Raw genomic sequence first — 144,179 nt, 5'->3', positions numbered from 1 at the left:
TTAACTTTATTTTTTATTTTTTCCCTAACGAACCGTTGCTCGCCGTGCCTCCGCACCGCGCCGGCCTACACAGGTTTGATCGAATCCTCGCGGCGCAGCTTCTCAGGGCCGAGAAAAACCCAGCTGGACCCGCGGGACTCTCGTTACACTCTCCGGGGGTGCCTCATCTTCATTATTAACACACGCTCCGTTCCGACATACATCACCTACATGCCTCAGCAATGCGCGCCTGACGTCTTGTTTACTTGAGTTAATGGCACCGGCGTTAATTAATTTTCCGCGCAGGGTGTTAACGGTGCCGAGCTCCCGTCCAACACTTTGCATGTAGGCCAGCGTGGGAGATGTCGGCCAATGGAAGGACGAGATGAGGCTACAAGGCAACGCGCTTGTCGGGAGGGGAAAACGGCCGAGGTCGAGCCTGAGAGAGGAGTTTCTGTCGCGCTTAAAGACATTTTTGGGTCCGTATGTTGTTTTAGTACCGCGGGAGATCTTCACATGTGTGTGTGGTTGACAGACACGTGTGTGTCTCCAGAGTTGATACCCTATACCGCTAGACTGCTGACACCCTAAACGTCTCGGGGGCCCCCGATCAGTTCGTGGGGGCCCCGCGGTCGAGACGAGCAACCAAAGTTAGCTTTCCCGCTACAATTGCTGGAAGGTCATATGATAAATGTAGCCTCTGTAAGAGGAGTGTGTTGTCAAACAGCACTGGTTTGGTTGTGTTATCGCTCCAGGCATACATACATACACTGCTCAAAACAATAAAGGGAACGCTTAAAATACACATCCTAGATCTAAATGAATGAAATATTCTTATGAAATACTTTGCTCTTTACACAGTTGAATGTGCTGACAACAAAATCACACAAAAATGATCAATGGAAATCAATTGTATGGAGGTCTGGATTAGGAATCACACTCAAAATTAAAGTATAAAAACAAACTCCAGGCTGATCCAACTTTGATGTAATGTCCTTAAAACAAGTCAAAATGAATCTGTGTTGCTTCCTGAGTGGACACTATGATTTCACAGAAGTGTGATTGAATTGGAGTTACATTGTGTTGTTCAAGTGTTCCCTTTATTTTTTTGAGCAGTATACATACATACATGCGTGTGTGTGTGTGTGTGTGTGGTGTTACTGGGCTTCCTACGTGTTGGATTATGCAAACATATTTCTAAATGGTGTATCCTGAAAATTAACATGGAGTGCTCTGGCATTCTGTTCGTCTTTCTCTGCGCTTTCCATCCGTTCCTCCCGTCTCCATGCCTGTTGTTGTGGCTGCTGGGATCCATCTCAGCCTGTTCTATTTAGAGGCAAAGCACTATCGCAGCTTACAGCTGGCGGCCCCCTGATTCAATTCTGACAGATCTACGGCGTTCAGACCAATTTTCTCCTTTTGTCTCACTCCGCTCTCCACCCCACCTCTTCTCCCTCGCTTCGATTCATCGCTCATTTCTATCTCCGTCTATCCCCGCATTTATACAGCTTTAACCTCGTCTTCCCCCCCCTTTTAACTTCTCCATTTGTTTCACTGTCAGCTTCACAAAAAAAAAAAAAAAAAAAAAAAAATAATAATAATCCTTTTGCTTGAATTTTTAAGTGGTAATCATCTCTCCCGGAATATGTATAAAATGGGATTTCACAGATCATAACAACGAAAAAAAAAAAAAACAACAAAAACAAACATTATAATCCATCCATCGTGAATAATCAGATCACCGTTGCCGTTAGTGCCGTGTGGAATGAATAATGGGGCTCCAGCAGGAGGGAGTAAAGCATAAATAAAGATTGTGCGTGTAGATTTTGATTGGAGGAGAGAAAAAAAAAATGGCCAATATTTTCTGATTCTGTTGAAGAGGCAGAGCCTTTTAAAATGTCCTTTTTTTTTTTTTTTTTTGAAGTAATGCTGCTTCTGAGAAGTGTCAGAACACACACTATATATGCATTTTGTTGCGTATGAGACCGCACAGCAGGGGACACGTGAAGACGAGGAGTCGGTATGTTCCATGAGATAAAGGAAGTGTGGGGGTTTGTGCAATGTTCTGCGTGCATCTCCATTGCCACGATTCAAAAACTGAGTAATACCATGACGAATTCGAAGAAATTAGCCAGAGATGTGCCGGACAAACACACACGATCCACAAAGACCCCAATCTCAGAACTGTTTTCAGTGCTTAAAACCACATTACACCTCCGGAGGTGTCAATGAGTCCAGTGGTTCTCAACGCACAGCATCAGTTATAAAATTTAAGTGATAAAATATATCGACTTAAATGGCAAAACAGCCAAAACAAACAAAAAAAAATTAAAAAAATTGCAACATATGCAGAAAGAAGGTTCAAAAAGTCCACAATGCAAAAAATAAGGTTTGCAGGGAATCTTTAAATCTTTGCACTTGAGACCTTAAAAGACTTTATAACCTTGACTTTGACACTTTATAGTTTTTATTTGTATTTCTTATTCTCCCCCCCCCCCCTTTTTTTTTTTTTTACTGTTTATACAATTTTCTACGATTATTTATTATTGTTATGTTTTACTTGAAACTCTGGCACAACAATTTCCTTCGGGCTAAATAAAGTTGTTCTTATTCTTATTGTTATTCTTATTCTTAAAGAATGTTCAGCTGCGGCATTTTTAATGGTTCCTACACGTGATTCCCCAAATGTGTTGGCAATCATCAATAAAAAATAAATAAAATCATCATAAAAAAAAAAAAAAAAATAAGAAACATCTTGAATAGGTATTCATGTTGCCACATCAAGACCAGCGGTAGACAAGTCATCGTACATCGAAATGAGATATATATACAGGACTGTCTCTAAAAAATTAGAATATTGTGGTAAAGTTCTTTATCTTGCGTAACGCAATTACAAAAACAAAAATGTTTGTCAGGGTCTCACACCTGGGTCAAATTCGTAATCGGCGCCAGCTGCAGCAGCTGCCGCTAATCAAGTTCCCTATAAAGGGCAGCGGCACCGCTCCCCGTGGGGGGATTGTGGATGTCCCGGACCCCTGCCAGGACCGGACCCAGCTGGCCGGTGTGTAACATCTGACCCAGGTGAACCACCAGACCCTGCGTGTAGAGCGGGACCCCCTGGTGGACCACCGGACCTTGACCCAGCCTGAGATCCTGCCTTGACCCAGGTGAGCCACCAGACCCTGCCCTGCTTTCACCCTGCCATGACCGGACCCCTACCCCGTTACGACCGGACCCTGCCGGCCGGTGTAACATCTGACCCTGTCCGAGACCCCGTCCTGGTGAAACCCAGCCCTGTGCAACTCTGTCTCGGGGCCAGGGGCTTACCAGCGACACCCTACCTGCTGTTTCAACTCAATAAAGCGCTTTCAACCTAGATTCCTGCTCTGAGGTGTGGTTCCCTGCCTGAGTCCGCAACCCGTGACAATGTTATACATTCTGGATTCATTAAAAATCAACTGAAATATTGCAAGCCTTTTAATATTGCTGATTATGGCTTACATCTTAAGAAATCTCAAAATATTACAATATCATCAAAAAGTAATTTTTGTTTTTTTAATTGCTTTACAGAAGATAAAGACCTTTATCACAATATTCTAATTTTCTGAGACAGTCCTGTGTATGTGTCTCTCTCTCTCTTTATATATATATATATCCGAAACCTCTTGAATAATGTATTTACCTTGAATGTTCCCATATTCAAGGTAGATACGTTATCAAATATAAAAAAAATATTTAAATATACTACAAACATTGGATAGGTACAACATATTGACATAAAATAAGCCTGCACATAAAATATGTATATATGAATCATATTTGTGTTTGCAACCAATACAACTAGATGCTGGTTGTATTTAAGTGAAGTTTTTTAAGTTTGTGCAAAGTTCATGAAATGCATTGAAACCTCTTCAATTGCATTGACTCCTCTGTGCAGAATGTGTACACACTCCAAAACGTGTTTTGTTACCATGACAACCTACCATCGTCAGAATTGGTTAAAAATTTTACAGCTCTACAATCCCATTTTGTAGGTTTGATGTGAGGTGTGTTACTGTTTGTCTTACCCCCGTGTGTGTGTGTGTGTGTGTGTCATCTCTGATCCTGAACATCCACCGACCAGGTACACGTTCTCCTACCTCGCTGGGGAAGAACAGCTAATTTGATTTGATGCAAACCATGTTGGAATAAGCTTAAAACATTACAAATTCTAATTTGAGAGGAGACAAGCAATTAGCGGCTATTACATCCTGGAATATAGGCACGAGACATCCTTAATCTGGTTAATAATGAACAATGGGGGCGGCAATAAAGAAGCATGTTTATGCAAATTTCCCCCAACAGTAATCTCCTGTGAGCTTAATAGCCAAAGTACCGGCGGCGCCTCGGCAAACAATCATTTTTGGAACTCAACCGTTTCCCTTGCGTCCCTCCTTTCGGTCTTCTCTAAATTTTCTTTTTAAATGTAGCGTCAAACATTTAGCGTTCTATGAGAATGGATGGATCCCAGTTCCCAACCCCAAAAAAATTACCGAAGCTTCTTGCACAGCACTTTGAACAATTAACATCTCCTACATTTGATGTTTACCTGAATTCTACCTCGCTCTTCATTATACTTCCAGGACTTGTAATTGCATTTTATTGCCTTATTTGTTGTTCTTCTGCATTGTCGACTAAGAAGTATTAGTATTAACCCCCCCTCCCGAATCTCACTGCTTTTTTTTTTTTTCCTCCCTGCCTCTTCATTGTTGTTTAGTCCAGTAGCTATAAGTGATTCTTGACTAAAAATAACCAGGAAAAGGACATTATAAGATAGTCTCATTGCTCCCATGCTACGACTCTTTCTTCCTCCTGTGTTGTTCTGTCGTTTCCATCTTTTTAGTTTACCGTCGTTCACCGCCAGTTGTGTTTCCGGGTAATGAGGAAACCGGTTAGATCGACGGCATGTGATCCGTTTTGGGTGTCGAATCAGCTTCGCTGGTCCGTCATCTGTTTTTAAAAAGGTTATTTGTCGCTGTTTCATTTAAGATGTGGACGTTTTGCAACCGTCAACTTGGTACTGCGGGTTTTTCCTATCAATGATTTAAAGATCGAAATCCCGAAGAGTCGTGACAAGTAAGCTATGTACTAAAAAAAACAGCAAAGTTGATTTCGGGTGATTTCGTGTTATTTTTCACCATCGTGATTGAATGAATGGCTTACATTGAAAGGTTGAAACTTATAAAAATATTTTTCCAGTTTACCAAACTCTTATGAACGCATTGTTAAAATTCCTGCTTGGAAAAACTCCTCGCTTTTGTTTCAACCATTAAGAAACACAACTGGGGATAGGGAAAAAAAAAATTAAAAAAATCAAAGTGACAAAATCACAACTTCATTGAAAGAATGCAAACAAACATCAGAAATATTTTATTTTATTTTTTTTTGTCCAATCTGGAATTGGTGGATGGATGTTTCCTCACCCCGGTGTGGAGCTGTCCGGTGCTGAAATCAATCCACTTTTTTGATTTCCAACTCGACTGCCATCCCACGGCTCGACCCAAAACAACTTTTATGGAAAGTCGTATTGTAGAAGCGACTCCCCCCTCCCCCTCGAGCTGTAGTTGTGTTTCTCGTAATCGACCTCCCTCCCTCCTTCCCTCCACTCTCTTCTTCCACCTACTCTCTCACTGCCTCTCCTACATGCTCATTGCTTTGGAGCAGTCATTAATGTGGACGCATTCAGAGGTTGGATGGGGAGGGTAGAAGCGGCGAAGGGGGGGGGGGAGGAGGGTAAACAGCGCAAAGAGAGGAAGATCACCGTGTCTCTTTCCTCTTCTTCTTCCCTTTCAGTTCTGCGAGACAGTAAGAAGGGCAGGGTGTTCCCTTCACCGGCAGGAGAAGTTGCTCCCGTTCTGTTTTCCGTCAGAGTCCCGCCGCTCCGGACGCCGGATCCACCACAGCGACATCAGGTTTTGTTCCGGCTCCGCTCGGACCCGTGTCCCGGGTCGCTACGGCGATGGCGGGGTGCGCGAAGCGTTGCAAACTGGGACTCGTCAAGTTCGCCACGTCGCTTCACAAGCTGGTCACGGGGTCACTGATAAAAGGTAGGTTCAGTCTCCCTCCAGACTTTTATTGCTTTGTGTTACATTTTCTTTTTTTTTTTTTTTCTGTGTGCGCAAATGCAAGCAAGCTTGTTCTCGTGTTGACACAAGAGAACCGATTGTTTGAAAAAAAAAAAAGATAAAATAGAAGAAAAAAAAACCTTTGTGCAAATGGCGAGATGACATGTATCCGGTCACAGCTATTAAACGCCGATTTGTTCTTTTTTGTTTTTATTTTCGCGCAAACTGTCCTCCACCACCCCCACCTCCCTTTTTTTTTTTTTGATCTTGTTCCCCTGAGGGATGGAGGGAGTGAAGGAGACAGGAAAGAAAGCTAATGTAGAGGAGTGATAAAGTTAATTTAAAGCTGTGTGTGTGTGTGTGTGTGTGTGTGTGTGTGTGTGTGATAAATGTGAGTAATATAACATGTTAGTGAGGCAATAGAAAAGAGAAGGTAGGCACACAGGATTTCATGTAAGAGTGCTCCCCCTTTGTCAATTTAAGACTTTGTGGATTGTGTGTGTGTGTGTGTGTGTGTGTGTGTGTGTGTGTGTGATGTTAGGTAACCTTTTTGTTTACCTGTTGTTACACAATGCTGGTCATTAAGTGTCATTCTGGTGGTTTTAATGTTAAAGCAGAGACGGAGGAGACTCACAGCCTCAGAGTGTGTTCAGCGTATCAGCAGCCTGAAGGCACACACATACACACACACACACACACATATATATATACACATACAAACAATATATGCTCTTTGAGCCAATTGACATTTTGTCTGGAGGGAAAGGAAAGCATCAAAGAATTGAGTAACACACATACAGTAGATGCATAAAGGCACCGGGATACAGTGACATACTTGCACATCCGATTGAGGACGGCTCAAGTATTCAGCTACGGTGGCTGAAATTGCCCTCAAGATCTCTCTGCGGCTCTCTTACACACACACACACACACACACACACACACACACACACACACACACGTGACGAAGAAGGAGCTGATGTTGTGTGTTGGTAGATTAACTCATCCATAGCTGCATGAGGGAAGGAAGAAAAACAAGAAATGAGCCGAACGCACGACACAAAATTATGTTTTAACTTTTGATTTTAACAGTCCTTTTTCTGCATATGTGTCCGTTATTTGTGCGCAGGTTGGTGTGTGAATGATTATATGGATCATAATTTGTTTACTACGAACTCTGCAACGAATCTCTCCTCTGGGATCGATTCAAGATTAACCTTGAATCTCGTACGGTTGCTTTTGGTCGATGCGATTACTGAGATTTCAAGACTTAATCGAACCCTTTGCTGATTTGTTTTCTTTTCTCGGGTTTTAATCGAGGCCCGTTCCCGTAAAAACAAAGACCGGAAACCAAATAGTGAAACGCTCAGAGTGCAGTGAGCTGGAACGCTAATCGTGTTCACTTGTACCGGTTTTTATGTTTCAGCCACAATATGTCGCCGTTTATGTTATCGCTTTGGTTTTCAGAATCGGATATTAACACTTTAAGTGTAAAGCAAAGCGCCAGAGGCAGAGATAATCTTCTTTTTTGCACCTGCATCGGTCAAACCCTGCTCTACACGCTCATCACTCCATTAAAATGCCTCCCCCAAAATTGTCCACCTCCGCTTTCTCAATTTAAAGCTGGAGGACAAAAAAATTGAGTGTGTCTTGCAAAGATGATATAAACTCTTTGGTCCAAATTTAGTTTTATACATACAAGATTCAGACCCTGAGAAATGTTTATCATTTTTTTTTTTTTTTTTTTTTTAGTTGACTCACCTTTCCGTGATTCCGTGCAAATGAAGGAAAAATATGCTGCTGTGTTTTTTAAGGCGTTCCCTCATTGACAACTCAAACATAGGTGTCCTCTGTGGATTTGACTGGAAAGAGTGACAGTAAGAACACCAATGACCTCTACTGGCAGCGTGGAGAAGGAATACAGATTTGAAAAAAAGTGCTCGAAAAATAAAGAATTTATTTGACATATAGTACAGAAAACTTATTCTCACTTGACGTTTCATGCAAACATAGGCTCGTCTTTGTGTTAAACATGTTATTGTTGCCCCGTTTTTAAAGGGAATGATCATGTGATTCCCTTTTTTTTGCCTCTTGTTTGATATATCATGTCATAAACATTTAAATATTATCTTCAACTTCTTTTGAGACCAGACACAAGAAACAAATACTTTTTCACATATTTACAGATGTTGATAAATTATCAATGTTATTATCATATAATGAAAATAATAATAACAAAACTATTAAATAATAATAACAACAATAATAATAATGATAATAATAATAATTTATCATATTTATTATCATTATTGTTATTACTATTATCATTATTGCTAATGATAATAATATTTGATAATAATAATGGATTATTGTTTTTAATAATTATAATATAGCTAATATGGAAATGATATGGAAACTTAAACATTCTTGATTGAAGGGTTTCAGCATACAATATAAAATATCGACTACACAAGGGAGGAGCAACTAGGCAAACACAACATACAAAACAGACAGAAAACATAGTACGTACAACAAACAGATGTCACTATAGACAAGGTTGCAAAAAACAAAAACACACTTCCGCTGCCCAGTAGAAGGCACTTTTTTTTTTTTACACATTTCTGCAGCATCAACAATGTCAAGTTTTTTTTGTTTTTTTGTTTTCCCAGCATGTTATTCATCTCATGAAACACCCAGAATACCTTACAAGGATCACTGCTGGTAATCTGTTACTCGTTTAAAATCCCAAACCTTAACCCGTGTCACATAACAACCTGCAGGATTGCCATTTTTTCAATTTTTTCCAAGGCTTGTGCCTGGTCTCCGGTTCGGTTCAGGGCCTTTCTTTGTGGTGTTTGCCTGTTACACAGACTGCAATGAAATTTAGAGATAGCAGCTCTCAGGTTGAGTGTAATCAAAAACAGACACAAACCAACTTTAAAAGGCAGGACACAACAACACTACAATAGTAGCATCTCTGGGCTACAGATATAAGACAGAAAAAAAAGACAGTGTACCCTTCAGTGTTCCTTTGTTTAAGTGTAAAGGAGGTAAACGGGTAAATTATAAAAATCCCTATATGTAATGAACTGCTCGTCCAAAAACTACATGATGAATTAATATTAAAAAAGAATTGATGAACTTCCACCCTAAAAATATTGAGTTAAAAGAGAAAATCTTGTCATTGTGGGAAAATTTGCCATTAGGATTTATCAAAAAATTGATTGGCAGCATGTAAAAGAGGAGGTATGATGTTTACAAGGCTAATGGTAGCTTTTCTGGTTATTACATCAATCTTTTTAGTTTTGCCGTTTTTTTTTTTTGGCTATCATTTTTGTGTTTTATAGAAATAAGAAAAGAAAAGATTGTTTTAACAATGTCAGTGGATGTTTTTTCATCAAAAAATCATTTTGTTTTCAAATTTTGAAGCATAAAATACATTGCAAAGTTACTTTTTCATTTTTTTCCTTGCCCGTTTTTTTTTCTTTCTGACACCCACTGTATAAAACCCTTAGATGTTTGTCAGAAAAAACACGCGGCCTCACCAACACAAAGATTTGATTTCAGGCAGGGGGCCACAAAATATTGTCCCAAGGGCCGCAATTGGCCCGCGGGCCGCGAGTTTGAGACTCCTACATTAGATTAAACACTTTTGGATGATTGTAACGTCCAATAAACATTGAAATACAATACAACGGCTGACGCGAACGGCAGCAAAGTGGACCAAGACATTGTATTTTGGGTAAAACCTACAAGGAGATCAGCTGCTTCTCTCTATGAACCAATCAACATGAGGAAGGGAGTAACGATCAGCCAATAGCAAGCCAAGTACGGCTCTACTTTGAAAACTTATTCCATATTCAAATTTTGGAGTGGGTACAATGGTAGGAGCGAGAGCTTGTGATGCAGAATATCTATGTTTAGCAAAGGAGATCTCGTATTTTATTTATTTTAGTTTAATTTTCCTTTTTCTCTTTTACTGTTTTTTTTTTCCTTCTAATTAGAGCTTTCTCATCATGAAAAATTCAAATACTGCAGGAAAAAAATTGTGTGAACAGATTATCAAAAAAGAAAAATCTGCAAAGAAGCAAGGGTCCACTGTATAAGACATCTAGAAAAACAATAGATAAAAGTGGAAAAAAGGTTCAAGTGTACAGGGTTGTGCAGATTTTTGTTTTTGCATTTGTCCTAAACGTCCCCCTTAATGGCAAAAGTTATTGAAGGTGGTTCCCTGAGGATGCTTCGTGCTCTCCTTAAACATGGTGTGTTATAGACGTCCTCAAGTGATGGAACAGGATGATCTATCTTTTTTTTTTTTTTTTTTGGAGCGGCGTTTATGTTCCTTTGCTGTTGGTGAACCACAGTTGTAGTTCTCTGGATGAACCTCTCGTCCGATGACAGTGATGATAGTGAAAGACAGTCTCAGGCCACCCTAAACGCTGGATAAGCGTTATAGATAACGGATGAATGAAAGCTCCGATGCCCCAGAGATGCCCCGCTTTTCCATCTTGTGTTTTTCTCTCACTCGATCGGCGTCTGGACCGCTTAAGCCCTTAACTTCTGTTTAGCCTCCTGTCACCTCTCAATACTCAATGCAGGTTCAGTCAAACTGAATGTGGTTTAAATCAACCCCAAGAAACTGAATACTTTTTACACAGAGTGGAAAATCCAAACCTTTATCCAGAGTATACCAATAAAGCTTCCAGCTATTTGAATCTTATCTTGAAACATTATCTGATTGATTATTGCCTTTCATTGTCTAAACATTAAAAAAAAAAATAATAATAATAATACAAATGTAACTTTGCATTCATCAGTAATTACATTACATTACATTGCATTTGGCAGACACTTTTATCCAAAGCGACTTACAATAGACAGTAATCCACCAATGGGGGTAAATTTCCTTCAACATTAAAACTTTAAATGTGCTGACTTTTTTTTTTTTTTTTTTTTTCAACTCTTCAAAGCTTTCTTTTGTTTGGAATAGCGGGAACATGCAATGTTAATCACCTCCCCCTCCTTCTCCTTCCTGTCTGTTTACCAGCTCCTCTCCATAAGGAATTGACTTGTTTGTTAACCCACTGTCCTCAATCATTCTCAACAGAAACGTGCACAATTACTGCAGAATGCACCTATCATTTCCCACTCCTAAAGCACACTTTTTCTTCATTTTAACCAACACAACTGTCTTATACCTACCAAATTCTGAATTTCTTGAGTTGCACAGCAGAGGGCACTAAGCTATCTTCACATGTTTCACTGGAATCAAACAGTCAGTGAATGAACATCAACATTTTATTAGAATCAGAATATTTGATTGATTCCCCCCAAAGGGGAAACTGCTTTTTGTTGGAAGAGTTGAGTGGAGTTAAGATCAAAATAGGACTCTATATAAAAATAAAGACAGAATACATAAATAATAAAATAAAATAAAAAGAACAGTAAAGATCAAAATAAATAAATAAAAATAAAGTTAAAGGTATATAAAACTGTATAAAAATATATTCTACCTTATAAAAGCCTTCTATTATTTTAATATAGCAGATTATTGCTTACATCTTAGGAAAACTCTAAAATCCTTTCTCAAAATATTAGAATATCATGAAAAAGATTTTTTTTTTTTCTTAATTGGATTACAGAAGATAAAGAACTTTATCACAATATTCTAATTTTCTGAGACAGTCCTGTAAGTAGGGGTTGTTGTCCAGTAAAACATTTATTGCATCTTTATTGATCTATTGCACATACGGAGAAATATTGCACATAATGACTCCACAGACAGCCAACTGACACTGTGTGTGTGTGTGCGTGCGCGTGCGAGTGTGTGTTTGTGTTTGTGTGTGTGTGTGTGTGTGTGTGTGTGTCCATCTTCTTCCGTTTATCCTGCACTTAGGGTTGCGGGGATGATGGAGTGAATCCCAGCTGTCACTGGGCAGAGACGGGTTCCACCCGTATCAGTTGGCAATCGATGGCATGTAGAGTCAAATAATCATTCCCTCATCTGGACAATTTTTCCATTGTTTTTTTTTCGACTTCACCTTTTGCATGATTTTGAAGTGTGGGGGGGGAAACCGGAGTCCCCGGAGGAAAAACCCACGCACACGCTAGGGACACGGTGCAAACTCTGCACAGAGAGGCCCCCTGTGGGAGTCAAACCAGGAGTCCTTCATGCTGTAAGATCGGAACACTACTCTCCTGTGTGTGTGTGTGTGTGTGTGTGTGTGTGTGTATATATACACTGCTCAAAAAAATAAAGGGAACACTTAAAAAACACATCCTAGATCTAAATGAATGAAATATTCTTATGAAATACTTTGCTCTTTACACAGTTGAATGTGCTGACAACAAAATCACACAAAAATGATCAATGGAAATCAATTGTATGAACCCATGGAGGTCTGGATTAGGAATCACACTCTAAATTAAAGTGTAAAAACACACCCCAGGCTGATCCAACTTTGATGAAATGTCCTTAAAACAAGTCAAAATGAATCTGTGTTGCTTCCTGAGTGGACACTATGATTTCACAGAAGTGTGAGTGACTTGGAGTTACATTGTGTTGTTCAAGTGTTCCCTCTATTTTTTTGAGCAGTATAGTTCTTTTCCTTTCTGATTCCCCTTCAGGGGTCGCCACAGCAAATCAACCCTCTCCATCTAACCCTACTCTCTGTATCCTCTCTCACACCAACTACCTTCATATCCTCGCTCACTGCGTCCATAAACCTTGGGTCTTCCTTTAGACCTCCTGCCTGGCAGCTCCAATTCCTGCATCCGTCTACCAATATATTCACTCTCCCTCCTCTGTACATGACCCAACCATCTCAGTCTGGCTTCTCTGACCTTCTCTCCAAAACATCTAACATGTGCTGTTCCTCTGATAGACTCATTCCTGATCCTATCCATCCTGGTCACTCCCAAAGAGAACCTCAACATCTTCATCTCTACAACCTCTAGTTCTGCCTGCTGTTTTTTGTTCATTGTTACTGTTTCTAGTCCAAACATCATCGCTGGCCTCACCACTGTCTTGTCCACCTTTCCTTTCATTCTGGCTGATAGACACTTTTCTCCACCCATTCCAACCTGCTTGAACCCGTCTCTTCACCTCTTTTCTACACTCTGTCACTCTGGGCTGTTGACTCCAAGTACCTGAAATCCTCCAACTTCTTGATCTCAACTCCCTGTAGCCTCACCGTTCCACCAGAGTTCCTGTCATTCGCACACAAATATTCTGTCTTGCTTCGACTCACCTTCATTCCTCTCCTTTCCAGATTTTCCTCTACCTGTTGTCTGCTCTTGCTACAGATCACAATGTCATCTGCAAACATCATGGTCTATTTCATATATATAAATACTGCTCAAAAAAATAATGGGAACATTTCAACAACACTATGTAATTCCAAGTCAATCACACTTCTGTGAAATCAAACTGTCCACTTAGGAAGCAACACTGATTCATTTTGACTTGTTTTAAGGACATTATATCAGCCTGTAGTGTGTTTTCTCCACTTTAATTTTGAGTGCGACGCCAAATCCAGACATTTAATAATAATCATTTTTATAATTTTTTAGTGATAATCTTTATACTTTTTGTGTGATTTTGTTGTCAGTACATTCAACTATGTAAAGAACAAAGTATTTAATAAGAATATTTGATTCATTCAGATCTAGGATGTTTTATTTTAGTATTTGCTTTACTTTCTATCGCAGTGTGTGTGTGTGTATATATTTATAAGTATATACAAGCATCTTATATGTCTTGTGCTACTTTCAATGACCAATGAAAATGAATGAATTAATGACTTTTTCTTCACAAGTGTAGCAGAACAGTCAGCGCCTCCTTTCCATTAAAAAAACAAAAACAAATTCTCGAGGGCCGTCCCATTTTTGAGTCAGCGGTCAGGGGGTTTTATGTTCTACAAGAAGACAAAGTGGGATGCAGGCATTAATGAGAACAGAGAGGAGTACAGGAAAACAAAGAGATAAAGTGCGTGCGTGATTATACTCTTTTTTTTTTTTTTTTTTTTTTTTTTTTTTTTTTTTTTTTTTATTTGTTTGTGTGTTCATGATTTTTACATCTTTCGTTCCGAACCCGTGTGTGCGCGTATGTGTGCTCGGTTTGAAAAGCCCGTCATGTCGCTTTTAATCTGCCATATGGGCTACACTCAGTGAATGCTTAATACAAAATATAATGCATAATAACTCATATGGAAAAGACTCTCAAGGGAGAAGGAATAGGGGGAGGAAAAGAGGGGGGTCTCTATCTCCGAACGCTGTAATCAATCCTTTGGCTGCATACCATTAACACTTTCATCACTTCCATCTGCTGAGGAGGGAAGAAAAGACACAGTCAATAGATGGTGTTTGCATGCGGTTCACGGAAGTGCCCGGAAGGCTTCAGGTGAAGGGGAAAAAAAAAAAAAAAAAATTGCAGAAAAAGGTAACCGTTTATTTGCACTTTCGAAAGGAACAAACATGCCTTTGAGTCATGATCTAAATGCGTGTCCTGGAATTATATGGGAGGGTGATAAAGAAAAGTCAGATCCCACAGGCAAGGTGACGCCGTCTATGCAAAAAGGAAATGTTAAATATTCAAAGCAAGCTGAAATATGAATAGATAAACGTTTTTGTGGCGGTTAGTTTAGGGAGTCGTGGACACGCAGGGACGAGGTGCGCAGAATCCCTTTGACCCGGCGTTTTTTTTTTTTTTTTTTTTTTTAAATACCTCTGCAGAATGCGGTCTTCTTCGTATCCTCCGGAGAGACCAGCTTTGATGGAGCGGCAAAGCAGAGAGTTTTTACCTTTTGACAGGTGACATAAAGTATGTAGGAGGAGAATCTTTTTCAAGAGATTCCCGTTCCTCTGGGACGGAGAGAAGGCGGCTTCGGCTTCGAGAAGAGAATTAGACCAGCGCGATAAACCGCAGATGCACAAATAACAGCGAATGATTGTCTTAGCAAAAAGCCAGCAAGAATCAATGTGTTACAACTCAGCTGAAAGTCCAATTAATTAAATTCATTATAGAGCTGATTTGGATCGTAAAGTTTGGTGGAAACTATTTTTTCAACGTTGAGGATCTCTATCTCGAAATAGTTCAGCAAAACTAGAACACGCTTGTCCCTGAAGAAGATGATTTTTCTTTAAATGTCTTGTTCTCTTGTAATTCTTGTTTCCATGGCTGCCTGAGAAAAGTTTTCCCTAATGAGTTATTTTTACAAATATCAAATTTTGGGAGGAGGAATCTTTTGAGCAGTTGTAGAATAACGATCTCCGTTATACATTAAGAGCTCCTAATAATTGCTGGTGTTTAAAATACAATCAAACTACTTTGAAGGACAAACATAATAAATCAAAAAGATCATGTCTTGCTCTGGATTTTCTGTTAAAATCCTGCAAGTAAAGCCTCACATGTTGCCATCTTGAGGAGAATCATGGTTATTCCAACAACAACTGCATTCCTGTCTAGGTTAGGGTTTTTTTTTTCCAAGCATCTGATCTGTATTTAGTTAATCTTTTTTTTTCCCCTTCAAGCCCCTTCAGGGGCTCATTATGCAAATTGGCATCTGGTATATATGCTGTACTACTTGCATCTGCAGCTGTTATTTTCAACACTGATCAGCAAAAACATGTGACCACCTGCCTGATTTTGTGTAAGACCCAATTTTACCACGAAAAACAACCCTATTATGCAGAGACTCCTTCGCTGCTCAGAAATCACGAGTCACGTCGGGCAACGAGAGGTCTCATGTCCGCAAGTAGCAAAAGGGGAGCCTCTGAGGTCCAGACTTGTATGTCTAACACAGGGATGTCAAACTCATTTTGGTCCGGGGCCAACATATGACCTAATTTAAGATCAGTGAGATCATTACTTAATTACCCAGAAGTAAGCAAAAAATTTTTCCTTTGTTTTAGTGTAAAGAACAGGTAAATTGTAAAAATCTTTATATCTAATGAACTGTTCCTTGACAAACAACCTGAGATTCACTAAGAAAAGTAAGTACAATTTCAACAACACGAGTCTCTCAAGCATACAGGTTTCTTATTAACCACAATGAACAAATAAGGCATTTTTCTTGGAAAACTACACTCGATGTCAACTTTTCATTTTTTTTGACAATAGCATATTGGTGTCCATTTGGTCGGGACCAAATGGAAAAGCAGGCCAATTCCTAACAATAACTAAAAATGCGGTTTCCAGACCCGGAAGCCGCATCTGCTGTAGGTTCTGGGTCACAGCATCGTGCCATGTTGCTAATGCCGACAAAAACAGTGCGCCCTAGCAGACAATATAGAAACTACATTTTTATTTTAAAAAAGTAATTCATGATTTTAGGTATTATTTTCAAATTGTAGGTTTGGTCTTCGGGCCGGATCAGATCCCCGGGCGGGCCGGTAGCAGCCCGCGGGCCGTACGTTTGACACCTCTGGTCGAACACATCCTGCAGATGCTCTGGATTTAGATCTGGGGGAATTTTAGATTCAAATCAACACCTTGAACTTTTGTGCATGAGTTCAAGGTTTGCGTGGTTTGCACGTTATCCAGCTCCTCACCGCCATGATGGAACACGCTATTCTATGACCATGTTTAAGTGGCAAACATCAAATCAATGGCCCGGCGTCCATTTTGATGGACGACGATCGGTTCGTAGTGTGGTTGTCGGGTTTCTATCGGAGGATGGATCGGACTGACATCCTTCGCTTTGTTGGTGAAAAAAGCCACTTATCTCCGATGGTCGTGCGATCGTGTGTCGCTTGTCACTCTCGTAAATCATTCAGTCGAGGGTGACGACTCTGCAAACACCGAGCTGGTAAGCAGTCGGCGGCTGTTTTCATTTTTTTTTCCCCCCTGTATTATTTTCCAACCTCTCTATTTGCTCTCTTTAAGTACTTTTGTTCCGTTTCTGCTTTTTCTCCGACTTCCTCCAACTCCCCATTTACCACAACACACTGTACACATTCTCACCTCACATCAGTCATGCCCCCATTCACATTCCTTAAATTACCGCCCCGTCTTTCCTCTCATTTACCTCCAGCTCCCGTCGTCCTCATGGTCATCGCCATGACATTCCACTCAGCCTTAATCCGATCGGACCGGGCGGCGACGAACCGGCCGATTCATTATTCATCGCATTTCCTGTTCATGTCATCACCTCCTCTCTCTGCTGTCAAATGTTGTTTACCCATCCTCTCATCCCCTCACATACTGACACATTTCCCCGTGTTCTTTACCCTCCATTCATCCAGCCAAGAAGCCATTGCGGGTTAGTAAAAGGGGTGTTGTGTAATGATTAATAAATGATGAGAGGGTTCGGCTGGTTCTCGGAGTGATCCACGGCACGCTGGACGGGACTGGATGGGAGCCCGGCTTAATGCGACGAACCTGTTGCTGATCCGCGTTCCTGTTTTGGAAGTTCAGGTCGGCGAGAAACCCGGTTTCCCGGGATGCTTCTTCGAAATGAATGCCTCTTTTAGGATGCTTTACGTTTAAGTTTGTGCGAATGGACAGGAAAAACATTTCGAAGCTACCCTTTGAAGCTTTTCGCAATATCTTGTGTTGAAAGTCTTGAGAAATCTGCTCGAAAAAAAAACAATTTTTGGACTCGATATTTTCCGAGTAGCCTTTAGACCAATCGGCCGTAACGGTATGACTACTGACAGCTGAAGTGAATAGCATTGATTGTGCTGTTACAGCGGCACTTGTTAGAGGCGGGGATACACACCAATCAGCCATAACATAATGCCCACTAAGCGGTGAAGTGAATAAAATTGATCATGCGGCTACTATTGGATCAGTGACGTGTAGTCGGGGGAGGCAGGAGAGGCCGTGCCTCACTTGCCAATCTCGGAAAGAAAAAAATGTGAACTGAAAAAAAAAAATTAAACAGTTATATTATCAGTGATTGCACTATTAAAGTATTTCATGTAACTTCACTTGTTCAAATTTTTTTTCTTTATTCAAAATTGCTGGATTTTTACGTTTACTGTTCAAATATTAAGCAGAGACTTGAGGTGAGGCTGCCAACTGTTGAGCCTCAATGTAAATTACACAGTCACGACTGACTGCTGGCATGCTCTGCACTGAGACCGTCTTTCAGCATGTCGCTATTAAAATGTTTAAACACTTTTCCTTTATGAACAACAAATATACAGTGTTTTTTTTCCTCGACAACTAGTTTCTTGTGCTGAGCGATCATAAAACGGCTACGACGAGCAAATAAGTGAGGCACGCAGTTCTCCTGCCTCATGGTAGGGGACGCTTATGAGTCCAGGGATTCTCCTTGCGACTCCTCGGCTGCAGGATACAGTGACCGCAAGCTAGATTTGGCAAGTTTATTTATTTTTTCCTCTTCTCACTATCAAAATGGAGGATCACAGGACTGTCTCAGAAAATTAGAAGATTGTGATAAAGTTCTTTATCTTCTGTAATGCAATTAAAAAAACCAAAAAATACTTTTTCATGATATTCTAATATTTTGAGATAGGATTTTTGCGTTTTCATCAAGACGTAAGCTATAATCAGCAATATTAAAATAATAAAAGGCTTGCAATATTTTTGTTAATTTGTAATGAATCCAGAATGTATGACATTTCTGTTTTTGAAATTACATTACGGAAGATAAAGAACTTTATCACAAAATTCTAATTTTCTGAGACAGTCCTGTAAATATCCAAACTTAGACAATTTTCTAAATTGGACTTGCATGGATAAAGTAAACGTAAGACCGTAATAACCTTTTTTTATGTTTGAAGAAAACTGATATGAGATTTTAAACCTAACCCATTAATTGCTGCCAATCAAATGATGAACGAGCTACTCTACAGCGTTCATATGTTTGTAAATCTGATGCGTCACCAGCCATGAACTTCACCGCACAGCTAGTGAACACCGTCCAACACTCGAAGCAAAGAAATACTTTAGGTGTAATTGTGATTGCCGAAGACCCGTTCCGAGAATTTTCAAGTCAGTTCCCGCCGAAAGATTCGATGGCGCCCTAAAATGACTAAAAAGTTAACGCTGGATCAAATGCAAACGTGTTAAAAGGGCACATGTAGAATTGGACAATTGAACAGTGAAGCTGCACCAAATTGTATGTCAGAAATCTGTGATTTAATTGCAAAGATATTTCATTCAAGTAAAAATGTTAAAAAAAAAATGTTGCCGGACTCGAGCCAAATACGATCGATCTGGGACGAGAGCGAGGGTTAAAACTGGACCGGATTCCAGTTTTTTGCACATATTGCGAACATACGACTTTCACGCATCTGTGCGTCTGAGGGTCTCCACCGGACAAACTCCGTGACATAACAGCATCGCCGGTTGTATGTTAAATCGCGGGTTTTATTTTTGAGAATCGTACTTTTATCATTCATCGGGCGACAACGTCAATCGTTTCGGAACGTGTCGGGGAACGATAAATACGTGACCGTAGAGGCCAGGTGGAGGAGAACGGTACGTGGAGTTGTTCCAGATGGAAATGTACAAAAACAGATAGTTTGAGTCATACAGCTGGATTGTTTTACTATGTGGTTATAAAAAAAAAATAATTTTTTTGTTTCCAAAAGTCTGTACAAATCATCGTTCACGGGCAACTGCTGCTCTTTTTCTTCTTCACCTCTCGGCTCTTCCCTTCAGGGGAAAATCAACCCTATTCTCTGTATCTTCCTCTCTCAAACCGACTAACTTCATATCATCTCTCACTACGTCCATAAATCTTCCTCTAGAGCTCAAATTCCAGCATCTGTCGACCAATAAATTCCCTCTCCCTTCTCTGTGCATCATCCAACCATCTCAGTGTGGCTTAAGAATAAGAATAAGGACAACTTTATTTATCCCGCAGGAAATTGTTGTGCCAGAGTTACAAGAATAACTTAGCAATAATAGTAGAAAAATGTGTAAACTGAAAAAAAAAAAAAAAAAAAAGGGGGGGAGAATAAGAAATACAAATAAACTATAAAGTGTCTTAAGTAACAAGTGAAGACTATAAAGTGTCTTAAGGTCTTAAGTAACAAGTAAAAGATAAGGGGTGCACAAGAGTATGAAAAAATATTATACATGAAGCTGTTATGAAATGAGATATCGCACAGTTATGAATATATATTCAGATAAATTAATATAATTTACAGTAAGTGGGTGAGGTTTTTTTTTTTTTTTCAAGGTTTAAGATTTTTAAATTCCCTGCGGCTGAAGGGAGAGGAATTAAAAAGTCTGATAGCCTCAGGTAGGAAAGACCTCCTGTGGCGTTCAGTGGAGCTCCTCGGAGGTATCAATATATGGCTGAAAGAGCTCTGATAGTGATGGACTTTGAGCTTCCTCAGCATCCTCCTCTCTGACACCTGCACAACAGACTCAGGACAGATCCAGCTCTCATGATGAGCTTCTTGAGTCTGTTAGCGTCAGCTGTCTTGAGCCTGCTGCCCCAGCACACAACGGCGTAGAACAGGGGTGGGCAATTATTTTGACTGGCGGGCCACATTTCTTATTTAATTTTTATATGTAATTGTAAATTGAACAAAATGAAAATTGCAATTTAAAATTTTTAATTTTTTGACACTTAATTTTAACTTTAAAAATCATTGATGATCATATACATGTACTGATATTATTTTCTATAAAATCATCCACACCAAATTAAATGAAAGGAAAAAAATCAGGTGTTTGTAAATTCAATATTGATTAAAAATACTAAAAATATTCAAAGAAAATAGCTTGGCGGGCCGGATAAAAAAGCAAAACGGGCCGCATGTGGCCCGCGGGCCGTAAAATGCCCAGGTCTGGTGTAGAAGATGACGCTGGAAACCACCGAGTTCTAAAACATCTGCAGCATGGTCCTTTCAGATGCTAGAAGATCTGAGCCCCCTGAGGAACAACAGTTGGTGTTTACAGTCCAGTCCAGTTTATTGTCCAGTCTGGCTTCTCTGACCTTCTCTCCAAAACATCTAACATGTGCCGTCCCTCTGATGGACTCATTCCTGATCCTCTCCATCCTGGTCGCTCCCAAAATGAACCCCAACATCTTCATCTCTGCGACCTCCAGCTCCGCATCCCGTCTTTTCGTCATTGTCTTTCCTTCTGGCTGATCGTCTTCTATCTTTCACTTTTCTCCACGCGATCCAACCTTCTCCAACCTGTTTCTTCACCTCTTTTCCACCCTCTTTATCGCTCCGGACCGTCCTAAGTACTTGAGATCCTCCAGCGTTTTGATCTCCACTCTCTGTAGCCTCACCGTTCCACATATATTCTTTAAATGTACAAAGACATATAGTCCGAGTAACAGAGCGGGATTGTTTTACTATATGGTTATAAAGTAGGGATAAAAGTACGACACTCAATTTCTTGTTTTATTTCACTACATCCATTAATCTTCTCTACCCCTCAACCACAATGCCACCCAATTATTATTATTATTACTATTATGCGCTGCTAGAATTTAACCAGAAAATTATAGCTTTTTTTTTTTTTTTCCCCCCCAAACTCTTAACCTCACCCACGTGCTTTTTGGGAGAATTAGTAAGTGTTTTCGAGGACAGCAAAATTTAGAGAGGGTCAAATGATGACTATGACAAAAGGTGGCGTCTCTCCTATGAAAAGTCAGGGTTGAGGATTTAAAATCCCCCTCTGATTATTCTCCTGCACGTCCGCTCTTTCTGGCTCTCGAACCTTTTTAGCTTCGTGGACGCGGCGGGCGAATTGGCTTTTTACGCCGCTCTCATCCTACTTTCTATCCCTGTGGCGGAACTTAGAAGTCACATCATGGAGCCTGTTTCTCTAAAATATCTAAAATCTACAGTATGATAAGAGAAAATAGATTCTTAATAAAACTACCGCTGATAAAGCCTTTGGATTATCTTGAAAGATTTGCTTTTTTTTGGGGGGGATGAACAGTTGTTTTATGGATGATACACACTTCTTCTTTTTGTTACGGCTGGAGTATTTCACGATGGATAACCTGACATCGTAAAACAAATGACGGGAGAATATATTTATTGAACCTCTTCTGTCGTGGACTGTATTTCGTTCTCTTTCAGAATTATTTTTGGTGGGTTGAAAACTCTATTTTGAACTTGTCAAGCTTAACCGATCAAAAACACTGAGATTTTCCGACTCCCCGGAGGGGTTGCTTCTTATGTGGTGGATTTTTTTTTTATTTTATTTTCTTTTTTTCTTCCACCCTACATTGCTAGATGTGGCGGCAAGTCCATCACCGGAGTAAAACATCGTCGCTCCAGCCAATCGAGCTCCCTTATCTCGTCTGTTCAGCCAGAGAATACGCTTTACACTGCTTTCAGTTGCAGGAAATAATACGAATAAAATCAACTTTATTTATACCGAAGGCAATTGTTGTGCCAGAGTTATAAGAAAAATATAACAATAATAAATAATAGTAAAAATTCTATAAACAGTAAAAAAATGAGAAAAGGCAGAATAAGAAATAAAAATAAACTATAAAGTGTCTTAAGTCACAAGTGAAAGATAAGGAGTATGAAAAAACATTGTACGTGTAGTTGTTATGGAATATTGCACAGTTATGAACATATATACAGATACATTATTACAATTTAAATTATTGCAATTTACAGCAATTGGGAAAAAAAATTGAATTTTTTTTTATCTTTCACAAGGGAAAAATAAGGAGTGCACAAGAGTATGAAAAAATATTGTAAGTGTAGTTGTTATGAAATATTGCACCGTTATGAACATATATACAGATAAATTATTACAATTTAAATTATTGCAATTTACCGTAATTGGAAAAAAAAAAATCTAATTTTTTTTTATCTTTCACAAGGGAAAAATAAGGAGTGCACAAGAGTATGAAATAATATTGTTAGTGTAGTTGTTAAGAAATATTGCACCGTTATGAACATATATACAGATAAATTATCACAATTTAAATTATTGCAATTTACAGTAAGTGGGTGAGATTTTTTTAAAAAAAAATTTATCTTTTGCAAGTGAAAAATAAGGAGTGCACAAGAGTATCAAAAAATATTGTACATGTAGTTGTTAGGAAATATTGCATAGTTATGAACATATATACAGATAAATTATTACACTTTAAATTATTGCAATTTACCGTAATTGGATTTTTTTTTTTTTTTTATTTAGGTTTTCAGCTTTTAAGATTTTAAAGCATTTACAAGCTGGGGTGGGCTATACCATATATAACAAAAAAAAAAAAAAAAAAAAAGACCCTCCCTCATGTTTATGGGTGCCCGAATGCTTATTCTGTGACCCGTCTCTGTTTTGCTTTTTTTTTCTTCCACCTCAGCTCCTTTATCTCTCACCCCGCATTGATCCTTGGCGAGCTTCCTACCGCAGTTTTTAATGAATGCATCAGCCTAATGGCTTTATCATTGGCCTCTGTGGCCTCGGCTTGGCTTACAGTAAATGCCTGGCCGTAAATTGTTTTCTTAACTAAAAAGCGCATGAGGAATTTCAATAGGAGTCGCGGCCGGTCGCGGCAGCAGGTGGTTACGCGGGAGGTCGAGGCGATTTCACGCGGGAAACGGGCGAAGAGGTCGGACTGTCGCTCGGGATGCGTTCGGCCTCGTTTGGGGATCCGCGAACGGCCTCGTCATCGTCTGAACGGAGGCTGGGAAAAAAAAAAAAAAAGGGAAAATAAATAAACGCGTCTGATTTCTCGATGGCGGAAGATGTTGTTTTTTGCAGATCTGCGGGGATTTGGCCGTGACCCGGCTGTTAGCGCAACAATTAGACGTAGCGCCTGTCAGACCCGGGCATGTGGAGATAAAGCGGCGAGCACAACACTCGACAGATATATTCCTTTTTTTTTTTTTTTTTTTTTCCCTGCTGAATAGCATCGAGGGGAGCTGAGCGTTTGAGCCCTCACGTTATCTTCCGTCACCTCTCGCACACTTTGCTTCCCCGCCGCTTGCATCTTCTCCCTTTTTTCTTTCCATGAATCTCTTCCTTTCTGTCCAATGTGTTTTGTCTTCTCTCTCTCTCACTCACTCACACACACACACACACGCCCTCCCTCTCACGTCTCTCTCATTCTATGCAACAGTGTGCAATCCCTCTTTCCTCACCAGACAGACAAAGACACAGAGCGTCTGAGACGAAGAGGAAGAGCAGAGGGAGAGAAGGACACAGAAAGAGGTAGATACATAAAGAGATACACAGGAATTGATGGAATGACAGTCTGGCAGCCGAGTGTGTGTGTGAGTGTGTGAAAAAGAGAGAGAGAGAGACGGAGAGAGGGAGGGCAAGCACGATAGAGAGATAGATAGATAGATAGAGGGGATGTAAAATAGGCAGCCTCACTGACAGCCTCGACAAAGGTAGCTTCAGAGTGCATGTGCACCCTCTATTTCATTCACACACTCTCTTTTTCACACACATCTCCTCTCTTACTCACTCACACACACACCCTCGAGCAGAGGAGGCACGGCGGTGTTGGTCCGAGGCAGCATGAGAAGTGATATCTGTACTTCCACATACACAGCTGGCTAAAGGACTAATTCAATTACGATACACACAAAGCTATTGTGGCCACGCGGAGCAGCACACCTTGTTTACAGGGCGGGCAGGAACACACTCGCACACATAATCTCACCGTTGCCAGGAAGTCGAAATGGGTCTCGTGATGGGAACCTTTTCCATGCAATCGAAGCAAGTCAGCTACCACAAAGGTAAGACGTTTTATTTTTCTTTTGAATTGTTTGACAAACGCGCAAGTTCCACACACTCGAACGACGGTGTCTCGTGGGGAAAAAAAAAAACACCTGTCATGTTGTTTCCGTTGAGGATTAATGATTTTTTTTTTTTTTTTTTTTTTTAAATAATGAATATATCTGTAGTGCATTATGGGAATTAGCCCCCCCAAAAAAAAATACTGGCCGGTGATGTTAAGTTGTGACAGAAATGTCTCTCATTATTGGTTTATGATGCAATCTCCAGGCCACCTGCCCTCTGTTTGAACCGTGGACTTCGGGATGTATAACGCCTAAAGTGGTATATATGTGTGTTTATGCAGCCGTGCCACCGGTCATGTCTATAAAAGGTGATGGTATTTACCCCGTCTGCTTTCCCCAACCAACCTATTTCCTGTCTGTCTCGCTACTGTTTGACAAGAGAAAACTAGCAGTGCCTCTGGATGCATGCATGCATACTAATGCGACGTGTTACATAGTCACAAGCCTGTTTAGTACCTCTTTTATTTTTTAATGTGCATATATTTCTACACTTCATTCAGCATCTGAATTTTTCTTTTTTTTTTGTGTGTGTGTGCGTCTCCGGCGGGCACGGGTGCAGTAAATCACCGTGTAATCTGCAAGCCTTTTGTCAAGGTCTGCCCCCGTGTCTGTTGACCTCGGACCTGATGGTTATTGCCGTCGGATTCGGATCCGCGTTAGGTAAAGCGACGGGGAGACAATCAAACGTCACAAAAATACATAAGATAAGAAAAAAAAAACAAAAAAAAACATATAGGAATATGACAAGAATTCCCAGTGATGGATTGGACATCATGAGTACCGGGTTTGTTTGTTTAGAAGTTTATTAGGACAGTGTACAATTACATTAAGCACAGAGGCAGAGATGTTTGTACCAGATTGTAGCTCATAGCTAATTTCCATCTGTAGTCCTGGACAATACAAATAAAATAGACAATAAATATAAAATATACAGCTAGGCAATAAAATAACTATACAATATATAAACAGGCAATAAAATATGTATTTTGCAAGTTGAAAGTGCTATTGTTGTGATATTATTAATTTGGTCATCATGGGTTCTGGTTATCTATATTTTCTGTGCAAACAAACAAACAAACAATATACTGAACACGACAGCCAAAGAAGAAAAGCCAGATAAATGGTTCATTGAAATACAGGCTTACATAGAATCATGCGTGGGTTGTTTAAATTAAATCCCAGCCTGCGCCTTGTTTCACAGCGCGGCAACGGCTCTGAACCCGATAGCTTGTTGGAAAACAAGGTTCTCGAGGCGGAACATAAAACCTGTAGGAAGAGATGAAGGTATCCATCTTCCCGGAAGAGAAACTGGGTCATGGTCTTCCCTTACATTTTTTTTTTACCTAAGGAAAAGCAACAATGCTTATAAGGCAAGTGTCAGAAAATGGTGTATGACATTTTCAACATGTGTGTGTGTGCGGGGATTTGTGTAGATCAAGGAGAGTCAAGAGGAGGGGCGAAAAGTTGAGAGAGGAAGTAACATCGGTCCACAGAGGCGACAGGATATCAGAGTGTGTGTGTGTGTGTGTGTGTGTGTGTGTGTGTGTGTGTGTGTGTGTGTGTGTGTGTGCTTCACCATCTGCTGCAGTAGTGTAAAAAAAAAAAGAAGGTGGCATCATGACAGGAGGTTTTGAGTCATTTCTCACTGAAGGTTGGCCCATCCTTGATCGCAACCCAGCAGGAGGCATCCAGCAGAACTCTGGAGGTGCAAAATTTAACAGAACACAATCTGGTTTGCAGACTTGAGTCACGTACTCAACTCTGAAAAGCAGACGAGACGTAATTCGACCACGACTTCGAAGTCCGGAGGAGCTTTTGACTTGAAAAGATCTGACAGCCTCGGACGGACCGCTCTGCGGATCGCGTCGCTCCGGGGTCGCCATCTGCACGAAGGTCAACGCTGGCGTTCGAGAAGTTTCCAAAAACTGCGGCGGAAAAAAAATCACATATCCGGGATTTTTCGAGTGATTCTTCCCGGTGACGGTGAATCTTTTCGAAGAGCTAGAAAAAGGAAAAAAAAAAAAAACACGTACATTCGCTGCCCGGTTAGGGTTGGATCAAAAAAAAAGTCAACTGAATCGAGGTTTAAAAAAATCTGCACACCAAAAATGTTCTATATATGGCACAAAATAAATATTCTGGCATGAGGTTTCATGATTTTGCACATCATCTCTGGTAAGCATCTGAGGAAGCCTATGGTCGTTTGGAATATCTTTTCTTTGTACTGTATGTAGAATAAATTATCTTTATTTTTGGAGCATTTTTGGTGTGCCGATTTTTTTCTAACCTCTATTGCCAAATGAAAAGCTTTGCTGTTCTGAAATACATTTATTCCAAAATATTTTATTGTAGTTATGTGGATAATTATTTAATTTTTTAAAATATTATTAGAAATGGCAAAAATCTATTTTTGAAAAAATTCCAGTAACTTTCACAACTTTTTCCTTTTTTCATATATAACAATAATAAAATTCGCTTGTCATACAAATAAAGCATTTCTTACATTTCCGCATAAAACGTCAAAATAATCAATTAGAGGAGGTCTTTGAAAAATGGTCCGACATTCATGACGTTGTTTTTTTTTTTTTTTGCTGTTCGAATAATCAAATACACAAATATTCAACATTCAATTTGCATTACGGCAAGAAAATTTCTTTTGTGGGTGAAATGAATGAAAAAGTTACAATTTCCCTGCAGATTTTATTGTGACGCTGACTAAATTTGCAACATATATGAAAAGTCAAAATCAACCATTGATGAGAGGATATTTGATCGATGCACTGGTCATGTGAGATTACTTTTTCTTTTTGTCTCTTCCTCTCGGCTTTCCACTTCTGCCGTCAGCACAGAGAAACAACCTCTTCCTTCCAACCCTATTCTTCATATCCTCTTCTCTCACACCAACTAACTTCATGTCCTCTTTCACTGCATTCATAAATCTTCTCTTCGGTGTAACTCGAGGCCACCTGGCTGGCGTTTCTGACCTCAGCATCCTTCTACCAATATATTCACTCTCCTTCCTCAATACATGACCGCACCATCTCAGCCTGACCTTCTTTCCGAAACATCTGACATGTGCTGTCCCTCTGATGGATTCATTCGCGATCCCATCCATCCATCCGCCAGCCCCAAAGAGAACCTAGACATCTTCATTTCTGCCACCTCCAGCTCTGCTTCCTGTCTCTTCCTTAATGCCACGCTCTCTGAACCAGCAACGTGCAGTCAGGGGAGGCAGAAGAGGCCGTGCCTCACTTGCCAATCTTGGAAAAAAACAATTAAATTAAAAAAAATAATTAAATGGTTAAATTTATCAGTGATTTGCTCTATAAAAGTATTTTTCAATTTTACTTCACCAGTTTGAGAATCAGACTACTTTATTTAGCCTCCAGGGGGACATTGCTTTTTTTTTGTTGAGCGCAGCTCCTGTGACAAAGTGGGGAAGAATCAAAATAGACATCTATAAAAAAATCAAAAATTACATCGCGAAAAATAGAAATAATCACTAAAAAACGTTAAAGATCGAAATATATAAATCTTCAAATCTTGGATAGAAAAATAGTAAAATAAAAAAAAAGGATTGAATGATCAACAAAAATTGATCATGAGGCTACTTTGTGATCAGTGACGTGCAGTCAGGGGAGGCAGGAGAAAAAATTAAAAAATAAAAAAAATACTTAAATGGTTATATTTATCAGTGATTTGCACTATAAAGGTATTTTTCATTTAAATTGTTTATTCAAAATCGCTGGATTTTTCTCATTTACTGTTCACATTCTGAGAAGAGACATGCGGTGAGGCAGCGGACTGTTGAGCCTCACCGTAGATTGCGATTGCTGACTGCCGGCATGCTCTCCACTAAGACCGTATTTCTTTCCGTGTAAGTCACTTTTTAAATGTTTAAACACTTTTGCTATATGAACTCCATTTCCAATGTACAGTGGTTTTTTTTTTGTCAACACCTATATGTGTGTTACTAGTTACTCTTGCTGTGCGATCATGAGGCACATCAGCCAGTGCCTCACCAGACATAAACCTTACCACACGCCAACTTCTCTGAGCTATACGGCATCGCTGGCCTCATGTTAGATTGCAGGTTTTATTTGTGGAAATTTACAAAAATATATAGTTTAAATAACACAGCTGGGTTGATTTAATATGTGGTTATAATATAGTTTTTGTTTCCGAAAGTCTGTACAAATCATCGTTCAGAGGGAACACTTTTTTTTTCTTGCAAAAAAACAACAGAATTTTATTTATTTGGGTGACATAAGCTTATCTCTGGACACAGTATCTTTGTCTGGAGGCATAAAAAAAAAAAAAAAGCTATAAACACTTCAAACCTTGGCTCTGTAAAATCTATTGTATGAGCCGGTTATTGTAATGAAAAAGAAACAGGATATATATTCCAAAATTCTAGATATAAATACGGTAAAAGTTTTGCGTCGCTTATCTATAGAAAACAAACATGCTCAGGCAAAATTCTATACAATGTGATATTTTGTATTTAGCTTTCAAAGTAAGCAAAAGTATTTTAAACGACTGCAGTTCTTAAATCTACAATCCCTTTGGAGTTATTAATCCAACAAAGGTCTCAATACTCTGTTTGTGCAAAATAGTAGTACAAATATTATCAAGGTCTTCTATTTATCTATTCATTCATTCATAGCTGATCTTTTCAATACTTTTATTTAATCTATCTATCTATCTATCTAACTGTCCTGTATCAAATAAAATAGTATTATATTGATCCCCATAGGGGAAGTGCAACAAGAATAATATCAATAAACATGAATATAAATATAAATATAAGAGACATATGAATAGAATAGAGAATTGACAACAACCACAACAAGGATAAAAATAGATAACCAAAATGACGACAAGGATAAAAATAGGTAACAGAATGACAACAACAATGATAAAATAGATAGCAGAATTACAACAACAACAATAAGGATAAAAATAAACAAAATGACAACAACAACAAGGATTAGAATAGAAAATGAGTGTAATGTATTTTTTTAGTGTTCATAAAACACAAAAAGTCGGTTGAAGCCTCTACTCATTATTCTTTCAAGCAATCTTTGATTTGCTTCAGGTTGTTATTTTTTTTACTTGGTTTTTTTTCTGCAGTTTTGCTCTGTTTTGGTTTTATTGATTGAGAAGAAGTAAAAAAAAACATTTTTGTATCTCTCAGACCAACACTTTGTGTTGATTTGGGTCGATCCACATTTCTGAAAGTCGTCTTGAGACGAGTGAGAAGGCTGTAACGTCTGGATAGATTTTTGTTTTTGTTGTAGTTAAACCGTCACCGCGTCAAATAAGGCTTACTTATTCAGCACTATCAGAAGGAGGGAATATTTTAAAATCACATTCTGCTCTCTTTGGGTGATTTTCAGTCAGGCTGAAATGGCTCCGGGTTCTCATAGATTCATGGAAAATCCTTTTTTTTTTTTTTTTCTCCAAAAATCAGGCGCTTCAGTGCATTCCCTACAGGCTTGCACATATGTGTGCAATATCAGGATGGCAACTTAGAGGAAATTCAATTGCATATCTCAAAAAAGTTTCAGTTGACGCAGTAGCGAAGCATTATCGGCAACGAAACAAATAGGACTGTTATAATTATAGGCAAAGAGCGCCTGACCCAAATGCAAGAACGCTGAAGAGATAAGGTGTTTTAAGGGGTTTTTTTGCACGTGTGTGCGCCAAATTTTATTTGTGTTAGTTACTTTTTTTAATTTTAAATCTAAATTGGAAGATCGCGGTGATCTTGAAATATTAAAATTAGATTATATTTATATATTTTTCGAAGCTCAATATATACGTCACACTCGCGGAAGCCGGTACACCAGCCACGACACCGTCAATTTGTCGAGACTTTCAAGCCCGGGTAGGCAAAATATGAAAAAGCAATATATACGGCAATACTTTTTTTTTTAGACGTCAAATAGTAACTGCGGCTCCCGGTGTTTTCTTTTCCGTGGAAACCGGGTCCAAATGGCTCTTTGGGTGTTGAGGTTTGCCGACCCCTGATCTACCTGAACCAAGATTTGAACAAAGGGGGTGAAATCGTACAACCATGGAATTTTCGCGCTGTTGATACGACAACAAAACCTGCTGCGAACTAGCGAGCGCTCTTTTCCGCCATCCTGACGGCGACATGGTAGACAGCAACGCATGGACGACCGATTTTGCCGAGAAAAACAAAAATTGCAACAATAGTCACCTGGATTTTTAGCTATTTAATCGGTCACTTTAGTCATCATTGCAAAAGCTGTTCCCCCTCCGCTGATACTTTTGTCAGGAGCCGCAGCTGATCAGAAGAACCTCACAGTACCGTGTAGGTGAGCATTCATATCTCACCTGGGGTTAAAACAAAAAAAAAAGAAAAAGAAATAGTTTTTCAGTGTGCACAACCTGCTATCCTTTATGAAGTATCTCCCAAAGGCTGCGTGATAAACTACAAAACCCCCGCTTTACCAAAACATTCATCTCCCTGTTTGCTCGCTCCATTTGTTTTGCTTCTGCTCTCATCCCTCCGCGCTCCCTCGCTTTGTCAAGTGAATTTTAATTCTCCCTCTTTTGTTTTGCTTCGCTCTCACCTCCTTGAACTTCCTCATTTTGCATCTAAAGTGTTTTTTCTTGCCCCTTTCAAGTCCCCCCCCCCCCCCGTCCTCCCCCACCCTCCACTTCTTTTCCTTGAGACTTTTATTTTCTTGATCTTTGGCTATTTGTCAGCTCTTTGCGAGTCTCCGAGTTTTTTTTGGGTCTCTTCCCTCCCGCCTGTTTTCAGTCTTCTCACTCTTTCACATTTTTTTTTTTTTTAGCTTTAAGTCTTGCACAAAGAATAGCCTTGTCCTACTCTGGGATCTTTGCAAGCGTTTGAAACTCCGCTAATCACGAAGAGTTTGAGGCCAGCGCAACGTGTCGGTGCCTGTGCGCGCGTATTTGGGTCTCCAGGAGAAAAACCCATCTTTGCCTCAGTATTTCAATCTGCTGCAGGGCTAAAGAGCCCGGATCCTGTATCTTTAATAGGCTTTACAGTTTCCACCCCTCGCTCTCATCCTCACACATCAAAAGAAGTGCACCAAAAGGGCCAATTAGGACAGCAAAAGCTTTTTTTTTTTTTATGCGCCACATAAAATCTTGTTTCTGGATAATCCCATGCCCAAAGCGTATGTGTGTTTGTGCATCTATGTGATGTGTGATGTTCCGATCTTTCTATTTTTTTTTTTTCCTCATACCCTAGTATACGCTAAATAGATATTCACCGCAAAACCTGATTTCCATAAAATATCCCCCCCCCCAAAAAAAAACACATCCTCTGTGAATGTTTGATCTCTTTGTATTGCAATTATACATACATTCATTTTTCTTTTAATAAAAAAAAAAAAAAAAAAAAAAATCTGTATAATGTAAAGTGTAAATGATTTAAGAGCTTCACAATTTTTAAGATAAACAACATTTTCTGTACAATTTATCTCCGAGGGCCAGGCAGCCCCACGGGCGCCTCCGGGCCCCTGTGTTAGTGCGACGCAGCCGATTTGACAAACACAGATGATAAAAACCGATACACACTCTGTTCGTCCAACCTGTATGTATTGTTTTGACAGGGGCTGCGCTCTGCTGCTGTTACAATGAGAAACAACCTGTGTTCCCTGCGTCAGGGCGGCATTTAATCCCACTTTTATTATCAAACCAACTCCTGCATTCATCTCTTTGTGCTTAAAAAAAAGAAAATTGCCTGGCCTCCTATTAATGTAACACACATCACCTTAACACTTGATTTTACCCGCCGCATCCACAAATGTAATTTTTTTTTTTATGCTAATGGATTTTTTTTTGTTCAAAGCAGCTCCTGTGACAAAGTGGGGAAGAATCAAAATAGAAATTTTCATAAAAATCAAAAATTAAATAGCGAATAATAAAAATAATAAATAATTACTAAATAAATTTGATAACATTTTTAATAAAATAAAATAAATAAAATAATTACTAAAAAACGGTAAAGATTGAAAAAAATAAATACTCAAATCCTGGAAAGGAAAAAGAGTGAGATAAAAAAAAAAGGATTGAATGATTAACAAAAATTGATCATGAGGCTACTTTGTGATCAGTGACGTGCAGTCAGGGGAGTAAGGAGAGGTTGTGCCTCTCTGGCCAATCTTGGAAAGAAAAAAATGTAAAACGAACAAATGGATTTGATCACCCGGAAGTCAACAAGAAACTCAAATAGTGACATCCCAACAAAGAGGTAGAATTTACATAAAAGTCACCAAAAGGTGCACCAGGAAGTCCCACGCATATAGAAATTATCTTTCTACAAGCAAGAAGATCCCCTGCTTTGAATCTGGCTTTTCTGTGTGGAGTTTGCATGTGTTCTCGCTGGTTCTCCGGTTTCCTCCTACAGTCCAAAAACACTCAGGACGTCCACTGGAGACCGTGAATTGTCCGGCTGTGGATGGTTGATTCTCTCCATATGTGTCCCTGTCATTGTCCAACACCAGCTGGGATATCCTCCAACCCCCAACGGACCTCGAGTGCAGGATAAGCGGAATAGATCATGAATGAACGACTGAATCAATCTAAACATTCCCCGACACTCGTGGATAGCACCGGGTAGAAATAAATGACAGTTAAGAAAGAAATCAATAGAAATGAAAATGCCTGCTTTGCCGCATCAGGCTTCCGGGTGCTCGTTTCTGCAGCCGTACAAGTAACTAAGAGAATAACAATGAAGGTGAAAGGAATGTATGAAAATTTTGTGGCTTAACCATTACGTCAATGCAGAAAAGTGCACTTGTTTAAACTGTTTATGTTGTTTATATACTGTCATTGTTCAGCAACTTGTTAAGCAAATGTTACGTGTTACTTGTTGCCAAAATGTTATGAGTTTGCATAGAATAGAATAGGACTTTGCGGGTAACGTGATTGGAATGAATAAAAATAAAAAATTAAATCAATTTTTTTAACAAAAATCAAAATGGAATATGAAATAAAATTTAAATATAATTAACTAGAATAAAAGATAACAAAAAAATCATTAAAATTAATAATTATAATAATTAATCAGCATAATGGTTGCCCTCAAAGGGCCACATGTAGCGCTAATAGTATACATGTAGCTAAATGTAACGTGATGTAAAATAAATGTAACTACTCCTTAATGTTAAATAACTCTGAATTTATTACTCATCCAAATCCAAAATGTTACACAAGCATTTGCATCACATCTAATTCAATGCATATGTAACATTTCGGCTTTTAATTCTTGGAAAATTTCTTGTTTTTCTGGAAGGCTAACTTTAGCACACTTAGCTCCGTATTTTGTGTCAAAATGCCGACGTAGATTGTACTCTTTGACAACCGACGCTGCCTCAAAACACAAAAGAAATATTGTTTTTTTTTTGTCCTTGAAGCACAAACATGTATTCACTCTCCCATCTTTCTGCATCAATGTTTCTCTTCCTGGACATTTTTGAATAATTTGTATTTCTCAATTTCATTAATTGAAAATGGCATTGATGTGGACACACTGCAATCTAACAGCGGGATGCAATCACTTTGCGGGTAACATAATCGGCATGAATCATGGGAAATGTAGTTTATAGTCAATGCACACATTTGAATTATCAAATTTTAAGACAATCAGATTTAAGACGTTCTCGCGAAACTTGAGTTTAACTTGAGTCTGACACCTTGTATGTAGATTGCTGGGTAAATATTCTGTTCCAATGGTTCTTAACCTGGGTTCAATCGAACCCAAAGGGGTTGGGCGGAGGTCATATAATCATGACTGTCATGTTGGTACGTCATGTGATTTCTTCCTTACTATTTCAATCCCTTCATACTAATTATGATCGGATCGGAACGCTCGCTGAATTCAAGGTGAAGAAAACCAGATTCGACGAAAAGGCTAGTGTGCCTGATCTCAGCTTTGTCCCCAACAACTTACCGATCCTCACAGCATCGTACGAAGTTGCTTACCTGATCCCAAAGGAGGGCGAACCACGCGCCCTTGGTGAAAGACTCAGAAAACCAGCTGTGTTGAAGATGGCGAATATCATGCTGGGAAAAGCGTCTCTTTCAAATGACGCCATTTAGTGATAGACTAGAGGAAAGATGGGCAAAGATATCTTGGCTCAAGTAGTTGCAGATCTGTGATATTGATGCACAGTTCATTTTGTGCACCAGTAATACATTCACCTATGTCTTGAATTAGAAAAAAATAAAACAAAATTCCACTGTTCTATTCTAAAAACCTTATTCTAAGCAGTTAAATCAGACCTGGGGATTCCATGGCCCGTGGGCCCCGTTTTGCTTTTGTTATCTTTTTTATCTGTTTTCTTTTAATATTTTACAAAGTATTTTTAATCAATATTGAATTTAGATTTTTTTTTTCCTTTCGTTAATTTTGTATGGATGATTACATACAAAATAATGTTGGTACATTTATGTGATCATGAATGATTTTAAAGTTGAAATAAAATGCCCCAAAATTTAAATATTCTTTTTTTCATTTTGTTCAATTTACATGATACGTAGTTGGCCCACGCGTAAAAATTCGATAAGAAATGTGGCCCGCCAGTCAAAATAACTGCCCATCCTTGAGTTAAATGATCGAAACTGTCTTTTTTTTTACCATGAGTGTAATACTTCCGCATCCCTTCCAATAACCCGACTTCGGAGAATCATCACAGGTAGGTGTTTTCTAACACGGCTTGACTCAAAAAGTGAGTTTATAAAAAAATAAATAAATAAAAATGTTGTCCAGATGTCCCACATATACAGAACATCGTAATACTTGCGTCAATCCTTTCCATCTAAGAATATCAGAAGGTCCGCAGATACAGGCGGACGCAGGAAAATGGTTCATTCTGGGTTTCTCTTCTTTAAAGATATATGAGCGATTAAGTGCTTCCAGCCTGGTAGCGAGGCTCGGATGCAAAACAGCTGCAGACTTTGTCCGAAATAGTCTTTCCACGGTCGGCGTGACGACACATCGGGCCCCGACGGGGTTGTCGTGCTGTTCCTCAAGCATGATATTATCGAGTTTGTGAGCAAACATTTTTGAATTGGGAACTTTTTTTGTTTAAAGAATGAATAGTGACTATGTTAATCTTGCAAAAGCATAATGACCGACTCTTACCTCAGACCCGGCATGTCCAAAGTCTGGCCCGCGGGCCAAATGCGGCCCGTTTAGCTTTTTTATGCGGCCCGCCAAACAATTTTCTTTGTATTTTCAATCAATATTGAATGAAGAAACTCCCTATTTTTCCTTTTGTTTAATTTTGTATGGATGATTGCAAACAAAATAATGCTAATACGTTTATATGAGCATTCATGATTCTAAAGTTGAAATAAAATGCCAAAAAAATGTAAATATGTAATTGCAATTTTCATTTTTTTCAATTTACTTGATACCCACCCTCGCATTGAAATTAAATAAGAAATGTAGATCGTTGTTCTTCTGAATAATATCACTGTTGCATTTTATACTGAATAATGTTTCAAATGAACATAGATATGTTTTTTTTTCCCCAGACAGACTTTTTCCTTATTTTATGTGGGATTCAAATAGTGATTTTGGTAAAAATATAGATTTGTTACTGTGTTAAGACATGAAAAGTATTATATTTGCAATTTAAAAAAAAACAAAAACATTAAATAGTTAATTTGTATTTCATGTTAAGGGTTCAAAGCATGTCAGGGTTGAATGGTCGCCCCTAATACATTTTCACCTCACCATATATGGCCTTTTTTGCAAAAAACCCCTGCATAAGACTAGCCATCGTAGACAGTTTATAAAGTTTTCACAGACCAAACACTTAAAGCAAGTAATTTTCTACGGACATATTGGTGTTGATTTTAATTATACATTTTATACATCCTGCTGATTGATTCCAAATTTTAAACCATTACTGGTCACTTGTCGCATCACTGCGTTGAACAGAATTGAAAAAGGTTAGGAAACCGTTTGCCTGTGACTCAGTTATAATAATATTAATATTTCAGAATGCTGAAAAATGTGTTTTCTCAAATATTCATTCATTATCTATTCCACATCCCCTGCTCGGGGTCTCAGCGGTGCCAGAGCCAATCCCGGCTCTTCAATGACAAACCGTAGAATGCCTGGCGGCAAAAAAAAAACGTTGACAATAACCTCGGATTTGTTATTCACCTTGGTCTGGATGTTCTTTTCATTTTTTAAGATATTTTTGGATAATGTATAATTTTATTCATTTTGAATTCATATTTGACTGCCCTGATTGTTCAACTGTTAAAAACGCGCTCTCTGTGTGTGTGTGTGTGTGTGTGTGTGTGTGCGTGTGCGCGCACATTGTATTGCTGAATAATGCATGATTTGTTTCCTTGCCTTTCACGATCATCAAGCTAGTGACTCACGGATCACGTTTGAGTCGTGCACTTCATGATACTGCGCATGCTTTCCTCACAATTTTACAGAGCTGCAGAAAACATTGAAATTTAAACAGAAAATGTTTCTGAAAAGGAAAACAAAAAAGTATTGGTATCTAGTAGGGGTTTCTTTCCAGTTGTAAACAGTATTGTAAGAACATTAATATTTATTACCATAAAATCATCCTCAATGTTATGTTTTCCACAAAAACTTTGCATATTCAAGTACCAAAGAGCACTGAGAGGATCTGATATTTTTGGCTTCCAAAAAATACATTTTGCCATAATATCAGCTCTAGAACCTTAAGCTTATCTTACACATATCTATAAATGCCTTTTTTTTTATAAAGGTTCCTCAAGTGTTGGTGGATCTTTTGGTTCCGTCAGTGGTTTGTTTGTATTTGATAGTGCATGGCAGACCAGCCAACGTCCGGCCCGCGGGCCAAATGTGTCCCGTGTTCAAATTTACCCCGACCCGCTGCATCTGTTGTAAAATCAATAATATTTTATATTTTACCATTCATTGGCTGTAGACCTGTGGCCACACTGTCGTCACGGGAAACTCTGACCCTTGTCAAAGTACTACAAGTACTGCCGCTTTTAGGACAATTTAAAATTGTTTTTTTTAACCGAAATACAAAACAACTGCCTAATATGCTAGGAGCGTGTGGGTGATTTCAAAGAATTCAACATCAAGAAGCAAACAGAAGTAAACTAACCAGGAACAAATGTGGCGAAAAACTGAGGCAACCAGAAGAACGCCACAGTGGCGCTTTTTTTTTTTTTTTTTCAAGAGGCCGGGAATCCAATGAAAATGCCACAAAGGCAACGCCGATTGCCGGGCACTGCAAACGTTTTACTGACATTAAGAGATAACAAGAGGCAAAAGGAAAAGAGTTTGACTTTTTTTTTCCTGTTACCTTGCGACAAAAACACTCAGCGAATGTCAGGCTGACTGGTCAACCCTCACAGATTTCCACCTCATCAAATTCGGCCCTTTTGGAAAAAACTGTGGACACTCAGGTGTCCAAATAGTTGATTCGTTGCTCCGACTCGCATCCGAATAGTTGCTCGTCTCCATTTGTGAACCCCACCTCCTGCCCTCCCCCCCAAAAAAGCCAGGGACATTTTTTTGTTTTTCTATATTTTAGAGACGCTATAATTAGGTCATCCACCAAGTGCTGTTTTGCTTCCACTTTCCTTGTTGAGTATAGATCAGAATGTGTCACATAGCAGCCGAGGCCGAACAACGTGTCTGGCGTGCCCAAGAATTTCCTGTAGAGCCGGGTGCTCATACTTTTTTAAGCATGCGAGCTACTTATAAAACAACCAAATCAAAATGATCCACTCACAACTAAAATGCAAAACATTCTTTATATGTACAATGTATGTTGATGTACCTTGCATAACCGCATGAGCAAATAATGCACAACACAAAATATAGATGTACCGTAATTTCCGGACTATTGCGCGCACCTCAATATAAGCCGCACCGGCTAGCCGATTGCTATCTTGAGCGTCCTCCTGCACACTGAAACCGTCAAAGTCGTCTTCTTCGGTGTCGGAGTTGAGCGGACTCAGAATTTTCCGGTCGTTTCATCGGTCCAATGTGACGAGGATAAGTGTTTTAGCGGCATAAAGCTCGTTAGCCCCCCCCCCCCCCAAAAAAAAACCAAAATCCATATATTAGCTGCATTGTAGTTTAAGTGAAATAAGTCACGGCTTATTGTCGGGAAATTACGGAAATTATTGTCGGCCTCATTACCGATGACGTGACTCACTCAGAACGATGCTTCGGTCGTAGATTTCGCTTTTGAAGTATGTTGTGTGAAAAATGACTGCCGTCCGGACAACTGGAATTTTAGTTCCTTCACCTTTCTCTTTCTCGACCCGTTTTTCAGCCCGAATTTCGTGTCGTATTTTCCACGAATGGTCCAAAAATGCCGCGCCACATTACCCTTCTTTGGTATTGCGATGTTAGACCGGCAGATGAGGCGTACGCACTTTGAATGTCATAGTGAAAAAAAGTCCTCCCATTCTATGTGATAAAGTGATAAAATTTTGTCTTCTCACTTGGTCCGGCTCCTCCAACCATTTTAAGTTTAATAGAAAAACAAAAAATTGGAGGTCACTTCTTGCTGCACTTTGTGCCGTTGTTTGTGCACGTGCAGTGACCTCAGTGTCAGAAAACATCAGATGTCATCTGACCTGCTGTCCCGTATATCAATCAAATGACGGGCTGGATGATAGGCTGACGTCTATTTTATTTTAATATCATGCGATCTACCGGGATTACCTTTGCGATGGATTGGTAGATCCCGATCGACGTATTGATCACCCCTGCTGTAGAGGTTGGCTGGCGAGGATTTGTCGCCACGTCCGCAACCAAAGGGAATGGGAGTGCGAGGACTGGCCTTCCGACAAGCTGTCGAATCACTGTCAGGAGTCGCCGAACGAAGCGGCGACTGGATATGGATGAAGAGAAAGGACTGTGCAGTGATCCCTCGCTATAACACGATTTACTTTTCACGATTTCGCTACTTCACGGATTTGCATCGCACATTGTGTTCTGCATTCCGATTGGCTAAATAGTCACTCCGCTTCTTCTCTACCTGTGCGTCAATAACGTTTCAGTTTAATATGTACACGTACGTAAAACAGCTTGCAAAATTTACATGACGTACTTCCCTTGGAATTTACTTTTGGAGGGAAATTAGCAGTTCATCGCTACACCCGTCACGATAATCCTTGTCGAAATCTTCTTAATCTCAAAAGCCAATCCAAGTCATCTCATACAAGTTGCTCTTTTGTCCCAACGAACAACACCTCCATCGGCATAACAACCTCTTTAGACCTCAACTCTTGCATAAGAAGCCACCATATATTCGGAAAACTCCCGTCAGATCATCGGAACTGAAGAAGCCTCTCCGATGACGGGTGGAACGTCTTCAAGTGAAGAAATTCGAGTCGTTTTGCCGGATTTTGACAAGAATTCACCGTGACCTCGATGAGCGAGAACCTCCGCAGACATCATTAAAATCATAAAAAGAAATAACACGCGAGATATTCTTCTTCTTTTGCTTTTTAACCGCTCCCGTTAGGAGTCATTACAGCAAATCATTTGCCTGCATCGGAAAAAAAAACGTCGTCTTGTCTCACACCGACTAACCTCCTCTGTCACTCCGGCTATAAATCTTCCTCTAGGCTGACCTTCCAACCTCAGCATCTTTCTACCAATATATTCCTCCGCCCCTCCTCCGCCCGTGTCCAAACCATCTCGATCCGGCCTCGCCGCACATATTTAATTCCTGTCTTCATGGCTTTGCAACGGGAACATATTCTCATGCATGATTTACTTTGTTTTCCCGCTGTTGCATCTGACACTTGGCATTTTGCGCCCCGTCATCTGTCGGCAGGACTCCGCCACAATGAAACGTAACGCTTTAAACAGCAGTTCTTATGGGTTAGCATCTTCTTTTTTTTTTTTTTTTTTTTTTGGGAAATTGTGTCCTTTTTGTGTTTATTTCATTTCAAAGCTGTATTCGTGCTGTATGTTTTTGTATTTTCCTCCCCCATTCACATGTTTCATGCCCAAAATGTTGTCTATTTTATCCTTGTTGGTCTCAACCCATTCGCATCCCGCTTATTTTTATTTATTTTTGTCATCGGTATTGTCACTCTTTAGTTTTGGTCGTCTATTTTCACCGCCACTGCCCCTTTTTTATTTATATTTTCCCCATCCTGTTGTCCATTCTTATCCTTGACGTTGTTGTTCTTCCTTTTTACTTTCAATTTATTCGTGGATGTCTTTTGCTATTTTCTAATTGTCTTCTTATTATCTCTCGGTTTATAATTACATTCATATTTTTCGACATAAAAACTCCTGTGACAAAAGAATTTCCCCAAAAGAATTGCGAATGAATAAAGTTTATCTTATTTAAACTAGCACAGGCTCTCAATGCAAAGGTATTGATCGTCAAAACGCTGCAGCTCATACAAATTAATGTAATTGAATTTTAAATTTAGGTTTGACTCATGAATGAATTGGTAAATCTTATCGGCTCTTTATGGTTGTTTATAGCAGGGATTATATTCAACGGTCTGAAAGGAAAGCTCGGACTTTCAAATGTATTTATCTGGTTTTGCCCGCAATCTTTTCTTCACTTTTCTCTCATCTCTCTCTTTCCTTTTCATCACGCCACTCCAGTATTCCCTTCATTACCTCTCACTCATATCTCCTCACACACCCTCCTCAACCCTCTGCGGACGATGAAGATCCCTTCAATTATTCCCTTTTTTTTTTTTTTTTTTTTATGCCAATAACACAGTTGGACCCGGACCGATGTATCCGCTAATGAAGATACAGAGATGCATCGGTTAGAGAAGTCATGTGGACGGGAGGAGGAGATATTTGTATTGATTTTGCTGATAGAAATGTCCGGAGCGTGGCTTCCGATGAAGAGCGATTCCTGCCGGCAGGGTTTTCACACGGCAAACGTGATGCACGCGTTTCTCTGGCATGAACCCGATGTGCTGGCGATTCTCTAAATCCTCATTACACCGTTTAAAATCTAAGATAAGAGAAACTTTATTGATCCCCATAGGGGAAACTCCTTTGTCACAGCAGCGTAACGGTTATAATGTCAAAAAAAAAAGGAAAATAAATAATATAAAATAATAATAAATAATCCAAGATTTTTGGAATTTTTTTCATTTTATTCTTCATTTTATTGATTTTTTTTTTTTTTTTTTTTTTTTTCTTACATCATCACACACCCACTCTACTGGAATTCTTTCTCTCTGTCAGTTATTATCTTCTGTTTTCTTGCTCTCTCACTTAGCATGAAACTGTAATCTCCCACCGGAAGCAAGCGCGCTTCCTCCTCCTCCTCCTCCTCCTCCTTTTATTTTTCTTCTTCATACCTTGCCAAAAAGGTTTCTCCATCCCACTTTTATTTAATTTTTTTCAGATTTCTGGTCTAGCGTTTGCCGCTACATCATCCAACCTCTCACCTGCTTGTTTTCCCTCCTCCTCTCGGACTCTTTTCCCCTTAAATAGCTTGTAAAAGAGTCTCCAGCAAGTCTCTCACCAGCCTGCAGGGCAAACAAAAACAAAAAAAACAAAAAAAAACAAGACAACTGGGACAATCCTGTACACACACACACACACACACACACACACGCCCGTTGTGCACACTCACACCGCCCCTTTCCTTCTGTAGACAGACTCCGAAATGACCGCTGGAGACAGAAGCATCTCTCTTAGCGTCCGGAAACTGGCCTGTCGGTGGGGAGGGATGGATATTTTCCGATCGGAAGGCGCTGTTGAAATGACAAAAACACTGAGCGCGCAGATTTATAGCGGGAGATGGCAAGATAAAGGTGTAATGGTGAAGGCCGTGCGCCTGAAGACAAATTCATAGATAAGGACGGTGAAGGAGATGAATGGATACAGTTTAAGGCTAAAGATGAAGTCGGTTGGGGGCGTGTGGACGCAGAGAAATCATTTTGATAGACTGCAAATTGAAACAACACACACACACTCACACACATGTTTGTCCATGGAGGCAAGATGATAGCTTTACACCCTGCGACGGCCCATTCTGTACCTCTGTATTTCTTCACCAAAATAATAATAATGTCCATCAGAAACATCCCATACTGCTCCTTTGCAACGTCAAAGAATTTTAACACCGGTGTCCGAAAAACGTTCAAAAATTCAGACGGATTGGCACATTCGCCGGATTGCATTGTTACGGAGAGCATGCTGTTTGTTTGACGGATCAACTTGGCCGTGAAAATCTGGCATATGCGTTATTTGCTGAAGCTTTAGCACCCTTATAACACGTCGGGTGTGATTTTGTTGCAAACAATGACGCCCACACAGATGATGATTACTTTTGAATTTGGGACAAGTCTGTTTACCAGCAGCTTCTACATCTGAAATCTCGAGCTGTCGCGAAAAAGGCCAATGGTGAGCAGATCTGGCGAGCTGCTTAGTTTCAGCATCATTAAAGGGGAACGTTTCGATAAAAACATTAAAAAAAAAAAATCATACATAAATGATTTCCATACATACATCCATATTCATTCAGTGATGTGATAGTGTGCACCAGTGATGTGCTGTCAGGGGAGGCAGGAAAGGTCGTGCCTCACTTGCCAATCTTAGGAGGAAAAAAAAAGTCAAATGAAAAAAAAAAGATTAAATGGTTATATTTATCAGCGGTTGCACTATAAAAGTATTTTTCACCAGTTTTAGAATCAGAATACTTTATTGATCCCCCAGGGGGAAGTTGCTTTTTGCTGAAAGCAGCTCCTGCTAGAGAGTAAAGAGGGGAAAAACGGGCAAAATAGTGAATAATAAAAATAACAAATAAATAACAGTAAATATCAAAAGAAATAAATACAAATAAAAAGTTACAGGTATTTAAACATATTTGCAATGTATATACATGTGTATTTACATGTACATAAAGAATAAAATAACAAATAATAAGAAATATGGTAAAGAACGAAATAAATAAATAAATAACAAGTTAAAGGTATATAAAAACACATTTAATGTATATATATATGTGTATTTACAAGTACATGTATATAAAGAATAAAATAGTGAATAATAATAAAAAAACTAGAAATAAAAAAGTAAAGATCGAGATAAAAAAATAAAAATAAAATTAAAAGTATGGAAAATTATATGCGATGTTTATATGTGTATTTAGAGGTACACCTATAAAAAAGAATAAAATAGTGAATAAAAAAATAAAATGATAACGGTAAATATCCAAAGAAATAAATGAAATTAAAGTTAAAGGTATGTAAAAATATATGTAACGTATATAAAGAATGTATTAAACATATTTTATATATATATATATATATATATATATATATGTATAGATATAAAGAATATATCAGAATAATGATATTTATTATTCCAATATATTATATTAGAATGATATATTAGAAATATATTATTTAAAGAATACATTAAATGTATATAAAGAATAAAGCAGGGAATAATAAAGATAAAAAATAAAAGATAGAAAAGATCAAAATAAATAAATAAAAATAAAGTTAAAGGTATGTTAAAAATAGGTGTAACATATATACGTGTATTAAAGCTATTTTGAAAGAAAAAAAATGACTTAAAATAAGCTGGGATCTATTGGAAATTAAAAGCACTCAAGCATGGTTTTCGGTCAGGCACATCTGTCATTGTACCGTGTGATGATTTTTATATTTTTCCTAAAAGGACCGTCCAAAATCAAGACGCCTTCTGTTCAAATGAAGGGTTGTATCTCCACAATCGGTCTGCGAGTCCAGGAAGAACCCACATCCCGCTCGCCGTAGTCCAGGATTAACCCCGCCACCCGAAATCCCACGTGCCAATAGATAAGCGATAGATGATAAAATAAATTTTTTCCGCACTTCAAATCCCTTGAAGACGTCGAGGCACGAGCGTCGTTTTGTTTTTCGCACGCGGCCTCACCATTACTCTTCATCCTTTAATTGAAATGCACTTTCAAGCCGGTCTGCGCTCATAAAGCCGAGAGCTCACACTCCAACAGAATTATCCTGATCCCTCTATTTCTACTCTATTAAATATCTCACGCGTTCAACATCCCCGGCCTCCCTGTGCTTTTAATCTCCCCCCTCTTTTTACATCCTTGACTTAAGCGTCCATCCTTTCTGCTCGGTTACCGCCGGCTCATTTTCTATTTTTTTTTTCTTTCCCCATCCTCCCCATTTGTACCTGCCCCGGGAGCTAATCTGCCACCTCGCACACTCTGTCGCCTCTTCCAGGCCCAGTTAGTGCGCGGGGGAAATGTTATGGACGGCGGCGCCGGAATGACGGATGGAACGCGGGGACGTTCTGATGGATCGAATCGGCCTTCGCGTTAAGAGTCCGCGGCGTTCGGAGAAAACCGGAAGCGACGCACAAGGCTTAATCCGCAGTTTTGTCACACGCCCCGTTCTTTCCGGCATCTATTTACACGCGATCGCATTTATTCCCAATTGGATGAAAACAAATACGTTAAGCCGGGAGATCCACACTGACTCGCAGAGGGTCATTCTGAATAAATCAACGTATACGTTCATTTAATTTATCATTTAATGACGCGAACGTATCGTCGGTGTTCAGCTCAGGCGAATGAACGGCGACACCTCCGAGATGCAAAATAAGAGGTTGGAATGTGTGGAGGAAAAATAAAAATAAAGGGGCAAGGAAGTGAAGGAGGAGCGTTCTGAGATGGAGCGAGAAAGCATGAAAAGAGGGACGCTGCAAAGAAGGTTAGTGCCGAAAGCAGGCTTTCAGAGAGTTAAGGGGGGAGAGGGTGAGAAGAGGAAGGTGGGTGAGGGAACGTGTGTTGTCGACGTCCAAACACGTGACGAGGAGATGCGGCTAACAGACAAGCTTGTTGCCACGACGACAGCTGCAAACAGGAGCGGGCTGTGGTGCGTATGTTGACCGTGCAGATGAATGAAGGAAAGAGGGAAGGAAGGAAGGAAGGAAGGAAGGAAGGACAGGGGGTGAGGAGATGTACATACACACACACACACACACACACACACACACACACACACACACACACACACACACATCCACAAGAGAAAGTGTTAGAAACACTGAAAGAAACACAAATCAACAGGTGATCCAAAAAAGATGCGGTATCTTTTGATTCTTCAGCAAAGTTTGAGCGAGTGTGTGTTTGCGTGTTTCTGCGCATGCACGTGTGTGTGTGTGTGTGTGTGTGTGTGTGTGTGTACCAATGCCGATACGTACAAATGCCAAAGGTATTTGTCACTCCGCTCACACTGCTTCTCCGTCTTGCTGTTACCTTGGAAGCACGGTCTCCATGGCAACAAAAGATGTCATTTTTGGGGTGGCGGGACAGGATGGGGGTGTTCCTGTGTACGTACAGATCTGAGCGATTCAAATATGGAGATAAAGATATTTCTTTTATAAGAACCTGTCGCCTGTGAGAAATGATTTGCATCGGTTTTACTTAAACTAATAAACTTCAGTCGCCCTCATCTATATAAATCTCACGAATCCAAAGTGACTTCTGTGATAAATGAACAGCGGGCGGTCGGCGCCGGAAAGGAAACATCCTCCGATAATTGCGCGTCGTCATTTAAAGTTATTTGCCGAGGCCAGCCATTATCGGCTTTTCCGTGCGAAATGGACCACGCGGGACATTTTCTAAGTGAACGCGTGTGACCGCCGTCATCTGTTAAATAATTCCTTCCACGCTAACACCTCTGGGTGTTGGGAAAAAGAAAAAAAGGGCTAAAGCATGAATTCCTTCTCGTTTCGAATGACAATGTGGCTGCAGAGGGAACGCGCGTTGTGGAATTGGTTGCATGAGAAAGCAAACCATACGCTTCCAGGAGGAAAGAAAAAAAAAAAAAAAAATGGATGCCAAGTTTTTGCATTCATTGTGTTGTCTTCGCTTCTCTGGGTTTGGTTTTATGCAAGATTAGCGCGGCGGATCTCGGACACGCCAAGCCGCCTATTCACAACCTGCAATCCGGGACAGAAGAACTCCAGATCCTCCGGCATCCATCGCGGTGGTTCGTTTCGCTGTAAAGAAAAGATAAACGCCTGTGTTTTGGTCTTCCGTCCGTGTGTGTTTTTCTCGCCTCTTCGCGCGTTTTTTTTTTTTTACTTCTATTTGTCAACGCGTCCTTGTATTTCTTTCTTAAAAAAACAAACAAAAAAAAAAAAACATTTTTTTTTTCGACCCGTCAGACTTACCTGCCATTTCCCTCACCTGCCATTTTCTTTCTTCCCTGATGATTTTTTTCTTTTTTCAAGTCTTCAGTCACCTCTGCCGTTACTTGGCTGCCCTATTTTTGATTTTTGTTTTCTTTCCTGCTGCTTTCCTGCTCATTTTTAACACTTCAGATTGCCTTGTCATTGATACCCAACCTTTTCTTTTTTCCACGTCACCCCTTCGCCTTCCCTCCCACACCTTTTTCCATACTGATTTCCCTTGTAACGTCCCCCAGACGTGCTCTGACACGTCCCACTCTGCCCCCAGTTAAGCCCTTCTTTGTACCCCATAACTATTATGCCCTCCATTATTTCCATATCCACTTTCCCCATCACCCACGCTCGCATTACCTGGCTTGAGTGCTTATCTAATCATCTCATCATTTTTTTCCTTTCGCCGCACCGCCGCTGTTCTTTTCAGCTCCGATTCCAGATTCCAATACCTTCATTTCGTTATTGCCTGGGATATTAGGGCCGTACCCGTGTGTCTCATTATCAATCTAATTTGCCGGTGGGGACCTAACATTTCTGACTTCATCATCCGTTTTGTTAACGCCGCACTTCGGCACTCGCCTCAAGGAGCGCGGCGCCGACAAAGATCAGTCCCGTTGCGCCTCTTCATAGGTGTCCTTGACAGTACTGGGACCTTCCATGACACATTAGATCACGGGTGTCAACCTCATTTCACACTCACATCGGCTAATGGTTGCCCATAAAGGGCCACATGTAACGGTGACAGTATGAAGTGGCAAAATAATAACAAAAAATAATAATAATAAAATAATAATAATAATAATAAAATTTAATAATTACATTATATTATATTTATTTTTTATATTATTTATTTATTTATTAATTATTACTATTATATTATTATTATTGTTGTTGTTGATAATGTTATTGTTAATGTTATTTTTACTGTTATAATTGTTATATTATTGTTGTTGTTTTTGTTTTTTATTATATAATATATTATTTATATCATTTAATATTATCATATTATAAATTATGAATAGTATGTAGCATTATTACATAATAATAATTATTATTATTATTATTTACAGCATTTATAAAATGTGGCTACAAAATGTAACCAAATGTTATGTAAAATAAATAACTACTCCTTCATGTTAAATAACAGTTCAATTATAACTCTTAAAAGAGATCATGTTAAATAATAATGTCAAATCCATAATGTTACTTATGTGAAACCTGGAAAAAGCGAAACTTTAAATTCATTTTTTGGGTCCTTTATTTCCCAGAAATATAAAAAAATAAAACACTAACAGTAATTTACAAGATCTGTACAAAAGAAACAAGGAAACAAACAAGTAAAACGCTGGACGCTTAGCTTTGGCGGGAAGTATTTCACCATCAGCTATCCTATCCAAATTAAACAAACAGCTTTTTACAGTAAACAATAACACATTTTACAACAAAGTGTTCATATTCTATCAAAAAGTCCTCCTACTCTAACCCTGAAATACCGCGACCTTCGCTAAGACAATTCTTTTGCTAATTTATTCACCTCCGTTTACCACCTGGTTACATGCATTAAATATGTTAAAAAAACATGTTAGCTGCTCTTTTACAACACAAATCATGACATATTGTCAGGTTAAGAAACCTACATTAACCATCAATCAATGATCAAACTATCAAAGTGAATATAAAAATATCATCTAACACGAATTATTACATTAACTTTGTTTAATATCATAAACTTTTGTCCTCCTGGACATTTAAAGATTATTCATATTTCTTTTTTTGGACATTTTAAGACAATCATACCATATAAAGTGTATCCTGATATCTCATCATCTTGAGGATAAAGCACCACGTTGACAGTTTTCCCATTTTCCCATCCCAAATGCAAATGTTGTTGGTGTGATGCAGTCATGGGTGCAGAGCAGGAGTTAAAAAATAAATATTACAAATTTTTTTCATAGATTCAAAATGAAAAATGAAAGAAAAAATATATAATTAACTAAAATAAAAGATAAAATAAAATCATTAAATTCAATCACTATAATAATTAATTGGAGGCCCTAAACCTAATTTTCCCACATCAGCATAATGGTTGCCCTCAAACGGCCACATGTAACTGTAAAAATATAAATGTAACTAAATGTAACCAAATATCATGTAAAATAAATGGAACTACTCCTTAATGTTAAATAACTCTGAATTTATTACTCATTCAAATCCAAAATGTTACATATGCATTTCATAGAATCTACGCAACATTTTAGCTTTTAATTCTTAGAGAATTTGTTGTCTCCCTCATAACACAAACACAAACTGTTTTTGTTTCCTTAAAGCACAAACATGGATTCGCCTTCCCATCTTTTTCACGAAACATCCGTCCATCACTTTCTGGACACTTAGGGATCATTCATATTTCTCAATTTTTTGTTGAAAATTGCATTGATGTGGATACGCTGCGATCCAAGTTCAGTTTTACGGTCAATACACGTGTCTGACTTTTTTATTTTAAGACAATCGGACCGTTTAAGATTGGATCTTTTATTGAATACGCCTTACTTTTAATGCGGCCTCTGGTGCTGCGTGGATTTGTTGGAAGTGCCGCTTTATATTAGACCGTTTCATCGATGCAATTTTATCATAGCATATAAGACGTACCGCAGATCCAAATGCGAATTCCTCTGTCCACGTAGCCTTGAATGCACGGTAATCACCGTCTTTTTTTCTTTTTGCCATCTTTTCCGTTACAGGGGTTGAAGCGGTTAAACTAGTTAGCTATCTGATAAAATTAATTTCTTCACCTTTACAACGACCCGGACGTGCTCGGGAGCCATCGCTTCCCAACCCGACCGACGGGTGACCCGGGAAATTTATCTTCAAAACGAAGTTCTGTTTACTTTAAAATGACACGGTATTATGAAGAAATATCACAAGCAGTGACGTGCGGTGAGGTTCGTGGCTGGTGAGGCACTTACGTCATCAGTCAGATTTACAAACATATGAACCTTACGGAGTAGCTTGTTCACCATTTTATTGGCAGCAGTTGACGTGTTTTGTTTAAAATATCATATCAGCATTCTTTACATATACGAACTGTAGTATAGATAACATTATTATCTCTTACCTTTACTTATAACTGAAGTCCATGCGTCGCTCCTTCTGAAGCATCGATAACTTGCTTGTAGAAGTCGTCCGTTTCTTTCTTCAGTTTTAAAAGTCTCTCTGTCTCAATGGAAATCACCGCCAGTGAAGACAGTCGTCCTTGATCGGTCCTGTTCCCACTGTTTGTTTTTAGTCTTTTCGGTGCCGAGACTAACCGCTCCACCGATGCCGGTGACCGCTGGGCGGAGCAACTTTGTCGCGTCAGGAACAGAAACTTGAGAAGCTGCCCAGGAGATTTACATTCATCCCTCACCATTTGTGAGCTCTACGGCCCGATGAGATCGGCAAGAAAATAGTCGGATGGCTGTACTTGACTTGCTAACTGTTTACTATAGCTTTCTATTGCTAATTCTATTATTCTGTAGCTGAGTAGTAAGAAGGATCCCTGGGATCAGCGGCGCCCCCTACCATGAGGCACCATCACTGCGTGCCTCACTTAATGTCTCTTTGCAGTCGTTTTATGATGACGAGAAACACGTTACAGTTGTTGACGAAAAACATTTGACACATCAGCTAAACTATGGAAATTTGGTTCATGTGTTAAAAGTGTTTTTTTAATCGTGACAACCACAGAGACAGCGCTATGGTCTAAGTGCATAGCATGGCAGCACAGTTAGCAGAATCATTGCACAATCCATAGTGGGAATGTGAATTCTTTTTAAGTAAAAAAAAAAATTATAATTTTGAAAAAAAAAGCAACTAAAAATGTGGATGCTACGTGGTAAATAATTTATTGTACAAATCACTGAATAAATATAACTATCAAATTTATTTTTTTCATTTTCCATTTTTTTCTTTCCATGATGACAGGTGAGGCTCGAGCCTCCCCTGCCTCTACTGCCTGCACGTCACTGGTTGTTACCCTAGATGCAACCAGTCTGACTGCACAAACACAGCAAACCCAAGCAACAAATGGAAAGCAAGAGGGCTCTAAACTACCGGGTGTTTACTTAACAAATCAAATCCATGGCATCGGTATGTAATTATTGACATGATTTGCAAATAAACTAAGGGAATAGAGCCTGTTCACATCTGACATCTTGCCATTGTGAGAGAGGTATTGTGTTTTGGCCTGTATATATTAGCGATGATAATAATTACCTCTCATTTAATATAATCTCATAACTTCCACTTGCAGCAAATGGAGTTCACGCCGACTTACTCACGGAGTCACAGTTCCCACCGCGGTATCAGTGCTTGATGGAATAAAATTATCAAAACACCACATGTTACCGGCGTTACACCGCCCCATCCCCCTTTCAGACATTTTTCATGGCTGGAAGACTCTTACTTGTCGGTAATTTCCCCCCATCACACTCCCACTACAATCTGCTCCCGGCAGCCTCGTCGCTAAGTCCTCCTCCCATCGCCCGTGCTCCCATTAATGTGTGTGTGCGTGCTTGTGTGTGTGTGGTTGGGGGGATTTCTTCGCCAGAGGCCATGATAACCCCCTCAGCTGCTACGCCTATAATTCGCTTTTTTTTCTTTTTTTTTTTAAACCTACACACATTTACACCTCTACAACTGTAACAAAATCGAATTACTTATTATTGGCAGCGGCCGAAGCATTTGCCCACAAGCTACTCGCATCAACGTGACCTACAAGATAAATTGGCGTTTTTTTCCGGTCAAAGACTAAAACTGTGACACTTTGCCGGTTAAAAACTAAATGAACATTGGAACCCCGTTCGCTGCAATTCCACCCCAATTTTGCCGACTCTCCTTCACTCCCCGCTCGGAATTGATCTCAAAATCATTATTACTTGCACTCGACCTCTGCCGTCTTCGGATCAATGTACTTTTATTATCATTTCTGTTTTTTTTTTTTTTTTCAAAATGCGTTATAAATTCGGGGGTAACTTCATGATCCGCCGTAGCCCGCGATCTGTTTCAAATTGGAAAGACGAACACTTTTCGGTTCGGCATGTTGATGATGAGCTGCCGCTTTGTGTGTTCATTTTGTTTATTCGGGATGTCGCTGTGTAAGCGTGACTGTTTGCCACCGAATTTGTTTTTTGATTTTGTCGGACAGTTTGTATTGAAGTTCCATCGGTACAATAAATGTCATCGCCACCCCGTCTGTTTTTAAATTCAGACAGGAAGTGTGAGGTTATAGAAAACTGATTTGTTTGCTCTTCTCTGCGCCCAAATAACCAACCGCACTCAACCTTTGTGTCAAATCCATTAGCGGTTACGGGTACAGATTAGACGTCCACATTTTTCACTTTGTTCCGCTGGTTGTGCTTTGACGAAGTTACGTGGGCGATGAAAAGCGAATCCCTGTGTTTGCCATTTTTCCGCACGGTAGATTTGCTTTTTTTTTTCATCCAAACGGTCAGAGAAAAGGCTTTTTTAATCTCTGGTTGGTCTGTCTTTTTTTGCTTTTGCGACCCTGCAACCCAATGCCGGTTTGAAATTAGACATCGTTACATAGATCAGGGGTCCCAAACCCCTAGTACCGGTGCACAAAGAAAATCTTTTTTGCTACAATTGTTGTTTTTTTTATTTATTTTCTTTTATTAGACCTTCCGGATTTTGAAAAACGACAGTTTCTGCCTTCGCTATTTTCACATTAGCTAGCCCTTCAAAAAAAATTTGCCTGAGACAAAAGTTCTTTGAGAGCTTTTTCAGGTGGAAACGGGCAAAAATGAGACCGCAGAAGTCTGCATTTAAAAGAAGATATCAAGATTTTGACCTAAATTATGGGTTCATAGCAAGCTTCGCGCCTGCTATGCATTATTAGCGGTTAACATCTCGCTCATGTGTCTATGAAACCCTCAAAACTGCTTCGCCTTATTGCGACGAAACCCCCTGCTCTTCAAGACAAACCCTTGCAATTTTATAAAAGACAAAAAACATCAACGTGAATACTAAAAGCAGTTACTGCGATTCACCACGTTCATAAATGTTTCTGCCCTGAAAGCATCGTTCTTAGATGCGAGCCGCAATGCTAAAGCTAAGAAGCACTTGCCGAAATCTTGTTGTTTTGGCAACTTCACTTGAATTTCTTCACCTGAAGACATTTCAAACCCTCGTCTGAGAGGATTCTTCAGCTCTAATGATCTTTGGGGAGTTTCTGAATAGAACCGCCTGATTTATGGTGGTTTGTTGTGTAAACAGGAGTTGATCTGCAGAAGCTAAGTGTAAGCGGGGGCCGCTATGCTAATGGAAGCGTCGTTGAAAATCAATTCTTCCCCAATAGTAAAAAGACCCTTAGCTCGTCTTGGCAACTGGACTCGAATTTCTTAACCTGAAGATGTTTCAAACCCACATCTGAGAGGATTTTTCGGTTCTAATGACAGTTAGCTTGGTTGTTATGCTAAGTTGTTCTTTTGTTCCATCGAACGACACCGCCATTAGCATAACAACCAAGCTAACTGTCATTGGAACTGAAGCTATGCTAAACATAACAACCAAGCTACTATTATCAAAACTGAAGAATCCTCTCAGATTGACATTTGAAGGACATTTGTTGTGAATTTTTTGAAGAGGATGGAGTGAAAAAGGTTGCAAACATCACTCTTTCGGCAACCACCGTAACAAGAAGAATTGAAAAAATAGCCTAGGACATTGAGGCAGATTAAATACTGTGAACTGAAGGAAGTTATTATTTGAACGCCCGCGCATCTAACCTAACCAAGGAAACATTTTTTTAGTTTAAAAATCTTCCCCGGTAAAAAGAACCTTAGATAACATTTTCAAAATTTGAAAGGGTCTTCGATTTTGCACAAGCATCAATGATAATTACATTTTCTGGTAAATCAAGAGGAAGGATAAGTGGAAGGATAAATTTGCTCAGGAGTGGGTGACGATACGGTTTATACTGAGAATGAAAATGCGTGTTGAAACTGGCCTGGTTTTCCAGTCGCTGGGAGGTTTATGTGTGCGTGGACTTAATGCAGAACGTCATTTACTTTCATTTCACCCGTTAAATCATTTTACGATACGGCTCTCCAAGTTAATTGTTTTCCACAAACATTATTCAGGGATGATCTAGCGTGGGTTTCAGCGAAAAAATTAACCGAAAAACGAAATGCATTTATTATGTTTTGAGTTCTTGGCTGTTACCAGTAAAAAAAAAAAAAAAAGCAAATACATAAAATACACTGACTGCGGGAAAAGATGTATCTAAGAATAATAAAAGAACAACTGTATTTATCCCAAAGGAAATTGTTGTGCCAGAGTTTCAAGTAAAATATAACAATAATAAATAATAGAAGAAATTGAATAAACGGTAAAAAAAAAAAAAAAAAAAAAAATGGGGGGGAGAACAAGAAATACAAAACTACAAAGTGTCAAAGTCAAGGCTATAAAGTGTTTTTAGGTCTTAAATACAAAGATGTGTTATTTGTGTTATTTATTTGTGTTATTTGCTCGAAATTGCCTCAGGATTCCAATTAATATTTTTGATTTTTCCCCATTTGCTATTACAAATCTTTCCTTACCTTTTGCTCCGATGAATACCATGCCTTATTTGTTTGTCATGTGTTCTTCTGCATAAATTTGGGTTCGCTCTGAGGAAATGCTCCGTACAATTAATGTTTCATTTTCCGTCTCGTTCAAGAATATTTCTGGATGATTGACAGGAGGCGCTGGGTAATTAAAAAAAAAAAAAAAAAATAGAAATAAATTTACCTATTTTAACTCACTCTTCTGATCAGGAATGGAGTTTAATCAAGGGAGACATCATGGAGAAGATGTTTGTCGCTTTTATAAACAATACAAATCCCCTCGGGCGCTTCCTGTCTCCTTACGCCTACAATTTGACCGCTGTTTGTTTTGAATAAGCAAGTGTGTGTTATTTCATACACATGGGTGCTTCGTCTGATATACTTATGACCCTTGAAATAATGTGTGTGTTAAATTTGTGACATGTGACTGGATGCAAGTGGGCTTGAGTGTGTGTGTGTGTGTGTGTGTGTGTGTGTGTGTGTGTCTGGGACAAGTCATCGGACTCTAAGTGAACCGCGATGAGTCGAAAGGTCGGCCCTCCATCATCGACTTTACCGCGGAAATGTAATCTCCAGTGAGCTCGCAATTTTTGGAAACATGACTCTGTTTGTCACTTGAGCGCGGTGCAAAACCGGGCTTTTGGTTTCGAGGTCTTCCTCAGATCCTCCCCTCACACTCCTCGGGAGCCGAGGGTCTACTTTTTCGGAGAACGCTTCCGGATCGGGAAATTAGCCAATTTCAGATTCTTTAAAAAAAAAAAAAAAAAAAAAAAAAAAAAGGCCGCGCTCTCTGGTGGAGAGGGTTAAGAGAGAAAAGAATATAAAATAAAATCTTTTTAGAAAGGGGATGTAGTTTTGTAGAAAGTGACAGACTGACACCCAGACTAACACTTAATCCTTCAAACAAACCCCGAAAGAAATGACTTTGCGCTTTACGACACTGTCAAATTGTAAAAAAAAAAAGGTGTTTATATCAATGCTCAGCAAGACAGTCCTTTTTAACAGGTGGATTAGGATTTTAGATTTTATCAAGGAAAAACTGACATTTTGGTTTACGACAAGGATTATGATATATTGTAGGTATTTGAGAAATATAGCTAAAGAAGTTGCAGACAAAAGCAAGTGCTACCTATCTGATGCACCTCAGTTCAACTTGGATGATATATTTTTTTATTTTTTTATTTTTATTATTGATCAAATCAAGCAAAACGCTACCTTTTCCGCTACGACATTAAACCAAAACCAGCGCCCTCTGCTTTTTAATTGCATCTCCGTGAGTTAAGCAAACCTTCATGACAGCTCAGCTGGGATTCTCCTGTAACGGCGGCGCTCTCATGCAGCATAATATTACATATTTTGTTTATTTTTATGCAAAATCTCTCATTACACCTTTAACATTTACATCCGCATTGACTCCATAACTGAAACTGACTAAAGCGGGAGAAGGCATTACTTTTCATTAACTGTCATTTTCAATGCGCACTATTTTGCAAATGTCAAACTGAAAGAGGAATTTATTTTATTTGAATAAAGAGGCCACTTTGTACTTGCGTCCCCGAGGAGCAGCACAGTGAAGCACGGCAGCTTAACTGGAAGTTACTCATTTAATGAGCGTGGTTGAGGCTGCACGGGGTTTGTGCTGGTTTATGCTGCCCCTTGCTGGATGGAAATGGTCAGAGACTGGTCTCTATGCAAGGATCAAGAATCAAAAATTACATTTTTTTACTTGTCATTGTGCAGGCATAGTGAAATTTTGCAGTAAGAGCTCCCAGGTCAGAGTATGTACAGGATAAAAATAAAAATAAATCGACAGACATGTTATATACATCGTGCAATCCTGTAAAATAAAGATTTTTTTATATATCTTTTAATTTATCATTAATTCCCATGACTTTGGGTTTTATACTGAGGAGTGAAAGCACACAAAAGAGTCACTTTGAGCCTAAATTAAGCCTGCTGTTGTTCTGGGGTTGTGCATTTTTAATGGAGTCAATTTGTCAATTGCTGATCTGGTCTTGGACACACGCGAGCACACAACACACACACACACACACACACACACACACACACACACACACATTAACAATGGCACATCCGGCAAAAGGTGAGTTCATTATTTGTTACAGTGTATCCAGGTGTTGTCCTTCCATAAAATCCAGAAGAGTGAAGGACACAGTGACTAAAACGGAGAGGGTGTGTGTGTGTGTGTGTGTGTGTTTGTGAGAGAGAGAGAGAGAGAGAGAGAGAGAGAGAGAGCGAGAGAGAGAGAGAGGTCAGGATGAGAAAGGGAGATGTCCCCAGAGGGACCATGAGATAAAAAAACACAGGGATGAAGGGAGGCAGGTGAGCGCGGGTCTCATTCCTGGAGAAAGAAAGATGATGGGACGGCTGGTGAGAAATAGGGGGTTGCATTTCAGCAGCAGTGAATGAAACGACCCCAAAAATCTACACTAGTTATACAAAGTCGTAGGTCTGTTGACCGCCCGATCTTACAGTGGAAGTATTGCTATTGCTTTAAAACTTTGAATCGTAACTTCAAAACTAGCGAAAATACAAAGAAATTGTGGAAAGAGAAGAAAGAGACGGCATCCTAATGGAAAAAGAAGAGCAAAGTGAGAGTAGCTTGCAAACTATAGCCATCATTGTGCTTTGCTGTGGGGCCGTCAAACTGCTGCATCTGCTGGGAGTCATCATGGTGGAGGGTGAGTCAACAATACCGTCACTACTATCTTTGTAATCCAGTTGGAGAAAGTGTGTGCGTTTTTAGATTTGTGGATTTATTAAAAAGAATCAATGAGACGAATGTTGAATACACGCCAAGCATCCATCTGGAAACCGTATGAGAACCGAAACCGAGGGCTATGTTTTCTGGGAGGGAATGTCTTTATTTTTCTTTATCATATATCACTTCTACAAAATGTTTTTTTTAATGTAATTTAAATTTTTTTTTTTTTTTTAATCAATTAAATAAAATTATTTATTTTATACCCAGTATTACTTCTTAGTACTGGTCAGCTGTGTGTTCATTCTCAAAGTACTCCACTGTTTGTGAATGATGACATAGCATGTTCGACTGTTTACATGCAAACAATACAAATACAGAATATTTGGCATATTCCCAGTACAGGCCTTTTTCTTTATGAAATCAGAATCAGAATCAGAAAAAAACTTTGTCTCGAAGGGGCAAAGGGTGGCAGCATCAAATTGCAAGCATCAAAGAATAAAATAAAAGAAATTAAAAAAAAAACTAAATTAAAAAAAAAAATACACAAAAAAAAAAAAATATATATATATACACAAACACAGCATATATACAGTACTTGTGTATATATATATGTATGTATGTAGTAGAAGTAAATTACTGTACAGAATTGTACAAATTGTAGGTAAGCTAGCTCTGCATTTATATACTAAATATATCATCAGCAGCATATTCACTATATTGTTTAGTTTGTCAAATTTACAATGGAAAAAGGCAAACATAGTCTGCAAAAAAAATAAAAATACAGCAAACAACATAGCTCCCTAAACGCAAATACTATTTATATATAGTAAGGCATATTTAGATGGTGCAGATGAACAAATGTATTTAAGTCTGGACTGTTCACAGGTCTAGACATCATATGCGTATTTTGTCAGATAATTTTAACCATGTAAACCGGCTTAAGCTATATTTATCTGCGCTGACATAGGAACAACTCTAAAACATTTTGACCCTTTTTCTTTTTAAGAAGCATTGCTTTTACATCGTGCTGCTTGCAGGTTTGCCTGCGTGCATGTGCGTGTTTGTGTTAACTCTATTTGTGACCTTTTCTGGTATAAACAATAACATTGTACAGACCATTTGTCATCAGGGCTATATTCCGCCTGTCCTAATGTGGCAAAGTGCTACTCCTGTGGTTCTGGTGAGGGTGAGGGTCAAAATTTGAAGGTCTGAGAGCAGTTTGAGATCAAGATTTAGCATCAATGTTGGGATTAGTTGATCCATAATTAAAGAAAGTCAATGCTTAGCAAATTTTGTTTACTTTTATCATGTTAATCTACTTTTAATCCACTCGACCAACTAAATATTTACTTTAATGGTGACAATGTCAACAACTCTTCATAAAATTTGTTGGTTATAAGAGAACGAAATTAAGGTTATGTTTAACAGTACCTGTAAATTTAGGAATATACACCAGTCTAAGATAAGATAAGATAGACTTTATTGATCCCAGGACAGAGTAAATTCTATTATCACAGCAGAAAAGTGTGCAAAGATTAATAATAGAAAATAATATGTAAATAAAGATTATATATACGAATGAATATGACTATTTACAATATAAACAATGTAAGACAAAATCTAAAAATATGAGAATTGTATCAAAATAACAGGTAGATGTGGGTAGTAAAAAATGAAATGAAAATGAAGAATGCAAAAATTTAATAAGAATATTAATATTGTACATATAAGAGTGGTAAGGTAAGGAGGTAGTTAGATTGTGTGATTTTTTTTTTTTTTTAAAGAAATTTTGGTGTGTTTGTAATGTTGTACAGTGAAAGTAATAGTTGCAGCCCTTGGGGATGTGTACATTATACAAATATAAATATAAGTACTGCGCAGATGATGGTGAAAAAAAAAACGGATGGCGTCAGTGGGATAGTGCAAAAAAAAAGCATGCTGTAATAATGTTGCTGTGATGAAGGTGAAGGGACGTATATGACTCCCTTGTTGGGATGACAAATTATTTTGTGCTTAATTTTAATACCATACCAAGCTTTTTTATTATGCATCATTAAAAAGCTGTGATGGGCTGTTGACACTCATACCAATATAAAAATGCAAAACTATGAAAACAATAATGAAATGCAAATAATGGCAACCGTGCCACATCATTTTTTTTGTCCTCGACCCTGGAGGTCCTCTCGTAAAACAGCTATTATCGCGTAATTTGCTACAATTTCATTTACTGCTTTGCACGGGGTGAGCGAAGTTTTCGGTCATTACTGACTTTTGATAAGAAATAGATGTGTGACAACGAACGCGGCATTAAATCTGTTGTAAATTCAATATTCAATATTCAAATCTTTGAACTTTTTAAGACCTTGAAACACTTTATAGCCTTGACTTTGACACTTTATGGTTTTATTTGTATTTCTTATTCTCCCTCCTTCCTACTTTTATTTATTATTGTTATGTTTTACTTGAAACTCTGGCACAACAATTTCCTTCGGGATAAATAAAGATGTTCTTATTCTTATTCTTAAATGTTTAATTACAATTTTTTTTACAGCTACATTTTATATATATATAAAAAAACACCAACTCTAGCACCCATGAGTTTAAAATACTAAACTCTCTTGGTCCACTAAATAGATTGTACAAAATTTGAAAAGTGCATTTTAAAATATAACTGCATCAGCCTAAGTAATGAAATGACTTGTGTCAGCTATAAAAAAAAAGAATAAAATAAATTGAAAAAAATATCTATCTATCTATCTATCTATCTATCTATCTATCTATCTATCTATCTATCTATCTATCTATCTATCTATCTATCTATCTATCTATCTATCTATCTATCTATCTATCTATCTATCTATCTATCTATCTATCTATCTATCTATCTATCTATCTATCTATCTATATAGCATATTTATTTATATAGCTTTTTTTTTTAGAAAAAATAAAATAAAAAATATATGTATATATATATACATATATATATATATTTTTTTAAATTTCTTTTTAATATATATAAATTTAAATAAATCTATATATTTGTCTATATAAGGTTTTTCCCCAGCCTCTTTTACAATGAATGCTACCGGTTAAGAATTAATGGCAAAATGCCTTAGTGAGGGATCTAGAATGAAGAAGCCTGCTGATGCGTTAAATAAGAACACTGGCTGGGGTTTTAATTTAGCACCGAGATGAAGTTGTCTTTGGTTGACACAGGAAATGTCCCGCAACCCGTGGTGTGAGCACCCAGCGGATCTGAGCGAGAAATAAAGATGCATTGTTGTAATGAAGTTTTACAAGGCACTAATGGACTCGCCACACGGACAAAATAGTTTCTATTTCAAGAATGGTGATGTTTCTTGGCCTGATAGCGAAGGACGGAGTGAACCTTGAACTGTGTGACACTTCATTAAAGCAGAACAGGGGCTCTTAAAAATACGCTACCTCATCCGCCGAGCGACGAACCTGAGCCGTTCTCCTCTTCAAACACTGTCTGCTTTATTTCTCATTTGGCTGCAGAGGCAAATTGGGATTCAAAAACCCATCTCACTTATAATAAAAAAAAAAAAAAAAAAAAAAAAAACTAAGCAGTTGTAAATCAGAGATAAACAGCTCCGGGGAAAGTGATTTGTAATCGATATTAAAAAAATTCAGCAGATATTGCACCGCGGTGCGTCGGCAAATCCTCCGGCCACTCATCCTGAGCCAGAGGTGAAATGTACGGCCTGGATTCATCATTAATGTTCCTTGGCGCAGCCGTGGAGGGGATATCGTAATTTCACACTCTCGCCCAACCCCACACCTGTGGAGATATTACAGACTTGTACCCGTACGACACTACTTTATATTTTAATAAGTTATGATGATGTTATAATGAGGCAAGATAGGAGTTTTCATCTCTTGGACGGGGTTACATTTCCACTCATGGGTTATCTGTGGCCACCCGACCACTCACCTCAAATAGGAAACTGGAAACAAAAAGCATCTTCAAACCAAGAGTTTGATTTATTAATTTTCTTTTAGAGCCACATATTTTATGACTTGCTTTTTGATTCTGTGTCAGGTAAATGGTATAAGGTAAAAGCTATGTTGATGACTGTGTGTGTGTGTGTGTGTGTGTGTGTGTGTGTGTGTGAATGAGAGAGAGAGAGAGAGAGAGAGAGAAAAAGCAAGGTTATTGGATTCTTTTATCAGCACCGTCATTTTATATAATTACCTCAACATGGTGTGAATCACTATGGCTTTTTAATAATAATGATAATAATAATAACCACAATAAAACAATAACAATAATGATTATTCATATCATTAATATCATTATTATTATTATTATTGTTGTTGTTGTTATTGATGATAATAATAATAATAATAATAATAACCATAAAAACAATAATAATGATGATATTATTATTATTACCATCAATATAGTGTCATATAATAATAATAATGATAATAATAATAATAATAATAATAATAATACAATATTATTATAATATTGTGTAATATTATGTAATTATTATTATTATCATTATTTTTATTACTGGCATTATTGTTAATATTATTGTTATTATTACATTAAACAAAAAAATTCATATACACATTTACACATTCACAAAATACAAAAGAAACAATGAAATTAAGTGACGAAGTGGTTAAAATGGTTTTAAAAGGAATGGGTATATCTATTAAAATAAATACAAATACATTTTGATTTGCTTTTTGTAAGATAATGTGTGAGTAACTACTTTCCGTATTTCTTTTTTGCATCTGTCTTTCTAGATAAAGCCGACGATGACCTGGAGATGACGATGGTGTGCCATCGACCGGAGGGCCTCGACCAGCTGGAGGCGCTGACAAACTTCAGCAAGAGAGAGCTTCAAGTGCTTTACAGGGGCTTTAAAAATGTACGGCAGTCCACTTCTCGCATCCTCTTTATTCACATAGTGAAAGTAAATGGAGACATCAAAATGTACCCGAAAAAATGAATTCTTGAAGGCTTGTTTTTGAGAAGAGAATCCAAAGAACAAACAAAAAGTCACTCAAACCCTTTTTTGCACGGCTGCAAGAGTAGTTCTTCATAAATGGTATATGCTAAACCAGGTCTCCTGCCTACCAGGTGAGGCAGGAGACCAGGGTGCCTCACTAAGTGGTGAGGCGTGTAGATTTATGATCCCTCAGCGCAAGAAAATAGTAACACACTTACAATTGTTGCCAAAAAAATGCTGTATTTTGGAAATGCAGTTCATATATCAAATGTGTTTATACATTTTAATAGCAACAAACAGAAAGACAGCAATGTGGTCTTAGTGCCCTACCATTTATATATTTTTTAATCGCTTTCTTATTTTTTATATACATATCCATGATTATATGTTACATATATTTTTACATACCTTTACTTTATTTTTCTTTTTTCTTTCGATCTTTACAGTTTTCATTTTTTTATTTTTATTATTTGCTATTTTATTCTTTATATACATAGCCATGTATATATGTTACATATATTTTTACGTACCTTTAACTTTATTTTTTTTTCTTTCTTTCTTTCTGTCTTTCTTTCTTTCGATCTTTACCATTTTTTATTTATATTATTTGCTATTTTATTCTTTATTTTTATATAGATTTCTATTTTGATTCTTCCCTACTTCACTCTGTGCAGGAGCTACTTTCAGCAAAAAGCTATTTTCCCCTTGGAGTTCAAAAAAGTATTCTGATTCTAAAAATCAGAATACTTTAAGTTAAATGAAAAGTTGAATGAAAATATAGTTAAATGAAAAATACCTTCATAGTGCAAATTACTGACAAATATAACAATTCAATTCTTTTTTTCAGTTTCATTTTTTTTTTTATTTCACATTGTTTTTCTTTCCAAGTTTGACAAGTGAGGCACGGCTTCTCCTGCCTCCCCTGACTGCAAGGTCACTGATACAGTCACTTGATTTACGTACATTTATATCATTATTACGATAACAACGAGTTTAATATGAGTTACTTTTTGCATCATTTTGCTTCTTGATTTGATCAGCATATGTATTTTCGTACGTTCTAAAGTTTCACAACAATATCTCTCTTTCCTTGTCTTTCCAGGAGTGTCCGAGCGGCGTTGTCAACGAGGACACTTTCAAACAAATATACTCCCAGTTCTTCCCTCACGGAGGTAAAGCGCTTCCGTCGGGTGTTTCTTTGTTTATTTCGGCGCGTCGGGTTAAAGACGAAGTCTCTTTATCGATCCCGTCTGCCTCCTCTGCAGATGCCAGCACCTATGCACACTACCTGTTTAATGCATTTGACACGGCGCATTCAGGCTCCATAAAGTTTGAGGTTCGGTCGATCGTCACGTTTTCTTTTCTGATTTGTGATTTCACGTCGCTGCCGTCTTATCGAGCTGTAACTTTCCCTCCGACAGGACTTTGTAACGGCCCTCTCCATTCTGCTGAGGGGCTCCATCACTGAAAAACTCCAGTGGACCTTCAACCTTTATGACATCAACAGAGATGGGTATATCAATAAAGAGGTACGTGTGGGACAATTTATTTATTTTTTGACGCATTGACTGCGTTTTTTTTTTTTTTTTTTATGCTCGTCTCACGTTCGGTGTCTTTGCGGGTCCGTCGGGTTTCGCAGGAGATGACGGACATTGTCAGAGCGATTTATGACATGATGGGGAAATACACCTACCCGGTTTTGAAAACTGATGCGCACAAACAGCATGTTGACGCCTTCTTTCAGGTGAGGGAATCAGACGTATTTTTAATTTTTTTTTTTATCATAATAAATAAAATTGATGATGCTGAACAAAATTGTACAATTTGCCAATTTCTTGCAGAAAGCCACAGTTGAGTGACTGTATAACAGCAAAAAACAAGTGTGTTTGTGCTGCAAAGAAGAAATTCCTGCAAAGCACAATCTTATTATTAGCTAAATATTAGCAAATTTAAGTTAATTCAAAACAGTTGATAATTATTTAGTTCATTTAAGAAGTTACTTTAATGGCTCAATGGTTAATGGATTTCAGTCAAAAAAGGAACCTCTATTCCAGAATAAAAAATTTGGACAAAATTCACAGAATTGTAATTAATGCATCATTTTGGGGGGATAAAAGTAGGGAAAAAAAAAAAAAAAAAACAATAACAATATGCATTTTTAAGACGATTTGCTGATCAGATCCATTGATGTCAATCATTGAAATACACAAATTGGAAAAAAATTAAATTGATGCTGGTCAGGTTTTAGTAGTTGAAAGGTCAAGGATGGAGAATGAATATGGTTCCGGTGCAAAAGAGCAATGGTTGTACCTTTTATTCTGCAGAAAATGGACAAAAACAGAGACGGGGTGGTCACTCTTGATGAATTCATCCTTTCTTGTCAAGAGGTGAGTTAGGGGACAGATTTACCGATGCTTTCCTGTTTCTTCTATTGAATTTGCCGTTTACCAAAAAGCCAAACAATTTCCACATGGATTTTTAAATTACCTGTTTTCTTTTTATCTTCAGTGGCTAATACTTTGTAACTCTCACTCTACATCAGGGGTGTCAAACTCATTTACGGCCGAATTTGATGTCAAGGGGGCCGAACCAGTAAAATCATCACCTAGAAGTAACACTAAGTCAAAATTTTTCCCTTGTTTTAGTATAAGGGAGGTGAACACGTATATGATAAAAATCGTTTGAAAAATACATGACAAATTAATCCCTAAAAATAATGTTGAGTTCAAAAGAGAATCTTGTCACTGTGGGAAAATAGCCCAATAGAATTTATTAGAAAATTGATTGTTAGCATGCTTAAGAGGAGGTATAAGGTTTACAGGGCTCATGGCGGCTATTCTGGTTATTAAATCAATCTTTTTAATTTTGCCCGTTTTTTTACCATATCATTGTTTTTGTGGTGTTTATAGAAATAAGAAAAGAAAAGATAATTTTAACAATGTCATATATGTTTTTTCATCAAAAAATCATTTTGAAGCAAAAAATACATTGCAAAGTTACTTTTTCATGTTTTCCTTGCCAGTTTTTTTTTAAACCCACTCTATAAAACACGCAGGCCGCACTAACACAAAGATTTGATTTCAGGCAGGGGGCCACAAAATATTGATCTGAGGGCCAATTCATAAGATCATGTTACCTGTGAAATGACGGCCATTAGATTGCAGTGTAGCCACATCAATGCCATTTTCAACAAGTGGAATTGAAAAATACAAATAAGATAAGATAAGATAAAATGTATTGATACCCATAGGGAAAATCCTTTGTGTTACAGTTATGTAAAAAAAAAGTAAATAAATATGAGAATAAATGGAGACAGGATATAGAAATACAAAAAAATAAAAATAATTAAAAATCCACGGATAAATAGACAGCAGATAGGTAGACAACAACAACAACAACAACAACAACATCAGGGGTGACAATGGGCAACATCAAGGAACAGTGAGGGTGAAAAATACACAACTAAAACTAAACAACAATATAAATAGAGTGACAAAAATAAATAGCAATTACAAAATAGCACTCTGTTTATGTTGTTGTTTTGGTCGTCTATTTCCACCCTTTCTGTCTCATTTTTTTTTTTCCACTCTGATCCTTGATGTTGTTTTTCTCACTGCTGTCTATTTATTTGTAGATGTCTTTTGCTATTATCTAAATGTCTCTATTTATATTTATATTCATATTCATATTTATTCACACAATAACTGTTATGCCGCTGTGACAAAAGAAATTCCCCTATGGGGATCAATAAAGTTCAGATAAAGAATAAAATAGCGAATAATAAAAACAAAATGAAAAGTATTGTAAGGATCCAAATAAATGAATAAAAAATAAAGTTAAAGGAATTTGAAAATTGTATGTACATGTGCATATACTAGTAGTATACATGTAGTGATTTTGTGTATAAGTAGGGGTTGTTGTACAGTAAAAGATTTATTGCATTGAAGACAATGGAACTTTTGCACATACGGAGAATTATCGTGCACGATGACTCCATCGACACCAATACCGCCGGGTGTAGGAATGATTTCCTCAGATGTTTGGCGGTGCATCGTGGTGGGATCAGTCTGGAGCCGTAAGAACTCCTGTACCCGACCAGCACGCCGACAACAAATCGCCCGAGAATTTAATGCCAAACTATGATGGCAGCAGAATGTGTTCACGAAAGCCGCATCCGAAAACACGGCAGCAGTGAAAACTAGCTTTGTAACGGAGCAACTGGTAAAAATATATATATTTTTTACATCTATGCAAATGCATGTGTACCATTTTGGATTTGAATGAGTGATAAATTCAGAGTTATTCAACATTAAGGAGTAGTGACCGTATTTTCCGCACTATAAGGCGCACCTAAAAGCCTTCAATCCTCTCAAAAACCGTCAGTGCGCCTTATAATCCAGTGCGCCTTATATATGGATCAATATTGGTTAATCATGGCGACCGTTGTCAGGGGGCAACAGTCGCCAAACTAGCAGCGGTAAAAACGGTAAAGGGGAGTTCCGGTCCCATAACACTTGTGTGTATAAAGACCCCAAAATGGCAATTTCAAGAGACACGCTTACGAAGCAGAGTTTAAATTCAAGGTGATCGGTCACGCAGTTGAACACGGGAATAAAGCAGCAGTGAGAGAATTCAACATTAATGAATCAATGGTACGGAAGTGGAGGAAGCGACAAGATGACCTGCGCCGAGTAAAGAAGACTAAACGGAGTTTGCGAGCAAACAGAGCGAGACGGCCACAGTTGGAGGACAAACTCGAACACTGGGTTGTTGAACAGAGAACGGCAAGTAGAAGCTAGCGACATGAAGGTCAGTGAATTTAGAGGCGCTCCTTCTCGGTGCTTTCGTTTTATGAAAAGCTTTGAACTGTGACAAATGGAGTTGGAACTACATTGGTTTTAACGAAGGCGGCGCAAATACCGGTAAGAGCTACCGGTACGTACGGTACCGTATTGTGAATGCACTAACTTGTTTTGGGAGTGAATGGAGTTGTCAGAATGTTGGTTTGTCTTCTAGTAATAAAGTTTGACTGACTTATCTGACTGTTTTGTTGATGTACCCTTTAGCGCAGCGCCATTTAGTGGATGCATAACGCAACTCCAGCCACTACAGTACTTCCTGCACCTTATATGTGAAAATATTTCTAAAATAGGCCATTCATTGAAGGTGCGCCTTATAATCCGGTGCGCCTTATAGTGCGGAAAATACGGTACACTAAATTAAATTACATGTAGTTACATATATACCTTTACCATTAAATGTGGCCCTTTGAGGGCAACAATTATGCTGATGTGGCACTCGGTGAAAATGAGTTTGACACCCCTGGTTTGGGGTCTCCAATTAATTATTATAATTATTAATTTTGTTTAATTGTCTTTTATTTTATTAAATTTTTGTAACTCATTTTACTTTCATTTAATTTTATTCTATATTTCATTTTCAATTTTTTTGAATTTATTATATTTATTTTTTTGATGGTCACGCGCCAATATGGATTAAATTCACAGGGTTTCACTTCCCTCTAGTGGCCAGTAAGTGATATTGCTGTTCTCACTCTGTCCATCTTCTCGATGTTCAAATCTCTGCTTTTCACAGGATGAAAACATCATGAGGTCTCTCCAACTATTCGAAAACGTCATCTAGACAGCAAAGAAGGCGTACGCCATGACGGCCGGGAGGGAGGAGGCAGAGGCGAAGAGAGAGAAGTCGAAGGTGGAGACAGCAAGTTGAACACTAAACGGCTTAAATAATAAAAAAAAGAAAAGAAAGAAAACAAACACACTTATCAGCCAATGGGGGGAAGAAAAACAAAACTGTCTTGTCACTTGCCCGTGTTGCAAAAACAGGGATTTTGCTGTCGAAAAATCAACGGTGATGGAAAAATCCCGCAGACTCGAGCACCTCACCTTCATTCGACCTTGCCATGAGCTTATACGTCGCCTCGGTGTCCCCTTGTCTGTTGCTGTTTGTTGCAGTGACTCTTAACCGCAGACAATGTGAAATTCACGCCCCTCTTATAAATAAATACCGAGCTTCTCACATCCGGAAGAATTTTTTTCTAATACGTTAAAAAAAAAATCTCAGTTTTGTCCAGAACTGGATTTCCTAAAAAAGAGGAGCTCGACAACGAGAGTAAATAAAAACACATCCTTTATGCGTATAGAGGCTGCGCTTATCGTGAATATCTTTTCATCGGTGCAAAAAAAAAAAAAAAAAAAAAAAAATATGCGCAGTGGTGCAAAAGCATGCAAGACCAATGGCATTTAATGTGTATGTGCTATAAGAACTGTGAGCAATACAGTATAACGGAACATCATGCAAAAAAAAAAAAAAACAGAAAAACAAAAACGTGGATCGGATCTGCATCTCACCTCAGGCCGGCCTGCAACAGTCCGCCGTCCCGCGACCTTTTTCCTCCCGCGTGTTTTCATGTGGTGTCAGTCAGTGCTTTCAGTGTCGTAACAGCCGGGTTGCCGGAATCTAACTTGTATTTGTGACCTTGACTTCCACCCCCTATATCTGCTCCTTCTTATCTCTGTGTTTGGGTTTTTTTTTTTTTTTTTTTTTAATAACATATCCATTTGGTTGTATTTGAGAAAATAATTTAAAAGAAACTCAAAAAAAAAAAAAAACACAAAAAAAAAAAATTGGAGTTTTTCAACCTGGGACCTATTTTCACATGTATATAAACTGTAATAATTGACGGGGAGACTCTTTTGCAGATGTACATGGCGGAGACTGTGTCAAGGATAAAATATTTTATTTTCACCTCAGAAGAATCAACATTTTAAAAAAAGGTGACTATTTATAAAGGAGCAAAACTGGTAAAGTTCTGATTCTCTAGGAGTCATTGTGTGAAGCGGGGGAAATAACCGTTAACAGATATTTAGAGTGACATTTCAGAAAAGGCCTGATTTATTCAAAGAGAAAAATAAATGTGTTTGCACATTTTCGGACGTTTTGGAAGATTTGTCCGATTTTGGGAGGGATACAAAATCGCGACTGGCAAGCTTCCCAATGCTTGGATAGAAACACAAAAAATGATCTGGGCGCTAAAGAGTGGAGATTTGATGCGATGATGAGAAATCTTGCGTTTAAACACGAAAAATCACCTAAAAGCATCCCGAGAGTCTCACGTGGAGACTCCCTGCGATGGCGATTCATAGACCTGGCTCGTATCTGCAACACTGAGGTCACGTTACTTTTTTTGCGGACACGCTAAAACCCGTGATGAAAATTCCTGCGAGATTAACGAGAGCAATGGCAGCCGGGAGTGTTTACTTCGCTGTTTGAATATCTGATGTCTTGAGGACGTAACGGTCGTAAGATTTGAAACCTAAGCAAAATCAAACTCAGAACGGATTCCTTCCTAAACGTTGTCAGACACGAAGAGGGACGACAATAATTCCAGCCTCTCAGCAGGAGGGGGGAAAAAAAAGCTATTCTCCCATGTACTGCAAGTTTTGCAAAAAAAAAAAAAAAAAAAAATGGGCCTCAGGTTGAGAAATCCTTATTATATTCTAAAGGTGAGGAATGCAAAGTGATGTACGCGAGTGTGTGTGTGTGTGTGTGAGGGAGTTTCTTTTTGCCTAAATATTTCCAGTCTTTTATTTCAGCATGCGGACTCATCTCGCACCCCAACCGGTGGACTATTTTTTTATTTCTTTTTTTTTTTTTCAATAACAATGCATAAAAAGCGTCAACTGGGCGTTCACTGTGAGGAAGAAGCAGGTGTTCTGTTGTGGTGGCGCGCCGGCTGCATCACACGAAGGAAGGGTTCGACCATTTCACTGATTACCAAGGAAAAATAGCCATGTGTCAATCAAGAGCCATCGTTTTTTTGTGTGTGTGCGCGTGTGTGTGTGTGTGTGTGCGGTTGGAGCTGGACAAAATAAAGATTTTACATACGATTTCCTTTCTCGCCCGCCTCACTGTGCTATTATAGCATCATAACATTTCCCCCCCCGGGTTGGTCTCAGACACACTTTTCAGAAAAGTCTCGACGGACGCGACGATCGACAGGCATGCAGAAGGACGATATAAATCCGTCCGGTGTAACGTGTGTATCGCATACTGTATAAAATCATTATATTTCTCAATAAACATTTTCAAGAAACCAAACAAAGCAATGGTGTCTTTTCACGGTGGAGTCGGCGCTGGGAAAAACAACGGGAGCAAAATGCGGCAGGGGGAATTGTTTATGCTATTATCCAACCCGCTTCCCCGACATGACCCGCAGCAAAAGGCCGGTAATGCGTGTATGAAAAAAAAAAACACCACCATTACTGAACATGCATCACTCACTTTATTACCCAACTTACATTCGCGTCCTTGTTTTTCTTTACCGCCGTGTGTTTTTTCCCTCTTTTTAACCACGACAGAACAACAATTCCCGTTCCCCGATTTTTTTTTTTTTTTTCTCAGTACAACATTTTAAATGTTATTTCTCAAACGGGACGACGCCTGGGTGTGCACAGGTGGGCGACGGTGGCGCAATGTACCGTAACCCTCATATTATGTTAAGGGTCATAACATAATATGAGGGTTAAGGGGTATTTCCACACGTCCCCTCCTATTCTTTATTCGCATTCTTGCTTTTGAACACAGAAAAAGATTGAATAAAATACATGATGACACCCTGTTTGCGTCAACATTCTTTTTTCTTTTTTTTCCCCTTTTGTTACAAATTAGGCCTTGTTTTGACTGGGTTTTACCATCATAAGATTGTTGAATTGAGAAAAAAAAAAAAAACTCCATCATGTCATCTTTACTGTGAATTATAAACTGTTGCTCATTGGTTGATTCATCCGTCATAAGTAGAATAAGCAGAAAAAAAAAAAAAGACAATCACAGAAATTTTAATGACATCTTGTATGTTCCAGTTCTCCTTTTCTTCATTTTTTTTTTTCTTTTTTTTTTTGAGGAAATGAGAAGAAGTCTCGTCGGTCCAGAGCGCGAGTCGCAACATTCAGACGTCCATCCAGAGACACTTACCAACTTCTCAGGTCCGCTTTCAGAACCGTTCCTTCCGCCGTCACGATTTTCTTCACATTGTCTTTGCACGAACTTTCGCTTCCATTGAACGGATCCCGGTGTCCCGCAGCCGCCGTCCTCGTACGGGGACTGTTTCGATGGATTTATCCTCCCGGGGGGATCCCTACTCCCTGTCCTCGGCCCAGGGTTGGAGGTTCTGCAGGGCGTACAGGGACGAGTTGTGGGCGCAAAGTGGATCGGACACCGCCGATTCGCTGAGAGACTTTTGCAGGGCGGACTGCTGCAGCTGTAAGATCAGACGATTGGCCTGCTGTCGCTCCGCCTCCCTCTCCTCGGCTGTCTGTCTCCTGACAAGAGACAGGGGACGTTTAATAACAATAATAACCATAATGATCACGACGGATGATAGTATCGTGCCCCGTTCGTGAGGCCGTGTTGAAAATCACAGCTGAAAATGATTAGTTTTAGACAACGCCGCAGAAATGTAGAAACGTGAAACCCTTTGAGATTTCGCCCCTTGTAATACTGTGTAATTACACGTTTATTAATTTGTAATTACACACAGTTTGCAGCTTAGTTGCGTGCACTTCCGCAATTTCAAATTTGGAAATATTCCTGTTTATTTTTGTCATCGCTATCATCACTGTTGATGTTCTTATCCTTGTTGTTGTGGTTTTGGTTGTACAGTCTCACATTCTCACTTTTGTTTTGTTTTTTTCTCCTCGTTCACTCCACTGTTTATTTATTTGTGGTTGTCCTTTGCTTTCTTTTTAACTGTCACTCTAGTTATACTCACACCAGTATTTATTGATATCATAATTGTTGTTTGCCTCCCTATGGGGATCCATAAAGTATTTTTTCTCTTATTTTGTGAAAGGGATTTAAATGCCAACCTCCACTTCGTCCTGCGGTTCTGGAACCAGGTTTTGACCTGCGCATCTGTCATCTTCAAACTCTTGGCTAAAGCTGCTCGCTCGGCGCTGGCCAGATATTTCTGCCGGTGGAAGCGCTTCTCCAGCTCGCAGATCTGCACCCTGGAGAAGGACGTGCGGGGCTTTTTCCTTTTGGGCGGCGTCCGGTTCTGGTACGGGTGTCCTATCCGCCGGGTGACCGTGAAAGGAACCAGAGCAGCTGCAGAGGATAAAAAGAATAATTCCACATCCCAAATATGTGACAACGTGAATTTAAATCCCCTGTTGAATGCGTCAAATCACGCTTCTTTATATTAATGGGAGCTATAATTCTCAATAGAAATATTCATTTTTAAACTTACTGTTGCTCTCCTAGTAAGTAAAAGCATAAAATCACAGCGCTGGTTCGAGTAGGCCTTTAAAACTATTAAAACACAATGATGATGTTCATATTATACATTTTCTCCAGTCTGTGATATTTTTCCCCACATCATTTATTTTTTTTAAATGTAGGGAGCATGGCGCAATTTGTAATAATTGATACATCGGTTTTCACGTAGTTTCGATAGTTTTTAATTATACCACATCCAACCGTTCCTTTTTCTATAAAACAGTGTGATATCTATTTATATATTGAATGTTGATTTATGCTATTTATGCATTAATACTTTAAAACTCTATTACGGCTGGACAGAGAGGCTTTTGCTCCATTTTTGGATTTAACTTGTTTGGTTTGTTTATCTACTTTGCGTGGTTTGGAAATAAATGACCCCCAAAAAGAGCAAATATATATATTTTTTTTTAAAAACCCAGTAGAGAGTTCGCTTTTTTTGAATAAATGTCGAGTGAAATTCATTATTTTTGGGGGAAAAAGGCACCACGTAATGATCTATATGCGCGTTAATACATTATTTTTGGAGGAAAAAAAATAAAAAGCACCACGTATCGATCTATATGCACGTTGATACATTATTTGGGGAGAAAATGAACTAATAACAAGCACCGCGTATCGATCTATACGCGCGTTAATACATTATTTTGGGAGGAAAAAAAAAAAAAAGCACCAAGTATCGATCTGTATGCGCTATATGAAATTCAAATATAAATAAGGCGTTAAGAAACAGTTGTTTTACCTGATATTCTGTCTTTTGCGAACCTGTTTCCTATCCAGGGGAAACACAGCCCTCCGAAGCCGGGCACGGCGCTCTGGACGGGGGCCGGCGGTCCCGGGGCCGTCACGGGTCTGTGGGCCGGGACTCGGATCACTCCCCGGCTGGCGAGGCTCCGGCTCTCCGCGTACGAACCGCCCGCCTCCACCGGAGGCACGATGCCGGAGAGTGAGATGGACAACGCCGTGTAAGAGGGGCCGCTGGCCCCGGTCGGACTCCCCAGACTGTAATAACCGTCCCCGGTGCTTAAATCCGATCCGTTTTGCCTCCCGGCCGTGCGTCCGCTCTCCGGTTCCGTCCCGGCACCCAGGATCTGGTCGATGCCGAAGCTGATGGGCTCATGGTGGGCCGGTTTGGGCGGAGGGCTCGGTGCGCTGGGCGCTTGCTCCATCTCACAGAAAAATCTACTACTACTACTACAAAAAAAAAAAAATACTAATCAAAAAAAAAAAAAAGAGGTGTTTTTAAAGTGTCAAACTGTCCCAAAAGTCTCCATCACTGCGCCCCCCGGCAGAAAATAAAAAATACATCCGACGCGTCCTCCAACAGGCCCCCGTGGCGGCGCGGAGCGTGTCCTCTCCACGGCTGCCTGCGTGAAACTTTGACGGGCGTTTCGAGAGATGTGACGCTCTGTCCTCCTCCCAGACGAGCTCCTCCGTCCTCCTCCATCTCTCCCTCTCTCTCTCCATCCCTCTCTCTCTTTCTCTCTCTCTCCACCTTTCATTGGCTGGCACCACGATGACTAATTGAATGGTGGGTAAGGCCCCACGGTCCGAGTTCCCATAAACACCCACGTCAGCTTGTTATCCATATACATATATATAAAATCAACATTCAAAGATTTATTGCCATATGCACAGTGTGGAAACACCCCAATGAAACAATGAAATTCATACTTTGCTTTCCACAGCGCATTTGGATGTGTATTGATAATAAATAGGTTGTGTAAACATTATTCTAAGTATAAACGGTGTTGACAGTGCAAGTAAAACATCTTACGTGCAGTCAGGGGAGGCAGGAGAGGTCGTGCCTCACCTGCCAATCTTGGAAAGAAAAAACTGGTAAATAAAAAAAAGATTGAAATGATATTCATCAGTGATTTTCACTAAAAGGTATTTTTTGAACTGAAGGACGACAAGGACAACTTGTATAATCGAGCTATCAATGCTTTTGTTCAGAAGGGAAGTAATATCAAAATAACTTTTTTTTACATTAAACTTGATTTTCTATCTATCTATCTATCTATCTATCTATCTATCTATCTATCTATCTATCTATCTATCTATCTATCTATCTATCTATCTATCTATCTATCTATCTATCTATCTATATGTGCATGCTAAGTGCATGTATATATATATATATATATACGTAAACACTGCATATGTGTATATGTGCATGTGTATATGTGCATATATATATATAAAAGTGTTGGATTTTTCTGTTTTTCTTTTTTTTCTTTTCTTTTTTTTATTTATTCATGGTAATGGTGACAATTTCATTCAAATTGATGTTGTTGCTTCTTCAGACACCAGGGACCACTGAGGAGTGTTATGGATGTTTGGTTTGGTGATGAAAATGTAATATTTTACACTCTCATCCCAATTATCTCCTCTAACTTCCCCCCATATGAATATTGTTTTTGCAAAACTTTCTAAACTTGGATTATCAGGAAAAAAAAAAAGTCCCCAAGATGTCACTTTGGGTTTGATTTAGGGCTGTTCCACTTAAAATCTGGACGTTTCGGTTAAGTTTACTTATTTTTAAACACCCAAAATTGAATAAAATTGTCATTTTTTTAAAATCAGTATTTGTATGATAAAGCTCATGTGTTTTTTTTTCTTTAATTAGATTCACCAGGAGGGGTTGGGATGGAGAAAGAAAAAAAAAACGTTTTTGGGGGGTTGCGCGCAGTTACGCACTGATGACGCGCTCCTTGCGCGTAAAACCAAGCAGGACGGCGGGGTCTTCTCGTCGGACGCTGGCCGTCGCCCATCCAGTTTGGCAAAGCGTTGTGAGGCTTTATTTGTTGCCTGTTTCCGTGCCACATTAAATGACCTGACAAGGAAAAGGCCATGGGCGACCTCAGATAAAGTGTCTGCGGCTCTGGAAGCTGCTCAGCGCTCAGATTCAATGTAACCGGCGCCCAAAGTGACCGGATAATCACATTTTCACTAACTTGTCTCCGGGACAGACTAATGCGTTTGCGGTTTGGATGCGGCAGGTGGCTTTTAAATTCATTACTTCACCCTAACAAAGCAGAATATTCATTTATTAATACATTTTTCTTTGTCTTTGCTGCCTTTATTTCCCCGTCCCGAACTAAAACAGTCACATTTCAGATCGTTCCACTTATATCCCATGTTTATTTGACTTTTGTTTTAAGAATAAGAATAAGAATAAGAATAAGAATAAGAATAAGAATAAGAATAAGAATAAGAATAAGAATAAGAATATAAATAAGAATAAGAATAAGAACACTTTATTTATCCCGAAGGAAATTGTTGTGCTAGACTTTCAAGTAAAACATGACAATAATGAATAATAGTAGGACATTGTATAAACAGTTAAAAAAAAGGGGGGGGGGGGGGGGGGGGGGGGGTGACAAATACAAATAAAAGTATAGAGTGTCAAAGTCAAGGCCATAAAGTGCTTTAAGGTCTTAAGTACAAAGATTTTGTTTAGAACCCAATTAATCTGACACTTTATATAAAAATAATACAAAAAAAAAACAAAAACAGATTACTCTCGTTAGGTATGGGTGTGTGTGTGGAAGATAAAAAACAGTTACACTGAGATGCAAACACACCCAGGTGGGTAATATATATTTTAAAAAGGACGCCCCCCCCCCTCCACACACACACACGCACACACACACGCCATTCACAATATAGTCTTATGAAGCAATATGAGATGGGACGAGGCCCGAGGTGTTTGTTTGGCAATATGGACAGACTGAACTGTTGGCCGCTTCCCGCCGCCATATGCGAACTCACCGGTGGCTTTTGATGGGGGGAGAATTGGTCTTTTAGAGCTGTCATCCTGGAGAAACGTGTCCATATTTCTCTTAATGATTTTTTAAAATTTATTTCGAGGAATAATTGGGTTTATTATGACTGGATTGTAATGGCACGGGAGAAAAAAAAAAAAGAAAATAACCATTGCGTCATGTCGGTGAAACACTATAGGGCTCCACATCCGGACTCCTCTTCGGGGGTGAGGTTATCCCCCCACCCCCCAACCCCCGCAACCCCGCATCCCCGCCTCTTTCTCCCGCACAGACGGATTCACTCTGGTTGCAGATGTTTTTGTTGGTAATCCGTTGTAATCCAATGATCATGAGTGTTTATGACACATTAGCTCCGACCTACCGAGATACCACCGGGACACACCGGACGATCCCCCGCCTGCCAGGGCCTTCCGAATTTACCACCCTGGATGTTCCCTTTTTTTTTATTTTATTTTTTAATTTTATGTAAACTAAAAAAAAAAGACCCGCAGATGAGCCAATTAATTCCACATAAAAACACATGTTTATCCAACCCTACTCAGAAGAAGGCAATTAAGACGCGCATCAATCTTTCTTTTTTTTATATATATATATATATATAAAAAAGCTGACACAATGATTCCGAAAGTCCAAAAAAAAAAAAAAAAAAACGACAACAAAAGAGTGAAAGAGTGCGATTTGTTTGAGAAATTACCACTTGATCTGCATAATCGGGGGTCTGGGCTGCAGCTCGGTACCCGGGGGCGGCGTTTTTATTGCGCGTCTCCTCGCCGTTATCAATTTCAGCGGCGCGCCTGACTTTTTAAAAGGGGGCCGAGGCCGGCTGCCTCTGAATAATGAATGACACGCTTTTATATTGTCGCTAAAGTGCCCGTGATGTTACAATATGAAAAGGCAGCGGTAAGTAATAGTGCATTTAAAGGGGATGTAGTGTATTATTATGATGTAAAAGAGAAGGAGCGAGGGGGAAGAGAGAGGGAGACGAGTGGAGGGCTGCAGAAAGAGAGAGAGATGAGAGAGAAAGAGAGAGAGAGAGAGAGAAAGAAAGAGAGGAGAGAGATTGTTTTATTACAATAAGAGGAGATGAGTTTGCCTCGCAGCGAAATGGGGAGCAGTTAATGAAACTTTACCGCAGCTAACGATTTCCCCTCCCTCGCTCTAAAAAAACCCACCCTTATGAAATATTTAAAGTATTTAATATAGGTAGTATTAAGTTGAAAGACACTGGCATCGGCCATCTGACAGCATTTACAAGGCTGTTGATTTTTTTTCCATTTTTTTTTTTTTTTTTTTTAAACTTGGGTAAACACTGCTTCACAGGCCCTAACCCCCCCCCCCCCCCCCCCCCCCAACACACACACACATCTTGTAATAAATCACATCACGTTGAGAGCAATATAGTGAGACCGTGTTTTTACTATTGGAGGACTTGATTTAGTCTAATTTACACTTTTCTCCTCACCGCATCTCCTCACATATAGATAAATGCAGCGTGCAGCCCCATCCTATCAAACCAGCCTGTCTTGTCTATAATGGGGAGGGAGAGCCTGGCAGGGCCCCTGTGTGGAGGTATAGTGTTTCATATTGACATGCTCAGTGGGATTGTTGGATGAGGAGAGAGGAATGGATCCCCCATTAGGGACCCGATCGGGACCATCATCCTCCCTTGGCTGTCACTAGACCGGCACTTGGAACCCGTGTGTCGACAGGATTTATCCGCCAGACGGTTTGAACGCAGACAAACCCGCCGTTCGAAAGTGTCAAATGAATGGCTGAGTTGATGTCAGAGGATTTTTTTTTTTTTTTTTTTTTCCCCCCAAATACATTTTTTTTTTTTTTTTTGAGACCAATACTGATTCTACGTTGCATCAAAATCATGCATGGATGTTTTTCTGCTTTTTTTTTTTTCCTTTTTATATGATGTAGCAGCTAATTTCCTCTGGATTACTGGGTGTATTTAGCAAAGAACATGATCATATTGTATACAATTCAGTCAAGTAAGCTTTTTTTTTTTTTTTTTTTTTTTTTTTTTGCAAGTATCAGGATCCTTATTTAACCGCAAAAAAGACACCGCGATGCAGTCGATATGTGCAGCAAAGTTTACATTTGAGGAACAATGCGCTCCGACCCGGCGTGTGCGTGCGCGAGGGTCGAGCATGTTAGCCTGTCTGATGGTTGAATGCATGGCTGCCTCTTCACGCTGGTTAAAAGTCAGGGAGGGAGGGCGCGGAGGACAGAGGGGAAGAGACCGAGAAAGGGAAGTAAGTAACCGCACGGACCTGAATTATAGGGATGGACGGAGAGCTGAGAGCAAAAAAAAAAAAAAAACAAGGATGGATTGAGATTGAGATGTGAGAGAAAGACTTAAAGCATTAATGGGGATCATTTTGGGGGCTGATGATAATTGAACACATGGCTTCAGTTTGCATAAGAGGCTTCTCGTAGCATCGTCTCGTCTCCATGCGTCTGCTCTGTTTTAAAGTTCCCCTAGATGTTTTATTTAAGAGAAATACTGACGCGAGCGGCTTCGCTGTAATGACAGTTGACTGATTTATGTGCCGGCTACTTTGGATTCGCGTTCAAGAGCAGCTGAATTCTCTTAAACGCCCCCACCCCCCTACCCTTGCTCGTGGCGCTAATGTGTTAATTCATTACCGCTTGTAGTGAGTCGCATTGTGTCCGAGCCGCCTTTGCCGTCTCCGCTTCATAAAAGACGATTATCCCGCGTGTCGCCGCCGTTTCACCGGCCTCCCTGCCTCTTGACCTCCTCACCCCTCCTGTTGCCTGCCCGCGGGGCCCTCGGGCAGGGGGAGGAGGGGAGGGAGAGGCCGAGGACCAGCTGCCACCAGCCATCGCGCTCGCGCTCCTGGCAGAGAGAGCTACTCCAGACCCCTGCTTTGCTGGGCCTTCTGGCCCCTCAGGGTGGGTGCGGTGGGGGCACCAGCATCACGCCACCAGCCCCACCTGTCCTGCCCCAGGCACAGGCCTGTGACTGATTTGACACACACACACACACACACACGCGCGCGCACACACACACACACACACACACACACACACACACACACACACACACACACACACACAATCAAGTGGCTCGCATATAAGATAAGATGAGATAAGATAAGGCGAGACGAGACGAGACGAGACGAGACGAGATGAGATAAGATAAGATAAGATAAGATAAGATAAGATAAGATAAGATTCGATAAGATAAGATAAGATAAGATAAGATAAACTTTATTGATCCACATAGGGGAAATTCTCATGTCACTGCAGTGTAATGGTTATAGTGTCAATAAATATAAATATAGAGAGACAATTAGAAAATAGCAAAAGACATTCACACATAAATAGACAGCAGAGAGAACAACAGCAACAACAGCAACAGCAACAACAACAACAACAACAACAACAACAACAACAACAACAACAACAACAACAACAAGAACAGCTACATGAACAAGAAGAAGAAGAAGAAGAACAACAACAACAACAACAACATCAAGGATAAGAATCGCTAACAGGATGGAAAAGAAAAAGACAGTAAGAGTGAAAATAGATAACCCAAACAACAATATATACAGAGTGACAATAAAAATGATAAAAATGATATGAATAAATAAAGTAAGCAAAATATGAAATATTTCTGACAGCTGATTGGAGAAAATTTCCTTTATTTGTTAGTTGGTGGTAAAAAAAAATAATTTCAAAATAATGTTTTTTTTCTAATACTACTGTTTCAAATCAGTATTTAGAGCCATATTTAAATACAGCTCCACATGGCATGATGCGCACGCACACACACACACACACACACACACACACACACACACACACACACACACACTCTCAAATATACACAATCAAGCAGCTCACATATGAAACATTTCTGACAACTGATCAGAGAACATTTGCCTTATCTATTTCAAAATAAGATTGTATTTTTTTTATTGTACTGTTTCAAATCAGTATTTAGAGCCATATGAACGCATGACCTGATGCGCACACACACACACACACACACACTCAAATATACACATTCAAGCAGCTCACATTTCTGGCAACTGATCGAAGAAAATTTGCTTTATCTGTTTTGAAATGAGATTTTTTTTTAATTATACTGTTTCAAATCAGCATTTAGAGTCCTATTCAAACACAGCTCCACATGGTCTGATTCGTGCACATACACACGCACGCACACACACACTCAAATATACACATCCAAGCAGCTCACACACAAGAAAATTTCCTTTATCTGTCTTTTTTTTTTTTTAATTTACACTACGTCAAATCAGTATTTAGAGCCGTATTTAAATACAGCTCCACATGGCTTGATGCGTGCACACACACACACACACACGTGCACGTGCACAGAGGCCACTTTGCTGTGAGGCGTGAAAGAGCGAGAGCTAAGTGAGGCCACTCCAGAGCGCTATTCTCTATATTGATTTCCCATTATCAGACCCGGGTCCCCGTGGAGTCATTAGTGCCGGGATCAAACAGACAGACAGAGAAGGAGACTAATACCAGTCACTTACACCGGCACCGGGAGATCACCTTACCTCCCCGAGGGCAGGAAGGCCGGAGAGGAGGAGAGGAAACGAGGAGGGAAGAAAAGAAAAAAAGGGGGGGGGAAGTGGATGGACGAGAGCGACGGGCTAACAGATGGAGACGGCGATGTGCGGCGAGAGAGGAAGAGGAAGGAGGAGCGGTTTTGCAGTGGAACCTTCACGGTTAAATGGTAGACATGCTTTGATCACTTTATTTGGCCGTTTTTTTTGTTTTGCCGTTTCCCCCGGACTTCTCGTTTAATTTCCCCCTACTTTTCTCCTCCGATCCCCCCTTTTTTTTTTTTTTTTTTTTGTTCGCTTTCCCTGTCCGACCCTTGTAAATGTAGTCATTATTTGCTCTATCGGTAACTTCGAGGTAAAGACGCAGTGATGTTTTTTCGTGAAGCTGCGAGAGGGAACGCATGCTGTTTTTTTTTTTTTTTACGAAGTGTTTATTTTTTCTTTTTAAGTCTCCGTGGAAACGACGGGATTTGTCGTCCGGAATCGACGCCGTCCATCTTCTTCGTGCTCGACGGAAGGGATCTGGAAGCGGCGGTTTTCCTCCATGTCCACCAAACACTCATCCATCGCTCAGACGGGGGTGACCCCGGCCCTGACCCCCCTGCTGACCCCCAATCTGTTCCCCAACCTCGCACCACGAGAGACCGGGGCACACCGGGACACACACACACACACACACACACATACGCGTGCGCACACACACACACCCATTGGCATAACATCATGCAATGTGTGATGTGACGGATATCTCCTCAGACAGTACCATGTGTGGGCAATATGCGTGTGGACAGTGTGTGTGTGTGTGTGTGTGTATGGGGGAGTGTGTGTGTGTGTGTGTGTGTGGTGCTTTACCCTTTGCCCCCTCCCACTGGTGTTAATTGATTCTTGGTGAGCTTTGCTGATTGGTGTGAGGACCCCTAAAGGCGGGCCCAGTCCATACCGAGACCCCCTCCCCATGCGTGTGGTCACACTCACACGTGCCCGCAAACACACATTCATTACACACACACACACACACACACACACACACATACACACACACACACAGACACACACACACAAGCTGCAAATATACATTTTATGGTATATCTCTATCAGTTTGTGTGTTTTGTAGCACATGTTGATTGTACGGACAAGAGATACGCACATGCGTGTGTGTGTGTGTGCAAACACACACACACACCCCCCCACAGACACACACACATCTTTCAGGGGGCTTTCACACCCTGGTAAAGAGGAAGCTGGCTAGCTGACATGAGCAGATTGTGGTATCATATGAGTTGATCCACGTAGAAAGAACAGAGCTGTAGAGGTGATTCGGGAACAACATAGGTGGCTGTAGGTGTGCACGTGTGTGTGTGTGTGTGTGTGTGTGTGTGTGGGAGAGAGCCAGAAAGACAGTAAGAGAGATGAATCTCCGGTTATTAATTTCCAGCCGCGGCCCCTGGGTGAGATGTTAATATAGGGCTGATTGTGACTAATTTCTTATTAATTGCCATCAGCGATTACACAGTGGCCAGTAATGTGGCTAATTTGTTGAAATGAATTTGGTTATCAGCGGCATTTTAATTGCTGCAGGTGGCCGGCGTCCTCCTCGCGCCGTCTCCTTTGTTTTTGCAACCGGAAATTTCCCCGAACAGCGCGGATTACGGCATAATATACATCAACCCCGCCGAAACCCAAAACAAAACGAAATCTCCTCAACATCGACGCGCCCGCGTCATCGATATCGTCCTCCATCTCCGTCCAATATGTCGTGACACGTTCTAGATCATTACAGCGGGGGACGGAGGGACGTTGGTGTTTTTTTTTTTTTTTTGTCTTTTTTTTTTTTTGTTTGTTTGTCGAGTGTTTACAGCCTCCGTTAGCGCAGTCTCTCAACGACCACTGAGGAACCGGGAGATACAAAATCCAAATCCCCTATAAAAGAGGGAGACGCCCTCTGGGCAGCCATAGCTCATAGTTGGCCTGATTTAGTGGCAGCCTAGAAATCCGGGCTTGAATAAAGACCGAGCGAGCGAGGGAAGAGTGGGAGAAAGAGAGAGAGAGAGAGACGGGGGAAAAGATAGCTCCCCGTGTGATAAATAGCCCCGGCTCGGTCTATTGCATTAGCCGTCCGGGCCGATAGATTGCGAGCCCAATAGACCCGGACGTATGCGATTGGTTTCTCATATAAAAGTTGCATATTAAATTCCTTCACAGGACTGTGCCCCCCAACCCCCGTACCCCCCCACACCTCCCCCCGACCTCCCCCTCCGTACCCCTCGAGCGTGAAGGAAAGAACGAAGGAGTGAAAAAAGCAGGGAAAGAACGGAGGAGCAAGAAAAAGGCATTTTATGAGAGACAAAACGGAGGCGGTGAGTCGCGAGGGGGGGGGGGAAGCCGGAGAGAACGGGATGAAAGATAATGGCGGGAGAAAAGTAGCTTGATGGCGGGGAAGAAAAATGGCGGTGTCATGTATTTAATAAGTCGGCGGATATCGCGGCGATGAGTGTGACTGTACGTCCATTTAATCAGCAACGCTTCCCGATGAAGATTTCTCTCCTGTTTTGCGTCCGACCCCCTTCCCCTCCCCTTCGAAAAAAACCCTCCGTCTCCCGGTTTCAGACGCTCCTCTTATACTAACGACCGCTCTAATTGTTTTCAAGCTCATTAAGATGCTGATGTTTTAATAGTAATTAATCCATCATTTGCCTACATGCAAACGCGGGCCACCGAGGTTTGTTCATCAGTGTTTCTGCACACCGATAATGCGGTTGCGCAGTCAAAGGAGACAATATCCTGCTAATTTAGCTCATCACTGTTAATTGGTTGTTAAGTACCTTTAATTAGCAAGCAGGGCCTGGGATTTGGACCCTTGCAAAAAAAAAAAAAAAAAAAATTTATAAATAAGAGGGATTGCTGTGATCGCCTCACGCCTCCTGTAATGGATCTTGCGTGAAGTTTGAAAAACTGGAATAAACGACTGGCTTGAAAACACTTGCGTTGACCCTATTCATTTTTCTTTCCGTGCAAATCCCTCGTTTATTTTTTTTTTTCCCCTCCTTCCCTTCCTCTGATCCATCCTCCCGTTCTCTCCTCCATCTCTGTCTCGCTCCCGATCTCCTTTCTCCAGATGTTATTAACTCATTAAGTTTTTTTCATTATTTTTAATAAAAGATGAGTTATGGCTGTAGCCTCACTGGTGTGCCCCCCCCCCCCGAACTACCACACACACACACACACATACACACACACACACACACTCCTCCTCCTTGTCGCTCCCTTCCCTGTCAACCATTTATTCCTACCCCCCCAGACACACACACACACACACACACACACACACACATATATACACACGTTCCTCCTTCCTTCCTCCGCCATATTGTGCCTCCTCCAATCTGTTTGACCTTTGAACTGTAGCTTCTGACCTCAGCATCGCTGGTTACAACCTTCTGTCCGCCCGTCTCGGCTTCTCACCGCCTTCGCGCGTTTATCAATCATTACTCTTTCTCATAGCGGCGAAAAGTCTTTAGATGGCATTCAGAAGATTTATGATTCACGATTCTCTCACTGTATGTGTGTGTACGTCTGTGTCTGAGTGTGTGTGTGTGTGTGTGTGTGTGGGGTATGACGGAAAAAAAAAGAAGGGGACAAAGCCAGAGACAGGAGGGAGAGCGGAAAAAAAAAAGAGGGGTTTGTCGATGACACGGTTGAATAATGACAATATTTATGATTGATAGCTTATACTGAGCTGGTGTGTGTGTGTTGTGTTTGTGTGTTTGAATATTAGGGACAGAAAAAGAGTGTTTATGTGTGCCCTTCCCCCCCTCTGTCTCTCACACACACACACACACACACATTAATATCATGTTAAAGAAAAGATGATGAATGGGTTTCATGTAGTTTGAGCTGTCAGTGGAAACCTTAAAAAAAGAGAGAAAAAGGAGGAGGGTGAAGCGTTGAGTGACCAGAGGAGCAACCGAGAGACATTTAATACCTTTAAATTCAATACATGTAGCTTGGGTAGATTTCTAAAAACTAAAAACTCCAAAATTAAACATATACTGCAATAAAAAGCTTGCAAAACGGTTCTTCTCTTTCGACCCCGAGACCAAAAAACACACGACTTCCGACGAAAAGCAAAGTTCACAAAGATACTTCATTTGTCGAAACGGGATTTGAATAAGTATGTTTGATTACCGTCCTGAAAGAAGTTTATTTTTTTTCGGTTTTGGGTTCACCAGTCGAGAGCTTCATATTTCCAATATGTATTTTTTTTTGTTGTTGTAAGAATAAAGATAAAGGCCAGATGTGGCTAATTCCAATAGCGATGCTAATGCAGGCTCAGCTGTTTGGCATCAGCTGTCTTATTCGGTATCAGCCCCTTTTTTTTTTTTTTTTTCGTGCGCTGCATTTTCAGGTGCAGGCTGACAGTAACTGCAAAACGTTGCCGTTATAAATCCTCAGCAGGCCTTTGCTCATTTGAAGTCGTCGTTCTGTCGCTGGTGTTCCCTCGTGCTATTTTAATTTAGCGATACGTACAGTTATTGCTTTGTCGAGATTGTCTATCATGAGCCCGAGTGCTTAAAATCTGCGAAACGATTGATCTACTTATCTTCAAAAACACAATCTATACCTGTTATGCTCCTTAACATCAATATCCAAAGTGAATAATGTTGGGTATTCATGATTTGTACAGTAGTCACAATGGAAATAACAAATTTCTTAACCTCAACACATCTATAATTCATAATTCCTCCATCAGAGCTCCTCAGCGCTTGATAAATGTTCGTCCGCCGAAAAAGGAGCAGGATGTTTCTAGACGAGCGCATTCATCAAGAATCCATGTTGACTGAATTGAATTTGGATTTAAAATGCAGCCAATAACGGAAACGTCCCGTCCGCGCCAGCGAGTGTCCTAATGGTCAACAGGAATTCACATATTTAGGTTTTATTTTTGTCGAGCAGACACCGGGTCATTCTAGTTTTTTGCCGCTTTCGCTGTTTCATGCACCGTTTTGCAAATTTTTTTTGAGTGCTTTTTGGGAAATCCTATGTAGCTATGTGTATGTGAGATTATCTTGGTTATTAATTTTTCATTAATATTAATAATAAATAATAATATTAATGTTTATTTTTTATTAATGTTTCCTCTTTGCACATCACTTCCAGCAGGCAGCAAGATATTATTAACTAATAGAGGGACTTGCTTAAATTGTCCAGAGGAAAATAAAAAAAAAAACTTGCGCCGCATCCCACATTTTGTAGCCAGAATCGAAAGTGAAATATTAAATCAAAATGATGCCCAATGACGGCACTCCGTGAATACACTCTGGATTTTTATGGCTTTGAATTAAGCGCAAATAAAAAAGAAATTCTTTAGAACTCAGAATGAGGTTTGCAGGTTTTGCATTTCACAGATAAACCTCTTGATAAAATAAAGTAAAATGATACAAATAATATAATATATAATCATATAATACGATAATAAAATACAAAATGTTTGGATGGATGGATGTGTATCCTATACTGACTATGCCTTTTGCCTTATGGAGACAGGAAATCTACAAAATAACCATCATGTCTATTTTCATTATCAAAAACAATAAAATAGATAGATAGATAGATAGATAGATAGATAGATAGATAGATAGATAGATAGATAGATAGATAGATGGATGGATGGATGGATGGATGGATGGATGGATGGATGGATGGATGGATGGATGGATGGATAGATAGATAGATAGATAGATAGATAGATAGATAGATAGATAGATAGATAGATAGATAGATAGATAGATAGATAGATAGATAGATAGATAGATAGATAGATAGATGGATAGCTCTGGTCCCCTGTGTGACAGAGGGCTCATCAAAAACAAATAAAAGAATCAAACAAAAAAAGAAAAACATCAATGCCGTTTTCAATGCAGATCTGCGTTCTCGCCGGCCTCTATTTAAGCCGAAACCTCTTAAACCTTTTATTTCTCTGCATTTCAGCTGCTCATGTAAATTCTGTGGCTGATGTGATGGAAAAAGATAATGAGGATGAAAAAAAAGGGAGATTCAATCTGCAAGGATGTTCAAGATGCTCTTTATTTGTTAACTTATATCATGTACCCTTGGAGAAATTGCTCATCTTATTTATTCCATATGTTTCAGAGTAATGTGAGACATTTTTCTACATTTATCATCACTAAGTGTGGAGGTGGCTGCGTTGCACAGAGAAACTCTTAAGTTTGTACGCTACATATTCATTCATATATTTCAACATTTCACGTAAGTTGACTATTGATCCCTTTCATGTCCGTGGATCCAGTGGTATCAATATTTACCAGCCACTTACTTTCTGCTGACCTGCAATTACGCGGCGCCCCCACTAGAGGGCGCTCGCGAGCAAGTACCCAAAAATTGTGACTTGTATGCTCGATGACTAACATTTTGACAGCTTGATCTTTTTGACTCATCCGAGAGCAAAACCAGGTCACGTGCACCGCGTCCTGAGGTCGCGGGGATTATTTTTTTTGAAGATGAAACAGGGCCACATCGCAGAAACGACATCATTTTGTTCCAATGAGGACGGATTGAGGCCCGAACGATGCACTTCTTGCCGATTGGATGTGGAGTTTTGCAGAGTTCACCCAGTTCGGCTCGTCGCGGCGTGGATTGTGGACGCGCTAACACACAACAGACTACAAAGCAAGAGGATGATCGTCACGCCTCCGGTTGGTTACTGTGTGTGAGTGTGTTTATGTCTGTCCGTGTGTGTGTGTGTGTGTGTGTGTGTCATCTACAAGAAATATGGCTGCAGAAAACACTCACACTCCAGATATTGACTGAATTCACACTTCCAGTGCAAGGTTTCACTGAAGTTAAACTACATAATGTCGGCGCAATAACAAACTGCTTTAATAATAATTATATATCCCCCATTTTTTTGTTTTTAGAAGCATTTTAACTTATTAATTTAATGCCTTAACTTAAGGTTAAGGTGAAGTCAAAGTGCAGAAATGAACAAAACATCTTGTTTCTTCATGCAAAAATATGAAAAAAGCTACAAGTCTGTGAAATGGAGAGCTTTTTAGGCTGACTTTCATCAAATATTCTCAATTCCCCCTTTGTTATATGAGACCGTTCTGGCAGACAATTTTTGGGAAATTTGGTTCCAGTCGTAGTTTTTGTTGTCTTGTTAATGACGGCATAAAGAAAAAAAAAAAAAAAAAAAAAAAAAAACCCAAACAAATGCAGTTGCTTTATTGCTTTTTCGCCGAAGTGTATTTCTGCGCTTTCCCGCCGGCTGAAAAGAGAAATGAGAAACTCGGTAATGTATCTCCTTTTTTGTGTTGAAAGCACATAACTCGGGCTAATAAGCGTCCGACCATATGGCCCAACGCACCGAGGATGACGCCATTAGGATCCGTGTGTCACAGCTTGTTTTTAAGACCACAAAAGGGCCGTGCTGTTGATGAGTAGTCCCTGTCTGTGCATGTATCTACTTACATCGTGTCTTACGGGTGCTTTTACTCTGGCACTGAAAGGCCCTGAACAGGGGTGGGGGGGCTGTGAGCTTCTGTCCATCCGTCTCTTTGCCTGTCTGGTGTTTTGTTCCCCCTCGGTCAGTTGAAGCCACTGGTTACACGGCAACCGCCTCGCCAACGGAGGCTTAACATGACCTGGGCTCGTAGAAGACATCGGAAGATGCGGAAATCAACATCTCTTCTGTAAATAATGGCATGTAGAAGGGACTCTTATATCGTGACTTGTATGCTCTACTTGAGGCTTTACCATCGTGAGGTAGTTTTCTTTCATACGAGTTTTTACGTCATCGCTCCTTTTAATGGCGTTGTTCCCATGCTGTTTGGCGAGTGACGACGTACCTTTCGTTGCCGTTGACGTCCGCGGGAGCCGTGCCGTTAGCGAAATGGATAGTTGCTGCGGCAGCCCCGCTGTTCATTTCGTGAAGCATGAGGTCTTGATCTGTGAGACTTGCGCCGCAGGTGGCCGGATTGTGGCCACACAGGAGGGTCACTTCTGTCAGGTGGTCTCTAGCTGAGGAAGAAAAACGAATGAAAAGCTTGGAAAATCAGCTCACATTGTCCAAGTTGGCGACGCCTCGTATGAATATCGCAGAATTACTTGCTGTTAGCGTCGGAGACGGCTGTCGTTTCTTCCAACCGCTGTAAACCGGGCATCGACATCTCAGCAGGTGGGTGTAGGCCGACCTGAAGTCCCTGTTGAGCGCTCCGTAGAGGAGAGGATTGAGGGCCGAGTTGACATAACCGAGCCACAAAACAATCGCAAAAGCCGGCTCTTTGTTAGGATCGGGGTGCTCCCTCAGACCCAGTACGGTGAACACGATGAAATAAGGAAGCCAGCACACCACGAAAGCGCCGATGACCGCGGCCAGCGTCACGGTGGCCTTGTGCTCCCGCAGCGCCACCGCGGTGACGGTCGAGAGCACGGCGGTGCTCGTGGAAGGGCCGCTCCCGCAATTGTAGCTCGTCACGCAAGTGGGCCGAGAGCTGATAATGCGCTTGGCTTGCGCCTGAGCTATACGAAGAATTTTGAGGTAGGTCCAACACATCGCCAGCAAAGGCAGGTAGAAGGTGAGAAGAGAGTCCGTCAGCACGTAGGCGGCGTTCAGTTCGAAATGGCACTCCCTCTCGCGGGCCCACGGGCCGTAGTTCTGCACCGTCCCGTTCACCGTGTTCCATCCCATCTGGATAGGCAGGAAAGACACCGCCACCGAAACGGTCCAAACGCCCGCCATGGCCACGGCGACCTTCCACGGCATCACCAGCGAGGCGTATCTCAGGGGCATCGTCAACGCCAAGTAGCGGTCCACGCTGATGGCCAGGAGGGTCAGGATGGAGGCGGTGCAGAGCATGACGTCCATGGAGATGTAGAAGTTGCAGAAGCTCGGTCCGAGCGGCCAGTCGTCGTTGAGCTGGAGGAGGGCGGAGAACGGGAGGACGAGCACGCCGAGCAACAGGTCCGTCACGGCCAAGGATACGATGAAGCAGTTGGTGAGGCAGCGGAGGCGTCTGGAGGCGCAGACGGCCATGCACACCAGCACATTACCGCCGATGGTCAGGAGAATGAGCAGGGACAGGCCGAGACCCAGCAAAATGTCCGACAACATTATTCCTGGAACTCCGTAGGAACCATTTTCTTCCAGATACTGATCAAATACAAGCAGAACTATAACACCTTTGCTTTATAACCCCTACACTTGTAGTTCTTAAAAATGCGTCCATAATGGAGGCGGCTACGGTCTCGTCTAGGGGACTCGGTTGTCAAAGAGCGTCGGCCACATGGAACCCACGCTGTCTTTCCGGGCCACTATTTCCCGCTGATTTGCCGCCGCTGACTCGGGTTGGAGGATAATGTGTCGGTGACGGCTGGTGAGACACCTTTCTGTCTCCTTGGCAGATTCATGGCGCTCTGCTGCGTCACCTTGACTTCGAGCCCACACTCGGTGCTACAGGGACACCTAGTGGAAAGAAAGAAGTAACACAAACATTGGTAAAGAATAGTATCATTTTAAATCTCCGCATTAGGCTATGCTTAGTTTATCTGAATAAAATCAAATTAATCATTCGGATCAAAAATCACATATTTTCCGATCACTGAATGTTTAGATATGAAAACTATTATAAATCTAGTGGACTTAATACCATGTATAGACATATAAGAATAGTAAGAACAACTTTATTTATCCCGTAGGAAATTGTTGTGCCAGAGTTTCAAGTAAACCATAATAATAAATGATATTAGAAAAATGTATAAACAGTGAAACAAAAAAAAAGGGGGAGAATAAGAAATACAAATAAAACTATAAAGTGTCTAAGTAACAAGTAAAGGCTATAAAGTGTCTGAAGGTCTTAAGTACCAGGTAAAAGATAAGGAGTGCACAAGAGTATGAAAAAATATTGCACATGCAGCTGTTATGAAATGAAATTTTGCACAGTTTTGAATATATATATACAGATAAATTATTACAATTTACAGTAAGTGGGTGAGAAAAAAAAATGTATTCTCTCTATCAAGCTTTCGCAATGAATTTTATTTTTGCATAATGTAAGTCAGTTTTTACTGCAACAAACAAAAAAAGCCATGTGAGTCATGAAGTTCCTAGATATATTATGCCTTAAATAACAATCATACAAACAGTTACAATAAATAATATAAATGATAATAACTAATCATAATTGGTGATAACAGTATTTACCAATGATGATAAAATGTTATTTTTTTACATAATATTTAAGTTTTTTTTTTTTTGATGACAAATGATATTCATGCAGTCATCGTCAATGACTGAACAAACAAAAAAAAAAAGTTTCTGTGTGTGTGTGTGTGTGTCCAGTATTTACTTATTAACCTCCTCAGACAAGGCGGCCCATCCAATCATAATAATTGATCGAGTGATCGAGTCTTGTCGGAGGATGTGATTTAGCAGCGATAGCATTGCTGTGACTCCACAGATGGTTATGAATTTGTTAAGAAAACCTGCAGAAAAGTTATTCCTGTAATGCAGCTTTTTTTTTTACAGCTCCAGTAATATGAAATAGGAGAAGCATTCCAGCTCAGCAATGCTGCAAAGCATAATTATAATCCTATTTTTAGACTTTTTTTTTGTGTGTGTGTGTGTGTGGCCTTATGGGAAGCGAGAAATGCACGAGTTGCCAAACATCAACTGTAAATAAGAAGAATACGTTTCTGTAATTTCATTTTCGGGACATCGTTTCCTCTAATTGATCTGGGCATTTTTATCAGCTACCTTTTCAGCCTGTAAATGAACAAATAATTTTTTTTTTTTTTTTTTTTTTCCACAGACCTTGTCGTGTTATTTGTCCTCTATAAACTCATTCATTATTGGTATGTGGGCATGAGAGTGTGCTTTGCGGAATGAGGATAACTGCTTGATAAGTGTGTGCGTGAAGTCCGTGTGTTTTACGTCAGCGGGTGGTGGGTGTGTTTGCTCGTCTGTTTTCCAACGCCGTAATGGACATCGGGACATTTGCCAAAATTGCTCCGACACCGCTCACTTATCACCTCGAAAAGAGTGAGAGCCGCGGAGAGAGACGGTCACAGTGGTGTCACATGATGTGGAAAAGTGAATGAATTGGACCACGGGGTAAAAATAATATTGAACGAAAGAAAAGACTTTAATTAAAAACCCGAGTCTACGGCAACCAGAACACCATCTCTAATCTTTGAACTCCCCTAATCTTTTTTTTCTTTGTTCGGTGGATGCATTTCTGTGACTCAAAGCTTTGAATTTCGTACAAGGCAAACACTGATAACGCGGCGGCTAACGTATCAAGTGCGGCTAACGAACACGCCGCGTCTCGGCCTTTTGTATCCCGAAGTCCACACGATTTAAACGGCGCTTTTCAAACATTCTCACCGTGCGAAGGGACTCTCTCACTTTCTGTCGCTCTCTCAGTGTCTAAACCACATGCGTACAAATAAACACTGGTGCGTACACACTTGCCTAAACAGTAGTTAAAATGCAATTTGGAATTTATCCAACATATGCCTGCAAGGAAAGTGCATATAGACTAACATTTTATAAAAAAAAGCGCTTAACCCCAGGATACAACACATGTGCGTGTGTATATATTTTGTGTGTTTTCAGGCTTCCACTCTCAGTTAAATGCATTAGTCTCTTTTCCCATGTTTCAGTCGTGTGTGTGTATGTGTATGTGTGTGTGTGTGAGGGCATTACCATATCCCTATTCGCTTCCTGTGTTTATGTTCACATAAACACTGGTGTTTTAATAAAGCCATATTCATATACAATCTTGCCTGCTTGTTTACCAAGACGCAGCTGAATTGTTTTGCAAGCAGCGAAATACAAATGACTTTTAAGCGTTTGCATCTTATCTGCTACGTTAATACGGCGCCAGTCCATAATGCGATGCTATCCCTCGGTATACAGCGCATCGTTTCGGAGATAGCGCGCCACTTCATTACTGGCCATCACTTTTCAGAGTCGAAAATAGACAGTAAAGGAACTCGTGCGATAGCTGAAACCGGCGCACGCCATGGTAACGCCAGTGCACAATCAATAACAAACAGAGTTTGAGAAATATAAAAAGGGCTCGAGTCTTGTGGATCTCTGCGGGATAATCCCATTTAATGATTAGAAGACACATCCGGGGAAGTGTGTGATACCAGGCGTCACTTAACAATGGTAAAGTCTTAGAGGTCTTGCAGGAATGGAGATGAATCATTAAAACTTTCCAGCCATATTTTGTTTCGGTTTCCCCGTCAGGTATCCCCACATGACACGAGCGATGCGATGCAAATGAAATGTTCAGTCTCCACTTTGAACCATCAAACCATCCATTTCCCAGTAAGTGATTAGGTGAAAGGAGCCAAATTAGGGGATTGAGATGAGAGACAGGCGGGAAAAAAAAGTTGGAACCGCAACTCCTCGCCTGACGTGGCCTGAGCCCGGAGATGAGTAATGAGGTTATTTACCTCTCAGCTGGGAATCGACCGCCTGATTTTTGCGATTCTTCAAATACCAAGTGTTCATTCTGCAGCCTTTTTACCAACCAGACGGATCTTTTTCTTTCCTTTTTTTTTTTTTTTTTTTTTTTTTTTAGGAATAAATTTGCTAAGAAATGCCTGCTCCTCCACAGCTCGAGTCACGAACGCGTGGCAATCATGCGCGTTGTCGTTTTTGAAAACTAACATCCTGGAATTTGTTAAGACTGGTTAGAAAATTGGTTAATTTGACCCGTAAATAGTACACATTCGGAAAAAAAACGAATTTTCAGCGAAGCGCAGGCGAGGAATGGATCGAGGAAATAAATTACGGATGCATTCGGTCGGTTCAATGCCGCGTACAAGCCTATAATTAAGATGAGATAATTAAGACGATACAGCTGGAAATGTTCAGACTTTCCTGCAGTGACTTTATTTGCACCTCTATTCAGTCAAAATGGGTGGACAACATTCAGGATTTAACTTAATTTACACATAAACCTGTTGGTTATCATATTCCTTAATTAAAGGCATTGATTTTTTTTTTTTTTTTTTTTTTTTACACTGCGTACAGTCCATTTTCTGCAAATGGATGCAAAAAAAAACAACTTTATACTGATATGAACTTCCTCACTTATTCTCCTTTTTCAAAAAAAAATATAAAGCTTCGTCAGATCCGTCTTCCCGACCGGCTGCATTTACATCGTTGAACAAATTCACCCCGAATAAGTGATAAGATAATCGTCTGGCAACGGTTGCGTATCCTAAGTTTCGAAAATGAAACGCAGGGAAACGACTGCAGACTAATGCACAGCCGGGGGCTTAAACCGCATAAAATATTTACTGATGCTAACTGCGTCCGTAGGTACAGCACCAACGTCAATAAACAGAACAATAGTCACAAACAAACACAGGTCACGCTGGGATAATGGATCGCCCTCATTATGTCGGCGTTGACCTAAACTCTCCTCTGTTATGTCAACATCACAAGTTCCTCCGTGCATTCCTGAACATGGTAAATGTCTTTTTAAGTAAATACACGGGCGCTCGTAAAGAAATGCAGCCGGATACTTTAAAATTCATCGGAGCAGTTGAGGAGTGCTGTTTAGCTCTGCAGGTAATTTCACCAGCTATTAATGTCACCTCTTCTTACGGTATGGCGTTACAAATCTACAAATTTATGATAGTCGGATTTAAGTTAGGCTTTTGTGATTTTCCTGAACGTGCAGGTTGCTGCTATGTTGACTTGTCAATGGCAAAGTTTTACATTTTTTGTCCAGATATTTCTAATCATGTTAAGAGTTTGAAAAACACACAAATGAATAAGCAGGTTTAAAGAATGGCCACTCAGCTGTTTGAGGTCTCTTGCAAAGCTCAGAAAGTCTGCACGTCATCAACAAGTACTGGTTTAATCCGTTTTTTTTTTTTTTTTTTTTTACTGATTCCACCACCCAAGTATCTGCGGACTGTGAGATTGAGCAAAAAAAATGTATTTGATTCAAAGACAGTTGCCTTTACTTGCAGCTTTCAGATACAGTGAATGCAACACTAAGCATCAAGGAATGGAGAAACACAAAATTAAGATTTTTTTTTTTTTTTTCCCCAATAATTTCCAATAATTCGGCCTCATTGAGCATTTGGGCCGGCAGGAGATTGCAAATTCTTATTTTTGTTTAATAATGAGATGGCCAGGCAAGCAAACCACTGAGGACGCTAAGAAAAAAAGTAAAATAAAATGCATGTCAGTGCATGGATATTATGCGTTTCGGCTGGACTATTTTGAAAAGTCACAAAGATAAAGGAGCCTCCGTCAGACGTCTTCCAGGCCGAATGTTTCACGGGGTTTGAGCGCCCGTTTTGTCTCCTGTTTGTCATCCATCCAGCGTGCACGTAGCGAGGACGTCTTAACACCCCGTCACATTAATCCGCTATTTAAAAAAACGCATTGAGCAGAAACTGAAATGCATCACTTTAACTCGTTGAGTGATTCATTGAAAAATTTGAATCACTGAATCATTGAATCACATTCATTGAATCACTCAACAAGTGATTTAACGTTAAAAATGAAGTCAAAGAAAAATAAACAGATTATATTTGCTGATAAAAAAAAAAAAACAAAATACTGTATTATTAGCCGGTGCATGTTAAGAAATAAGGCAGGGATCAACTCACCGGTATTGTTTGCGTCTGCTCTGCTCCCTGCGTGATGACAGAAACACAGCTCACCAGCTATGAGTGTGTGTGTGTAATGAGTCTGCAAGAGTGTGTGTGTGTTTGTGGGAACAAGAGCAGTGGAGCACTAGTGACTCACACACACATACACACACATCTCTCTCCCTCTCGCTCTCTCTCTCTTTTACTTTTTCTCCCTCAATTATTCCCCTCTATGTCTTTTGAGATAATCGGCCTATGAAATGATTTTAATGGCTCCTCCATTTTCTGATCGCACCCCCGAAACAAAAAAATGCACCAGCTGTTGCAATAAAGCATCAAATTATTGCCTTTGGACACCTGGACAGATGATGTGAATAATTCAAGCAACCTGTTGCATTTAGCAGCCGGGTAATTGCGTGCAAACGTGTCGGGTTTATTCATGAGGATTTATGGGAGTCGTGTGTGTGTGTATTCGGGCATTTCTGCATTTCACGGGTGCACACTTGTGTGCTCTCACAATTTTTGTTTTTTTTAAAGTTTAATATTTCTATTTTTGTTTCTCCTGTTTTTTTTTTTTTTTTTTTTTTCCTCGCTTTGTGGGAGTTTTGTCTGGGGTAAATCTCTGAGGATTGGCATCGACCGATGTCAGTGACCCGGTGGGTCGTGGAGGTTTTTTTTTTTTAAAAAAAACGTCTTTCCGTTTTGGCTGCAGCCTTTTCTCTGCTTTTATTTCCCTTTTTACAAAATATAACTAACTTTTCAGTCATTTTCAATGCTTTGCATTGGCTACTTTTGCATCCCATGTCTTTTTGCTCCATTCATATCTTACTTGGTTTGTTCGCTGCTTTTTCCTCTTAACTGGAGGCTCCGCCCTTTTTTCTCCTTGCAAGCAACTTTTATTACGTTTTTCTTTTGTTCCATGACACAGATGTGTGTGATAAGATATCTTTCTAAATGATTATCACTTTTGACCTGCATTTTCTTGCTTTCTTCACTTGCGTCTCCTCCTTTTTTTATGGACTCATAATCACGATCTTCAAATAGCTCATGGAAACTTTTTTTTTTTTTTTTTTTTTTCTCTCAGGGCTTGCCTTCCTGTCAGTTTTAAATACATAGTGCTTTGACAAGCCCCCGTCATTTTTTCACGTTTCCATGACAACCGGTGTTCAGTTTATCTTCCTATTCGTCCGACCGTGTGGAAGATGCCTGATTGGCACCCTCACCTTTAATTTGGAAGTAAATTTATAAATTGGAAATCCACTTTTGCCTCGAGTGATTTTTTAAAATAATTTAAATTCAAGGCAGAGCACAGCGATGCGCCATTTCCTGAAATATGCCAAATTAAAAAAAAAAAAAAAAAGAAAGAAAATAAAAAGTGTCTGCAGCCCTCCAACTACCATTTGCACGGCACAGCAGCTCTCAGTAATGGTCCAAAGTGTGTGTGTGTGTGTGTCTAATGTATGAAGGATTTTGATAAGATAAGGTTATGTTATTCCAGGAGAATTAAAGGAATATAACGAAAACACCACCTTTTAATATTTGAATTTTTCTGGAAAAGCCGGTTCTCCATCAGCAAAATATGACAGACATGAAATGACCTTTGACTTTTTTGGGGGCCTGTTTTCTCTTGGTTAATGGAAATGTAGGATCATTGCACGCAAAAGGGAAGAATCAAGAATCGTCCATGGTGCCTGTCGTCGTGTCTCGCTCCTTTTTCATCAAGAAATTGTATGTTTTATAACACGTGACAGTAACTACATGGACGTGTTCTTCTTTTTAGCCGATAAACAGAGATAAAATAACATCAAATGTGTTATATTTGTTCAGGTTGGTAAATGTTTTTTTTATCTGACTTGACGCAAAATAGCTTGACTGTTTTTTCTTTTTTTTTTTTTTTTATTATTTCTCTATGCTGTACAGATTGAATAGATGTCAGAAACGTGTAGGTATGAAAAAAAAAATTACATTTTGTTAACTGTATTTCTGGCCTTATTCATATAAGGCAATATGTCAGATCACACCAAGCATACAGGTTTCTTAATAATCTCAATAAACAAATAAGTGGTCCATTTTTCTTTTAGAAAATCCTACACTCCATGTCAACGTTTTGCCCTCTCAGACAATATAGGAAATGCATCTTTAGTTTTAAATTCCAGATTTATTCCTCGGGCTGGATTGGACCCCACAGTGGGCCGGTACCGGCCCGCGGGCCGTACGTTTGACGTACCTTCTTCACGGTTTTGCGCAGCTTTTTGTTGGACAGATGGATGCTTAGCTCCAAATCCAGTGTTTAGAATATGTTATACATTGTTGGGTTGAGAAAAAAGAAAAACACACACACACATCCGCTGCCCAGTTAGGGGAGGCCGCTCGATCAAAAATATCCTCAAAATAAAGGTTTGAAAAATCTGCACACCAAGAGAGGCTCCAAAAGTAAAGATAATTTATTTTATTTTATTTATTTATATTATTTATTTGTATTCATTATTCATTTTGGCTTGTCATCAGAATTACTTTTGTCTTTATTTTATATTTTGTATATGTTAGATATATTTGTTTAGCATCTAAAAAGAGCGGATTGTGGCTCGAAATGTCACGCTTAAATAAATTAGCTTTACTTTTGGAGCCCTCTCGATGTGTGGATTTTTTCATACATGGTCGGTTTGTCATAAGAATAACTTTTTTTTTTAATTTCATATATGTTAAACATATTTGGCAAGCAGCTAAAAAGAGCGGACTGTGGCTCAAAACATCATGCTTAAATATATTATCCAAACTTTATGCGTTTAAAATTTTTCATACGTCAATGGCTTGTCGTCAGAATTACTTGGAAAATAAAGAAAAATAGAATGTTCAAGTAAAATGGGAAGAAAGTAAAAAAAAAAAAAAAAAAAGGTTACACAACAAGACCACACTTTAAAACCTCCAAAGGCTCAACTATAAATACAAGAGATTGCTTTACATGACAATTTACTAAGAAAAGAATGTTACATTATTTTGAACGTTATGTGCTTTTCTCATAAGCATTGTAATAAATCATAATAATAATTGTCTAAATATATTCCTCTGCAAAGGCTGCAATGAAGGGAAGGCTCCCAAATTCCACTACCTACCACTTCATGGACTCTTGTTCCCAGAAGTCTGTCTTGCAAAGAAAAGGGATATGAGACATGTAACGTCTGACTTTCATTTGTAATGTTTTAAAAATAAGGCATGTCCAAAGTCCGGCCTGCGAGCCAAATGTGTTTAAATTCACACCGACCCGCGGCCTCTGTCATAAAATCAATAATATGCAGCCGCCAGCACAGTTGAATGCATTTATTCCCTTAATTCTAAAAAAATTCTAAAATTATATAAAATATATAAAATTCTAAAATCTCAGTTAATTTTTTTTTTTTTTTTTTGTGTGTGTGTGATGATCCAAACCATAGTTTTAAATATGCACTAATTCTTTTCAATTCGTGTATATTTTTTTTTTGTTTTGTTTTTCAATTGACAATCAAACCAGGTCTTGTAAACCTGACAAATAAAATATTAAAATCAAATTCGGTTAAGCAGCCTGTTTTATTTTGGGGATTTTTGAAAAAAATTGAAAAAGGAAATACACAGCATTTCTCCTTTTTGATAACAAATATTCACACAGCCCCCAATGTTCTTTTGATTTTTATTTTCCTGTTCACATGTTTTGACTTTGCAAGTTCATATTGAGTATTTAATCATGATTAATATGTAACGTTTAAATAAACCTAGATATGTTTAATCTTTCTGTAAGTTTTTTTTTTTTTCCAGTCAGACTTTTTCCTCATTTTATGTGGTATTCAAATATAAAAGACTTGATTTGTGTTTTGTGTTAAGACATGAAAAATATGGCGTTTGTAATAAAAAATAAAAATAAAATCATGAAATAGTTCATTTGCATTAAATTAAATGGTTCAAAGAATGTCAGGCTGAATGATCAGCCCTCACCTCACCAAATATGGCTCTTTGACAAAAGTTTGGACGCACCTGTTTTAAATGAAAGACTGATAGTTTCTCCGGACGTGCACTTGTTTTCCCCAACATTTTTTTGTACAAGGGACCGGTTTTATGCATGGAAATGTTTCCTTTGTACGGCCAGAGCAGGGGGCAGCAAACTTTACACCAAAAGAGCCATTTGGACCCAATTTCCATGGAAAAGAAAACACTGGGAGCTGCAATTACTTTTTGAGGTCTAAAATAAAGGTACCACTGTATATACTGCTTTTTATTACCTTAACACTTTGTATAAACAAGTGTGTAGTGTGTTGCTTATGAAATCCAAGAAGTGCTAGAGACAAAATGTAATTTTATTTATATAATGAACACTTTTTGAACATTTTGAACTTTGGGCTTTCTGAACGTGTAGCGGAGCCTTGACCTGAATCTTAAAAATAAATTGGGAAAAAAATCACTGTGTCAGTAAACAATAAAAAAATTATTTAAATATTTGCAAAATATCTTCAAAAATATTTCTTTTACCTGGTTAATGGGACTTCTGCTCCTGAACTTCTGCGCACACTTGCGCAAATGCGACGTTTATTTCGAGTGTCGAAAAATAAGAAATATAATTCTAATTTAATATTTCAAGATCACAATAATCTTCCAAATAAGCACTAAAATTAAAAAAAGGAACTAACACAAATAAAATATACACTTCAATCGAATACTTATAATTAAAACTTTCGTCAGTTCACAATATTTAATCTGAACACAAAGATTACACTTTATATCAGGCAATTACAATATTACCTTAATTTCCAGACTTTTGTGAGCACCCGAATATAAGCTGCGCTGATTAAAGATGAATAAATATACATATATGTGTACATTTATAGGCCGCAGGTGTCCACGTTGTAAATGTGATATTTACAGAGATAGATATTCCACAGAATTTTTTGGGGAACTTTAATCAAAAAAAAAAAACGGTAACATCCACAAATATGTAGTGGAAATGCTTTTTTTCGGACCAGTGCCTGTAACACGGCTGATGAAAAAGATTAATAATAAATAACCCGAGGAAAAGTCCATCCATTTATTTTCTATCCCTGCCTTATCCTACTAATACCATTAAAACGGTCTCCTTCAGTGTCGTAATTGAATTTCACGATAATTTCATTGGACATTTTGGCAGCAAGAAGCTTGTTAGCCCCCGAAAATGTATAAATTACCTGCATCATTGCTTAAGCTGCAGTGTTTGAAGCGTGTGAAAAAAGTAGCGGCTTATAGTCCAGAAATTAAGTGCGGCAGTAAGTCGTTTTTCAAAATTAGATCCGGAAGGTCGAATGCAATAGCTATCATTTATACCAAGAAAGATTTTCTTTGCCGACCGCTGGCAAATGATCCATGGACCGGTACCGTGTTCTAATGAATTCTTCTTTATGCTGCATGTTTACTGCAAAGTCAAAAACAATGGGAGTAAATCAAAAGGCGGCAGCTAAAATGGCCTTTTTTTAATCGTTTGAAACACAATTTAAAATAACATTTTAATCATATATATATATATATATATATATATATATATAAATATATATATAAATATAAAACATATATTAACATATTTTTAAATATTTTTTTCAAATGATAATATCTTTAAGTAATATTTTTTTAGATAATATATATTTTTGATTTTATTCTTTGAGAATCACAATTTGATGCTGCTACCCCATGTGTCCATGTGTAACCCATAATGAAAAAAAAAAAAAAATATATATATATAATAAAAAATAAGGAAATAATAAAATAAAATTAAGTAAAATTAGATTAAATTAAAAATAAATGTAATATGAGAAACATCACATGTGATGCCGATGGGCTTTTTGAGGGAAGGTGGGGAAGGTGGAAGTGTCCTTCGGCGAAGCAAACTTACATAAACAATCTTCTCTTCACATCTACAGTATGAGTATTGATAGCACGATGTCGAAATTTATTATTATCCCGATCATTTCGTTTTAAAATTGCTCAAAACTGATAACCGTGTATCGTTCTAGCAATTTTTTTCTGATAAATAACATTCATCAGATATTTTTTCAAATTAGCATTAGCGGCACTTTCATTTAGTTTATTTTCCCCCTGTGTGCCAGGATTCGAGATTTACGTCAATGCATTTTCAACGTTTTTTTTTTTTCAGTTTGGAACGTTATGCTACAGAGCCAGGTTGCATTTAATTTCCTTTTTTTTGAAGAATGGAGGTGTGTGTGTGTGTGTTGGGGGGGGATTGAGGCTTCTATGAATCCACAAACCATTGAGCCATTTTCTCTGATCCTGTGACCTTTGACTTAAAACACTTTGACGAAGCCAGAGTAATATGATAGAAAGAGAATAGGCGAGGGTTTTTATGTAAGAGCTGCTTCTTGATGTCCTGAATGCGTATTATTCTGTTTGTATCTTCCATGCATCGTCTGTAAAATTTGCATAAATTCCCATGTTAAGTCAGATTCCACTGGCCTGCTTTTGCACTCATTTGGAGAAAAACAAAACTAATCAAAAACAAATGCGAATCATATCAAGGATCTGTGAAAAACGCCCATAACTGGCGGAAGCTGATGTTGGGCTGCACGTATTTCATCAGAATGATAGGTCGATCTACAAACCAGAAGATCAAAATGGAAACGCAAAAAAAGCTGCGCGGTGCTTTACAGGGCTTGTACTTGTTGTAACCACTTCCTCTAAAGTGACTCAAAGCAGGAAGAGAGAGACAGAAGAGGAAGAAGCAAAGGAGGTGGAATCATTGCTTTCATTTGTTGTATTTTTTTTTTTTTAAAGTTTATCTGCCAACATAAAGAGGAGATATTTAACTCTGGCAAAAAGAATAAAAGAAAACAGCCGGAGCACAAACTGTGCAGGGATTCAGAAAAAGGACGACAAACAATCATGGCCCCTTGGACGAGGACGACTCAGGAGCGCTTTGGCGTAGGTAAGTCTCAAGCTGCGTGTCGAAAAACATGCATTTTTTTTACCTGCATGAATGTCAGTTTAAGATGTGAGTCACTGCGTTTTAGATAAAAAAACAGAAGTTCATCATCAAAAGCACCCGTCATTAAGTTCCGCCAAAAATACAAGTCGTTATTTCATTTTGATTCAATGGTATCCAGCGAAAGTCAGAAAAACTGCAAAACCATATTTGCCGTGTTTTTTTAAAAAATTATATTCCATTTTATTTCATATACTTATAACTATAAGTAAGATTGGGTGTCAGACTGCTTCTAAATCAGATCCCTGCAAAGCTTACTTATCTAGGTGCCTGCATGTGTTGCTGCCAGATATGTGTCACAAACACGGATATCTTTAAAAAAAAAATTTTTTTTTCAATTTTTGTGTCTTATTTTATGAGAGAAATAGCTTTTTCTTTACAGGTCTGATTTTACTTCTCAACATATGAATTTTTTTTCCAAGTATTCAAAGCCACATCTCTTTCTAGTCTATTTGAAACTCATACACAGAAAATAAGGAAGTTAGTGAGTGCACACTTGTAAAATTGTTAGACATGCAGAAATACCTCATTGAAATAGCTGGACGCTCTTGAGGTTGTTAAAATATTTCTTTTAATATTGCCAAAATATTTTTTATAAAGAGTTCGCGCGCGTTTTAGAGCTTAAATCTCGTTTCTAGTATAGATATATATCCGAGTGGCATAATGACACAGCTGCTGCCATGCATTTGACTGTTATTCTTTTTTTGTTTGTTTACATTAACTCAATTTTTGTTTCCCCGTCTTTTAGCCTTGTTGTTAATCCGTAGCAGGGGTGGCTAACCAATCAGAGACACTTTTCACTGTGCTACCACAAAGAGAAACCTAAAAATTGACCCAAATCCCTTCCTCTTACTCGCTCTCTCTTACACAGAGACTTCCGCTCTGCTAGATTTACCTCAAATGTCACTCATCCATGTGGATGATGCAGTGGAAATATCAAAATTCTGGAAAAGTTTGGCCAGCTTGGGTCGATTTGCTTTTAAAATTTGCAGCCAATATTTTATTTTTATAATTCACTATTTTATTTATTTTTTTTACATATAAATACTCACAGGCTTGACAAGATTTCAACAATGAAGAATTTTTGAAACTCTCCCCTTCATTGCATGTCCTTTTAGCCCGTGCAGTATTCCAAGCAAGTCTATATGATGCGAGCGATTCACTCTCTGAATGCTTCATAATATAATATAATATAATATAATATAATATGATATAATGTAATATAATAATATTCCAATATAAAAATGGATGTATATATAATTATACATATTTTATTTTATATATTTATATTTTATATATTTTATATATATGTATATATATATATATGTATAATTATACAATACAATAATATTATATTCTAAGAATATATTCATATCTAATAACATTATGTAGTATTATAATTTTATATGTATCCATCCATCCATCTTCTTCCGCTTGCTTGCATAATAATTCTATCTATCTATCTATCTATCTATCTATCTATCTATCTATCTATCTATCTATCTATCTATCTATCTATCTATCTATCTATACACGCACACACATAAAATTATATATTTCATATATATATATATATGTATACATATTATAATTATAATAATATTATATAATTATTGTTGCATTTTGGAACAACTGTGTCTGCTTTTCTGCCTGATCTTTCAAAGTGAAATGTGCTTGCAAAGTTTGGTCCCCTCTAATTCGTGTTCGACGTTGGCTTGGAATGAACCGCCGAAGATTAGAATGTGCTCATGGTACCTGACATAAATGACTTAACGGCCAAAAGTATTCGCTCGCCTACCTCGTACTTAAGTGACGTCTCATTCCTAATCCATAGGGTTCAATATGACGTGGGTCCACCCTTTGCAGCTCAAACAGCTTCAACTCTCCTGAGAAGGCTGTCCACAAGGTTCAGGAGTGTCTTTATGGGGATTTTTGACCCTTGTTCCATTTGTGAGGTCACACACTGATGTCGCCTCTATCTCAGTTGCCGCTCGAATTCATCCCAAAGGTGTCCTTATAGGGTTGAGGTCAGGCCGGTCAAGTTCATCCATACCAGTCTTTGTCATCCACGTCTTTATGAGCCTTGCTGTGCGCACCTGTACACAAGCATGTTGAAAAAGGAAGCTCCAAACTGTTCCCACAAAGTTGGGAACATGGAATTTTCCTAAATGTCTTGGTACACTGAAGCTTACAGGGTTCCTTTCACTGATAGGAGCTCTTGAACCCCACACCATGACCCCCCCCCCCCAAACTTCACACTCGGCACAATGCAGTCAGACAAGTCCCGTTCCCCCGGCAACCGCCGAACCCAGACTCGTCCATCAGATCACCAGAAGAAGAAGCACCATTGGTTACTCCATAGGAGTCCAGCGGCGGCGTGCTTTACGCCACTGCATCCCACGCTTTGCATTGCACTTTGGATGCAGCTGCTCAGCCATGAAACCCGTTCTATGAAACTCTATGCGTACTGTTTTTCAGCTCATCTGAAGGCCACATGAAGTTTGGAGGTCTGTAGCCATTGACTCTGACAAAAGTTGGCAACCTCTTTGCACTATGCGAACACTTTTGCAAACACTTTTAATACAGCTGACAGTTGACTGTGGAATATTTAGAAGCGTGGAAATTTTTTATGACCGGATTTGTTGCTGTCCTGAGAGCGATCCATTCTTTTGCAAATATTTGTGAAAATAGTCTGCATGCCTAGATTTTATACACCTGAGGCCATGGAAGTGATTCAGATTATCTGGATGGGTGAGCAAATACTTTTGGCCATTAATGCAGAATGGCTTGTCATTATATTAAAAAAAAAAACAAAAAACAAAAAAAAACAGCTCCCTGTCTGTTAAAATCCTCATGTTCATCTTCTTATTTTGGTTCTGCTTTGCATTTTATTCCCTGCCATTTTTGAGAGTGAACTCTGTAGGCCTGTACCACCCAATTATTTATTTGTGTTTAAAAAAATACACAAACACAAAATTTGACATGAACATAAGAGCGGCATGAAAGAAGTGCATGGTAGATAATCTATGTTAAAGAATTGTGAAGGAAATTGTCTTTCAAATGCAAGGATTTTGGAGTTTTGGGCCTGAAGTTATATCTAGACTTGACGCAACAGGTAGTGTGTTTATCCTAACCTATAAAAAAACATATATATCAGGGTCATTTAAAATATCAGGAGGACATGCGACTTTGTAAAACGCTACTCATAAGTTTGTGCTGCACTGTGGTTTCATTTCTTAGTCAAGTGGAATTTTTCTGGTCGGGGAGACAAGCAGCTTTCTTTGGAGGTGGGAGATACAGTCCACATCCAGGAAGCCTGTGAAGGTAAAAATTATGTCTAAACATCCATTATCTTTATTATTTTTCTCAATATTCTTAAAAGTTTTGTTCCAGGATAAAACTGCTTGTTATAAGAATATAAAATCCTCTAATTTTTTCCGTCAGTTTATTAGAAAATCTAAAAGAAATTCGGCATGGCTTAAATCCAGCACTTTAATACCGATAAAATACATTTCTGACAGTTAACGACTCAACCAAATTAAGATAAGATAAGATAAGATAAACTTTATTGATCCCCATAGGGGAAATTCTATAGTCACAGCAGCGTAACTGTTATAATGTCAGAAATAGAAAAAATAAATTCATTAAGAATAAATAAATAAATAAAATAAAATAAAATAAAATAAAAATAAGAATAAATAAAATAAAAATATAAATTACAGACAGTGTATGATGTTTTTGTGTTGCAGGATGGTACAGAGGCTACTTGACAAGGAACAAATCCCAACAGGTAGCAACCAAAACACACTTTGGTTAGATCTAAATCCTGAACTGTGTGAATTCTTTTCAAATCTTTTTAAATGTACAATCTCAAAAAATATTTTCTTATTAATTCACTTTATGATGATATTCCTCTCCAGGGTTTGTTCCCCGCCAGTTACATCCATATAAAAGAGGTTCACATAGAGAAACGAGGGTAGGTAGAATTCATCCATCCATCCATCCATCCATCTAACATATGATTCATGTTGTTATTTTTTTGTTTTTGTCATATTTACATGTTTCTGTGTGACCTCAGAGATGAGGAATTGGTGCTGTCTGCAGAGATACCCCTGGTGAAGGAGGTCACCACAACACTGAGAGAGTGGGCGACCATATGGAAGCAGCTTTTTGTGGTATAGACAAATCACCGTTAACGCGTTTTAAAGGATTAACCAGCGAGGAGTTTTTTATTTTTTTTTTTAATTTTTTTATTTCTGACACCATCCGTTTGTCACTGCAGGCCAACAAAGTGGCGTGCCTGAAGCAGGTGCAGAGGCTGATGTGGGAACTGATGGAGTGGCGTTCGCAGCTCCTCTCTGGCACGCTGCCGAGTGATGAATTCAAGGAGCTCAAACAGAAAGTCACATCCAAGATTGATTACGGGAATAAGTATGCCAAAAATACAGCCGTGGTTCATTTTTCAGACTTTACGCTGTTTCCCAAATCACAAATTTGCTCCGGTGGAGTTAGCGGCCGCGCATTAATACGGCCGCTGTTCCGAGGTGTTTTGTTCTATATTTGGTGCACAAAATCACAGCCGCCCGATATATTAACATAATCTTATTCGGCCTGTCCTGTTGTTTTTCTCTTCGTGGAAAATTCTAGCGCATAATTTAGAAAAAGAATCAACACACTTAACAGAATAGTAACAGAAAAATAGCACAAACTTAACTTCAACTGGAATTGAATTGCGCAAGATGTGATAGTTGGGTTTATTTTCGTCACATCGCCCACATGTTGTCAAACGCCTCCCGCATCTTTATGCCCTCTCATGTCGACACGGGGCTTTTTTATATTCGATATATAAATCTGTTATTTTTCACGCTCTTGATCTCCGCCGCAGAATTCTGGAGCTGGATCTGGTGGTCCGAGATGAAGACGGGAACATCTTGGACCCGGAGCAGGCCAGTGTCATCAGCCTGTTCCGAGCCCACGAGGACGCCACTGCCAAGATCAATGAGCGAATCAAAGAGGAGCAGGTAACACACACTTTAGTACAACATTAACCTGAATTTGGAGGTGAAGCACAGGTTTTTTTATTTGGTGTAAAGAATCTAAAAATGAAAATGTATTTGCATGTGAAAAAAAAACCCCAAAACACTGTAACTATGTATTTTATGCCAAAATTTCTTCTACAAAAGGCTATATGAGAGTATTGACATCAGACATTGACTTAAAAGAAGCTGTTCTTTAAGCTAAAATACATTAAATATACATTTACATATATAAGGCATATACAATATGTTTATGTTTGTGTACATTCATAAACATACTTATCATAAATATCGGTATAATATATACTGTATATACATATACAGTATATTTATGTAAGTTTCGGATGTACAGTATTTATGTTGTATATAGTTTTCACACATTTTTTATATATACATTCATATATACACACAAAGACATATATAAAAAAATGTGTGAAAGCTATAAACAACATAACTATACAACTATATATATATATTTGTAAAAAAATAGGTAGAAGATAAGACAAACTTTATTGATCCCCATCGGGAAAATCATTTTGTCACGCGTTATAATTATTGTGTCAATAAATATGAATATGGATATAAAGGGAGGGGAAATTTAAAGATAGCAAAAGACATCCACAAATAAATAGACAGGAGAGAGAACAACAACAACATAAAGGAAAGGAATAGACAACAGAATGGGAAAAAAAGGCACTAAGAGTGAAAACAGACAACCAAAACGACAACAGGGATAAGAACATAACAATAGCAATGACAAAATAAACAAAAATAAGCAGGATGCGGGTGGGCTGAGACCAACAAGGATAAAACACACCAAAGAGTTAGGGCAATGTGTGTGTGTATATAAATTATATTTAGATTTTGAAGCAATAATTTTACAAATTACACACACAAACACACACACACACACACACATCCTGTAGCTAGCTATCTTATCTATGTCCTCAGTAGACCTCAATATTTATCTATGGGTCTGGAAATTTAAATATCTACTCAGGACATGCATTATTTGACTGTCTATCTTCTTGTGAAGCTCAATATTCAGACAGATCACAGTGGGATCGCCGCCAGGATCCAGTCCTCCCCCACCCACAGCCTGTACGTGTTTGTCAGGAATTTCGTGTGTCGCATCAGAGAAGACTCCGAGCTCTTCATGTCCCTCTATGACCCCGTCAAGCAAACCATCATCAGGTATCCCTCTCCTGCTTATCACCCTCAAACCCCTTTGTTAAACTGCTTTTAATGGCGAAATAAAACGTCAGAATGTCCGATTCAAGGATATTTAGTACATGACGATGGGTGACGTTCATCCTTATTTAATATATCTCTTAATAGCTGGAACCCAATGTTTATATATGTCATATATATGATGATTGTTTATTTGTGTTTTCACGTCCTTTTGTCGGCTGATTTACATAATTTCCCATCAGATGTGTAGGTACACAACGGGATGAGAAACTAAATAACACATATAGATATATATATATATACATATACATACACACACACACACACACACACACAATATATATACAATATATATCTATATGTGTCTGTGTGCTTTATATATGTGTGTGAGTGTGTGTATGTATATATATGTGTATCTAAATGTATATCTATATATACATATATATGTATATCTATATATTATTTGTATGTTTATATGTTTAAATATGTATGTATATATATGTGTGTGTGTTTTTGTGTGTGTATGTATAAATATATGTATGTGTGTATTCATAAGTATATATATACACATATACATGTATATCAATATATTATTTGTATATTTATATGTGTATCTATGCATGCATGTATGTATGTATATATATTTATACCTATAAACGCCATTGATTTCTTTTCGTTTCATACTTTATTTGTTGTGTTCCCCTTTTTCCGTAACACATGGCCTCACCTTGTGTGTCTCCCGCTGCAAATATCAGGTTTTATGGAAGGAATATTCCGGGAAGAATCAACATAAATCACTGGTCCCTGCAAACAACTCATTTTTATTTGTCCGTCCACTTCCCTCTTCATCCATTCGGTCTCTTGTACATAGTTTTCTGTTGGGAAAAGTTGCATTTAGATTAAACTGGTTGTATTTTTAGCCTCAACACATAAATTGTCCTGCAGCTGCTGTGGGAGACATCGCTGAGTCCACATGCCCAACATGGGATTTCTAAAAACATTTCAACTTGATTTTCCCAAAGTTATTCAGTGTAATCACATAAACATTACATATTTCAAGTTTACCAACCAGGCCACTCTGAGTTATTTCCTATAAATACCAACATAAAATGTATAAAACACTTGTTCACACACTTCCCCACCTATATAACATCCATAGGACATCCATCCACTGTCCTAAAGAGGCAGTTTCAAAGTGATTTGGACAAATTATCTGAATTTTTTTACTTAACTTCAGTGGCACAATTTAAAAAGGGGCATCTTTTTCAATTTTTTTATTCAGTAAGTTTAGTCTATTGTTTTAGTATACTTCAAATCAACAAAAGACTAAACTGTAATGTTTCATTGAAGTTTCAAAGTTATATATATATAGCAGATATATAAAAACATATATATACATATATGTGTGTGTGTGTGTGTGTGTATATATAAATATGAATATATATATATATAGGTATGTATGTGTATATATATATACACATATATATGTATGTATGTATGTGTGTGTAGATATATTTATTATATATATTTACACACATAAGTATGTGTCTTATGTACATACATATAAATGTATGTATATATATGTATATATGTGTGTGCGTATATGTATGTGTGTGTGTGGAAATATATATCATATACATTATATATATACATATATGTGTGTGTAAAATATGATTGGGATGATTAAAGGAAATCTATTCTCTCTGAATATTATATGTGTGTGTGTGTATGTGTGTGTGTATATTTGTATATATGAAACCACCCAGTGGATATTCATAACCTGACCTTTTGGTTGAAAAGAACATGTTAGGATATGTAAACTGTGTTTATGTGGGTCATGTTTATGTGTGTGTGTGTGTGTGTGTGTGTGTGTGTGTGTGTGTGTGTGTGTGTGTATTTGTGCTTTATGCATATTTTTAACCCCTATTTTTTCCGAAAGTGCTGCCCTCTGCTGTTCTACCCATCAGGTAGCTCTCAAATACCTCACTTTGCACCCAAAAGGCACTGACTCCTCCATCTTTTCTTTAAAATTCCAACTGCAAAATGTGCCTTCGCTTCTGAACAAGATATGCTCGCAAATCTAATCAAACCATTTGGCACGTTGATCCTTCTGTCCCTGCAAAATACAACCATTTATTAAACAAACCCAGGAAAAGAGACATGATATTTTTCGATAAAATGCATGGATTTTATGGTTCGATTTGACCCGTGATGGAATTGTTTGACTATAATATAAACAATGGCGAGTTTCATGCAAGCATCTCACGTCCTTTCCTTGCAGTGAGAACTACCTGGTGCGCTGGGGTAGCAAAGGTTTTCCCATCGAGATCGACATGCTCAACAACCTGAAGGTTGTCTTCACTGTGAGTATCCACAGGAGGGCAGTGTCAGACTGTTACCCACCTTCTCCACGCTTCCTCGACATGAATAACAATATTTCTTACATGGGGAATATCGTGCCGTTCCCCTTTTTTTCGTCGACCCCCTTTCCATCCCATCCCCCCGATTTTACCCCATTCCTTCCAACATTAAATCTTTTTACGCCCTGTCTCTTTTCCTTGATATCGTCCCCCTTTGTTCTCCCTGCCCTCGTCCGATAGGACTTGGGGAACAAGGACCTGAGCCGAGAGAAGATTTATCTGATCTGTCAGATAGTTCGAGTGGGGAAGATGGATTTGAAAGAGACCAACAAAAAGTGCACTCAGGGTCTGAGGCGACCGTTCGGAGTGGCAGGTACTTGAGGAGATCTGGAGTTCATCATAAATTATCGACACCGGCGTTGACGCTGCATGTCGGCAAAATATTATTTTTTAGATTGGAGTAAAATTTCAAGCAGAAACACGTAGTTTGTAAACTTCACCGGAGTTGTAGAATTTGTGATTTTTTTATATTATTTTTGATTTATTTTTTTGGTTTTAGATTTTTTTTTTGTGACATATGGATATTTTTTTGTCACATTTTATTGTAGAGTCTGGAAAGTTTTGCTAAAAAAAAAAAAAGGGAAGTATCTATTTCATCTATATCCACATTGGGTTTTAGAAACATGTAGTTTGTAAACTTCACCAGTGTTGCAGAATTTGTGATTTTTTTTAAATTATTTTTTATTTATTTTTTTGGTTTTAGATTTTTTTTGTGTCATATGGTTATTTTTTTTGCTATATTTTAATTGTAGAGTCTGGAAAGTTTTGCTGAAAAAAAAAAAAAGGGAAGTATCTATTTCATCTATATCCACATTGGGTTTTAGAAACATGTAGTTTGTAAACTTCACCAGTGTTGCAGAATTTGTGTTTTTTTTTTTTATTATTATTTATTTATATTTTTGGTTTTAGATTTTTTTTGTGTCATATCGTTATTTTTTTTTTGCTATATTTTAATTGTAGAGTCTGGAAAGTTTTGCTGAAAAAAAAAAAAAGGGAAGTATCTATTTCATCTATATCCACATTGGGTTTTAGAAAAATGTAGTTGGTAAACTTCACCAGCATTGCAGAATTTGTGATTTTTTTTTTTTAATTATTTTTTATTTATTTTTTTGGTTTTACAGTTTTTTGCGGCATATGGATATTTTTTTTGTCACATTTTATTGTAGAGTCTGGAGAGTTTTGCTAAAAAAAAAAACAAAAACAAAAAAAAAAAACAGGGAAGTATCTATTTCATCTATATCCACATTGGGTTTTATTCACTTTTCTTTGATACAGTCGTTACACGCAAATTTATTTCCTTATCTCGACAGTGATGGACATCAGCGATATCATCAAAGGGAAGAGCGAATGCGACGAGGAAAAGCAGTTTTTCATTCCCTTCTTTCCGTACGTCCCTTTTCGCCTCCAATCGTCCAATTTTTTTCCTTTTTTTTGAATTATTTATTTTCTGTGTCCAAAAAGCCAAATTAGAGCTCGCCATGCATGACCCGATGTTTTTTTTTTTTTCATTTTATTTTTCGCTTATTTGACTCCAGGGTTGTGGCAGAGAATGACTTTCTACACACCTTGCTGAACAAAGTGACGGCCTTGCGCGGCGACAGCGGCGGCCAAGGTACTGTGCTGCACATCACGGCCTCTCCTTTCTCTCCCGTGCCCTCATACCACTCGACCGCCGCTGCGGGCGCCGATCGTGCACACTGAAGCTATTTATGGTACGATAAAAACAGCATTCTCATTTTGTCCCCGACTGCGGGTGAGACCGACGGGTGTCGTCGGGCGGGCCTCCGTCGATATATTCGCCGTATCTTCCTTGATAGCCGCCGATCTCGACGCCCGCGACCTCGTGACCGTCGTCGTGACCCCGATTTACCCGAGGTGACAACGTGTCACGTAGCTTAGCCTCGCTAATCGGAGCGCGCCGTCACACCGCCCCGGATTTATCTCCTTCCGCAACCCGGGAGAGCTCGGTGAAAATATAAATATGAGAGGAAAAAACCCCGGGGAGCAGATATGAAAGATTCACCCGGGGGCCGTCGGATACCTGTCCTTAACAAATAAACACATCTAATCTTTTGGCCGCTCTTTCTCTGACACAATCGTGCAGACACAGTAACACGACTCTACACACAGAGTATTCTCCGTAGGCGACGGTTAGCCTTGAGAATGTGCCTTTGTGACACAGTCTAGTTTTCATTGTTTATTCTCCCAAAATAGCTCAGCCCTTTTTTTTTTCCCCCCCCGGGTCCCTTCATTATCGTTGCTTTCTCGTGTTATCTTTCTCAAATGACCTGAAATTTAGAGATACAGACCACATTTTCTGCCTCTCATCCAGGTTCCAGTGGTCAAATCAAGGTTCTTCTGTATCTGAATGCGTTGAAACCGTCTGTAACCGATTCCATACGTTTACCCGCCGATAGGCTAAACAAAAGAAAAATAATGGATTCTTTTCTTTCTTCTTTTTTTTTTAAAACTTTTTTACTCGCCCTCCACTGCCTCTTGCAGTTTTTGAAACATCCCTTCCATACCTTCATCGTCTCATTCCCCCTATTTTCTCAAACATGACCCGGAGTTTTTAGTACCGCAAACAATAGCGACCTCAAAAAAAAATGTGATTTCACATTTCTGGTTGACCTTGGAACACTCGGTGTTCCCTGTAAATAAAGTTTTGTCACTTTTAAGTATACTTTACTTTTTTCTTTTTTTTTTTATGAGCTGAAGTAAACTATTGAGCCTTTTTTTTTCACAAAATAATTTTGGATCATATTTGTTATTGAGAATGGAGATTTCACAATGATATTTAATATACGCTGCTCAAAAAAAGGAAAGGGAACACAAAAAAATAACACATCCTGGATCTGAATGAATGAAATATTCTATTAAACATTTTGTTCTTTATATAGTTGAATGTTTTCACAACGAAATCACACAAAAATGATCCATGGAAATCAAATGTATGAACCCACAGAGGTCTGGATTTGGAGTCACACTTAAAATTAAGGTGGAAAAACACGCGACAGGCTGGCGACTTGGATGTAACGTCCTTAAAAAAAAAAAAAAAGCAGTATTTTTGAGCAGTATATCTTTATAAATTCGATCGAACGATCGTATAAATGAAGATTTATCGCACTTTCTGACCCGAATTTCCCCCACCAGGTTTGTGGGTCACCATGAAGGCTCTGGTCGGGGACATAGTTCAGATTCGAAAGGAATACCCGCACCTGGTGGACCGCAGCACCGCCGTGGCGCGAAAACTCGGTTTCCCCGAAATCATCATGCCGGGAGACGTCCGCAATGACATCTATTTGACCTTGGAGGGCGGCGACTTTGACAAATACAACAAAACGACGCAGAAAAATGTGGAAGTCATAATGTGGGTCTGCGACGAGGAGGGCAAGGTCATCCAGGTCAGTGTTGCAATCAAGCCGGATAACTCCGCCTGTAAAAAAAACCAGATGAAGCGCGCCGGCGTGTTTCAAACCACACGGAGGGATTTATTTGCACCGGAAACACGCGAGTGTGAGGTGTGTGTGTGTGTGTGTGTGTGCGAAGAACGTGCCGATAAGTGCATTGTTGACGGTGTGGGTCAGCGAAAAGCATGCAACCGATGAAGTCTCTGCATATATATACATAGCTTTATTCCACGATAAAATCCATTTTAAGAATACGGACACACACACACACACATGCTCACACGGTTTAATCCTCCAGCTTAAAATAACATATATTCCCCCCCCCCTCCCTCTCTGTCTCTCACATACTTCTCTAGAACTCCATCTGTCTGGGCGCAGGGGATAAGGCGGTCAGTGAATACAGATCAGTAATCTACTACCAAATCAAACAGCCTCGCTGGATTGAGACATTTAAGGTGTGTGTGTCTATTTGTGTGTGTGTGTGTGTGTCGTAAAGACGGTCATTATTTTACATCCTCTTTCATGAGACGCCATCCTCTCTCAGTTTTAATCGATAAGGTGATATTATATCTACACCGGTTCAATATCTTTTATATATCTTTTTGCAATACATTTTGAAATGTTTCAAAATTCGCATTGTTTTCCAGTGGTTGGTAACAAACGTGCGTTGTCCTTCAGGTGGCCGTGCCTCTGGAAGAAATGCACAGAATTCATTTGCGCTTCATGTTCAGACACCGTTCCTCCCAGGAGTGTGAGCGCGAAAACTCTTCCCCTTCCTGTTTTTTTTTTTTATTATACGACAGATTTGAAGTCCTCTCCTCTGTCTGATCCCCCCTTCCTCTCACCTGCAAAGATGTCAAGACTGTCACTTTTTCTTTTTTCTCTTCCATCCTTTGCAGCCAAGGACAAGAGTGAAAAAAACTTCGCCATGGCCTTTGTGCGTCTGATGAAGGAGGACGGGACCGTTCTCCGGGACGGGCTCCACGATCTCGTGGTCTTCAAGGTCAGAACCAGAAGCGGATGATTCGGAAACACCGAGCGAGCGAGCGAGCGAGAAGCGAGGAGGATGCATAGAAGTACCGTCGTATATCTGAGAGAGGAAGTGAAAATGCGACCCTGTAATATTTACGATTTACGTCATGGGGGTCAACATCTACGTCGGACCGATCGGTTGGGTACGACCAACATATCTAAAATAAATCTTGAATCGGTTGATCATATAACAGGGGGTGCGTGATATTATTAACACTTGGTTGCGCTTTTAATTAAAGCCGTGTTCATTGGACAGGTTACGTATTTATGCGAAAACACGGTGAACTCGAGAACTCGAAGACATCCGGTCGGTTGTAACATCATCATCCCGACGCAGCGAATCCGCGCGGTAGATTACGGCCACCCGGACAGGTTGTGTGAAGCCAAATAGATTTCCTGCCAAATGAGCTCGAGCTAAGTTTGAATCCCATTATTGATTAAATGCCAAACGCAATGAAGATTAATTACTCGTGATTTAACTCTAAGACCAAATGGACGCTCTCCCCGTGCCCTCTTTCTCGATTATCTCCCATTATCCCCCGCAACCCTCTCCAATTTCTGGGCCACCCGTTGCTCCAATCTTTTATTCCTAGCTTTTTTCATCCGCTCGCTCATTAATACTTACTGCGCCGACGTTAAACACGGGAGAGTTTACTTCGGAGGGATAAAGATGAAATATCGACGGATGGTAGAAGGTTACAGTAAAAAATGTAATTATATTTCAAGACCAATCAAACTGAAACTCACATTTCAAAAGCCCCGTTCCTAATGAAGTAGCCTGTAGATACAGCGGAGCCTCGCTATTTTGGGGTTTTGGCTCTCGCGCCCTTTGCTACTTTTTTTGCAATTTGGTTCTCGTGATTTACCGTTTTTAGCTCTTTTTTTTTTTTTTTTTTCTTTTTGCAGTATTTGACTTTTTTTGTGATGAAATTCTAGCCTGAGGAGAAAAAAAAGTCAAAAATATAATAAAATTAAAAAAATGTTATCATAAAATAATAATAATAATAATAATAATAATAATAATAAAGTATCATTATATAATTATACAATAATAATAATAAATTATAAAATAAATAAGGAGGAGGAGATGTTTTCTCCGATATGACTCCTGACGACATCAACGTCTTAATAGACTGACAATCGGATTCGTCGACAGACGAAGACCTCGCCGAGACGATCCGCCGGCGAGGAAGCGACAAAGAAATCGATGAGACCAGTCTTGCGCTCGAACGACTCGCAGCTGTGACAAACGTTGCATAAAACCCTGCAAAATGTGTCGCGAGATTCGTTCGACGATATGGTTCGGTCGGTCCACTTTTGCAACTTGATGGACGGGGCCATGGAAGTTTATTAAACCATTTTCAAACAGAAAAAAGGACATTACTGAAGGAAAAAAAATGAAGATATAGCGTATGCACAGGGAGGTTTCATTGACCATCCAAATCCGGGGTCTCAGACTCGCGGCCCGCGGGCCAATTGTGGCCCTCGGGATGATATTTTGTGGCCCCCCGGCCTCAAAAATCAAATCTTTGTGTTTTTTCTCACATGCATCTGGGGGTTTTATGCGGTGGGTTTAAAAAAGAAAAAAAAAAGGAAAGGAAAAAAAAAAAAGTAACTTTGCTATGTATTTTTTGCTTCAACAATTTGAAAACAAAATGATTTTCTGCTGAAAAAAAAACGTCTGGTGACATTGTTAAAACGATCTTTTCTTTTCTTTTTTCTGTAAAAACCACAAAAATGTGCAAAATTAAAAAATGGATTTAATAACCAGAATAGCCTTTTATTAAAACATTATACCTCCTCTAATCAATTTTCTTATAAATTCTAGTGTCAAATTTTCCCACAGTGACAAGATTTTCTCTTTTAACTTAACATTATTTTTAGGGTGTAATTCCATCAATTCTTTTTTAATATACATTTTTAATATGAAGTCAGATTTTTTAGAGGAACGGTTCATTACATATAAAGATTTTTATATTTTACCGGTTTATCTCCTTTACACTAAAAAAAAGGAGAAATTTGGACTTTATGTTACTACTAGGTAATGATTTAACTAGTCCAGCCCCCCTTGACATCAAATAATGGCTGTAGCAGATCAAAATAATCACATCTCTACTTCGCAAAATTACGATACACTGGATTAAGTATAAAAGAAGTTACAAGTTTCTTGAGGAAACGTTGTTAGCGATGTTAGCATTATCGGTTTTACGATAATCAATGTACATTTTCATACCAGGGCGACAGCAAACGCATGGAGGACGTGAACTCCTACCTGTCGTTGCCTTCAATCCGCCATCACCACGGCGACCTCCACAAGGGGACGGGACTGAGCCGCAACTCCAGCAGCCTGAGCGGCGGCGGGACGGGCCTGTCGGTCAGCTCCAGGGACAGTTTTAGCATCTCCACGTTGGTCTGCTCCACCAAACTGACTCAGAACGGTAGGTTTCTGTATCTTTGTTCTCTTATTTTGACACGGCAGGAAAATGCAGACCCAGAAAAACAAAGTTAAGTGAGAGCGGCAGTTAGGAGGTTATTTGTAAGTGATCCTGAATGAGACTTTTAATAAATTGTGTGATCAAAAAGGGCTCAAAGTCCAGTTAGAAGTGTTAGGTGAGTCAAGTCAAGTGTGTGTGTGTGTGTGTGTGTGTATGTATGTGTGTGACGTGGTAATGTGCAAGTGTGCAAAGGAGGGAGAGAACAGGTGTGAATACTCCGGTCTTATTAGTGGGTAGCGGCGTCATTTTGTCCTACACACTCTGGCAAGCAGCCTTGCATACTAAGGTTCACGTCCACAAATTCTCTCACACACACAAACACACACAAACACACACACACACTTCAAACAGTAAAGTGCAACAGACACAAGTGCCTGTACGACAGCTGTTATCGAGGAAGCCACTCCATCACTATAATGAACATTATCCTTCGGTATTAATCACCTCCACCATAGGCATGTGTGGCGCGCGCACAAACAAACACAGCGGTTTTCAAGCACACACACACACACACACACAGACACACAGCGTTGTCCGGTGCCACCCACCAGATGTGCAGCTTGGCTTGGTTTGTGGGAAATTATTGGAGAGAAAAAGTGATGAGCATCGAAGCGCCAAACACCGGGACACGTGGAAATCTGTCTCGTGTCACTCTGTTGTCAGAATTAACAAAAAGGAACTGACGGGAAAAAAGAAAAAAAAAAAAAAAAATCACATTCCTTTTTCTCAGATTGAAATCATCAAATGACTTGATCTTTATGAGGAAAAAAAAAATACAACTAAACAGGTGTGTGCGGAGGTTATCCAGGTCACCCAGGTCTTAATCTTCTTATCGTGGCAACTGGACTTGGAAAATAAATAAATAAAATAAAATAAAATAAAATAAAATAAAATAAAATAAAATAAAATAAATAAATAAATAAGATTTTTGATAAATAAATAAAATGATAAAATAAACAAGAGCATGTACAGGTTTTTTTTATAAAAATACGTTTACATAGTGCGCAGCTATATACATGGTGCGGACGGCATGAAGGGTGATACAGGCGGGTGATACGTAAACACATAAAGCATAATCTATAAAAAAATGTCTCTTTATATTTACTAATAAACATGTAGCAATGCGAAGTAGCGCAGTAACTGATTGTATAGGGTTATGGCACGAGGTAGGAAAGATGCGTTGTTGTTGATTCTTATTCTTATTCTTATTCTTATTCTTATTCTTATTCTTATTCTTATTCTTATTCTTATTCTTATATTTCCGTCGGAAAGTGGAGTTGTAAAAACCTGCTGGAGAACCAGTGTAAGTTGTGGTGATGGTCCAGTTTCTGAAGCGTCCTTCCTCCCACCGAGGTCTCAAAATTATATTCGGAACCTCCGGCAAGTCATCGGAATTGAAGACGTCTTAAAGTGAAGAAATTCAAGCCCGGTTTCCACGACAAGAAGATTTGGACAAATAAACAGGGTGCATTTTTCTGTTTTTTTTTTTTTTTTTGCAGTGCAAGGCAACAAAACTCCAGATCACCCTTCTGTAAAGCATCAGAATCAAAATCAACTTTATTTATCCCCGAGGGGCAAAAGTACGATTAATCAGAGTGCGTTTTGATCCTCCAGAAACCAGACATTTTTCATCCACATAAAACAAACTAGCAAGTGTTCAATCACCTGCTTCTGTCAGTAGACGTTGCCATTTCCCACAAGCCTCTGCAATATTAGATTATCTAAAATCCCTTTTTTTTATTAATCCAATAGAGGACCGGCATGTTTGAATTGAGTTATCAGAAGCGGACAACACGCTTCTTCAATTACCTACCGGCGGTCGTGTTGCTGTTTGCCGGTAAGACTGAGACGCCGGCTGACCAAATGGAGAGAGACGCTCTTCGGTTCTCGCAGCACTTAAGACGGAGCGTCAGGAGGTGTGATAATAAGAGACGGAGAGACTCTTGGCGGGAAGTTCTAAGACTTGTACCGCCGCCGCTGCTGCTGCAAACCACCATGCAACAGATAACGCAGAGAAAGCTGCAGAAACACTTTAAGTCGGACTCAAATCCTCCATCCCAGCGTGATGGGACCCCGACTGTTCTTGTTGACGACTGAATTTCCAGGTTGGGGGGGGGAGAAACAAACAAAAAATAAAATAAATAAACAAAAGTTATCCTTATTGTCTGCAGTGGGGCTGCTCGGGCTGCTCAAGTGGAGGACTCGCCCGGAGCTCCTCAGGGAAAACCTGGAGAAATTGAAAACAATCGACGGAGAGGAGGTGGTGAAGGTCGGTGACGTGAAGACGTGAAGGTTTAGCTTTTCAGTCGCGCTCCCTCACACTTTAAATGTGTGTGTGTGTGTGTGTGTGTGTGTGTAGTTTCTGCAGGACACCCTGGATGCTTTGTTCAACATCATGATGGAACATTCTCAGTCCAGCGATTATGACATCCTTGTGTTTGACGCCCTGGTGAGTGTTAGCATGTGTGTGTGTGTGTGTGTGTGTGTTTGGTCCGACAACTCCCTCACCTTATTTCCTGCCATGCAAAACGCGCACACATTATAACCCCCCCCCCCCCCGTGAATTCCGATCCGCTTCTGAAAATATTGAACTCATTTTGTGCTTTTGTGTGTTTTTTATTTCTCATTTCTACAACAGATCTATATAATAAGTCTGATTGCCGATAGAAAGTTCCAGCATTTCAACACGGTGTTGGAGGCCTACATCAAACAGCACTTCAGTGCAACACTGGCCTACAAGTAGGTTTTTTTTTGGGGGGGGGGGAATCACAATCCAGCACAATTTTTCCTTCTCTTATTTTTTTTATTTATTTTTTTTTATTTTTTTTATTTTTTTTATTTTTTTTATTTGAGTGGCCGGGCAATTTTCTCTTGTATTAAATCTGAGTTTTCGTCGTGCCGGATGTGGACACCAAGGGGGGGGGCGTCATTTCTGTCCCATTAATTTGGGCTCGGACGTGAGAAATGAACATCGTTATTGATCGCCGTCGGCTCTCAGGTGGCAAAATGATACATTTTCAATAAGGGGGGGGAGATATTGATTACATCGTCTAAAATGTTAACTGTGCAGAACCGTGGGACAGAGTTGTGATCCACCGACTGCTTAATATTATTATCACTCGCGAAAAAAAAAACGTCAGCAAAATATTTCTGAATATCTTAGAAAATTTATATTTTCATCCAAAAGATATAAGATATTGAATATGACTATACAAATAATTTTCACCATGGTGTTGCGTGCGTGCGTTTGTGTTAGCTTCACTAGGAATTAGCTTGCGGCTAGCCTTTCCATCTCAAAGCAAGAAGGTTCACGGTTTGATTTTGATGCTGCTAAAATAAATTGTCTTTATTTTTGGTTTGCAGATTTTTTTTAAACCTCTATTCTGATAAATTATATTGTATGATGACAAAAACTTCTCCAGCGTGGATGCATATCACTTCCGAAAGCTTCCCATCATCATTTCAAAATCTGCCTCTGGTGTGAAAATGTGTCTGGTTTCAATGCAGGCACTGACCAGAAAGAGGAAATGAGAGATGATGATTAGATTGTAGAAAAACAGACAGGAACTAGGAAAAGAGAGGTGGAGTGTGACCATCTCTGATCTCTTCTGTCTCCAATGAGACTGAAAAACGCCACTGACACAGCTCAGAAGAAGATATTCCAACCCGACCCCCGCTTTTATACATCTGCAGCCCAACTATCAATGTATTTATACGTATCAGACCTCTCTCCCGTTTCAATGACAGTCAAATATTAGGAAAAGCAAAAAGATCCTTGCAGATCAGTCCGGAATCTTACACCCGAACGTCGAGCGGTTACCCTCTGGTTGCAGACTCCGCTGCTCCGGCTGCAAAAGCCGGAACAGAAGGGCAACCTTTGGCCCAAATTCCCAGCAAACCCCTCATAGCCACACACACATATACATACATATATGTATGTATATATGTGTGTGTGTGTGTATATATATATATATATATATATATATATATATATATATATATATATATATATATATTCACATATATGTATATATTCACATATATACATACATATATGTATGTATATGTATGTATATGTGTGTGTATATATACACATATACATATGTATATATAGATACACATATACATATATATATAAACACATATATATAATGCAGTTAGCTTACTGACAATATTCCCAATTCAATACAGTCATTTATATATATATATATATATATATATATGCATGTATATGCAGTATATATGTATGTATGTATGTATATGCAGTATATATATGTATGTATATATACTGTTTTTGTATCATTTTTTTAATTATTATTATTATTATTAAACTTTTTATAATTTTACATAATTTTTTTTTAATCTTTTTTTATGTTATTGACGCTGCTACGCCATGTGCCCCCCAATTGCCCATCAGGGACAAAAAAAAGATTTTTTCTGATTCTGATTCTAAATTTCCCAGATATGTGAATGACGGAGTGAACTGGTTATGTTTCCATTTGCGTCCCTGTGATCGACCGCTGACGGCTGAACCTCCGCCTCTCGCCCCCAATGACAGCTGGGCTCTGTCATTAAGAAATGAAAAAAAAATCTAAATAAACCCCCCAAAAGTTTTGCCACTGAGGCATTTTTGATATAGCCTAAATTGCAGGATGGTTTCCTGGAGAGAAATTACATTTTGTTTTCCCCAATTAATTTTTATTAATTTTCCCAAACTCAATGTCACTTATTTGTTTAAAAAATAAACAAAAGGAATTAGGATTAAAAAAAAAAAAAAACATTGCGCCGCCATGGAGCTTGGACTTATTTCTGCATTGCTTTTCATGTGAGATCACGCAAACTGTTTTATATAAATTTAATTCTGTCTCTATATTCAATTTAAACGTACTTCTGTTACTCCTGCATGCTTAAATTTATACACAAATCTGGAAACCATTTTTTTTGTGAAGGGCTCAAAGTCCCTAAATTGTACATGTAGTCCTGTGTGAATCCTGCTTGCCTAAGTTCCTTGGTGAAAACCTTGGTGTGGAGCAGCATCTGGCACCCACACACACACACACACACCCTGAGCACTTCCTACTAATTCACTTGGCCTGATTCAGTGGCCACTGGAGATGTTTTCGTTCGCAAATGCCAAGGCTGTAGTAAGGAAATTAAAAACATAGCCGTCTCCCTTTGTGCTTTCTTTTTCCTCCCCTCTTCTCCGCGAGTCTTACTCACCGCAAACGCGTCTTCTTCTCAATTATTCGCGCACGTCGTCTCCCTCGGCTGTTTTCCCCCTCGCCGTGCCTGTTTTCCCTCTCCATCTAAGTCATCTGCCAGTAATCGCTCTATCCTTCTCCCGCTGCCAGTATGTTGATGTTCACCCTCTTTTACAGGGTCACTGCAGATTAAGACCCATCAGCCTGGAGGATGGTTGGATAAAACTCCCTCTTGCAAGATTTAAAATTCTCATCTTCGTGTGTCAGAAGAAAAAGGGAGAAGTCCTCTCAACCTTCTGACGCTTTTTTCAACCACGCGCCGAACCGAGCGGGGGAAAAAAAGCGTCCGTCAATAGCGGAAGCCAGATTAAAGTTTGAGTCGTTTTAAGGGGACTTTTATTGTTTAAGCGGATTGCGTAGTTTTAAAGCAGTTAGCGGGTGATCCCCTTTGACTTGTAACAGAAACAGAGCTGCCGCAAAGACAGAAATCTCCGTAGGCCCGCCGTAGTGTGTGTGTGTGTGGATTACGCCAAATTTTCCAGTCTTTTGAGATAAAAAAAAAAAAACAAAAAGCAAAAGAAAGGGATTTTAAAAATACAGGTGTTTCATAAACTTCGCCCGAACTGTGTGCCTGCAAAAACCCCTGCTGTCCTGACACATCCGAACATTAGTCTGTGACTAAAGATGCCCCGAAGGGTGTGCATGTGTCGGAGAATGAATTTGAAGCGTGCGTCTGAAGGCTGAGAGTCATGTGAAAGGTAAATCTGTTCAGGTGTGAAATACTATTTGGCCATTTTCAACCCCCCAAAACCTCCGGCTTGTCCTACCCTATCCTGTTCCTTCACTATCACTGAGCTGCACTCTTTTTTTTTTTTTTTTTTTCCTGCTCTATGGAAGTGAAAAATGGGGGCTGAAGATGATTTTTTCTAACCTGCAGGACTTGAGAAAAACTGACAAGTTTAAATGTTTTTTGGCTTCTTGATTATATATATATTTTTTTTTTTTTTTCAGTTTTATCAATTATTTCTCATCTTTTTTTTTTTTTTTTTTTTATTCTCTTGCAGAAAGCTAATGTTGGTTCTGAGGAGGTACCTGGACGTCTCCAGCCGAGAGGAACAATGCGAGCCTGTCCTCAGGACTCTAAAAGCCCTGGAATACATCTTTAAGTTCATCGTCCGCTCTCGCATGCTTTACTCCCAGTGAGTATCTGCGTAAATTTTCTTTTTTTCCCTTTTTTTTTTCGGGGACCCATCATAACACCATCATGACGTTCCACATCCTTAAAGCCTCAACGAACTTTTGTTTTGAAACTGTTTTGAAACATCAACACAAATACACACACACACACACACACGGACCGGTAACTCTGTATTTCCAGAAGAATCATTTTTGACGGCTCGGTAGGAAAAAAAAAGGCTGTTGATCGCGGCATTAATATTGCTAATAAGAACCGATGATAAAGTGCAGGGTCGGATTAAAAGCATAAAAAAACAAAACAAAGAAAGTTAGAGCGGGCCAGATTTCTGACACCCTCTGTGCTGTAGACATGGTTGTACCCTAAAAAGATAAATGCGCGTATCAATTTTCCTCCGCGGCTGAAATATTGCTCCCGACAGGCCGAGAACATGATCCAAACGTGATCATTATTCATTGGATGCCCGAGTTGGCGGGGCGACGGTGCCGAGGCTGTTTTGTATTTGTGAATCTCTCATTCTTAGCTTTTGTGAGGTAGATGTGATTGATCATCTGTGTGTGTGTGTGTGTGTTTGTGTTTGGTAGAAAAGTTTTTATTACATAATGACTCATCCTATTGGTCAATATTTGTCTAAAATCTGCTTAATAGGGGTTTATTGGGATGAGAAATCATATATGAATCACTGTTGATAAAGATTGAAGGGAAAAAAAAAAACAAAAAAAAAACAATACATAGATTGTTTTTTTTTTTTTTTTTTTTTCATTTATTTCTATATTAATTCATTCATTTATATATTTATGGCTTCACAAATCCCTGTGAGGCCTGTGTTAAGTGTGTCCACAAGAAGTAAAGATGTAAGGAATTTATTTATTTTTATTTTTATTTTTTTAACACTTATCTATTTGTGTGCACCACACACTGCTTCAGCGCTCCTGGACTGACTTTGCCCCGGGCGCCAGGCTCACCTGGGTGCCTCTCAGATGATATATATCTCTCTCCTCTCTCCTCTTTATCGCAACTTCTACATCCATCTTCCAGAGTCTGGCAATTTAAGCTTCCTTTGCGTCTCACGTTTTCATAGTTTCCCTTCCGATAAGGTCATGTGATTGTTGTAATGCTGGGTTATTTAATGGAAACACTTCCTGTTTTCAAGTCTTCCTCACACCAAATAATGACAAGTAAATGAAAATATTGTCTCATCAATGTCATAGGGATCGACCAATATGGGAATTTCTTGTCGAAATCTTCTTTTCTTGAGTTTCTCGAGCCTCTCGGAGGAGGGGTGAAAAGTCATCAAGTCAGGAAACTCAAGTCCGGTTGCCGAGACGAGAAGATTTCCACGAGAATTCACCGTGACCTAAATATGAGACGTTTACTATGTTTGCAGATGACATTGTGATCTGTAGTGCGAGCAGGGTAAAGGTTGAGGAAACGCTAGAGAGGTGGAGGTATGCTTTGGAAAGAAGAGGAGTTGCAGCGAGACGGTGAGGCTACAGGGAGTGGAGATCGAGACGTTGGAGGATTTCAGGTACTTAGAGCAGTGGTTCTTTACCTGGGTTCGATCGAACCCCTGGGGTTCGGTATTTCAGTCTCAGGAGTTCAGCGGAGTTCGGTGGAGGTCAGGACACACACACACACCAGACTCATAAAATTCGCCATCACTGGCGGCAGGTGATCACGCTACGTAGCTTGTGGATTTTTGGGGCGCAAAGTAGTCAACTTGTGACTGTTGTGATGGTGTGTCATGTGAATTTCTTTCCTAATATTTTATCCCTCATATTATGTTAAGGGTCCATTTGACCCATTTCACCCATTGACCCAATGGGTCAAATTGACCCTTAACATAATATGAGGGTTAATCCCTTCCTCCTAATTATTGTCGCACAAAAAAAGAGAGAGGGGTCGGACAAATATGTGAAATATGGATTCACATGTATAAAGGAACGTGACGGGAGTCAGTGTCCTACTGCATGATTTGCAAGGCCAAGTTGAGCAATTCTAGACTATTACCTGCAAAACTAAGGGAACATTTGATGGAGAGGATTCCTCCCTTTTCTTAATTTTCTTAATCTTTTCTTAATTACTTTTTTTATTTTTGTGTGAAAATCATGTTTTGTCGGTTTTGTTCTTTGAACAAAGTGATGTTGATGCAAGATTGATTTTGTGCACCTATAAAACATATACCTATGTCTTGAATTTGAATGATAATAATAAAAGAGTTCGGTGAATGCGCGTATGAAACTGGTGGGGTTCAGTACACCCAACAGGGTTAAGAACCACCGACTTAGAGTCAACAGTCCAGAGCAGGGATGGGCAAACTTTTTGGCTCAGGGGCCGCATTGACTTTTAAAATTTGACAGACAAGCCGTATCAGCGCAAGATACGATACATATAAAAAAAAAAAAAAATTTAAAGCATTTGTTAACAGTACATATCAGACTTTGACATTTGCTTTGAAAATAAAACCCGCTTGGTTTTGAAGGCTCTGACGTTTGCTTGCATTTCATGCACAAACCAGTTTTTTCCTTTTAGCTTCATGTCCAGTTCATTCATGTGTTTCAGTTTGTCCACAGTAAAGGATAAATCACAAAGCCAATCTGTGACATTCAGCTCAGGAAAAGTAGCTCCAAAAATGAAATAATCTCCTGTTTGAGCTCCATCATTCATTGATCCAATCAATCAATCATTCACATCAAGTATGAATTCTTTATCAATCTTTGGCTGGCCGGATTCAAAAGGCCAACGGGCCGGATGTGGCCCGCGGGCCGTAGTTTGCCCACCCCTGGTCTAGAGCAACAGAGTGTGGAAAAGAGGTGAGGGGACAGGTTCAAGCAGGTTGGAATGGGTGGGGAAATTTTTGGGGGTACTACGTGATGGAAGACTTGTATGCTCTAGAAGCAGTGGCAACAGCCAATAGACAGGAGGCAGAGCTGGAGGTCGCAGAGATGAAGATGTTTATGTTCTCTTTGGCATTGACCAGGATGGAGAGGATCAGGAATGAGTCCATCTGAGGGACAGCACATGTTAGATGTTTTGTTGAGAAGAGATGGTTGGGTCATGTACAGAGGAGGGGTAGTGAATATGTTGGTAGATGGATGCTTGAATTGGAACTGCCAGGCAGGAGGTCCAGAGGACGACCAAAGAGAAGATTTCTGGACGTAGTGAGAGAGGATATGAAGGTAGTTGGTGTGAGAGAGGAGGATAAAGAGAGCAGGGTTAGATGGAGAGAGTTGATTCGCTGTGGCGACCCCTGAAGAGGAAATCCAAAAGGAAATGACTATATACCCTTCAAATATGACTGGAGTGATTTTCATGGAGTTGGAAGTGTTCAGAGCTCAGAGCAAGAAGGTCTTTTTTTTTATTCGTCCTGTTGCGTGCATTTCCATTTCCATTTTCTTCCTCAGGTTGTACAAGGGGAAGGTCTTTTTTTATTTTGGGACTGAACTGTCTTGGCGGAGGTTGATACAGTAAAAATACACTCCTGCCAGTATGTTTACATAATATATAAACCTTGACCTTCTATCAGTTATTATGGCTTCTTATGTCACCTAATATATTACATCATATTACTCTTAAGATATTATATATATATATATATATATATATATATACATATATATATATATATATGTATATAAGTGTACACATATGTATGCACATATGTATATATGTATGTATGGGTGTGTGTGTATATATGTATATGTGTGTATATATGTGTAAATGTATATATGTATAAATGTTGATATATATGTATTTATGTATATACATACATATCCCCTGATGGGAAAAGCCGAAAGAAGAAGAAGAAGAAGAAGAAGAAGAAGAAGAAGAAGAAGAAGATTCATATATTTTATATCTTGAGACTGATGTGATATCGTATCATATTAGATTACATAAGATATAAGAAAGGTGTGAGTGTGTGTGTTTCTGTGTAGTGCTACGTTCTAATCTGGAGTCATAATCATAAGAATGGGCATTGTTTTACTGTAACTAAGGTCAGTTTTCTTGCGCTTATTGCTCTACTTTATATATTTTTATATATTTTTTAGGTATATTTTTGGATCTTTTTCAGTCTTTTTTTTTCTTAGCAGCCTTATTTATTCATTATGTGTCACACAAAACATATGTTGTTTAAAAAAATGGAGTAATATAAGATAACCTTCGCTGTCATCATGCAGTCTAATGACGAACGGGGAACTGCAACAGATTATTGAATCTTTCAAGATGCCCTAAAAATGAAATTTGTGATTCACACAGTGTTTTTCTTTGTTTTTCCACGTGCTTCTCCACGTCTTTGCGCTCTCCTTTTGACTTCTCTGTCACATCCCCATCTGCCGATATTGTTTCACTGAGCTATTACAGCATAATGCACTAGTTTTGCGCCTGCAGGCTTTTTGCGCAAGTAGGTTATTGTGTCCATGCAATTGTGTTTCCTGTGTTTTTGGAGCAGAGCCATGCTAGCCCTACATGAAATGATGCGCACGTGGTGCGATTAGGATTTGGCTGCAACAACGGAGAACGATGCGCTAAAGTGCGCGACAGATCACTCTTAGCGAGACGCGCCGTATGTTTATCGCTCAAGTTCACGGCCTTGGATGCAGACACAGACCGCCCACCCACGTGCGCTCTCGTACGCCGAAACCAGCGGCGGATTAAGTGGACAATGCGTCCGTAATCATAACAGCGCTCTGGAAAGAGCCCGGTGATAATACCGCTTTGTGCTACTGCCTAATCCGTCCCGCCACATGCTAAATTTACGCCGTGTGTCACATGTTAATCCACTCCTCCGGCACTCACAACTTTTGGTTGTAATTAATAACGTTGAGATACGGCGAAAAAAAAAGGAAGGGGAAAGTAAACGGGTGGAGATCGATGGCCGTGAAGGTTTTCACAGGTTGGGAAAAATTGGAACCGGAGTCATGGAAGGGTTTGCATATGTGACACAAATGTAAGCGGTGTTATTGTAGCCGTGGAGTCCTGTGGATTTGGAGCAGGTGGTAGGAGACGGGAGAATGATAGCAAAACCGTTGGTTCTGATGACAGCGTTTCTCAGAACGTCATTGCAGCTCCTTCGGCGATACACACTTTCACCCCAACGGTGTGAAGGAGAGACTTCGCAGGTCCTTCCTTCCAGCTGCTGTTCAGCTGTTTAATCTCCAGCTCTGTGCTGGGGATAAAACTTCTTTCCAGTCATGGATTCATTCTTTCATTGATTCATTCAATTCAGTTGTTCATTCATTTGTTTGATCTATTTTCTATTCTTCTATTCTGTTAAATTATATGAAATAATCAAAATACACATATACATATAAATATGTATATTATATGTATAAATATGTATATATATGTATAATAAGTCATTGATATATATATCGATAGTGGAGGCCAGATTGTTCGTAACTAAAGTTAGTCCTTTTTAAGGGGACTTTTATTGTGTACACATGTATGTATGTATGTATGTATGTATGTATGTATGTATATATATATATATGTGCGTGTGTGTGTGTATGTGTATATATGCATAGAGATATATATGTATATATATGTGTGTGTGTGTGTATGTATATATGCACATAGATATATATGTATGTACATATGTGTGTATGTATATATGTATGTATATATACATGTACATATGTATATCTTTATATGTATATTTCTTTATCTATATACATTATGTGCATATATATGTGTATATACACAAACACATATATTTATCACTGATTAGTGACTATCATAAATATATCATAAATATTTGTTATATGATATATTCATATAATATATCATGTAGTTATATTGTTATATAATATATGATATCTATTTATAATAATATTTATACATTAAAATATACTATTATATATTATATGTAGTCCCCTCTCGCTAGACAAACAAACCACACAGAACAAAATGTGTCCTCATAACGCATTTCAGTTTTCTGTTTGCATCCAGGACACCATTTGACTCCTGACTCGAAAATGTAAAAAAAAAAAAAAACTAGAAAATTTCAAGCCACGCCATCCCTCTCTCTCTCTCTCTCTCTCTCTCTCTCTCTCTTTCTCTTCACACCCTGATTACTTTTCCACACCTGTTATTTTCTCTAATCTTTCATTTCTGCCTGCTGTTTGTTTTCTTTTCTTCATAACTCCCTCCATCTCCCCTGATCATCCAATCTAATCTTGTTTTCTGACACCGTCTCATGTTCGCCCAAATCCAGGCCGGTTGTTGTCCGTCCTGTTGCGCGGCTTTTGATTTCTATTTGCCTCCCCAGGTTGTACGAGGGGAAGGAGCACAGCGAGTTTGAGGAGTCGCTGAAGCAGCTTTTCGAGTCGATCAGCGGCCTGATGAAAACAGACTACACCACCACCGTGCTACTCAGGGTAATCACTTGCACCATATTTTACCTTTTTACATATTTTCCCCCCATATTTTCTCCTTCTTTTTGTTATTCCGGATGTCTCACGCCGTCTGCTTCCTTTCTCCTCACTCTGAGTCTGATACCGGCCACATCAGTATTCTGGTGCTTATTGTCTCAGTGCGCGCACTAAAACATCCATTGAAGCCAAGGCTCAAAAGTTTGGCAGCCAAACAAGTCTTCTTAGTTATATATATATATATATATATATATATATATATATATATATATATATATGAAAAAAAAAAATTGAATCCATTCAGAGTTCTGATGAGAGTCTATTTTTGAGAAATGTCCCCTTCATTCACCCACTTTCACAGGATGTGATATTACCAGTTATCACACACGAGTGTGTCTGTTTATCACGCCAGGTTGCTGCTCTGAAGTACCTTCCAACGGTCGTGCACGATGTGGAGAAAGTATTTGATGCTAAACTCCTCAGGTGAACCCCGACACACACCCACACACACACTTTGGCCTCAGTTAAAATGTTGTTTTGTTCAGCCAGCCGTCCCTTTGTCCCACGCGCCTCGCTTCCTGGTCATTAACCCAGCGTGCACGCAAGGACAGGCAGGCGTGCAGTCATTCCGCAGCACCTTCATGTGCCATCAAATTGACAATTGACAGAACCTATTTGACCCTCTTCTTCTGAAACTCGTTCTCCACCTCATGGAAAAAAAAAAAAAAAGATCTGGAATGGCTTGTTTAACTTGCCATGACCCCCACAGTTGAAATTACACCGCACATTTCCGCTGAGGAAATGACCCATAGTGTATATTTTTTCCCACTTTCTAGTAGATTTAGCCTCATATTTAAAATTTCAGGCCCTTTTTTTTTTTTTTTTTTTTTTTTTTGAAGGATGCAATAACTGACTGGCTTCATATCTCCAAGTACAAACAACAATGAAAAGCGCTGATATTTATCCACAAGGAGGTATTTGTCGATCCCGTCGTGAACATGAACGTGGCGGCCATGGAATTCCGTCACCCGACTTAAGAAGATACATTTATCTTATAGAGTGATGCAACAGCGGCTGTAGTACATCACATTAGTTAGACCAGGGGTGTCAAACTCAAATAAATATAGTGGGCCAAAATTCAAAACTGGGACAAAGTCGTGGACCAACATTGATATTTATTGAAAAAAATCTACCTCCGGATATAACAATGAACCTTCTCATATGGACCCAAACAAGTTTTGCTTAAAAACTAAATATGGAACAAGCATAGCTTAATGCTATACAATATATAAGTTAATATTTCAAACATTTCAAAATCCTGTTTTCTGCCTAAGTAGCAGAGTGCCAGTATTAGCATAAGGTCGCTATGACTACTGGCAACAGAGGAGAGGGCGTTTATGGGTCCTGTTGTGATTTTCGTGACAAAACACCAGCAGAAAATTTGGGGATTTTGTAGAATTAGCGCTACATGCGCTGCAGACTATACCAGCAGGCCAGCTCTAATAGTCATGTGGTATGGTTTTGCGGGCCGAATATAATTACAGAGCGGGCCAAATTTGGCCCGCGGGCCAGAGTTTGACACCCATGAGTTAGACTGTTGATCTTGATGTTAAGTTTCTTTCCATAACCCATGGGCTTATAATTATGACCAGTACACTATTACAAGACAGCAAATGCATCACATAAAGTCTGTTATTTTATTGATCTGTTTCATATGTTTACCACTAAGAAGTTGCAGTGTCTTAGGTTTATTTAAACTTTTTTTGAGCTGTATTTCATTTGGAACTCGCGGCAATTTTCTTTTTTTTTTTTTTTTTTTTTTTTTTTTTCATATTGACCTTGAAGTCCTGGAAATATTGAATTTCATGTTATTATTATTATTATTAGTAGTATATTTTTTTGTATTTGTTGCAGTTGTAGTAGTAGTATCGTTGTTATAAGCAGTATTAGTCGTCATTCTAGTACTAAATTTCAATTTTTACAATGAAACAGACAATCTTTTTCAAACCAAAACCCATATTACTGCAGATTTGGTGGGGGAGGGTCTTAAAATGAAAAAAAATATATATATATATCAAAGTGTCATGATTTCATTTATCACTTAGCAATTTTCATAATTTAACACATCAACTTTTTTGGAATAACTTTACATACCACATTGAAAAATACTATCGCTCGTTGACTTACGAGTGTGTACTGTTGCGTAAATGTGCGTGTTTATGGTTAAACAAATCTGCTTGTTTCTTCCCTTGTGTTGGCCGGTTGTTGATAAACAGTCGGTCACACTGGTGCCACCTGCCTTACAGACACACAGAACGCACACACACACATTCACACACATACAGATAAGGAAGGCAAAAAAAAAAAAAAAAAAGCTTGCACATTTTATTTTTTAAAAATTCATGCTCTGTAGTTTGCTTCTCTTTGCGCTTTGTGACTCGAACACAGGTGCACAAACATACACGTGTCATCGGAGCTTCGAAATCCTCCCCTCCGCCTCTTTATATTTCTGGCAATCGTCGGCGTGGGGATATTTTTATTTTTTTCCAAAAGCAAGCTGGGCGAATTTCAATCAAAGCTTTGTCTCATCTCCTGCAGTCGCATCCGGACAATCCTTTATCCTCGCCTGATTGGTTGAGCAAGCAAATGTATCTCGTCGGCAATGACAATGATTTTCGTTTTGCTTTCCGCGACTTTTAACCTTTCTCAATTAGGTATAGGCGGACGCTCAGAGTTTTAATTAGACTCATCATGGAAGATTAATGGGTTTGATACATCTCTGCCGAACCTCTGTGCCCCCGCGTACCCTTGCTGTGAATATTAAAATTGCACTCACATTTTTATTTCTTTTTTTTTTGTGTGTTGGGGAACATAAGTGGTTTATTTCCCATTTTCACACAATCACTAAAAGTGCTCTTGCAGTCACTCTGGTTTAATTTAATGCCACACAGTGTGACTCCCTCCCATATACAGAAAAGGGGGACGACGACTTGCCTTGCCTGACATCAGGACCTACAACCTCCCTGTTTTGTCATTTGGTGCGGATAATTACTCAGACCTGTGTCTTCATTAAAACATGTTTGTGTTTTAACTAATTTGTTTTCGCGGCGGCACACTTTCTTGTCAGCCACTGTGTATGTGTGTGTGTTAGTGTGTGAGCATCGCTCTCCGTACTCCCAATTTTCCTACTGCTACGGATAAATATTCGAATCTCGGTGAACCGACTAATTTACTTTCGCTCATTACGGTTTTAAAATTAACAGGGCGGCTGTTAACTGGAGAAAATGACATAAGATAGTTATTCTCAAGTATGCAGGTGCCGCTCTCTCAGTCTGCCGCGCATCTCTCGTCGTAATCATTGGTATTAATCGCCCATCTGCCTTTCTCTTTCTCTCTCCAGCCAGTTGCTGCATGACTTTTACTCCTGCATCTCGACGGAACTGCAGAAACAGAAGGTGGCCTCCATGAATGAAATCGTCAGCAGCAAACTATTCCGGAAAAAAGGTGGAGTGCACTTTTCCGGTGGAGTTCGCAGTTATGTGAAAACGGTTAAATGCGCCGACCCGTTCGGTTATAAATCGCGCGAAGCATTAGGGTGTTTGTCTCGTAAAAAAAAAAAAAAAAAATTGCGCGGTATATCATGTGAGTACTTCTGGTGTAGTTGCATGACGGGTAAGTCGGTGTTTCCGTGGCACTTGAGTAGAGACGGTTTATATGAAATTTTATATCCTCTATAAAAGCATCAGTAACGTGCGGTCAGGGGAGGCAGGTGAGGCTCATAATAAAAAAAAAAAAAAGATAACGTAAGATAAATATTAACATTTTGCCACTGATCTGATTCATAATTGTATTTTCCGTGTGATTTTAATCTTTTTTTTAAATGATCTCATGAACAAATCGCTGACTTTGTGCGTTTCCTGATCAAATGTGAGCCAAAGTGCGGCAGCCGAGCTCACCTCTGCACGGTGCATGGTGGGCCATGGTTTCTGTTTCTCAGTAGGTCGCCAATAGGATATTTTCAGAAATGTATTGTTATATTATATTATTTTATCCACCACAACCTTCTACAAGCTGTGTGATGTCTTTAGTGTAATTGTGTGATACAATTATTCCCGCTGATAGGGGAAACAAACCGTCGAGGAAAGTCATGAGGTGAGGCAGACAGTACTGTGCCTCACCTGTAGGGGGCGTATGTGAGTAAGCAGGTGATAGATACTGCTGTCCTCATTTTATAAGCAATTTGGATCAAATAAATAAGATACATGAACAAAAACAAGGACTTTTACAACAAAGTAACAGAGCTTTTTGTGGAGAAGTATATGCGCGTGGACTCCATATAGAAATAAAAAAAAAGACCGCAAATTGTTTTCAGTTTATGAAAAAAAAAACTCCTTCGAGTTCTTACAATTGTAAATATCGTTCCAAAGGGAGTCAATGCCTCACTGGCCGTGAACCTCATGGCACGCCACTGAAAAGCACGGTACTAATATCACGAGGGTAATGTTCCGTCCCCTCTGGCAGAATCCACTGAAGGTCTCCGAGTGAAGCTATCAGCCAAAAAAGGAGAACCGCTCATCTTTATGCATTTGTCATTTCACTACGCTTCCTTCACCTCGCGCGTACTTTGAAGCTAATCTGTCAGTCTTCACCGGGTGATGGGTGTCAGCAAAAATTATCCGTTGGAAGGAAACTTGGAAAAAGAAAAATTACAAACATGAAAAAAGGAACACGGCTTACATGACGTTCCTGATGTTATATAACCCGGATCCTCTTAAATAAACCTACATATCCCGTATTACTGTCACCGTAATGCCTTTACATCTATAAAGAGTTACGATTGCGGGTCATTAAATGGAAAACAAAAATGACATTAGGCTGAAAATGATCACGCTTTTGGTGCCAGCATTTTAACACAAATACGCCATTACAAGAAACAGAATATTCTGTTCCATGAATAACTTAGCATGAATTATATCAAAAGAAAAAAAAAAAAACAAAGCCGCTATTTCGGGGTTTTTGCATTTGTTTCATCCATTCTTGTTTTACAAGTTTATGGGCATGGGGGATTTCCATATATATATATTTAACCTGACACGTTTATGCTGCTACTGTTGCAATTCAAACCAGATTTCTTCATACTTTCGTCAGAATGTCTCATCATGATAACCTCGTACATGATCCACCTTTAGCCGCGGCACCAGCGGTCGTCTGAACCTGCTTTTGGCGTTTTGACCCCTAGACAGCAGTCGTGTAGATCCAACTGCACTTTGTGCACCAACAATATATTTGTGAAAACATTGGATTGCTGGTCGGGCGTTTCATAAATCTTTAATGGCATGGAAATGCATTTCTGTAAATGCGATGCTCTGCTAATGTAAAGATTACCGACAGTTGTTTTTTTTTTTTTTTTTCTGGGATTAATTTCTCCCCTTGCAGTATTTGATGTTAATCCGCAGCAACAAAGTGTCTCCGGGGTTGGGTCGGTGACCCTTTTTTTTTTTTTTTTAAAACACGACGATAACACAAATCATATTAGCAGATGGACGTGTGAAGGCGAACCTTAATGTTTTCTGAACCTCCAAAACAAACCAGACCTCACCCCTCTACTTCGACGCACCGTAAAACATTTAATCTTGAAAGCCAGAGTCGATCCGTGTTGCATCTGTAAATCTCTTTTACTGCCGCCTGACATCGTAAAAGATCATATCTTTCAAAACATTGTGAAAAGCCAAGTGATTATAGTCTCTTTTTTTCCATCACGGCTAGCGTGTACGATTACGCTACAGTGTTATGCCGGTCGAACCAAGTGTCGCCTTTGTCCTTAATATTGACATTTCTTCCGTACTGCGCGGAAAATGTCACTAAATCTAATTGCGAGCAAAAAAAAAAGTGATCATGTCACTCCTGCCCAGGAGGTGTGTGAATGGTGGTACCGTCCATACTAATGCTACTTGTGATACCTGCCGCCTGTTTTTGAGGCAGTTTTGTGCACGACAGTACAGTCTCACTCATTTTTCTGCTATTTACCACAACATACATTCTCCACTTTTAAAGGAAACCCCATCTCGGAGGACTTATAAGATAAGATAAGATGAACTTTATTGATCCCCATAGGGGTTATGCTTTTGTCGCAGCAGCGTAACAGTTATATTGCCAATAAATATGAATAGAAATATAAATAGAGAGACCATAAGAAGATAGCAAAAACATCCACAAATAAATAAAAAGCAGAGAGAACAGCAACAACATCGAGGATAAGAATGGACAACAGAATGGGGGAACGAAAAGAGAGTAAGGGTGAAAATAGACAACCAAAATGAAAACAACAGGAACATAAACAGAGTGACAATAGCAATGAGGAAAATAAACAAAAATAAGCAGGATGTCATTGAGCTGAGACCAATAAGGATAAAATAGACAACGGGCATAATAGGCATAGATGTGCTTTACTGTTTGTTGCATACTGGAAAAGTGTTGTTAAAAAGAATTATTATTCCTTTAAAAATTGCGATTTATAGCATATTTTAACTCCGGGGCACTGCCATTGTTTTACTTGCGTAATACATGCAGGGATAATGATGTATAGAGGTTGCTTGTGTTAATTTTGGCTTGTTACGGTACGGTTTATACCAGGGGTGGGCAACTCAAGGCTCAGGATCCCTCAGATACAGCTCCCTGCAGCTTTTGAAAATATATAGTGAGTATCTAATTAAAATGTTTTATTTTCATTTGTTCATTTTTAAAATGTCTTTTTAAATTATAACATTATGGCGATTTTATTGCATCCAAAAAATGTATTTAATTATTTTTGCTGCTTACCGTAAAGATCGAAAAAAAATAAACAAAAATAAAGTTAAAGGTATGTAAAAATATATGTAACATATTTACATGTGTATTTACAAGTACATGTATATGATTACATGTATTGAATTAAGGTCGTTGTACAGAAAAACGGTCATTGCATGTCATATCAATTATGATACACAATGACGACACCAACAGCCACCTGACGCAGAGTGTGATACTCGGAATGAGGAATTACACAGTCAGATTTTTAGATTTTTTTTTTTAATCCAAAATCATGGGATTTTCACATTTACTGTTCATATATTGAGAGGATGTGAGGCAGTGGACTGTTGAGCCTCAATGTAGATTGCGCAACGACTGCTAGCATGCTCTGCACTAAGACCGTATTGCTATCTCCCTGTACGGTATCAAAATGTCAAGACAATTTAGCCACATGAACAACATTTCCAATAGACAGTGTTTTTTTTGCCCACAACAATTTGTGTTACTAGTTTCTTGCGCTGCAAAATCATAAAACGGCTGCGAAAAGACACTAAGTGAGGCACGCAGCTCTCCTGCCTCACGGTAGGGGTGCCTCACTGCACATCACTGGTAAACAACAATGGCAGCCTACAGGTGATAGGTTTTTTTTTTTACAATTTTATACAAACTAAGATACGTTGAGAGATTTTAATCAGCCTTTTTCTGTAGCCGGTACAAATATCGATCAAATAGGACAACGACGTCTCGGTAACAGGAGATCCGTTTAAAAGACCCTTCCTTGATTTAGCATTAATTCCAAGACCCCTTGATTTTATTTTTATTTATTTATTTTTTTTTTAAATGCAAAATCCAAGGATGCTTTTAGAAGCCGGCCCCCTCACTCCTGTTCAGTCCTTTTTGTGCCATCCTTATTTTATAGCTAGGGGGCTTTTACCGAGAGTTCCCCCTCTGCAGACGATCACACGGTGAAGTTTTAGAAGTCGGGCTGCTTTATAACGCTGACTAAATAAATCTTCTCCCTGTGACTTTCGCTGAAGGATTCAAAGTAGACCGTAACGGATTGCGGTTGATCTAATTTGCTTTGAGACGGAAGCCGGTGTGGGCGGGTATTAGTTGCATACTGGACAGGTTCAGTTGTGTTATTTCTTTGTTCCGAGCGTGCATGAGCGCATTCTAATAAGAAAATTACCATCGCGGATCTATTTGCTTCAGAGTGAAAGATGACACAATATGTGAATTTTTATTAGTGCATCTGAGTTTTTTTTTTCTATGATGCATGCTTAATGGGGGATTTGGCAACCTTTGTTGTTTTTTTTTTTTCTCTATCTATGCAAAGGTGGGACCGCTCATCAGTCATTTGCTGCCAGTAAAGTCGGGAGCCGGTCTAGGATTCCACTCTTTGGTATTGATCCTGGCTCAAATGATTGATTCCCCGAGGGCCTGGACGACAGGCTCGCCCCTCTGGCCAGCTGTCGGCGCAGTCGGAATCACAATCTGTCACCAGAAAATCAGTGAGCGAAGTGGCAAAACGGTAAAAGGAATGGGAGCATAGGTGATGGGAATGATGGGCTGATAAAGAGAGCAGGATAAAGTGAAAAAGGGAAGTCCTACCGATCAATTCTGGGCAAATTAGGTTTCAGGATTAGGGGTCAGTATGCTGGTGGGGAAGGCACGAAAAAAAAAGGAAAAAATCAGTATAAATTCTGTAATTATTTTATTACTACCATAGAGAGCCACTGTGCATAATTGCCATTTAGATATGACGACATCAAATCGGAGGTCATCGCGTTGACATTGGAGGTAAAACCAGGTGGATCTCCGAACCCCACAGGAGGTGTGTGTTTGTGCACGGGGGGATTGCAATATAATCAAATGTTACTAAGGAAACCTGTTTTTTGTGTGCTCTCTGTACCTTTCAATGTATTTCAATGGCTGCACTTGAGAGAAGAGGAGTAACACATTTTTGGGTGCATCTATCAATTTTCAACTGTCTGTCAAAATACAGGAGGCGATGGTCATGGCCTGTTTCTAGATAAAACAAAGAGAGGGGCAGACCAATAGGTAGACAGATAGAAGACCAAAGGGAAATCAGTTTGAAAAAGCTGGTCTAAGATGAATTGGAGTAGATTTAAGAAATACAAAGGTAGAATGGCATTTTTGGATAAATATATACAGTGGAGCCTCGCTTCTTGGTGGTTTCGTCTCTTGTGCCATCGCTCCTTCATGGATGTTTTTTTGTTATTCGGTTCTCACGATTTTTCATTTATTCCCTTTTATTTTTGCAGTATTCGATTTTTTTTTTTTTTGTGATAAAATAGCCATATTCTAGCCTAAGAAAAAAACAATAAAAAATATTGTAAAATGAAACAATGAATCATTTTAGAAAATGAATGAAATACGAGATCTCCTTTGCTACACAAAGACACTCAGCATAGCGAAGTCTTACTCCCACCATTGTACCAACGCCAGCTTTCATAAGGAATAACATTGGCTAAGCAGATCCGTACTTGGCTTGCTATTGGCTGATTTAGGATGTTGTTCTGTTCCGCGTATTGATTGGTTCGTGGAGAGAAGCAGCTGACTTTCTTGTAGGTTGTACCAAGCATACATGTCCTGGTCCACTTTGGTGCCGTTCCCATAAGCGTGAATACTGTCCACTTTGTGAAAGTGTCTTTCTTTTTTTTCGCGATACTCCCCGTTCTACGATACCTCCTAAGCATCTACCCAAAAGTCTGGTTTAGACCTGAAGCGTAGCCGGAAGATGCTGACTATTGCTGAAAAGATAAAACTTCTCGATATGGTGAAGGAAGGCACAAGTTTTGCTGAAGTTGGCCGCCATTACAGCATTAAGGAATCTACAGTTTGTCCACATTAAGAAAGAAGAAGCTAGCATTGGGAAGACAGCGACCCGAAGCTCATTTGCTGTACATTTTCTATTGTATTTCAATGTTTATTGTACGTTTAATCATCCAAAAGTGTTCAGTGCACTGTAAAAGGTTGGGTTGTGGGTTGATAACAATTTGCAGGAGGTTCGTAAAGGGTTGGGTGAGGTTTGTTGAGGGTTAATATATTTGGAAATACCATCAAAATGATCACATCTCTACTTCGCGGAAGTCCTTGGAACTTAACTCCCGCGAAAATTGCAGTTCCACTCCACATTCATGTGCTGAATGCAAAAATGTGCATTACATACATATACATATTTCCAAACGACAAGTGTGCAGGATTTTGCAATCGATTCAAAAGCGTAAACGTGAATACTGTCCACTTTGTTGATAACAGTTTGCAGATAACAGTTTCGCTATAACGCAGTTCACCTTTTGCGGCTTCACTGTTTTGCGGATTTTTGTAGTGCAGTTTTTTTTTATGCTTTATTTCACAGTACGTTGTGTTCTGCATCCTGATTGGCTACAGGACGGTCGACCGCGGTCAACAATCTCCGCGCCTTGTTTGTGTACATAAATGTTGATGGTTGTTACATAACAATGTTGCATAAAGAAGGAGAAAAATAAGAAAATGACTATTAAATAACATATTGACTATTAAAAGATATAATTTTACTGTACAGTATTTCTAAAAACTATCAGTTATTTGGGAGAAAACATTTATATTTTTATTTTTTTAAAGATACCTGAGCTGCTGGTTTTAATTTTTGGTTTCACTCTATGGTGGATTATTATATTCTATAATAATTATAAAAACTAAAGCTCACCCCTTCGCGGATTTCGTCTATCGCGGTTATTTTTAGAAGGTAGCCCCATCAATAAACGAGGGTTTTACTGTATATTTATATTTGGCATCGGTTTATCAAACTGCACCGATTAAGGTCCTCTTGTCAGCCAACGTGCACGGCAACAGAAGGTGAAATTGAACCCGCTCTTCTACACTGTCCACTCAATCTTGTGGCGTGTTGGTTATTTATTCGTGTATTTATACACTGATGCTTTCCATCTTGAGCCGTGACTCACCAAATGAGGGTTGGCACTCATGCTAATTGAGATACATTTAAGCGCCGAGATCCCAATCAGGTGGGTGCCATTTGTCGGCGAAGCTGAGAAGCTGAAATATGCAGCACAGATAAATGATATATTTATCATGGCTAATGTCCCCCGGTGTCCTATCACTGCACTGCAATACATATTTAATGACCCTACCTGTCTGTCTGTCGGAGTGTCTGCTGGAGCAGCTTCCTGAGCTCGCTTCTCCTGGGGAAAAAATGTCAAAGCACTGACAAGCGTTGAGGAAATGATGGAAGGGTGCACGTGCACATGCGCGCGCTTGTATGTATGTACGACTCGTCTACCACTCTATGTTGGACAGACGGCGGAAACAGAAGACTAAATGACACGTCTGGTATTTTCAGTTTTTCTCTTCTATTCTGATGGAAGAATAAAATCCCAAATAAAATCATAATTGCCCTATTTGCAGGTTATGTAGGCATTGAAATATTCTGGAAAAAATGTATAAAAAAAAAAAAAAAATGTTAACGGTACTTCAATCTTGAGGGAATTCATTTATTTAACGACGTAATAATTTACTCTCCTATATATGTAAGAAATGTAACCAATTGATATGCTATAGAAGGCTGCACGTGCACGTGCGTGCGCGTGTATCTTTGTACGACTCGTCTACCGCTCTATGTTGGACAGACGGCAGAAACAAAAGACTAGATAACACGTCAGGTATTTTCACTTTTATTCTTCTATTCCTATGGAAGAATAAATTCCTGAAAATATCATAATTGCGCTATTTGCAGGTTATGTAGGCATTGAAATATTCATGAAAAAATGTAGAAAAAAAAATTAAATGTTAAGGGCACCTCAATCTTGTGGGAATTTATTTATTAAACAATGTAATAATTTACTCTCCAATATGTGTAAGAAATGTTAGCAATTGATATGCTATGGAAGGGTGCATGTGCACATGCACACGCTTGTATGTATGTACAACTTGTCTACTGCTCTATGTTGGACAGACGGCGGAAACAGAAGACTAAATAACACGTCTGGTATTTTCAGTTTTTCTCTTCTATTCCGATGGAAGAATAAAATCCCAAATAAAGTCATAATTGTGCTATTTTCAGGTTATGTAGGCATTGAAATATTCTGGAAAAAATATAGAAAAAAAATTAAATTGTAGCGGTACTTCAATCTTGAGGGAATTCATTTATTAAACAATGTAATAATTTACTCTCCAATAAATGTAAGAAATGTAAGCAATTGATATGTTATGGAAGGGTGCACGTGCACGTACGCGCGTGTGTACGTTCATACCACTCGTCTACCGCTCTATGTTGGACAGACGGCAGAAACAAAAGACTAAATAACACGTCAGGTATTTTCCCTTTTATTCTTCTATTCCTATGGAAGAATAAATTCCTGAAAATATCATAATTGCGCTATTTGCAGGTTATGTAGGCATTGAAATATTCTGCAAAAAATATAGAAAAAAAAATTAAATCCTAAGGGTACCTCAATCTTAAGGGAATTATTTATTCAACAATGTAATAATTTACTCTTGCATAAATGTAAGAAATGTAAGCAATTGATACGTTATCCTTTAACCCTGAAACACAGCTTTTTTTTTTTTTTTTTTTTTTTTTTTTATAGCTTATAGCCACAGTAGGATCTCACAGACTAACCTCACGTACCAATGCAGGCAAATGTGCAGAGAAATGTGGTTTGATATAGAAAAACAGATATATCCAATGCCCATTATGGCTCATTTTAAGCAAATTATAACGCCGTCAGACAATCACTGGAACAGATTGAGCGCATCAACGCCGCTAAAGAGAAAAGTAGAACAAGGGATCATGGAGAGCAAAGAGCAAAGGTCTGGAGGGATGAGTCTGTCATTTTGTTTGCCCACTCTTGCTCAAAGCTGGTCAAAATCCCTTTTTTCAATCCACTAACCCACATTTCCCCTCCCGTGTCTCTACAGCTGCGGTAAAACTGCAGTCGTGCCCCCGAGCTTGTAGCGCCAACCATCTGCGTGCAGGGAAAACCTATGGGTTACCTGAAATAAACAACTATGCCTTGATAAATAAATATGTCGCTTCTCTTCCCTCCCTGTTTAAAATAGTCAATCAATCCATATAGATGGCAGCAATCTCATTACTTAAATGGCTTCCATTTGCTGCAGTGCATTATACACTGTTGACATTGTTCACGCCCGCCGCTGCATTTTACCTGCTGTAATTACTTAACAGATGAATTCCAGCGCCCGTTTGGATCTGATCGAGTGATGTATTGTTATCGTCGGGTCGAGAATTAATCAGTTCTGAGTGATCTCAGCGCAGTTATCCCCACTTTCTCAATTGATCTGCATCGGTGAGAGTTTATTCTAGTTAAAACTAGAATAATCAACATGGTTTCCTTCCACATACAGAATTAAATTCACACATGTGACGGATTCCTTCTGGCTTCGTCTTCAAATCGCAGATCG

At 39.1% G+C, this 144,179-nt stretch overlaps 4 protein-coding genes across 7 annotated transcripts in view; 2 read left to right on the top strand and 2 right to left on the bottom strand.

Annotated features, from left to right (window-relative positions):
- The first annotated feature begins 24,159 nt into the window (after positions 1–24,159).
- Positions 24,160–69,242, top strand: kcnip1a (Kv channel interacting protein 1 a). 2 transcript variants are annotated; one of them, XM_086157751.1, is made up of 8 exons: positions 24,160–24,737; positions 62,101–62,225; positions 63,409–63,478; positions 63,572–63,642; positions 63,728–63,835; positions 63,946–64,050; positions 64,631–64,693; positions 67,902–69,242. In XM_086157751.1, the coding sequence occupies exons 1-8, from the start codon at positions 24,680–24,682 to the stop codon at positions 67,947–67,949; spliced, it is 648 nt and encodes a 215-aa protein (XP_086013877.1). In that variant the 5' UTR covers positions 24,160–24,679; the 3' UTR covers positions 67,950–69,242. The 2 variants fall into 2 exon arrangements, with proteins under 2 accessions (XP_086013877.1, XP_086013876.1); XM_086157750.1 differs by having other exon boundaries at positions 24,161–24,737; positions 63,409–63,642.
- Positions 69,243–71,186: 1,944 nt separating this feature from the next.
- On the bottom strand, positions 71,187–73,878 carry tlx3a (T cell leukemia homeobox 3a). Its single transcript, XM_086158070.1, has 3 exons — positions 73,345–73,878; positions 72,194–72,431; positions 71,187–71,647 (listed from the first exon to the last, which is right to left on the bottom strand). Exons 1-3 carry the CDS (start codon positions 73,769–73,771, stop codon positions 71,464–71,466), a joined length of 849 nt encoding a protein of 282 aa, XP_086014196.1. The 5' UTR covers positions 73,772–73,878; the 3' UTR covers positions 71,187–71,463.
- A 13,190-nt stretch (positions 73,879–87,068) lies between these two features.
- On the bottom strand, positions 87,069–95,639 carry hrh2a (histamine receptor H2a). The gene is made up of 5 exons (XM_086158511.1): positions 95,626–95,639; positions 89,089–90,445; positions 88,830–89,001; positions 88,453–88,625; positions 87,069–87,644 (listed from the first exon to the last, which is right to left on the bottom strand). The coding sequence occupies exons 2-4, from the start codon at positions 90,092–90,094 to the stop codon at positions 88,616–88,618; spliced, it is 1,188 nt and encodes a 395-aa protein (XP_086014637.1). The 5' UTR covers positions 90,095–90,445; positions 95,626–95,639; the 3' UTR covers positions 87,069–87,644; positions 88,453–88,615.
- A 6,728-nt stretch (positions 95,640–102,367) lies between these two features.
- The window catches only part of dock2 (dedicator of cytokinesis 2), a 130,241-nt gene continuing 88,429 nt past the window's right edge, over positions 102,368–144,179 (top strand). For 2 of the 3 annotated variants that reach the window (XM_086157748.1, XM_086157745.1), the window contains exons 1-24: positions 102,368–102,538; positions 105,836–105,919; positions 106,345–106,385; positions 106,516–106,571; positions 106,674–106,770; positions 106,878–107,026; positions 107,481–107,616; positions 108,668–108,825; positions 111,104–111,185; positions 111,423–111,555; positions 112,553–112,628; positions 112,778–112,854; positions 114,396–114,646; positions 115,009–115,107; positions 115,331–115,403; positions 115,552–115,655; positions 117,921–118,122; positions 120,351–120,448; positions 120,539–120,628; positions 120,818–120,918; positions 124,445–124,579; positions 130,844–130,952; positions 131,359–131,429; positions 134,347–134,450. In XM_086157748.1, the coding sequence (XP_086013874.1) occupies positions 102,496–102,538; positions 105,836–105,919; positions 106,345–106,385; positions 106,516–106,571; positions 106,674–106,770; positions 106,878–107,026; positions 107,481–107,616; positions 108,668–108,825; positions 111,104–111,185; positions 111,423–111,555; positions 112,553–112,628; positions 112,778–112,854; positions 114,396–114,646; positions 115,009–115,107; positions 115,331–115,403; positions 115,552–115,655; positions 117,921–118,122; positions 120,351–120,448; positions 120,539–120,628; positions 120,818–120,918; positions 124,445–124,579; positions 130,844–130,952; positions 131,359–131,429; positions 134,347–134,450 (2,569 nt within the window). In that variant the 5' untranslated portion in view covers positions 102,368–102,495. The remainder of the gene's footprint in view (positions 102,539–105,835; positions 105,920–106,344; positions 106,386–106,515; positions 106,572–106,673; positions 106,771–106,877; positions 107,027–107,480; positions 107,617–108,667; positions 108,826–111,103; positions 111,186–111,422; positions 111,556–112,552; positions 112,629–112,777; positions 112,855–114,395; positions 114,647–115,008; positions 115,108–115,330; positions 115,404–115,551; positions 115,656–117,920; positions 118,123–120,350; positions 120,449–120,538; positions 120,629–120,817; positions 120,919–124,444; positions 124,580–130,843; positions 130,953–131,358; positions 131,430–134,346; positions 134,451–144,179) is intronic. The other variant, XM_086157747.1, reaches the window with a different exon arrangement.

The sequence above is a fragment of the Fistularia commersonii genome, chromosome 13, assembly GCF_037954325.1.
Source record: "Fistularia commersonii isolate RoL2024-O1a breed Wild chromosome 13, RoL_Fcom_v1.0, whole genome shotgun sequence".
Lineage (NCBI taxonomy): Eukaryota > Metazoa > Chordata > Actinopteri > Syngnathiformes > Fistulariidae > Fistularia > Fistularia commersonii.
This window is presented reverse-complemented; position numbering and strand designations above follow the sequence as displayed.

Bases quoted from the DNA above. Each gene is read 5' to 3' on its own strand.
- kcnip1a (XM_086157750.1), top strand. From the start codon at position 24,680: ATGGGTCTCGTGATGGGAACCTTTTCCATGCAATCGAAGCAAGTCAGC. The intron at 24,738-62,100 runs GTAAGACGTTTT...CTGTCTTTCTAG, and splicing joins GCAAGTCAGCTACCACAAAG to ATAAAGCCGACGATGACCTG. The intron at 63,836-63,945 runs GTACGTGTGGGA...CGGGTTTCGCAG, and splicing joins ATGGGTATATCAATAAAGAG to GAGATGACGGACATTGTCAG.
- tlx3a (XM_086158070.1), bottom strand. From the start codon at position 73,771: ATGGAGCAAGCGCCCAGCGCACCGAGCCCTCCGCCCAAACCGGCCCAC. The intron at 72,432-73,344 runs GTAAAACAACTG...TATCCTCTGCAG, and splicing joins CGCAAAAGACAGAATATCAG to CTGCTCTGGTTCCTTTCACG. The intron at 71,648-72,193 runs GTTGGCATTTAA...GTCTCTTGTCAG, and splicing joins AACCGCAGGACGAAGTGGAG to GAGACAGACAGCCGAGGAGA.
- hrh2a (XM_086158511.1), bottom strand. From the start codon at position 90,094: ATGTTGTCGGACATTTTGCTGGGTCTCGGCCTGTCCCTGCTCATTCTC. The intron at 89,002-89,088 runs GTAATTCTGCGA...TTTCTTCCTCAG, and splicing joins GTCTCCGACGCTAACAGCAA to CTAGAGACCACCTGACAGAA.